The sequence below is a fragment of the Ornithorhynchus anatinus genome, chromosome 16 (genome assembly GCF_004115215.2).
Source record: "Ornithorhynchus anatinus isolate Pmale09 chromosome 16, mOrnAna1.pri.v4, whole genome shotgun sequence".
In the NCBI taxonomy this organism is placed as follows: domain Eukaryota; kingdom Metazoa; phylum Chordata; class Mammalia; order Monotremata; family Ornithorhynchidae; genus Ornithorhynchus; species Ornithorhynchus anatinus.
In genome coordinates this window covers 1,993,108-2,112,946 of record NC_041743.1, presented here as the reverse complement: position 1 = coordinate 2,112,946, position 119,839 = coordinate 1,993,108, and the positions used below count along the sequence as shown (strand labels likewise).

General features: G+C 56.4%; 4 protein-coding genes across 8 annotated transcripts; 3 read left to right on the top strand and 1 right to left on the bottom strand.

The window, feature by feature from the left end:
• Positions 1-22,817: 22,817 nt before the first annotated feature.
• Positions 22,818-25,976, top strand: NHLH2 (nescient helix-loop-helix 2). 2 transcript variants are annotated; one of them, XM_029081435.2, is made up of 2 exons: positions 22,818-22,974; positions 24,016-25,976. In XM_029081435.2, exon 2 carries the CDS (start codon positions 24,024-24,026, stop codon positions 24,441-24,443), a length of 420 nt encoding a protein of 139 aa, XP_028937268.1. In that variant the 5' UTR covers positions 22,818-22,974; positions 24,016-24,023; the 3' UTR covers positions 24,444-25,976. The 2 variants fall into 2 exon arrangements, with proteins under 2 accessions (XP_028937268.1, XP_028937269.1); XM_029081436.2 differs by lacking the exon at positions 22,818-22,974 and adding an exon at positions 23,221-23,330.
• A 23,031-nt stretch (positions 25,977-49,007) lies between these two features.
• Positions 49,008-73,814, top strand: CASQ2 (calsequestrin 2). 2 transcript variants are annotated; one of them, XM_029081423.2, is made up of 11 exons: positions 49,008-49,462; positions 54,960-55,044; positions 56,521-56,621; positions 57,422-57,533; positions 59,159-59,232; positions 59,872-60,002; positions 60,967-61,012; positions 64,226-64,280; positions 70,312-70,412; positions 71,321-71,395; positions 73,174-73,814. In XM_029081423.2, exons 1-11 carry the CDS (start codon positions 49,223-49,225, stop codon positions 73,369-73,371), a joined length of 1,218 nt encoding a protein of 405 aa, XP_028937256.1. In that variant the 5' UTR covers positions 49,008-49,222; the 3' UTR covers positions 73,372-73,814. The 2 variants fall into 2 exon arrangements, with proteins under 2 accessions (XP_028937256.1, XP_028937257.1); XM_029081424.1 differs by lacking the exon at positions 49,008-49,462 and adding an exon at positions 51,588-51,685.
• A 7,467-nt stretch (positions 73,815-81,281) lies between these two features.
• VANGL1 (VANGL planar cell polarity protein 1) lies at positions 81,282-97,031 on the bottom strand. Of its 2 annotated transcripts, XM_029081400.2 has the most exons (9): positions 96,976-97,031; positions 94,955-95,061; positions 94,163-94,389; positions 92,743-92,875; positions 89,723-90,330; positions 85,292-85,425; positions 84,022-84,154; positions 82,502-82,736; positions 81,282-81,730 (listed from the first exon to the last, which is right to left on the bottom strand). In XM_029081400.2, the coding sequence occupies exons 2-9, from the start codon at positions 94,967-94,969 to the stop codon at positions 81,470-81,472; spliced, it is 1,746 nt and encodes a 581-aa protein (XP_028937233.1). In that variant the 5' UTR covers positions 94,970-95,061; positions 96,976-97,031; the 3' UTR covers positions 81,282-81,469. The 2 variants fall into 2 exon arrangements, with proteins under 2 accessions (XP_028937233.1, XP_028937234.1); XM_029081401.2 differs by lacking the exon at positions 94,955-95,061.
• A 5,416-nt stretch (positions 97,032-102,447) lies between these two features.
• Positions 102,448-119,126, top strand: POGLUT1 (protein O-glucosyltransferase 1). 2 transcript variants are annotated; one of them, XM_029081416.2, is made up of 11 exons: positions 102,448-102,810; positions 104,493-104,583; positions 107,646-107,789; positions 109,110-109,245; positions 110,235-110,356; positions 111,199-111,258; positions 112,716-112,815; positions 113,326-113,384; positions 114,040-114,207; positions 115,166-115,222; positions 116,233-119,126. In XM_029081416.2, exons 1-11 carry the CDS (start codon positions 102,534-102,536, stop codon positions 116,387-116,389), a joined length of 1,371 nt encoding a protein of 456 aa, XP_028937249.1. In that variant the 5' UTR covers positions 102,448-102,533; the 3' UTR covers positions 116,390-119,126. The 2 variants fall into 2 exon arrangements, with proteins under 2 accessions (XP_028937249.1, XP_028937250.1); XM_029081417.2 differs by lacking the exon at positions 102,448-102,810 and adding an exon at positions 102,905-103,094.
• The last annotated feature ends 713 nt before the right edge of the window (positions 119,127-119,839 follow it).

Genomic DNA, 119,839 nt, shown 5'->3' with positions numbered 1-119,839 from the left:
GGAAGGGGCGGGGCTAGAGGGAACGGGCAGGAGGGGCGGGGCTCCGATGAGGAGGGTGGAGGGGGCGGGGCTACAGTGACGCGGCAATGGGCGGGGTCCAGCGAAAGGGGTGGAGGGGCGGGGCTAAGGCGGGGCTTCGGTGAGGAGCGTGGATGGGGCGGGGCTACCGGGAGGGGGAAGGGGCGGGGCAGGAGGGAGGAGGCAGGAGGGCGGGGCTACAGTGACGCAGCAAGGGGCGGGGATCCAATGAGGAGGATGGAGAGGGCGAGCCAGAGTGACGTAACGGGGGGCGGGTCAGAAGTGACGCAACGAGGGGCGGGGCTCCAATGAGGAGAGCGGAGGGGCGGGGCTACAGTGACGTAATTGGAGCGGGGCAGACTAAAAGGGGCGTGGCTATAGGGGTGAGGGGCGGGGCCAGCCTGAGGGGCGGGGATGAGGGAGGGGTGGGGCTACAGTGAGGGGGAAGGGGAGGGCCTAAGATAATAATAATAATAATAATAATAATAATAATAATAATGTTGGTATTTGTTAAGCGCTTACTATGTGCAGAGCACTGTTCTAAGCGCTGGGGTAAACACAGGGGAATCAGGTTGTCCCACGTGGGGCTCACAGTCTTAATCCCCATTTTACAGATGAGGGAACTGAGGCCCAGAGAAGTTAAGTGACTGGCCCACAGTCACCCAGCTGACAAGTGGCAGAGCCGGGATTCGAACTCATGACCTCTGACTCCCAAGCCCGGGCTCTTTCCACTGAGCCAAGCTGCTTCTCAAGGCCTCCTGGAGGAGATGGGCCTTCCACTGGGTTTTGAAGGAGGAGAGAGTGATGGCCGGCTATTCATTCATTCAATAGTATTTATTGAGCGCTTACTATGCGCAAAGCACTGTTCTAAGGGCTGGAGAGGGTACAAAGTGATCAGGTTGTCCCACGTGGGGCTCACAGTCTTCATCCCCATTTGACAGACGAGGGAACCGAAGTGACTTGCCCAAAGTCCCACAGCTGACAAGCGGCTGAGCGGAATTAGAACCCACAACCGCCGACTCCCCCAGCCCGGGCTCCTTCCACTGAGCCACGCTGCTTCTCAAGTCCGGACTGGAGCGGGGAGAGACAGGAGGCAGGGAGGTCAACGAAGGGGGGGCGATAGGATAGAGGCTTCGATCCTGCCTTGAGGCAGTTTGGATGAAGAGGGAGATTTTAGCGATGCTCTAAAGGTGGAGGTCGCAGGATTTAGTGACCGATTCATTCATTCAACAGTATTTACTGAGCGCTTACTATGTGCGGATGGACTATGTGGGGTGAATAAGAGAGAGAGGAGTCAAGGATAACGCCAAAGTTACGGGTTTCTCCCCCGATTAGACCGTAAGCCCGTCAAACGGCAGGGACCGTCTCTATCTGTTGCCGACTTGTTCATTCCAAGCGCTTAGTACAGTGCTCTGCACATAGTAAGCGCTCGATAAATACTATTGAATGAATGAATGAAAGGTTCGGGAGGCAGGAAGGATGGTGGCGCCGTCTACAGAGCAGCATGGCTGAATGGAAAGAGCCCAGGCTTGGGAGTCAGCGGTCATGGGTTCTAATCCCGGCCCCGCCACTTAGCTGTGTGACCGCGGGCAACTCGCTTCACTTCTCTGGGCCTCAGTTCCCTCATCTGGAAAATGGGGATGAAGACCGTGAGCCCCACGCGGGACCACCTGATGACCCTGTATCTCCCCCAGCGCTTAGAACGGTGCTCGGCACATAGGAAGCGCTTAACAAATACCGATATTATAATTATTAGATCGATGGTGAAATCGTGGGTAGGTCAGGGTGGGGGTGGGAAAACGAGGACTCCTCTTTTGGGCCCCTTAAGTTTGAGGTGACGGAAGGACACCCGACTAGAGATGTCCCGAAGGTAGAAGGAAATACGAGACTGCAGAGAAGAAGGATCGGGCCCGAAGAGGGAGATTTAGGAATCATCTGTACGGAGGTGGTGGCTGAGGCCAAGGGAGCGAGTTCATTCATTCGTTCATTCATTCATTCATTCATTCATTCATTCATTCATTCATTCATTCATTCAGCTTGGACTGTAAGCCCGTCAAAGGGCAGGGACTTTATCTGTTACTGATTTGTCCATTCCAAGTGCTTAGTACAGTGCTCTGCACATAGTGAGCGCTCAATAAATACTATTGAATGAATGAATGAATGAATGAATGAATGAATGACTGGGCCACGTTCTCGCCTGTCCCGCCGTCGACCCCTGGCCCACGTCCTACCTCTGGCCTGGAATGCCCTCCCTCCTCACCTCCGCCAAAACATCACTCTTTTCCCCCCTTCAAAGCCCTACGGAGAGCTCACCTCCTCCAGGAGGCCTTCCCACACTGAGCTCCCCTTTTCCTCTGCTCCTCCTCCCCTCCCAACCGCCCTTATTCCCTCCCTCTGCTCCACCCACTTCCCCACCCCACAACACTTGTGTATATTTTAATAATAACGTCAGTATTTGTTAAGCGCTTACTATGTGCCGAGCACCGTTCTGAGCGCTGGGGGAGATACAGGGTCATCAGGTGGTCCCGCGTGAGGCTCACAGTTAATCCCCATTTTACAGAGGAGGTCACTGAGGCACCGAGAAGTAAAGTGACTTGCCACAGTCACCCAGCTGACAAGTGGCAGAGCCGGGAGTCGAACCCATGACCTCTGACTCCCAAGCCCGGGCTCTTTCCGCTGAGCCGCGCTGCTTCTCTATTATTCTATTTATTTGATTAATGATGTGTGCATATCTATAATTCTATTTATCTACTTTGATGCTACTGATGCCTGTCTACTTCTTTTGTTTTGTTGTCCGTCTCTCCCTTCTAGACTAGGAGCCCGTCGTTGGGTAGGGATTGTCTCTGTTGCCGAACTGTACTTTCCGAGCGCTTAGTACGCACTTGTAGCAGCGTGGCTCAGTGGAAAGAGCCCGGGCTTTGGAGTCAGAGGTCATGGGTTCGACTCCCGGCTCTGCCCCTTGTCAGCTGGGTGACTGTGGGCGAGTCACTTCACTTCTCTGGGCCTCGGTTCCCTCATCTGTCAAATGGGGATGAAGTCTGTGAGCCTCACGTGGGACAACCTGATGACCCTGGATCTCCCCCAGCGCTTAGAACGGTGCTCTGCACCTAGTAAGCGCTTAAATACCAACATCATCATTATTATTATTGAGAATGAGGGGCCGGAGAGATAGTAGGAGAACCAGGAGAGGACAGGGAGGCCCAGGTTGGATAACGTTTCCAAGAAATGGGAGGAGATGGTCATCACAGAGTCCAGGGTATTTGCAGGGAAATTACTTCCCGTCCACCGGGTTTACGGTTTTGTCCTCTGTCTGGGGACAAGACGGAGGAGCAGCCCCCAACGAGACGCCGCGGCAAGTTTACCTCTTGATTACCGTGCCAGGGAGCATATGGCTAATTACAATTTACACCTCCTAAGTGCTCCGTCAAACAATCCACCAAAGGCTGTTTTGTCTCTTTGGTTTACCGTGTGTTGCGCTTTCTGCAGACGGAGCGGTAAACAACTCTTTGGAGGTGGGTTTTAATTTTAAACGGCGATCAAGGACGATGATTTTCTGGCTGAGGTGTGAGCTCTGTTGGGTCGGAGCCGGAAGAGTCTGCTGGCTTCCTAAGGACGCCTGGGAGCCGGGGCTCGCAAGGCCTGGCGAGGGGAGCGGGGATGGGGGGCGGGGGGCGGCCTCTGCCTCTTCCACCCCTTCCTCCCTCCTCCCTCCTCCTCCTCTTCCTCCCTTCTTTTTCTTCCCACCTTCCACGGCTGCCCTTCTTTCATCCCTCCCTTCTCCCCCTTTCCACCCTCCTCTTTTCCTCCCTTCTCTTCCTCTTCCCTTGTCTCCCCCTCCTCCTCTTCCTCCTCCCTCCCTTTTCCTCCCCTCCTCCCTCCTCTCTTCCTCCCTTCCTTCTTCCCTCATTCTCCCCTCCAGTTTTCCTTCCTTTTCTTCCTCTTTCCCCTTCCTCCCTTTTCTTCCTTCCTCTTCCTCCTTCCCCTCCACCCCTTTGCCTCTTTTTTCTTCTTCCTCTTCCCTCTTCTTCCTCTCTCCTGCTCCTCCCTCTTTTGCTTCTCCTTTTCTTCCTCTTCCCTCCTCTTCCTCCTCTTTCTCTTCCTCCTCTTCTTCTCTCTCTTCTCCTCCTCCCTTTGCTTCTCCTTTTCTTCCTCTTCCCTCCTCGTCCTCCTCTTTCTCTTCCTCCTCTTCTTCTCTCTCTTCTTCTCCTCCCTCTTTTGCTTCTCCTTTTCTTTCTCTTCCCTCCTCTTCCTCCTCTTTCTCTTCCTCCTCGTCTTCTCTCTCTTCTCCTCCTCCCTTTGCTTCTCCTCTTCTTTCTTCCTCTTCCCTCCTCTTCATCCATCCCCTCCTCCTTTTCCTCCTCCCTCTCCTCCTCCTTAGAGAAGCAGCGTCGCTCAGTGGAAAGAGCCCGGGCTTGGGAGTCAGAGGTCATGGGTTCGAATCCCGGCTCTGCCCCTTGTCAGCTGGGTGACTGTAGGCAAGTCACTTCACTTCTCTGGGCCTCAGTTCCCCCATCTGTAAAATGGGGATTAAGACTGTGAGCCCCACGTGGGACAACCTGATCACCTTGTATCCTCCCTAGCGCTTAGAACAGTGCTCTGCACATAGTAAGCGCTTAACAAATACCAATACTATTATTATTCTCTGGGCCTCAGTGACCTCATCTGTCAAATGGGGATGGAGACTGTGAGCCTCACGTGAGACAACCTGATGACCCTGTATCTCCCCCAACGCTTAGAACAGTGCTCGGCACATAATAAGCGCTAAACAAATGCCAACGTTATTATTATTATCGTTTAATACGGTTGAATGAATGAATGAATGAATGGATGAATGAATGTCCCACGTGACCCACGAGGCTCCGGCCGGCGAGACCCGGCAGCGCCCCCTGCAGGCCTGCGAGGGCAGCGACAGTTCCCTAGCGGCCGGCAGGGGGCGCTGCCGACCGCCCGATCCCCGCAGGCGCCATTAGACCACCTTCATTCATTCATTCATTCATTTGTTCATTCATTCATTCCATCATATTTATTGAGCGCTTACCGTGGGCAGAGCACTGGACTAAGCGCTTGGAAAGTACAATTCATTCCTGCATTCATTCAATAGTATTTATGGAGCGCTTACCGTGCGCAGAGCACTGGACTAAGCGCTTGGAAAGTAATAATAATAATAATAATAATGTTGGTATTTGTTAAGCGCTTACTATGTGCCGAGCACTGTTCTAAGCGCTGGGGTAGACATAGGGGAATCAGATTGTCCCACGTGGGGCTCACAGTCTTAATCCCCATTTTACAGATGAGGGAACTGAGGCACAGAGAAGTTAAGTGACTTGCCCACAGTCACACAGCTGATAAGTGGCAGAGCTGGGATTCGAACTCATGAGCCCTGACTCCAAAGCCCGTGCTCTTTCCACTGAGCCACGCTGCTTCTCTACAATTCATTCATTCATTCATTCAATAGTATTTATGGAGTGCTTACTATATGCAGAGCACTGGACTAAGCGCTTGGAATGGACAACTCGGTAACAAAGAGAGACCATCCCTGCCCACTACGGGCTTCCAGTCTAGAAGCGGGGGAGACAGACAGCAAAACGGTAATGATAATAATGGTTTTCGTTAAGGTCACACACAGCAGACAAGTGGGAGAGCTGGATTAATAATAATAATAATAATGTTGGTATTTGTTAAGCGCTTACTATGTGCAGAGCACTGTTCTAAGAGCTGGGGGAGATACAGGGTCATCAGGTTGTCCCTCATGAGGCTCCCAGTCTTCATCCCCATTTTCCAGATGTGGGAACTGAGGCCCAGAGAAGTGAAGTGACTTGCCCACAGTCACCCACCTGACAAGTGGCAGAGTTGGGATTTGAACCCATGACCTCTGACTCCCAAGCCCGGGCTCTTTCCACTGAGCCATGCTGCTGATTAGAACTCTTGACCTTTTGACTTCCTGACCGTTGCTCTATCCACTAGGCCATGCTGCTCCTATTAAGCACATACTATGTGCCGGGGACTGTACTAAGCACCGGGAGTGCTGGGGTGGATGCAAGGAAATCAAGTTGGACACAATCCCTGTCCCATTTGGACTCAAAGGCTCCAACCCCATTTGACAGATGAGGTCACTGAGGGCCAGAGAAGTGAAGCGATTTGCCCAAGGTCACCCAGCGGACAAGTGTCGAGGCCGGGATTAGAACCCATGACCGTCTGACTCCCAGGCCCGACTTCCCAGGCTGATCCCAAGAACTACCAGACTTGAGAAGCAGCATGGCTTAGCGGAAAGAGCCCGGGCTTGGGAGCCAGAGGTCGTGGGTTCTAATCCTGGCTCCGCCACTTGTCGGCTGGGTGACTGTGGGCGAGTCACTTCACTTCTCTGGGCCTCAGTGACCTCATCTGGAAAGTGGGGATGAAGACTGGGAGCCCCACGTGGGACAACCTGATCACCTTGTATCCCCCCGGCGCTTAGAACAGTGCCTGGCACATAGTAAGCGCTTAACAGATATCATTATTACTATTATTACTATTATTATTGCCCGTGGTGTTGGCAACAAATGCTATTACTTCCGCCACGGCTCGACACCGGGAAAACCAACAGCAATCTGGAATTGCCAGAGAGTCTGCAAACAGGCAGCGACGTTTTAATTAGTTGAGTAGGGAGACTAATTAATATGCAAATGAAGAGCTTACCAATATTAATCATCTGTTTTACTAGGCTCTTTTTCCTAAAGAGTTTCTAACGAGTTTGCAGATGAAGTTTCCGCGGCATCCGAAACCAGCTAGGCGCCTGTCTGAGCGTCACAGCTCTCCTCCCGGGCTCGTGGGAAAGGGGAATTCTGCGGGGAAGAGCGGCCGGGCGTAAAAACCATTCCCGGCTAGGAATACCGGAACGCTGAGCCCAAAATGGCAACATTTCGGGAAGGCCGTCGGCAGAGAGCCCCGGCAGTCGCTCTGTCGTATTTATTGAGCGCTTCTGTGTGCAGAGCACTGGCCTAAATGCTTGGGAGAGGACAATATAATGGACACATTCCCTGCCCGCAGTCTAGAGGGGGAGACAGACGTGTATAGAAATAAATAATGAATAGTACACAATTTAAGGGTATGTAATAATCACAATGAGGGTATTTGTTAAGCGCTTACTATGTGCCAAGCACTGTTCTAAGCGCCGGGGTAGATACAAGGTCATCAGGTTGGGCCATGTGAGGCTCACCGTCTTCAGCCCCGTTTGACAGATGAGGAAACTGAGGTACAGAGAAGTGAAGTGACTTGCCTCAAGTCCCACAGCTGACAAGCGGCGGAGCCGGGATTAGAACCCACGACCACTGACTCCCAAGCCCGGCCCCTCTCCACTAAACCACGCTGCTTCTCTGTCCGTAAGTGCGGTGGGTGAGGGCAAACATCCAAAAATGATAACGATACTAATAATTGTGGTATTTTGTTAAGGGCTTACTGTGTGCCAGGCACTGTACTAAGCGCTGGGGTGGCTCTAAGCAAATCGGGTTGGAAACAGTCCTTGTCACACCTGGGGTTCGCAGTCTCATTCCACATTTAATGGAAGAGGAAACTGAGGCACAGAGAAGTAAAGTGACCCGTCTAAGGTCACCCAGCAGACGAGTGACGGAGCCTTTTGACTTCCAGGCCCGTGATTGAGGCGCGTAGATGATGCGGAAGGGAGAGAGAGCGGGGGAGAAGGGGGTTTTATCGGGGAAGGCCTCTTGGAGGAAGCAGGGTCGCTCAGTGGAAAGAGCCCGGGCCTGGGAGTCCGAGGTCATGGGTTCGAATCTCGGCTCCGCCACTTGTCAGCTGACCGTGGGCAAGTCGCTTCGTTTCTCTGTGCCTCAGTTCCCTCATCTGTCAAATGGGGATTAAGACTGTGAGCCTCACGTGGGACAAGCTGATGACCCTGTATCTCCCCCAGCGCTTAGAACGGTGCTCAGCCCACAGTGAGCGCTTATCAAATACCAACATTATTATTATGTGGGACAGGGACTCTGTCCGACCCGATAAGCTTGTATCTAACCCAGCAATTAGTACGGTGCCTGTTGAACAAATGGCCCAGTGGGTAGAGGCCGAGCCCGGGAGTCAGAAGGTCCTGGGTTCCAATCCCGGCTCCGCCGCTGGTCTGCTTTGTGACCTTGGGCGAGTCCCTTCACTTCTCTGGGCCTCAGTTCCCTCATCTGCCAAATGGGGATTAAGACCGTGAGCCGCAAGCGGGGCAGGGACTGCGTCCAGCCCGATTTGCGCGTATCCACCCCAGGGCCTTGCACGCAGTAAAGGCTCAACAGTTACTTCGTACGGTGCTCTGCACACAGTAAGCGCTCAGTAAGTCCCATCGAATGAATTATCCTCATTATTATTATGTATTATTAAATACCATAAAAAGAGGGGTTGGGCTTTCATTACGATCCTTCCGCTCCGCAGCCTGATTTCTTTGGGCCGGCACCCGGTTTCTCTCCCGCCTCAGGCCCCGGGGCCCGCGTTAAACGGCAGGACCTTGATCGAGCTCGAATAAGTGCAGCCCCCTGCCCCCTCCCCGCCTCCGGACCCTTAATCGCCAGCACGAGGTGCCTGCAGGGTGACGTGAGTGCCAGAAAATGAGTCCAAAATTCTGCTCGCTCCAGGCGGCGGGCCGAGGGAGCCCGCGCCGCCGATTCTGGCGTCGGAGAGCCGGAAAATGGAAATTGCTCTGCGGCACCTGCCCCCCGCGACCAGAGACCCTCTTCCTCCTCTCGAGCGGCGGGCCGGAGGACGGGCCCATCTCGATTCCAGGACGAGGAGGTGGACGGGATCTGGCAGATCCCCCCTCCCCCCAGCTCTAGGGATCCGCTCCCCGGCCGGCCCATCAACGTCCCGAGCGTCGGACGGAGCGTGTGCGTGGCTGCGTCCGCGTGTGCACGTGCGGGGACGGGCGGCCCCACGCGTGTGGGAATCGCCGTCAGTCCATCGCATTTGATAATTATGATGGTATCGGTTAAGCGCCTACTATGTGCCAGGCACTGTACTCAGCGCTTCGGGTTGTTAGCGATATTATTATTATGACTGCTGTGTGACCTTGAGCAAGTCACTTAACTTCTCTAGGCCTCGGTTGCCTCGTCTGTCAAATTCAAGAGTATTTATTGAGCGCTTGCTATGCGCAGAGCACTGTACTAAGCGCTTACTGTGAGCCCCATGTGGGACAGGGACCGCATCCAACTCAGTCGTCACGTATCTTTCCCAGTGCTTAGAACAGTGCCCGGCACGTAGAAAGTGCCCAACAAATACCCAAATTATTAGTGTTACTATTCGAGCTCCCTCGACTCTCTGTCTGAAATTGCCGGTGTCCTTCTGGGTCCGTTCGTGTAGAATACCGACAACGGCGGTAACTGCTGAGCGCGAACCCCGCGCCAAACACTGCGCTTAGCTTGAGGGGCCGGAGGTCCGAGATCATAGGGTAGGACGGGGTTCCCACTGCCATACGGGGCTCCTGGATCATTCGTGCATTCAACTGTATTTATTGAGCGCTTACCGTGTGCGGGAGCTCTGTACTAAGCGCTCGGGAGAGTCCGATAGAATAAGAAAAAGACACATTCCCTGCCCACAACGAGCCGACAGTCTAGAGCGGGGACGACGTGCCCATCCAAGCGCGTGCGTACGCAGCCTCGCCCACGCTCTGCAGAACGCTCCAGACGTTCATCGATTATTATCGGTGAATAAATGGAAGACACGGTCCCGGTAAGTTTAGAATCACCGGGCGGAGGAGGGAGAGAAAGGTTTCTGCCATTTTAATTCCTTTGTTAATGTCTTTATGAATGCAATTAGTCCTTCGTTCACGGTCCTTTGTTCCCGGACCCCGACTCTCCGTGGTTCATCCTGGGCCTCTGTCCCCAGAGACGGCTCTCGCTCAGCTGCGGGGCCGGGCCCCTGACAAACTCGATTTATGGACGGCAGGCCGCGGTTGACGCAGCTCCCGGGCAGTTGCTCCGATGCGGACGAGGGACCCGTTCCTCTCCAAACGAGGCTTCGCCGGTCCTCGGGAAAAGCCTGTTTGTTCGGGGATGCTTTGGAGAGAAAAAGAGACGGAGACGGAGAGACGGAGACGGAGAGACAGAGAGAGAGCTAACTGATGCCCCGTGAACTACTGCGGCTCAAGATCGCACGGTGAGAAGCAGCGTGGGCCAATGGAAAGAGCGATGGGCCTGGGCGTCAGAGGTCATGAGTTCAAATCCGTTGTTCTCGTCTGTCCGTCTCCCCCGATTAGACCGTAAGCCCGTCAAACGGCAGGGACCGTCTCTATCTGTTGCCGACTTGTTCATTCCAAGCGCTTAGTACAGTGCTCTGCACATAGTAAGCGCTCGATAAATACTATTGAATGAATGAATGAAAGAAATCCCGGCTCTGCCACTTGTCAGCTGTGTGACTGTGGGCAAGTCACTTCACTTCTCTGGGCCTCAGTTCCCTCATCTGTAAAATGGGGATTAAGACCGTGAGCCCCACGTGGGACAACCTGATTCCCCTGTGTCTACCCCAGCGCTTAGAACGGTGCTCTGCACATAGTAAGCGCTTAACAAATACCAACATTATTATTATTATTATTATTAATCCCCTCTCCGCCGCTCACCTGCTGGATGACCGTGGGCGAGTCACTTCACTTGTCTGTGCCCTGGTTATCTCATCTGGAGAGTGGGGATTCAATACCTGTTCTCCCTCCTATTTAGACGTGACTCGTTCTCTTGTATCTACCCCAGGGCTTGGCACCTAATAAGCGCTTAATAAATACCATTATTTTTATTATCATTAATGTGAATAGTACAGTACTCAATCACCTTGTCCCCTCCTACCTCACCTCACCACTCTCCTACTACGAGTCAGCCCTCGCGCTTCGCTCCTCTGGACCCAACCTTCTCCCCGGGCCTCCGTCTCGCCCGTCTCGCCGCCGACCCCCGGCCCACGTCCCGCCTCTGGCCTGGAACGCCCTCCCTCCTCAAATCCCACCGACCAGTATCCTCCCCTGGCTTCAGAGCCTTATCGAAAGCCCACCTCCTCCAAGAGGCCTTCCCTGACTGAGCCCTCCTTTCCTTTTCTCCCGCTCCCTTCCGCGTCGCCGTGACTCTCTTCCTTTATTCATCCCGGCTCCGCACCACTGAAGTCCGTATCTCTAATCTATTATTTATATTCACATCTGTCTCCCCTTCAGACTGTAAGCTTGTGTGGGCAGGGCCTATTGTTATATTGTACTCTCCCGAGCGATTAGTACAGTGCTCGGGCACCTAGTAAGCGCCCGGTAAATACCGTTGACTGGCCGACTGACAAAGATGTCACCTCTGCTTCAGCCGGGCAACCTCATACCACGTCGGCAAAGCCTTACGCTGCCTTCATCCCAGCAGGGCACCGATCCACGAGGTTGAAATGCCATAGCGTCGCCTCTACCCAACGGGGCACTGATTGCCCGTGTGACGAACACTGTACTGAACTCCAGATCCCGAAGATGGGAGCCCTGTCTTCTAGGGAACTTGCGAGACCTGGGGCGAGCCGCTTCGCTTCTCTGGGCCTCAGTTACCTCACCTGTAAAATGAGGATTGAGATTGGGAGCGCCACGTGGGACAGGGACCGCGTCCAACCCGGATGGCTTGTATCCACCCCAGCGCTTAGTACAGAGCCTGGCACACAGTAAACATTTAACAAATACCATAATCATTGTTCTAGGGGCTTACAGTGTGGTGGGGGAGACAGGCAGACCCAAATTATTTAATAACAGAGGGAACAGGAGCAACAGGTAGACGCAATCAATGAATCAATCAATCAGTCATCCAATCAGTGGTATTTATTTGAGCGCTTACTGTGTGCAGAGCACTCCGCTGACTACCAAGCCGCTAACGGTGGCCGTTTGGTTTGCGTGACTTGGGGTGGCGGGGATTAATCGGGGAAAGTTTCTTGAAAGAGGTGGGATTGTAGGAGGCTTTGAAGACAGAGAGAGATGCACGAGGGAGGACTTGCCGGGGGACAGAGAACTCCAGGCCAGGAATGGTGATTGAATGATTGGGAACGTGTCAACCAACTCTATTATACTGTACTCTCCCAAGCATTTAGTCCAGTGCTCCACAGAACGTGTCAACCGACGCTGTTCTATTGTACTCTCCCAACCATTTAGTCCAGTGCTCCACAGAACGTGTCAACCGACACTGTTATACTGTACTCTCCCAGCCATTTAGTACAGTACTCCTGGGAACGGGTCAACTGACGCTGTTCTATTGTACTCTCCCAAGCATTTAATAAGAATAATAATGTTGGTATTTGTTAAGCGCTTGCTTACTATGTGCCGAGCACTGTTCTAAGCGCTGGGGTAGACGCAGGGGAATCAGGTTGTCCGACGGGGGGCTCACAGTCTTAATCCCCATTTTACAGATGAGGTAACTGAGGCACCGAGAAGTTAAGTGACTTTTCCACAGTCACGCAGCTGACAAGTGGCCGAGCCGGAATTCGAACCCATGACCTCTGACTCCAAATAGTACAGTGCTCTACAGAACATGTCAACCGATGCTGTTATACTGTACTCCCGCAAGCATTTAGTACAGTGCTCCACCGAACGTGTCAGATGACGCCGTTATATCGTACTCTCGCCAGCATTTAGTACAGTGCTCCACAGAACGTGTCAACCGACGCTATTATATTGTACTCTCCCAAGCATTTAGTTTAGGGCTCCACACACAGAAAGCGTTCAGTACATATCATGACCAGTACCCTGCAAACAGTTGTCTGTCTTGTCTTACGCCCCGGACACGCAGCGACTCCACGGACACGTCTCTCCCGGGACGCCGCACCTTCACCTGCAAACGTTCTGGTCGCGTTGTATCCGTGGAGTTTCCCTGGTCAAAATCCAGAAGCGGTTGACCATTGCCTTCTTGAGTCTCCGCCCTCGACTCTCCCCCGGTGCAGCTGCTCAGCCCAGGTGCGTTTTGACTCGTGGCATTTGGCCTTCCACCCGCCGGCCACTGCCCGAGCCAGGAACGGGAGGGGGGGGGGGGGGGGGGCCTCGGCCCGCCTCTCCCTCCCGTAGCCGAGATCGGTAGAGGACTGGCAACTCTCCAGCTGCCGTCCTGAGAGGAGCTGCACACAGTCAGTGCTCAATAAATACGATCGATCGATCGCTAATGACGTGATGGAGGGGGTCAGAGGTCAGAGCAAGGCCCAGCGAGAGGATCTTGGGAGGAACGAAGGGAATAAACTGGGAACAAAAAGCCCGGAAGAGGAAGGGGGACCTTAGCCTTGATAAAGCGACACCGTGTCCACCTCGCGCACACGGAAAAGATTCTACCAGTAGCCAAGACAACGGTTTTGGGCTCCCACGGGCCTAGTGAAGGCCACGGGAGCACCGGGAAGGGGGGAGAGGGCCGTCTCCCGCTAGCCACGACCGAGCTACCCGTGTCAGAAAGGCACAAAATATGACTGACCGAATGACCTGCCCCCTGCCCCCAAGGAGCTTCCAGTCTAGTCAGGGAGACAGACGCTAAAATAAACTACAGACAGGGCTGAAGGCTCACTGTGAGTAGGGAATGTTTCTCTTTATTATTCCGTCGCACTCTCCCAAACGCTTGGTACGGTGCTCTTGTGGACGGGGATCGTCTCTCTTTCTTGCTCAGTTGTACTGTCCAAGCTCTCAGCTCTGCACACAGTAAGCGCTCAATAAATACGATCGAATGAATGAAGGCTCTGCACCCAGTAAGCAGTCGATAAATGCAATTGAGCGATAATAATAATAATTACGGTTATTGGTTAAGCGCTTACTATGTGCCAGGCATCGTTCTGAGCGCTGGGGTGGATGGAAGATAATCGGGTTGGACACAGTCCCTGCCCCACACAGCGTTTACGCTCTTAATCCCCATCTTCCCAACGAGGGAGCTGATGCAAGGAGAAGTTAAGTGACTGGCCCAAGGTCGCGCAGCGGATAAGTGACCGAGCGGGATTAGAACCCGTGACCTTCTGACTCCCGGGCCCGAGCTCTAGGCATTTGGCCCCGCTGCTAGGACCGGGACATGAGGGCGGTGAGGGTGGGGCGAGTAGCCAAATGCTTAGAGGGTACGGACCCAGGATCAGCAATCACCGGTGGAGTTGCCCAACGGAGGTCCGTAAGGCCGGGAACCGGAGCCGAGGAAAGCCCCAATCTCCCCTTTCCTCTCCCAGGAATTCGGGCTCAGAGAAACGAGCCCACGCTTCCCGTCTTCCGGCCAGGCGGCCCCGGCCTCCGACCCTCCGGGAGAGCTGGGCCCGGTGACGCGGGGCGGAAGATGGAAACACGGAAAGTACGTTGGAAGAGGGTTGATATTTTCTGCTCCTCTCGGGGACGGTCTGACGGCTCCGGGCGAAAGAATGTTTCTCTCCCAACTACTCTGGCACCCCGGTAACCATGGAGACCGTGACGATCGATTAGATGCCATCTGATCTCCACCTCATAAAAAAAACCAACCAGGCAGCAGATGGTAACCAGGGCCACTGGACCAGTCTCGAGAGAGAGAGCGGGGCGGGCGGGGGGGGGGGAGAGGGAGAGAAGGAGGGAGAGGAGGAGGAGGGAAGAAGGCTCGAAAAGGAGAGACAAGGAGCTGGAGGAAGGAGAAGAAAGAAAAACCGAGCCCCAACACACACAAACACACACTCAAACACGCTCCCGTATGTCCGGGAGGTGGGTCATAGACGCGCAGACGCCCTCGTCCCCACACCGAGCCCAGAATAATCCAGCTCTGGTCCTCCCTGGTGACAGAGACACGGCCGCAGACACCAAGCTGCCCAGGGAATTGTCAGGGTGCATTGTCAGACCCCGGTGAGGGTCCCCGGAGGGCAGAGGTCAGCGGGGCCCGGAGGTTTACCCCGTCGGAGGCGCGCGTCTCCCCGTGGAGGCCAGCTCCGTCTCCCAAATAGTCGGAATCGGGGGGAGCCTCTGGCTGCGGGCTTCTCTCGGAGGGGAGTTTGGCACGGCCCGTCTGGATGCCCCGTGGTGGAGGCAGCTGGAATCCAGCTGTTTTCGGAGCCCACGTGCCAGCTGGAAAATGGGCTGGGGGCCCTTGGCCAGGTTTTCCCCCCCGTGCCTTGGACTGCCCCATGATACCAGTGAGAAGCAGGGTGGGAGTCCAAAGCACCCCGGGGTCTAATCCCGGATCCTCCGCTCGTCTGCTGCGTGACCTTGGACAAATCACTTCCCTTCTCTGGGCCTCAGTGACCTCATCCGGAAAATGGGGATTAAGTCTGTGGGACTAGAGAAGCAGCGGGGCTCAGAGGAAAGAGACCGGGCTCGGGAGTCAGAGGTCATGGATTCGAATCCCGGCTCTGCCACTTGTCAGCTGGATGACTGTGGGCGAGTCATTTCACTTCTCTGGGCTTCGGTGACCTCATCTGGAAAATGGGGATTAGGACTGTGAGCCCCATGTGGGACAACTTGATGACCTTGTTTCCCCCCCCCCCAGCGCTTAGGACAGTGCTTGGCACAAAGTAAGCGCTTAACAAATACCATCATCATTATTATTATAATCTGATCAACTTGAATCTTCTCCAGTTCTCTTGAAGCTTAGAACAGTGTCTGACACACGGTCAGAGCTTAACAAATACCAATTAAAAAGAGCAAAACCTGAGGATGAAAGCTTCCAATCCAGGGCCTCAGAAGAGGAAGAGGCAGGTCTGTCGTCAATTCCCAGAGTCGATATTCTCGATAAACTACCTTCCGCTTCACGTGTTTCTACGGTTCGTCTGTCTCTAGCGTAGCGTGCGTTCGTCGCTGGTCCCTACGTAAGCCGCTCATCCTCTACCAAGCGATGGTATTTACTGAGCACTTACTATGTGCAGCACACTCTCCTAAGCGCCGGGGAGAGGACGATGCAACAGAATTTGCAGCCACGTTCCCTGCCCATAAGGACCTACGGTCTAGAGGAAGCAGCGAGGGAGAGGGTGGGAGAACTAGCCCAGCGCGACCTTGGCAAGGGGGTGATGATAGGCAGCGTGGCTCAGTGGGTAGAGCCCGGGCCTGGGAGTCAGAAGGTCATGGGTTCCGATCCCAGTTCCGCCACTTGTCTGCTGTGTGACCTTGGGCAAATCACTTCGCTTCTCCATGTATCAGTCCCCTAATCCGAAAAATGGAGATTCAGTACTTGTTTTCTCTCCTACTTAGACTGTGAGTCCCATGTGGGACCTGATTATCTCGTATCTACCTCAGTGCTTAATTCAGTGCTTAACAAATGTCATTATTATTATTGTTGTCGGTAATAATTCTTCTTATTGTTAATAATGATAATGGTCTAAATTTTTCGGGCTCCTCTGTCCCCCATCCCGCTGCCCCCCTTCATTTAGGCAAGGGAGAGGTTGGAGATGCCGTAGTAAGGCAGGGAGGACTCCACCAGCAGCAAGCTCACGGTTAAAAACAAAACCCAGGGCCTCGAGAGGCAGATGAGATCATGTTTCTTGGGAAATGGCTTCAGGAACAAGTAATATTGGTCCACAGATTCTCATTCATTCATTCATTCATTCATGTTTACCGGGCGCTTACCGTGTGCAGAGGACTGTACTAAAGTGCTCGGGAAAGTACAGTACAACAATAAACAGTGACGTTCCCTGCCCACGACGAGTTTCTAGTCTAGAGGCAGGGAGACAGGCATCAATACAGATAAATAAAATGCCAGATACGTAGGTAAGTGCTGTGAGGCTGGAAGGGGAGGAAGAGCAAAGGGAGCAAGTCGGGGCGACGCAGAAGGGAGTGGGAGAAAAGGAAAGGGGGGCTTAGTCAGGGAAGGCCTCTTGGAGGAGATGGGCCTTCAATAAAGCTTTGAGGAGGAGGAGAGATGGGATTAGGGGAGGGAGGACGTTCCAGGTCAGAGGCGGGACGTGGACCGGGGGTCGGTGGTGAGCCGGCCAAGATGAAGGCCCTGTGAGAAGGTTAGCGGCAGCAGAGCAGCAAAGTGTGCGGACTGGGTTGTGGAAGGAAAGGAGGGAGGTGAGGTAGAAGGAGGCAACGGGATGGACGGCTTTAAAGCCGATAGTGAGGAGTTTTTGTTTGATATGGAGCTGGTTGGGCAGCCACTGGAGTTTTTTGAGGACGAGGGGGTGACATGTCCTGAATATTTCCCCGGAAAAATGATCGGGGCAGCGGAGTCGAGTGAATCGGGAGAGGCAGGAGGCTGGGAGGTCGGCAAGGAGGCTGAGGCAGTAATCCAGGTGGGATGGGGTGAGCGAGCGTATTAATTTGGGAGCAGTTCGGATGGAGAGGAAAGTAGCGATGCTGTGGAGGTGGGGTGACAGGACCTAGTGACTGCATACGCGGGTTGAATGACGGAGAGGAGTCAGGGATAACGCCAAAGCCTTCAGTGAGGCTTTGAAGGTGGGGAGAGTCACTGTCGATCTGACATGAAGAGGAAGGAAGTTCTAGGCCAGAGGCAGGATTCATTCATTCGTTCATTTGTATTGATTGAGCGCTTACTGTGTGCAAAACACTGTACTAACTGCCTGGGAGAGTACAATGTAACAGCAGACAGACACATTCCTGCCCACAGTGAGCTGACAATCTAGAGGGGGAGACAGACATGAAGATAAATAAATACATAGATCAATAAATAAATTACAGATGTATGTACATATGTGCTGTGGGGCTGGGAGAGAGGATGAGTGAAGGAGCAAGTAAGAGCGGAGCGGGAAGGAGTGGGAGGGCTTAGTCAGGGAAGGCTTCTTGGAGGATGTGGCTGAGAGGTCGGCATCATGCTTCGCACGCAGTAAGGGCTCAATCAATACGACTGAATGAATGAACAAAAATGGCACTCTTCTGGGGACCTTCTGTGTGTCGAGTCTGGATTAAGCACTTTTTGTGGGAGTAAAGACCTCGATCACCACCTTCCATGTATAAGGTGCGGTACTGGGCTCCCACTATGTTCAGAGCACTATACTGGCCACCTGTTGTGTTCACAGTGCTGTACTGGGTGTTCACTGTGTGCAGAACACTTTACTGGGCACCTACTCTATGCAAAGTGCTGTAATAATAATAATAATGAAAATAATTCTGGTCTTCGTTAAGTGCTTACCAAGTGCCAGGCACTGTATGAATAATAATTATTATAACGGTATTAATTATTATTACTTCCAAGAGCTGGCGTGGATACAAGCGGATGGGGTTGGACACGGTCCCTGTCCCACCTGGGGCTGGCAGTCTCAATCCCCATTTTACAGATAAGGAAACTGAGACCCAGAGAAGTGAAGTAACTTGCCCAAGGCCACACAGCAGACAAGTGGCGGAGCAAGGATTAGAACCCACCACCGGGTAATCCCAGGCCCGGGCTCTACCCACTGCACCATGCTGCTTCCCATGCCTGGGCACCCACTGTGTGCTAAGCGCTATACCAGATGTTTATTGGGTGCAGAGCACTGTACTGGGAGCCTAATGGGTGCAGAGCGCTATCCTGGGCACCACGTTGTGCCCGGGCAGTGGGGTTTGAGAGTCTCCCTGTTTTCCTCCTGATCGCTGACGTTTCCGGACATATTCCCATTGCATTTCAAGAGCAAGTATGACACACCAGACTCTTTCATTGTTATCAGATATCCGTGTTTTTGAGGCGCCTAAATCTCACTCTTTCTCTTGGGAAAGAGCTGCTTTGATCCTGACCAAATATCTGCTGATGTTCAGAACTGTAGGAAACATTCGCCACTTTTCAGAGTAGCTGCACCTTTGGGCCCTATTACTCTCATCCAGACCGGGGCTTCGGGGGTTCGAAGGCCCGGGGGGCGGTGGGGGCCGCTGACCCTCCGAGATGTTCTGGGGTGAGGAGCGGGGCGGGGAGCAGCTGCCCCTTCCGCTGAGCCATCCTACAGGACAAAGAACCCCCCCCCGCCTCCCTCCTGGGGTCCCGAGACTCCTCCAGCGGACCCCCCCCAAACTCCCCAGACCTCTGACTTCCCCTCCACGCGGGGCCTGGAGAGGTTGGGATGGGGCAGGGATGGACCGGGAAGGGGAGAGGGTGGAGACGATCGATCGATCTTTCGATGGAATTATCATCGATCGATCATATCTCTTACCAAGTGCAGAGCAACGTACTATGTTCTTTTATGTACGTATCGGTAAACTTATTTATTTGCGTTGCTGTCTGACTCCTTCACACCCCAGACTGTAAGCCTATTGTGGGCAGGGAATGTCACCGTTTCTAGTTGTGTTTGATTTTCCCAAGTGCTTAGTACAATTCTGCGCACACAGTAAGCGCTCAATAAATATGATTGAATGAATGACTGAATGATGAGTTCCCTGCCCATAAAAGCTCTTACTGTGTACTGAGCACTGTTCAAAGTGTTTGGGTGGGTACAGTCCAACAGAGGTGGTAATAATGATAATAAAAGCGGTATTTGTGAAGTATTTACTATATGCCAAACACCGTACTAAGCTCCGGAGTAGATACAAGCCAGTCAGGTCTCACACGGAGCTCACATTCCAAGTAAGAGGGAGCACAGGTATCGAATCCCCATTTTGCCGATGAGGGAACGGAGGCACGGAGAAATGAAGTGACTTGCCCCAGGTCCCACAGCAGGGAAATGGCAGAGCCGGGATTAGAACCCAGGTCCTCTGACGCCCAGGCCCGGGCTCTTTCCACTGGGCCACGCTGCCCACAGCAAGCTTAGTCTAGAGAGGAAACCCCGTCTTCCCTCCTCCCACAGGTCCTGCTCAAAGTTGGAACCATCTGTTTGAAATGACGGCAGCAGAACTTACTGCTGGTATTTGTTAAGCGCTTACTATGTGCAGAGCACTGTTCTAAGCGCTGGGGGAGACACGAGGGAATCGGGCTGTCCCACATGGGGCTCACAGTCTTAATCTCCATTTTACAGATGAGGTAACTGAGGCCCAGAGAAGTTAAGTGACTCGCCCACAGTCACACAGCTGACGAGTGGCAGCCTCCCATGCCAACCTTGGGAATCACCCCCGATTCCCAGCCAGGGAGAGGATTGGGGGTTGATATCTCCCAGCTGGGGGGCCGCGGTCAGTGAATCAACCGGCGGTATTTATTGAGCGCTTTCTCTGGGCAGAGCACCGTGCTGAACCTTTGGGAGAATCCAATAGCTAGTAGACACCATCCCTGCCCTCAAGGAGTTTACATTCTACCGGGTGCCGAGACCAGGTAATAACGATAATAATAGCTGTGGTTTTTGTTAAGCGCTTACTATGTGCCGGGCACCGTACTGAGCGCTGGGAGGGGGATACAGGCCAATCGGGTCGGATGCAGTTCCTGTTCATTCATTCAGCTGCATTTATTGAGCGCTTCCTCTGTGCTGGACTAAGCGCTTGGGAGAGGACAATTCAACCACAGGCACATTCCCTACCCGCAACGAGCCCGGAGTCCACAGAGGGCTCACAGTCTTAATCCCCATTTTACAGATGAGGAGACTGAGGCACAGAGAAGCACGTATTTGATTGCAAATGTATTTATATTAATGTCTTTCTCCCCCTCTAGAACGTCGGCTCGTCGTGGGCAGGGAATGCGTCTGCTTATTGCGGTATTGTCCTCTCCCAAGCGCTGAGTGCAGGGCTCTGCACACGGTAAGCGTTCAATAAATAGGATTGATCGAATGAATTATTGTTGTTATCGTTATTATTATATTTGCTAAGCGCTTTCTGTGTGTCAAGCGCTATACTAAGCGCTGGGGTAGATCCAGGTTGTTCAGGTTAACACAGTCCCCGCACCACATGGGACTCACAGTCTTCCATTCGTTCATTCAGTCGTATTTACTGAGCGCTTACTGGGTGCCAAGCACTTACTAAGCGCTTCTTCCCCCGGAAAAGCCCCACCCCTTTCCAGCCCCGCCAGCAAAGTGAAAAGAATAAAGGGGTTTTTTAAAAGCAATAATAATGTTGGTATTCGTTAAGCGCTTACTATGCGCCGAGCACTGTTCTAAGCGCTGGACCTGGGACGTCCACACCGCCCATCGATCGTATTCATCGAGCGCTCGGAATAATGATAATAATTATTATTCATAATAACGGTATTCGTTAAGCGCCTACTATTTGCCGAGCCCTGTTTTTTATGGTGTCTGGTAAGCGCTTACGACGTGCCAAGCACTGTTCTAAGCGCTGGGGCAGGTACAGGGTCATCGGGTTGTCCCACGTGGGGCTCACGGGCTTCTGGGACGGATGAGGGAACTGAGGCCCAGAGAAGGTCACCCAGCAGACAAGTGGCGAACCCACGACGGAGCGCTCTCCGCTAAGCGCTCACTATGTGCCAAGCCCTGCTCTGCGGGAGGAGCCCTGTGCTAAGCGCTCGGGAGAGTACACTAGAACAGGGGCGATTTTCTGAGGATGACTTGGGGGTGCCCCCTTGTCCCTCCCCCCCGCGACCCCCCGGTCTTGCCAAAGGCGCTAAGGGCGAAAGATGCACTCGTTCCCAAAGAGCCCCCGTGGCACTCGTTAATAATAACGTGAGTATCTGTTAAGCGCTTACTCCGTGCAGAGCGCTGTTCTAAGCGCTGGGGGGAGGTCCAGGGGCATCGGCTTGTCCCACGTGAGGCTCACAGGTAATCCCCATTTATGGTATCTGTTAAGCGCTTACTACGTGCAGGGCGCTGTTCTAAGCGCTGGGGTGGTCAGACTGTCCCACGTGGGGCTCACATTTTTTAATCCTCATTTTTACAGATGAGGTAACTGAGGCACGGGGAAGGGAAGTGACTTGCCCAAGGTCACACAGCAGACAAGGGGCGGAGTCGGGATTAGAGCCCTGTCCATTCCAAGCGCTTAGTCCGGTGCTCCGCACATGGTAAGCGCTCACTAAACACTGCTGAATGAACGAACTCCCAAGCCCGGGCTCTTTCCGCTAAGCCACGCGGCTTCTCATTTTCCAGATGAGGCCCAGAGGAGGTGAAATGACTCGCCCACGGTCACCCAGCTGACGCGTGGCGGGGCCGGGATTGGAACCCATGACCTCCGGACTCCCCAGCCCGGCCTGTCGCCACTGAAGCCACAGTTTCGTGGGAGAACAAAAGCTTTTCCCAGGGGAAAAGACAGCGGATTCCAAGCTCTCCCTCCACCTCTTCCCCGGACGGAGGGACGGGCCGGATGGGTGGAGGGGGTCGGGGGGGTCGAGGCGGGTGGATTTGGGGGGGGTCTTTCGGGGGGGCGGGGGGGGGGAAGGCGGCTCAGATTTCCCGGCCGCTCCTCTTGGGCCGGTGTTCCCGGAGGATCCCGGGGTGGAGAGGGGTGACGTCGGGCTCCCTTCCAGATGGCTCCATTTCCGTGGCCCCGATTCAGGCCGAGCCCCGGGCCGAGCCGCGAATATTTGGGCTGCGAAGCCTCCCCCACCGTGGCAGATGTCAAGTCTAATTAAGCGAGTGGCGGCCGGGATTCTGGCCAATAGGATTTCCCATTAAATATCAATTTGAGGGGGAAAAATTTCATCTCTCCACGCCCCCCCCCGCCCCCCTTCCTCCGTCCTCCCTCCCGCGCCCCCCGCCCCCCGCCCAGCCTTTATCTCTTAGAGGATCTCCGAGCCGCAAAGGGGAGAGGGGAGGAAGAGCCAGACAGGTACACGGCCGGGCGTACACCTCCAGGCACACGCTCGGGCCGGGCCGGGCCGGGCCGGGCCGGGCCGGGCCGGGCCGGGCCACGCCACGCGAGGCCATCCCCGCCTCCGCCGCCCCTCCCGGAGTTGGGGGTGCGGGAGCCCGGCCGGAGGAAGGATGGCGGGGGGCTGGGGGAGACCCACCCTCCGCCCTCCCTGCGGCCTCTAGGTCGATGCCCGGGCCGGAGGGATTGCGGGGTGGAGCTCCTGGGTCCCCCGAGGCCCCGTCGCTCCCGCGCCCCCCTCCCCGGGGGGACCCCCGGCGCCCCCCCCAGGACCGGCCCGCTCGGATGGCGGCCGCGGGGCCGGCCGCCTGGCTGGGGTGATTCGGGGGGACCCTCCCCTCCCCCCCCGGAGGGGACCCCGTCGCCGTCCTCGACGCCCGACCGCCCCCCCTCGCCCCCTCGGGGGGCCGACGTAGGCGACCTCCCCGCCTCAGGTAAGCTGGGGGGAGGCTCGGGGGGCTGCGCGGAGGAGGGGGGACGACGACCCCGGATAACTTTCCCCCGGCCGGAGCGCCACGAGGGGGCGGGTGCTGCGAGGGGGGTGGGCGGGGGGGCGGGGGAGGGCTGCGCCCGGGGGGGCGCGTGTGCTCTGTCGCGACGACGGGGGGATGTCGGGGGTGTGCGGGCGGTGGGAGGGGGTGGGCGTCTTCGGGGGGCCAGGGTATGCGCCCCTTCTGACCCTCCTGCCTGGGCCCCCCCACCTCCGGTTGCTTCGGGCCGGGGGGCCAGCTCAGAGACCACCCCCAAAAAAGGCCCGGCCCGCGGAGAGAGGACACCCCCCCCTTTGGAGGTTTGAGCGGGGGGGGGTCTTTGGAAGAGGGGGGCACTGCCCCTTAGCCACCGGGGGAGAGGGGCGACGGGGGCGCGGTCCGGCGGTGTAGAGAGCCACGGGGCCCCCCCTGCCCGCATCCGGGGGCGACCCCTCTCTCTCTCCCTCTCCCTGTCCCGTCCTCTGGGAAGACGGAGCCCCCTCCTCTCCCGGGAGAAGCATCTGGGGGGAGGGGGAGCCTGAGTCGGGGGGGTCGGGGGGGGGGGTCCCGGCCGGTCCCGTCCCCCCCCAGAGCGGGCTACCCAAAGCGGGGGCGAGCGAGGACCGGCCCGGGGACGAAGAAGCAGGCCCGCCTCTCGGGGCCGGCCGTTATTCCCCCCCCCCCCCCCGACCCCGCGGATAATTCCGCATGCTGGGACCCGCCAAGCGCTCCCTCCGTGCCAAGCCCCTCTCCGAGCGCCGGGGGTAGATCGGGGGGTCCCACGTGGGGGTCCCCGACTCCAGCCCCGTTTGAGCCAGGAGACGGGGACGAGTCTCCGGGGGTGAGGGTCGCCCCTCCTTGGGCCTCGGCCCCCCCCCGGGTCCCCATCCCGGGGGGTCCGTCCCCCTCCCTCCAGGCCCAAGTGGGGAGCCAGGCGTCCAGGAGGTGGAGGAGGAGGGGGGTGGTCCTCGGGGGTGGACTGACGCCTCCCTCTTCTCTCGGCAGCCCCCAAAATGATGCTGAGCCCGGACCAGGCGGCCGACTCGGACCACCCCAGCTCGGCCCCTTCGGACCCGGAGTCCCTGGGCGGGACTGACCCCAAGGCGCCGGGCAGCGTGTCGGACCTGGAGCCGGTGGGCGAGGGGGACGGGGAGGCCGGGGGAGGGGGCGGTTGCGGGGGTCGCCCCGGGCTCTACCCGCACCCCCAGCAGCTGAGCCGGGAGGAGAAGCGTCGCCGCCGCCGGGCCACGGCCAAGTACCGCTCGGCCCACGCCACGCGGGAGCGCATCCGCGTGGAGGCCTTCAACCTGGCCTTCGCGGAGCTCAGAAAGCTCCTCCCCACCCTGCCCCCGGACAAAAAGCTCTCCAAGATCGAGATCCTGCGCCTTGCCATCTGCTACATCTCCTATCTCAACCATGTGCTAGACGTCTAGGGAGTGGGATGCGGCGGGGCGTGGGGATACCGACCAGGAGGAGATCCCCACGCCGAGGAAAAACACACACACACACACACACACACACGCACACGCACCATCTTGCAACGTTGGGACGAGGGGACCGCCTAGTCCGGACGAAGGGATCGTCATCATCACCATCATCATCGTGGCGTTTGTTAAGCGCTCACTACGTGCCGGGCCCTGGACTGAGCGTCGGGGTGGAGGACACGATCCCTGTCCCGCGTGGGGTTCCCAGTCTCTGGAGACGGGGCTCCCCTGTCTCCCTAAAGCAGTGGGAGCCCCCCCCCCCTCCCCACTTAGCCGTTCCTTCCTCCCCCAGAGGAAGATGCGCGGGGAGGTCGAGGCAGGCCGGGGCCTTCCAGATATCTAAGGCCGGGGGAGGGTACCCTAGAATCGATCCTTGGTTTTCGAGCCCCCGGGACGGGGGAGAGATAGGATCTCTTCTGGCTCGCGGGAAAATATTCCTTTCCCCGTGGAAAAATCGATAGTTCTTTCCCCGAGGAAAAAATCTCTATTTCTTTCCCCGTGGATTTCTCTCCTCCTGGAAAAAAAAAGAACCCTCGATTTCTTTCCCCGTGGAGGAAAAAAACGATATTTCTTTCCCCGCGGAAAAAACAACCCGATACGTCTTTGCCCGTGGGGGAAAAAAAAAACCCGATATTTCTTTCCCCGCGGGAAAAAAAACAACGACGATATCCCTTTGCCCGTGGGGAAAAAATCGGTATTTCTTTCCCCGTGGAAAAATCGACCGGGCGGGTCTGAGGGACGAGGTAAATCCCCGAATCTTTTGCAAGATTAAAAACAATAACGACAACAACGACACACACACACACACACACACACACAAAAAAAACACACAAAAAAACCCACCATCGTTTCGTAGCGGTAGAATTTGTCGGAGGGAGATTTCCCTGGGAGATGCGAAACCTCGCTCGAAAGGGAATCCATATTAAGACGAAACGTTTTTTTCAGGGTCTAGTGCGCCCTCTCCTATATCCAAAAACCATCCTACTTGTGACCTTAAACATTCGATCCCTGGGTGCGGTTCTTGGGGAAAAAAAAATAACTATTTTTGATTTATGTTCCAAGGAGTAGACTATTTTTTTCAAGACGTTTATTTTTCAGAGTGGTGGCGATTTTACTTTGGATACTTCGTGGCGACCTGTTTCGATAGTCGAGTGTTTACACTTTTTCCTGTGGAATAATTACGTACGTCTAAACTTTGAACAGTGTTTGTTGGGGTTTATTCCGTGATCTTTCTTTTGGCTCCGACCGTATTGCACTTATATAGCTCAACCTCCCTCTCCTCCCCGTTTCTAAACCTATTTTCTATATGGAGACGTTTGTTCCGGAGATTTTCCTTTGATTTTGTTTTGTCTCGTGGGTGAGGATTCGGCATCTTAGCACTTCACCGTTAGAGTTTGGGGAAATATTTGTTACCGAGCCGTAGTTACGCCTAGAAAGTCTTTGGCCAAGCGTTTCTGAAGAAAATTGCTTCGTTATTTGTGTGGGGGGGCGGGGGGGGGGGGTTGTGTGCTTGCGAGTGTGGGTTTGTGTGTGCGTGTGTGGGTGGGTGTGTGTAGGTGTGGGGGATTTCTTTCTTTTTTATTTATTTTAGGGAATTCGGTTCTCTTTTCCTACAAAGTGATTCCAGGACTCCTTCCCTTTGTGAACAACCAAAAAAGAAAAAAATATTCTATAACCTGAAAATGTTTCATGTTCTTTGCTGTGAATCTCTTAAAACAAGGAGCGCGTTTGAGAGACAAAAGAGAAAAAAAAAACACATCTGCTATCCAAAGATTTTTGTCTTTTTCAGGGTTTTTTTGTGTCTCTGTTGCTTTATATAATGCAATATTTTGTAGTGAGAATAGATATAATCTGGTTTCTATCCGACGCGTTTTTCATATCTCTCATGAATGGTGCGCTGTTTTGCATATAAATAAAGGTAACAAATAGAATTTGGTGACTAATTTTTTTTGGGGGGGGGGTGGGTAACCTCTCCTAGGGCGTTAGGAAGTTAAACGATAGACGTGGTAAAATAGCCGGGTGTGAAAGAGTGTAATAGGCAATCAGCTCTGCAGACGGAGGGGGAATCCAAAAAGCCCCGGGCGTTTCCGTAATCGTGATGATTATTATTCACAACAATATTACTGCCGCTGATTAAGCGCTTACCCTGTGCTAGGCGCTGGGGGTGGCTACAAGACCATCGGATGGGACACGCTCCCCGTTCCTCCCCGGGCTTCCGGGAGAGCACGATCTGCGTCTTGGCATCCCTTAAGGCTCTGGGCTCCCGGAATAATATTAATTATTATTATTATCATAGCAATAATAATTACTATTATTAGGGTGTTTGTTAAGCGCTTACCATATGCCAAGCTCTGTACTAAGCGCTGGGGTGGATACAAGCAAATCGAGTTGGACGCAGTCCCTGTCCCACGTGGGCTTCGCAGTCTCAATTCCCATTTTACAGCTGGGGGAGCTGAGGCCCAGAGAAGTGAAGTGACTTACCCAAGGACACACAGCAGATAAGAGGCGGAGCTGGGATTAGAACCCATGACCTTCTGACTCCCAGGCCCCGGGATCTACCTGCTACGCCACACTGCTTCTCATAATAATAATAATGATAACTGTGGTGTGTGTTAAGTGCGTAGTATGTGTCAAGTCCTGCGCTAAGCGCTGGGATAGAGAGGTTGACCAGATCCCAGGGGGCGATCCGAAGAGCCAGGCCCAAGTCTCGGGGAGAGGATGATCGGGGTCCCAGAAACAAGAAGGGAAGGAGCGCGTAAAGCGAGAGAAGCCGGGTGAGCTAGTTGTGGGCAGCGAATGTCCCTGCCTGTTGATAGGTTGTACTTTCCCCAGCGCTTAGTGCAGTGCTCGGCACGCAGTTAAGCGCTCAAGAAATACGATATAGTGGACGAATGAGAGAATGAATGTGCTCTGCCCGGATCCCAGGACTGACAGCAGCGCCCGGGGGGATCCCCTATCCCTTCCTCAGAGAGGATCCCCTCTCCTTGCTCTGAGGGGGATCCCCTACCCCTTCCTCCGAGAGGATTCCCTCCCTTTGCTCCGAGGGGATCCCCTTCCTCCGGCTTCCAAGGGATCCCCTCCCCTCGCTCAGAGTAGATCCTCTACCTCTTGCTCCCAGGGGATCCCCTTTCTCCTAAGGGATGCCCAGATCCTCCACCTCTCGCTCCAAGAGGATCCTCTTTCTCCCAAGGGATCCCCTCCCCCGGCTCCTGGGCCTTCCCCGACCCCCTCCTCCGAGGGGATCCCTCTCCCCTTCCTCGGAAAGGATCCCCCTCCCCTTGCTCAGAGGGGATCCCCTACCGCTTCCCAAGAGAGGATCCCCCCCCGCCTTGCTCGCAAGGGACCCCCCTCCCCTCATCCCCCGGCTTGGGGGTGGCTGGAGGAAGAAACTTAGATTCGGGCCCGACCCACCCAGCAGCGATGCTGTGCAGGCTCAAACGAAGGGTCTGGCAGGAGAGGAATCTCCCCAAAGATGGTGACTTCACTTTGTCAATCTTCTCCGTTCAATCGATCGGATTTATTGAGCGCTTACCGTGTGCAAGACGCTGTACTGGGCCCTTGGGAGAGGACAATAGAACAACAAACAGACACATTTCTGCCTGCAAGGAGCTGACAGTCTAGAGGGGGAGACAGACATCAATAGAAATAAATAGAGAAATCAATTACGGATATGTATATTTATTCAGTCGCATCTATTGAGCGCTTATTGCGCGTAGAGCTCTGTACTCAGCACTTGGGAAAGTACAGTACAGCAATAAAGAGAGACAATCCCTGCCCACAGTGAGCTCACAGTCTGGGAGGGGAAGACCGACATCAGTAAAAGGAAACAGACATCGATATAAATAAAATCGCAAATACGCACGTAAGTGCTGTGGGGTGGAGAGAGGGGGGAAGAGCGAAGGGAGCGAGTCGGGGCAAGGCAGGAGGGAGGGGGAGATGAGGAAAAGTGGGGCTCAGTCGGGGAAGGCCTCTTGGAGGAGATGGGCCTTCGAGAAGCCTCTGAAGGAGGGGGGAGAGTCTTTGGTGGATTTGAGGATATAATAATGATATTAACGGCATTTGTTTAGCGCTTACTCTGTAGCGAGCACTGTTCTAAGCGCTGATGTACCTATGTGCTGTGGGGAAGGGAGGGGGGAGGAATGAAGGAGCAAGTCAGAGCGGCGCCGAAGGGAGGGGGAGAAGGGGAGAGGAGGGCTCAGGCGGGGATAGCCGACCCGCAGATAATAATAATAATAATGTTGGTATTTGTTAAGCGCTTACTATGTGCCGAGCACCGTTCTAAGCGCTGGGATAGACATAGGGGAATCAGGTTGTCCCACGTGGGGCTCACAGTCTTAATGCCCATTTTACAGATGAGGGAACTGAGGCACGGAGAAGTGAAGTGACTTGCCCACGGTCACCCAGCCGACAAGTGGCAGAGCCGGGATTCGAACTCATGAGCCCTGACTCCAAAGCCCGTGCTCTCTCCACTGAGCCACGCTGCTTCTCCATGCGATCGGAGGGTCGCTAGCTTGGACCAGGGCTGGAGGATTCTGGAAATCGCCCAGATCCCTTGCAGAAACAATCATCATCGTCGTCAACGGCATCGACTGGGAGCCCACTTGATGCAAAGCACTGTGCTGGGAACCTACTATGTGCACCTCCCAGACTGGGAGCTCATTGCGGGCAGGGATTGTCTCTCTTTACTGTTGTATTGTGCTTTCCCAAGTGCTGAGGACAGAGCTCTACGCGCAGTAAGCGCTCAATAAATACAACTGAATAAATATATATATATATATATATATATCCGTCCTTTATTTATCTATTTATTTCTATTGATGTCTGTCTCCCCCTCTAGACTCTCAGCTCCTTGTGGGCAGAAATGTGGTGGGCACCAACTGTGTGTAGAGGACTGTACTGGGTGCTTACTATGTGCAGAGGGCTATACCGGGCACCTAGAGTGTGCAGAGCACTGTAGCGGAAGACTTCTGTGGGCAGAACTCTGTGCTGGACGTCTACAGCGCAGCTTAGTGGAAAAAGCACGGGCTTGGGAGTCAGAGGACATGGGGACATGGGTTCTAATCCCGGCTCTGTCTCTTGTCTGTTGGGTGACCTCGGGCAAGCCACTAAACTTCTCTGTGCCTCAGCTACCTCATCTGTAAAATGGGGATGAAGACTGTGAGCCTCATGTGGGACAACCTGATGACCTTGTATCTACCCCAGTGCTTAGAACAGGTCTTGGCACATAGTAAGCGCTTAACAAGTTCCGTCATTATTATTATTATTATTAGAGTTCTTCATCTGCTGTGTGACCTTCGGCAAGTCACTTCACTACTCTGGCCTCAGTGATCTCATCTGGAAAATGACACGTGGGACTGTGTCCAACCTGATTGGCTTGTATCCACCCCAGCGCTTAATACAGTGCCTGGCACACAGTAAGCGCTAAACAAATACTATAATTATTACCAAGTGCCTACTGAAGACCGAGAGGGCCCCTTCTATGTGCACGGAACTGTACTAGATGCCTACTATGTGTGAATCATTGTAGTGGTTGCCTACTGTGTGCCGTATCTTGTTCTGGGTACTTTGAGAATATCAGAGAAATAAAAGATGCCTTCTTCACCCTCCAGGAGCTCTCAGGCTAATGGACTTTCCAAACGCTTAGTACAGTGCTCTGCACACAGGAAACACTCGATAAGTACGATTGGATGAATGAATGCTAAGTGGGTACAAAACCTAGAATAGATGAAAGAGGAAGAGACACGGAAGATCTTTTTTGGGCAGGGAATGTGTCTGTTTATTGCTCTATCGGACTCTCCCAAACGCTTAGTACAGTGCTCTGCACGTGGTAAGCGCTCAATAAATGCGATCAAATGAGTGAATAAAAATAATTAATTAGCAGTGAATTCAATAAGGGACAAAAGCGTCAAGGGTGATTCTTCTAAGTGCTTCTTCCAGGAAGTCTTCCCGATTTCTTCCCCCTAGGTTATATCATCCCAATTATCATCAGTGCTAAACTCTTGGAGGGCAAGAGGTCACGTTCACTGATTCTTCTGTAGTGTCCTAAGACTTCAAAAAAAAATAAATGTTGGTATTTGTTAAGTGCTTACTAGGTGCAGAGCACTGTTCTAAGCGCTGGGGTAGACACAGGGGAATCAGGTTGTCCCACGTGGGGCTCACAGTCTTCATCCCCATTTCACAGATGAGGGAACTGAGGCCCAGAGAAGTGAAGTGACTCGCCCACAGTCACACAGCTGACAAGTGGCAGAGCCGGGATTCGAACTCATGACCTCTGACTCCAAAGCCCAGGCTCTTTCCACTGAGCCACGCTGCTCCTCAGCAATTCACTACATTGCTCTGCACGCTATGGTTGTTGAGCCAATATTTTAGACTCTTAGCACTTCTGCACTCATAACTTCCTGTTGCACTTTCATAACATAGGATGATAAAAATAATAATAATAATAATTGTGGTATTTGTTAAGTGCTTACTCCGTGATGTGCCAGACACCGTTCTAAACACTGGGGTGGTTAATAATAATAATAATGTTGGTATTTGTTAAGCACTTACTATGTGCCAAGCACTGTTCTAAGCACTGGGGTAGATACAAGGTGATCAGGTTGACCCATGAAGGGCTTACAATCTTCATCCCCATTTGACAGATGAGGTAACTGAGGCCCAGAGAAGTGAAGGAACTTGCCCAAAGTCACACAGCTGATAAGCGGTGGAGCCGGGATTAGAACCCATGACCTCTGACTCCTAAGCCCGGGCTCTTTCCACTAAGCCACGCTGCTTCTCTACAAGGTCATCAGGTGGGACACAATCCCTGTCCCCCGTGAGGCTCACAGTCTTCATCCCCATTTTCCAGATGAGGGAACTGAGGCCCAGAGAAGTGAAGTGACTTGAGAGTGAAGTAAAGTGAGAGTCAGAAGGGTCTGAGTTCTATTTCCGATTCTACCCCTTGTCTGCTGTGTGCTCTTGGGAAAGTCACTTCACTTCTCTGGGCCTCAGTGACCTCATTTATCAAATGGGGATTAAGTTTGGGAGCCCTATGTGGGACCTGGACTGTATCCAACCGATTTTGCTTGCATCTACCCCAGCACTTAGTACAGTGCCTGGCACATAGTAAGTGCTTAATAAATACTGTAAAAAACCAAAAACTCTTTGTCAGCAGGGCCGTATCTATCAAATTAGTACAATGCTTGTCACATAGTAAGCGCTTAATAAATACTGGAAAAACCCAAAACTCTTTGTCAGCAGGGCCGTGTCTAAAGAAGCAGCAAGGCATAGTGGAAGGAGCACAGATCTGCGAGTCATAAAGTCATGGGTTCTAATTCTGGCTCCGCCACTCGTCTGCTGTGTGACTTTGGGCAAGTCACTTCGCTTCTCTGTGCCTCAGTTACCTCATCTGTAAAATGGAGATTAAGACTGTGAGCTCTCTGTGGGACAGGACTGTGTCCAACCCAATTTGCTTGTTACCACTCCAGGGCTTGTACTATGTGCCTGGCATATAGTAAGCGCCTAAAAAATACCATAAACAAACCAAAAACTCCCCGACAGCAGGGACCGTGGCCACGGCTTAGAGGAAAGATCACGGGCTTGGGAGTCAGAGATCGCGGGTTCTGATCCCGCCTCCGCCACTTGTCAGCTGTGTGACTTTGGACAAGTCACTTCACTTCCCTGTGCCTCAGTGACCTCATCTGGAGAATGGGGATGAAGACTGTGAGCCCCACCTGGGACAAGCTGATAATCTTGTTTAAGCGCTAAACAAACACCATCCTTATTATTATCATTATCAACTTTCCCAACTGCTCAGTACAGTGCTCCACCCCCAGTAAGTGCTCAAAAAATAGCACCGATCGATCTAGGTCGGTTCCTCTCTGAACACAGGCTTACTAAGGCGGATCCAATTTTCCTTCCTCTCTGTGGAGAAGTTTGGGTTTGTCGCCTGGGGAGTTGTCCGATCTCCACAATGATGTGCGTTTTCCAAATACGTATTTAGGCCGATGGTGTGGGTAGCTGTGTGTGTCAGGCGGATGGGATTGTGAGTACTAGGCGGGTGTGACGTGGGGAGCGGGGGGGGGGTGTTTTGTGGGGAGAAAATGTGGGTGTCGTGTGGGAAAGCGGGAGCGTCAGGAGGGACTGGGTCACACATGTCACGTGGGCAGGAGACGGCTGTTGGGGATGTGTGCATTTTATGTACATATATATTGTGTACCTATATAGGGGTGTGTGTGTCTTGCGAGCAGCTGTTTGTGTCTCCCTTCCCCTGTGTATATATGAGGCTTGGATTTTTATTCAGAATCAATGTGGAAGTGTTGTGAGTGGGTTTGTTTCCTCTGGCTGTTGTCTCCCTTGCTGTGTCTCCTCGTGGGGCCTGGAGTTTTGTCCAGACTCAGTGTGGGTGCTTATTAGATGTGTGTGTCGTATCTTCATGAGGAGCCTCGACGTGTGTGGGTAAACTGCATGTGAGCGTGGCGTGTGTTGTGTCCGTGTGTGTTTCTCTCCCGGGCTGTTGTATCTTGCTCGAGGGAGAGGATTGGTACGAATCTCTTTAGCTTCCTGCAAAGTGTGGGACGAGGACCCCGCCATCCCCGTAGAGTGGGGGGCAGGTGCCGTGTGAGTGTTGTGGGTGTGTTGTGTGATTGTTGCGTGCTTCTCTCTCTCTCTGACCGTCGCCTTTCCGAGAGGGGCTGGCTCGGATTTGTCTTTGGCTTCCTGCGAAGTGTGGGATGAGACCCCCATCCTCCCCAGGGAGGGGGGCAGGTGTTGTGTGAGTGTTGTGGGTATGTTGTGTGATTGTTGTGTGCCTCTTTCTCTCCCTGGCTGTTGTCTCTCCGGGTGGGGCTGGCTCGGATTTGTCTTTGGCTTCCTGCACGGTCTGGGATGAGACCCCATCATCCCCAGGGAGGGGGGCAGGTGTTCCTTCAGCGGAGCGAATGGAAGCAAATTACAAGGACCGTCTGTCGCCTCCTCTGAGACGAGGTGGGGGTGTGGAGGGGGGGAGGGGGTGGGAGGGGAAAAAGAGGAGGGGAGGGAAAGGGGAGCCCAGAAAGGGATTGGGAGCATCCCAGCAGCCGGGAGGCAGAGACCTGAAGTCACCCCCTCCCCTTCCTCCTCCTGCCCTCACCCCTGTCGCGCCAGCAACTCCAAAATACAAGGGTCAGTGGGCAGACCCACCCCGGGGCAGGGAGGCCAGGGACAGACAGCTCAAGACCACCCAAGGGCGAGGAAGCAGGATGGGGGTCTTGGGAGGACTTAGTAATAATAATAACTGTGGTATTGTTAAGTGCTTACTGTGTGCCGGCACTGTACTGTGCGCTGGGGCGGATGCGGGCCAACCAGGTTGGACACAGTCCCTGTCCCGCCTGGGGCTGCCGGGCTGTCTCCCTATTTTACAGATGAGGGAACTGAGGCCCAGAGACGCGAAGTGGCTTTCCCAAGGTCACGCGGCAGACAAGGTGCGGAGCCGGGATTATGACCCACGACCTTCCGACTCCCAGGTCCATGCTCTATCCACTAAGAGCGCTTAGTACAGTACTTTGCACACAGTAAATGCTCAGTCAATACAATTGAATGAATGACAGCAGGTGATTTGGGGGATGGTACATTATTATTAGTGGTAGTAATAATAATTTTGGTGTTTGTTCAGCGCTTACTACGTGCCAGGCACTGTTCTATGTGCTGGGGTGGATACAAGCAAATTGGGTTGGGCATAGTCTCTGCCCAACATGGGGCTCACAATCTTAACCCCCATTTTACAGATGAGGGCACTGAGGCACAGAGAAGGTAAGTGACTTGCCTAAGGTCGCACAGCAGGCAAGCAGCAGAGCCGGGATTAGAACCCAGTTCCTTCTGACTCCCAGGCCAGGGCTCAGGTCTCTACAACATGCTGCAGAAGAAGTAGAAGAAATAGTAATAGTAGTATGCTACGGATTAAGCAGTCCATCAGTCGTATTTATTGAGCGCTCACTGTGTGCAGAGCACTGTGCTAAGCATTTGGGAGATTACAACAGGACAATATTAACAGACACACCCTGCCCACAATGAGCTGACCGTCTAGAGGGGGACACAGACATTTATAGAAGCAGCATGGCTCAGTGGAAAGAGCACGGGCTTTGGAGTCAGGGCTCATGAGTTCGAATCCCAGCTCTGCCACTTGTCGGCTGGGTGACTGTGGGCAAGCCACTTAACTTCTCTGTGCCTCAGTTCCCTCATCTGTAAAATGGGAATTAAGACTGTGACCCCCACGTGGGACAACCTGATTCTCCTATGTCTACCCCAGCGCTTAGAACAGTGCTCGGCACATAGTAAGCGCTTAACAAATACCAACATTATTATTATTATTAGAAGTAAATAAATGAGGGATGTGGACTTAAGGGGTGCGAGGCCGAGAGGGGAGATGAAGAAAGGGAGTGAGTCAGGGAGAAGCGGAAGGGAGTGGGAGAAGAGGAGAGGGGGGGCAATCTGGGAAGGCCTCTTGGAGGAGATGGGGCTTCTAAAAGGCTTTGAAGCAGGGGAGAGTGCTCAACTGTCGGATTTGAGGAGGGAGGATGTTCCAAGCCAGAGGCAGGATGTGGGAAAGGGGTGGACGGTGAGATAGACGAGGTGGAGGCCCAGTGAGAAGGTTGAAATTAAAGGAGCGAAGAGTCAGGGCTGGTTTATAAGAGAGCAGCAAGGTGAGGTAGGAGGGGGCAAGGGGACTGAGCATTTTAAAACAACATGGCATAGTGGATAGAGCCCGGGCCTGGGAGTCAGAAGGTCACGGGTTCTAATCCCAGCTCTGCCACTCGTCTGCTGTGTGGCCTTGGGGAAGTCACATGACTTCCCTGGGCCTCAGTTCCCTCATCTGTAAAATGGGGATTAAGACTGTGAGCCCCATATGGGACAGGAACTCAGTCCAACCTGATTTGCTTGTATCCACCCCAGTGCTTAGAATGGTGCCTGGCACATAGTAAGTGCTTAACAGATGCCATTATTATTATTATTGTTATTAATAATAAAGTCAATGGTGAGGAGGAGTTTCTGTTTCATGCAGATGGTCAACCGCTGGAGGGTCATGAGGAGTGAGGAAACATGGACTAACGAGGGGCCAAACATTCAATCCCCTCATCTATAAAATGGGGGTTAAGACGGTGAGGTCCATGTGGGACAGGGACTATGTCCGACCTGATGATCTTGTATCTACCCCAGCGCTTAGGACAGTGTCTGGCACGTAGTAAGTACTTAACGGATACCATAAAAAGCAAAGCAACAAACAAAAACAGAGCAGCCCGGGGCCCTCTGCCTAGCGAGGCTGAAACAAGAGAAGCCCCTCCAGTGGGCACTTCTGTGGTGGGGTGGGGGCAAAACACATCCGGGAGGTCACCCCAAGGGACCCCAGGCCCCCATATTAGACTCTCCCAAGCACTTAGAACAGTGTTCCGCACACAGAGAGAGCTCAATAAATACTATTGATTGCTCCGTCGCTTGAGACTGTGAGCCCCAGATGGGACAGGGACTGTGTCCAACTCGATTTTCCTCTATCCACTCCAACGTTTAGTACAGTGCCTGTCACATAGTAAGTGCTTAACAAATACCATTATTATTATTAATTATTATTATTATTCGCCGGTGGACTGACATGCCTGGGGAAAGGTGTGGGGCCAGGCAGGGAATAATAATAATAATTGTGGTATTTATTAAGCACTTTATGCCGAGCACTGTACTAAGCACTGGGGCGGTTACAGGCAAATGGGGTTGACACAGTCCCTGTCCCACGTGGGGCTCATAGCCTCAATCCCCGTTTTACAGATGAGGGAACGGAGGCCCAGAGAAGTGAAGTGACTTGCCTGAGGTCACACAGCTGACAAGTGGCGGGATGAGAACCCAGGTCCTTCTGACTCCTAAGCCAGGGCTCTGTCCACTAAACCATGGAAGAGACTTGTTCCTTTGTGCCTGAGCGAGAAAAGGAGGCCCGAAGTGAGGGAGGGGGCTAATACAATCAATTTCTGGCAAGTGCCGTATTAAGTGCTGTACGAATCAGGTGCTTAATACGGTGCTCTGCACACAGTAAGCGCTCAATAAATATTATCGAACGATTGAATGGATGGCAAGTGTCCGGAGGACCCTGACTCTAACTCAACAGCTAAAGAAAGACCTAAAGGGAGAGTGGGGGGCAGAGGCTTCAAGGAGAAGGCTCCAGGGGGTGGGAGTGGGAGACAGAGACACCCCCACAGAGACAGAGAGACAGAGGCAGGCCGACACCCAAAGCAGAGATGGGGAGAGACAATCAGAGCAATTAATCAATCAATAGAATTTATTGAGTGCTTATTCTGGGCAGAGCACTTTATTAAGCGCTCAGGAGAGTGCGATGAAGTTAGCAGACACTGTGCTTGCCCCGGAAGGAGTTTACAATCTAGTTGGGGAGAGAGAAACTGAATATTGATCATTTGCGAGTAGAGGAAGGGCGCAGGGCGGGGCAAGTGCGATTATAATAATGATCATTGTAGTACTTGTTAAGGGCTTACTCTGAGCCATGCACTGTGCTAAGCGCTGAAGGTAGGTACAAGGTGATCAGTTCAGACACAGTCCCTGTCCCACACGGGGTACACGGGGTAAGCCCGAGGCGGTGGGAGGGAGAGAAAGAAAGAGAAGAGAAGAGAGAAAGGAAAGACAGAGATCTAGAAAAAGAAGAGAGAAAGAGAGAGAGAGAAGGAAAGGAGAGAGGGGAGAGAGTGAGAGAAAGAGGAGAAAGAAAGGAGAGAAAAGAGATGGAGAGAAAAGAGAGGAGAGGAGAGAGAAAGGAGGGACAGAGAGAAGAGAGAAAGAGGAGAGAAAGAAAGAAGACAGAGAAAGGAGAGACAGAGAGAGGAGAAAGAGGAGAGAACAGAGAGAGGGAAAGAGAGAGAAAGAAAAGAGAAAGGAGAAGTGGAGAGAGAAGAGAGAGAAGGAGATGGAGAGAGGGAGAGAGAAGAGAGACAATGAGAGAAGAAGTGAGAGACAGAGAGATGGAGAGAGAAGAGAGAGGAAGAAAGAAGGAGAGAGAGGAGCGAGAGAAAGGAGAGACAGAGAAAGAGAGAGGAAAAGAAAGAGAAGAGAGAAAGAGGAGAGACACGGAGAGAAAAGAGAGAGGAGAAAGGAGAGACAGAGAGAGAGAAAAGAGAGAGATAGAGGAGAGTCAGAGAGAGAAAGAGAAGGAGAGACGGAGAGAGAGAGATGATGGAAATAGAGAAAAGGGAAATGAAAAGCCTGGGGAAGAGAAGAAATAAGGACAAGTCAAATCGCTTGGAAAACCCTTGATTTCCCTGGTCACCTCCCCTGTCCCCATCCCCTCCTGACCTGGCCCGGAAAGCTGGGATGGACGGGTTTGGGGGGATAGGGGTGGATGGGGGGGGGGAGAATTCGGGGTGCCCGGGAGGGAAGGGAGGAGCAGAAAGGACCGCTTCCCTCGGCCTAGACAAAGGGTCCGTGGAAAGGACCAAGAGAGGGGTGGGGGCAGGCGAAGGACCCTCCCAGGGGAAGCAGGAGGGGAAGGGGTGGCCGGGGGAGGGGTGGGGGTGGGCCGACGACACTAGTGTCCCTAGAAAGAGGATAATTGAGTGGGGGGCAGGGAGAGCAGGTTGGTGACAGACTTAAAGGAGGAAGCACATGTGAAGGAGGTGGGGAGGGGTATGGGGGGGGTGGGGGGACTAAGTGTCGGGTTTTTAGACTAGCCGGAGAAAAGCCCCCGGTAATTCCCAAGCTGTCTGTTATGCAAATCAGGAGGCAGTGACATCATGTAGGATTATAGCCTCGGGGAGTAATTATTTAGACATTAAAGGCTATTGAAGGGAGTGGGTGACAATATTAATGATGTCCAGACAGACAGAATGGGAGGCTCAAAATTATTTCCTGGTACAAAGGAAAAGAGAATCAGGCCCCTTTGACATTCTTTTTTTCCACCCCTGTTTACTCTTTGACTGGACAGCCTGCCTCCATCGAAGCCTTCCTATTCAAAAGGGACGCAGTGGCATCAAGTGACTGTCTCTGAGATCAAAGGACAATGGACTGTGTCCAGTCCCCCGGTAGCGCTGGCAAATCTCTCCGTATCTCCAGCAGAACTCCGGGTAGATCGGAGGGGCCGAACGGTGCTCGGACTCACGGCAAACGATGCTAAGATGATACGTCAAAAGTTAATCGTAATATATTATTATTAACTGTCAATAGGCCGTAGGCTCTAGTCTAGTCTGTCCACAGTCAGTAGACTGCAGACTCTAGACCGGAAGCTTGCTGTGGGCAGGGAAGGTGTCTACCCACCCGATCGATCGTATTTATCGATATTTATTGAGCACTTACCGTGTGAAGAGCGCTGTCGTCAGAGCTTGGGAGAGTAGACTCCCTCTAGACCGTAAGCTCGGGAATATGGCAGGGCGGGGAATATGTCAGTCATGTTGTTCTATTGTCCTCTCTCAAGCGCTTAGGACAGTGCTCAGCACAGGGTAACCACTCAGTAAATACGATTCATTCAACTGAATAATAATAACTGTGGTATTTTTTAAGTGCTTTCTATGTGCTTAAACTTAAACCCGAACTTAAACCCTACTAAGTGCAGGGATGGGTACAAGCAAATCAGGCTGGACACGTAGGGCTCACGGTCTTAATCCCCATTTTACAGACGAGGTAACTGAGGCACAGAGAAGTTAAGCGACTTCCCCAAGGTCACACAGTATTTACTGGGCGCTTACCTTGTGCCCAGCACTGTACTAAGCACGTGAGAGAGTACACTACAACAATCAACAGACAATTGGCTGACTGACTGAGTTTTCGGGTTCTAATGACCGGGGCCCTCCTGGAGATGGTGTTTTGACTCTCAGAGTCATCCCTGGACTTTCTCATCCATTATCGTTAACTAGATGCTCTCCTTAACGAGCCTCGTTATAAGAAGAATACCCCAGATGGGTAACAGGTCAGCAAGACTGAAAATAAGGAAACCAAGGATGGAGGTCTACAAGTACACTCCTTTGGGGTTTTGGAAGTTGGATGCCTGACAAAATTAAGGGTTATAAATCCTTCTTAAGGCAGGGTGAGGTTTGGGGGTTAAAGGTGTCTTTAGGGTTCAATTAGGGTTAGGGTTTGTGTGAGGGTTAAAGTTGTTAAGGTTAGGGTTTAAGTTGAGAGCTAAGGGGTTTTTTTACATATTAAAGTTAAGTGCTCGCCATGTGCCAGGCACTGTACTAAGCACTGGGGTAGATACAAGCTAATCAGGTCGGACACAGTCCATGACCCACATGGAGCTCTCGTACTTATTTCCCATTCTGCAGATGAGGTAACTGAGGCACGGAGAAGTTAAGTCACTTGCCCACAGTCACAGAGCAGACGTGGTGGAGTTGGGATTAGAGCCCAGGTCCTTCTCACTCCCAGGCCCCGGGCTCTAGCCACTAGACCATGCTGCTTCCCAGCTGCTTAAGGTTAGAGTTTGTGTTAAGGTTAAAATTAAAGTTGGGGTTTGGGTTGAGGTTAAGGTTGGGGTTTGTGTTAGGATTTGCATTAGGGTTAAGGTTAAGGTTAAGATTAAGGTTAGGATTTCCTTACCTTAGAAAGAGAGGAAGAGACAGAGGAAGAGAAGAGAGAAAGAGGAGAGACACAGAGAGAACAGAGAGAGACGAGAGAAGAGAAAGGAGAGAAAGAGAGAGAGAAAAGAGAAAGATAGAGGAGGGACAGAGAGAGAAGAGAGAGAAAGAGAAGGAGAGAAGAGAGAGAGATGATGGAAATAGAGAAAAGGGAAATGAAAAGCCTGGGGAAGAGAAGAAATAAAGACAAGTCAAATCTCTTGGAAGACCCTTGATTTCCCTGGTCGCCTCCCCCTCCCCATCCCCTTGTGCTAGGGTTTGGGTTAGGGTAGAGGTTAAGATTCCCCTCTCAGGGTGGCACCTGGAGAGTTTCCAGTCCTCTACCAGTCTCGGCTACGGGAGGACGAGTCAAGCAGAGGCCCGTCCGTTCCATTCCTAGCTCGGCCAGTGGCTAGCGAGGGGCAGGCCATCTGCTACGACTCAAAATTCCCCCGTGCCGGGCAGCGGCGGCCCGGGAGAGAGTCGAGGGCGGAGACTCGAGTCTACAGCGCGGAAGGCGGCGAGGGTAAACCGCTTCCATATTTTGACCGAGAAAACTCTCTGGATCCGCTAACGGGACGATTGCGGATGGACAGCGGGGCCTTCTGGGAGAGACGCGTCCGTGGTGTCCCTCTGGGTCGGAAACGACTCGCCGGCGTAAGATAAGACAAAGGTTAAGGTTAAGGTTAGGGTTTGGGTTTGGGTTAAAGTTAAGGTTAGGATTTGGGTTCAGGGTAAGGTTAAGGTTAGGGTTTGGGTTAAGGCTAGAGTTAGGTTTCAGATTTGGGAAGTACAGTTGGCTGGTGTCTCCCATGGTGTATTGAACAGCAGAAGATGTTGGTGACATAACATTAGTAAATTGGAACCATTTAACTGTTCGTTGTTTAATTTTCAGCAATTTTTCACAGCCCTGAATTTCCCCGCACCAAATTTTTCTTGGTCTGGGCAGCTGGCTCTGTAATTTAACACTTGATTAAATCCCCCACAGAGAATCCGAGGGTCCTGCTGCCCCCCTGCCCCCCACCTTCCTTCTTGGTCTCCAGCTCTTGCATTCGGAGCGGACCTCTCCTGCCCCTCACTAAGATGCTGAGCCCCTGGTTTCTAGATTGTGAGCCCGTTGTTGGGTAGGGATTGTCTCTGTTGCCGAATTGAACTTTCCAAGCGCTTAGTACAGTGCTCTGCAATCAGCAGGCGCTCAGTAAATGCGATTGAATGAATGAATGGTGCTGTGTGATGTACCCTGGAATGAACCATCCCACACCCCTGACTCTCCCTTCTCCATTCCTTACTCTCCCTCCGGTGACCAAGCCCAGCCCATCCAACACCCCTGACTTTCTCCTCTCCATCCTTGACTCTCCCCTCTCCATTCCTGACTGTGCCCAACCTGATGGACTGGTCTCTGCCCCAGTGCTTAGAACAGTGGGTGCACGGTAAACGCTCAATAGGTTCGATCGGATGAATGAACGAATCAGCGTGGCTTAGTGGAAAGAGCCCCGGCTTGGGAGTCGGAGGTTATGAGTCCTGATCCCGGCTCCCCCACTTGTCAGCTGTGTGACTTTGGGCAAGTCACTTCACTTCTCGGTGCCTCAGTCCCCTCATCTGTCAAATGGGGATTGAGGCTGAGAGCCCCCCATGGGACAACCTGATTACCCTGTATCTAGCCCAGTGCTTGGAACAGTGCTTGGCACATAGTAGTGATAATAGTAATGATGATGAAGATGATGATGATGAGGGTATTTGTTAAGCGCTTACTATGTGCCAAGCACTGTTCTAAGCGCTGGGGGAGATACAAGGTTATCAGGTTGTCCCACGTGGGGCTCGCGGTCTTAATCCCCCTTTGACAGATGAGGTGACTGAGGCCCAGAGAAGTTAAGTGACTTGCCCAAAGTCACGCAGCTGACAAGGGGCAGAGCCGGGATTAGAACTCATGACCTGTGAATCCCAAGCCCGTGCTCTTGCCACTATGCCATTTTCTGCCACCTGAATAATGCTATTTGTTAAGCGCCTACTATGTGCCAGGCACTGTACTCAGCGCTAGGGTAGATCCAAGCCAATCATGTTGGATACAGTCCCTGTCCTACACGGGGCTCACAGTCTCAATCCCCATTTTCCCGTGAGGTAACTGAGGCCCAGTGGCTAGCCCGAGGTCGCCCAGCAGACGGGTGGCGGAGCCGGGATTGGAACCCAGGTCCTTTCGACTCCCAGGCCCGGGCTCTACCCACTAGGGCCCGTTGCTTCCCAGTGGAGCGGGCAGTCCGTCAGTACTACCGGCAGATCTGGCCCACGCTCCCGGAGTCGCCCACAGCCTGCCGGGAAGCCTCGGTTACCCCGCTTCCCGACGGAGGCGATAATGAACTGTGCCTTCCCGCGGAACCGGCGAGAAAATTGGGATCAATCCCGCCCGCGCCTCAGCCCCCCAGCAGGGCCTGCGGATCAAACGAGGGTCTCGCATCTTCCCCTTCTCCCTCCGGATTCGCCGGCTTCGGCCGCCCGGAGAGGCACGTCCTTTGGCTGGATGTGTCTATTTTTCTCCCCCCTCTCTCTCTTTTAGGCTGCCTTTTCTGCCGCCCGAATAAAGGCTTTACTCCGGGATAAAAGGGTTGCATGTGTTGAAATGTCTCCCAAGGATGTGTGTCATTATATTCCCCCTCTCCGCCAGCAGGGTCCCCCCCGGACCCCTCCTCCCTGCCTTTTGTTTGAGCAGATGGGGTTGGGGGGAGAGAGGGGAACTCTCCAGTCTGTTCTCATTAGCCCGAGCTGGATGTAAACACGCCAGCCCGAGGCCGGGGCCTGGAGCCGCCACGACGGCCATTGAGAGAGGGTGGACCGCCGCACAAAGGGAAGTGGACAGCGGGCACGCGGCGAGGAGGCGGCTTCCGTGGAGAGCGGGAGCCGGTTGGGGGGCGGGGGGACGGGACGACGGACCCGGGGTGGGGAGGCGGGGGCTCCTCCGTCCACGCCGTCGGCTCTCCTTCGGGCCCTTTGTCTCGAGGGGAGGATAGGGCGTTAAAAAGAATCATCGCCGAGGTTTCTGGAAAGGCCCGGGCCAAATGGACCGCGGCTCCTTTGTCCGGTTCAGCGGGGCGGCCGGAGGCACGGGGGCGGTGGTGATGATGATGATAATCATAGTAATAATAACGTAACAACGGTACTTGTTAAGCGATAATAATAATGGTACTGGTTAAGCGCTCGCTGAGAAGCGGCGGGGCCTAGCGGGTACAGCCCGGGCCTGGGAGTCAGAAGGACCTGGGTTCTAATCCTGGCTCCGCCACTTGTCCCTCGGGTGACCGTGGGCAAGTCGCTCCGCTTCTCTGGACCTCACTTACCTCATGGGTAAAATGGGGGTTAAGACCGAGAGCCTCATGTGGGACAGGGACTGTGTCCCACCTGATGATCTCGTACCTAGCCTAGCGCTTAGAACCCTGCTTGACGCATAGTAAGCACTTAATAGATACCATTATTATTATTATTTTTACAATGCGCCAAGCACCGTCCTTAGCCATGGGGCCCACGGTCCAAGTAGGAGGGAGTAGGATTTAATCCCCATTTTACCTCTGAGGTGACCGAAGCACGGAGAATCGAAGTGACTTCCCGAGGGTCACGCGGCAGGCAAACGGTAGAGCTGAGATTAGAACCCAGGGCCTGACTCGCAGGTCCAGGCTCTTCCCACTAGGCCACATTGGTATTTGGTAAGCACCTACTATGCGCCTCTTCATCTCTCTCATTCGACCCACACGTTCGATCCATCGCTAAATCCTGTCGGTTCGACCTTCACAACGTCGTTAACCTCCGCCCTTTTCTCTCCGTCCAAACGGCTACCCCATTACTTCAGCCATTTATGGTATCCCGCCTTGATTATTGTATCGGCCTCCTCGCCGACCTCCCTCTCTCCTGTCTCTCTCCATTCCAGTCCGTACTTCACTCCGCTGCCCGGGTCATTTTTCTACAAAAACGTTCAGGCTCAGGAACTTCCAGTGGTTGCCCGTTTACCTCCGCATCAAATGGAAACTCGTCACCACCGGCTTTAGAGCCCTCAGATCCCCTCGCCCCCCTCCTACCCCACCTCGCTGCTCTCCTACTCCAGCCCAGCCCGCACACTTCGCTCCTCTAATGCCAACCTTCTCACTGGGCCTCCATTTCATCCGTCTCGCCAACTAACCCTTATCCACGTCCTGCCTCTGGCCTGGAACGCCCTCCCTCCTCCTCGTATCCAACGAACGGTGCCTCTCCTCCCCTCGAAGCCTTTTCGAAGGCCCATCTCCTCCAGGAGGCCTTCCCCGATTAAGCCCTCTTTTCCTCTTCTCCCACTCCCTTCTGCATCGCCCTGACTCATTCATTCATTCATTCATTCATTCAATAGTATTTATTGAGCGCTTACTATGTGCAGAGCACTGAACTAAGCGCTTGGGATGAACAAGTTGGCAACAGATAGAGACTCGCTCCCTTGATTCCCAGCCTCACACCGCTTATGTCCATATCCCTCATTTATTTATTTCTATTATTGTCGGTCTCCTCCTCTAGACTGTAAGCTCACTGTGGGCAGGGAAAGTGTCTATTCTACTGTCCTGTCCCGAGCTCTTAGTACAATGCCCTGCCCGGAGTAAGCACCCGATAGATATGATTGATTGACTGGCTGAAGGCCTTGAGTCTGGTCCTGAAGCTGGAGGAGAAGGGAGACCACCGGGGTCTGGCGAGACCCCACTGAGGCAGTGAAGCAAATGTTAAAAGAGAAGCAGCACGGCTCAGCAGAAAGAGCCCGGGCTTGGGAGTCCGAAGTCATGGGTTCGCATCCCGGCTCTGCCATTTGTCAGCTGTGTGACCTTGGGCAAGTCACTTGACTTCTCTGGGCCTCAGTTCCCTCATCTGTAAAATGGGGATGAAGACTGTGAGCCCCACATGGGACGATCTGATCACTTTGCATCCTCCCCAGCGCTTAGAATACTGCTTTGTACATAGTCCGCGCTTAACAAATACCAACATATTATTATTATTATTATTATTATTATTAAAGGACAACTCGACTGTCAGCTCGTTGTGGACAGGGATTGTCTCTGCTAATTGTTGCATTGTTCTTTCATTCATTAATTCATTCATTCTTTCAATCGTATTTATTGAGCGCTTACTATGTGCAGAGCACTGGACTAAGGGCTTGGAATGGACAATTGGTCAAAAGAGAGAGAAACAATCCTGCCCGACAATGGGCTCACAGTTTAAACGGGGGAGACAGACAACAAAACAAAACAAGTAGTCGGGCGTCAATATCGTCAAGATAAATAGAATCATAGATATATACACATCATTAACAAAATAAATAGAGTAATAAATAATACATACAAATATGCACAAGTGCAGTGGCGAGGAGAAGGAGGAAGAGCAGAGGGAAGGAGTAGGGGCAATGGGGAGGGGAGGAGGAGCAGAGGGAAAGGGAGGGCTCGGTCTGGGGAGGCCTCCTGGAGGAGGTGAGCTCTCAGAAGGGCTTTCCCAAGCGCTTAGTACAGTGCTCTGCACACAGTAAGTGCTTAAGCAGCGTGGCTCAGTGGAAAGAGCACAGGCTTTGGAGTCAGAGGTCATGGGTTCGAATCCCAGCTCGGCCACTTAGCTGTGTGACTGTGGGCAAGCCACTTCACTTCTCTGTGCCTCAGTTACCTCATCTGTAAAATGGGAATTAAGACTGTGAGCCCCACGTGGGACAACCTGATTCCCCTGGGTCTACCCCAGCGCTTAGAACAGTGCTCTGCACATAGTAAGCGCTTAACAAATACCAACATTATTATTAATAAATACGATTGAATGAATGAATGAACTAATACATTTCACTCCTTGAGTCACCTGGGGGGGCAGCGCCGCCTCGTGGTCAGCGCGCGGAACTTTCTGTCGGAAGCTCCGGGGTCATTCGTTTCATTCAATCCTATTTACTGAGCGCTTACTGTGTGCAGAGCACTCTACTAAGCGCTTGGGAGAGGAAAATACCCGGCCCTGCACTTGGCCTGCTCTCTCACCTTTTTTGTATTGACGGTATTTGTTCATCGGTCAATTAATCGTATTTATTGAGCCCTTACTAGGTGTAGAGCACCGTACTGAGTGCTCGGGAGAATACAATACAGCACAATCAGCAGACACTATCAGTCAGATAATCGCTCTCCCCCACCTCCAAGCCTTACGGAAGGCCCATCTCCTCCAAATAGCCTTCCCTGACTAAGCCTTCCCTCTCCTTTTCTCCCACTGCCTTCTGCACCGCTCTTACTTGCTCCTTCATTCATCCTCCCTCCCTTCCCCGCAGCATATGACGATCATGGCATTCGTTAAGCGCCTACTATGTGCCAAGCACTGTTCTAAGCGCTGGGGGGTGGGGGAATACAAGGTCATCAGGTTGTCCCACGTGGGGCTCAGTCACTTCACTTCTCGGTGCCTCAGTTACCTCATCTGCAAAAATTTATGTGAGCCCCACGTGGGACAATCTGATTATCCTGTATCTACCCCAGCGCTTAGAACAGTGTTCTGCACATAGTAAGCGCTTAGCAAATACCATAATAATAATGATAACTATTATTATTATGAAATCCCTATTTTACAGATGAGGGAACTGAGGCCCAGAGAAGTTAAGTGACTTGTCCAAAGTCACACAGCGGACAAGTGGTGGAGTCGGGATTAGAATCCAAGATCTCTGACTCCCAAGCCCGGCCTCTTTCCACTGGGCCACGCTGCTTCTCTCTATATACATGTATGTATAATCTGTAGTTTATTTGTTCATTTATATATATTAATGTCTGTCTCCCCCTCTAGACTGCGAGCTCGTCATGGGCAGGAATGTGTCTGTTTGTTGTTCTAGTGCTCTCTCCCGAGCGCTTAGTACATTGCTTTGCATCCACCGAGCGCTCTGCTCTACCCCCCTCCCCAGCCCACAGCACTTGTGTATATATGTACATATTTATTATTCTATTTATTTTACTTTTATATTTCCTCTTTACTTATCATCGACAAATACGATCGAAGGAATGAATCATTTTATTAATGATGTGTACAGATCTACAATTAATTGATTAATGTTGGTATTTGTTAAGCATTTACTATGTGCAGAGCACTGTTCTAAGCGCTGGGGGAGATACAGGGTAATCAGGTTGTCCCATATTTTACAGATGAGGTAATTGAGGCCCAGAGAAGTGAAGTGACTCGCCCACAGTCCCACAGCTGACAAGTGGCAGAGCCGGGATTCCAACCCATGACCTCTGACTCCCAAGCCCGGGCTCTTTCCACTGAGTCACGCTGCCTCGATGGACGCTAGCGCTTAGAACAGTGCTTGGCGCACAGTAAGCGCTTAACAAATACGATCATTCATTCATTCCATAGTATTATTGCGCATTTACTATGTGCAGAGCACTGGACTAAGCGCTTTGAATGGACAATTCGGCAACAGAGAGAGACCCTCCCGGCCCGGTGACGATCAACTTGTTGGATTCCGTTGTCTGTTGCCGAACCGGACTCTCCAAGCGCTTAGCGGAGCGCTCCGCACACAGTCCGCGCTCCGTAAAGGCGACTGAATGAATGAAAGGCCCGAGAGCCACGTTGGAAGGGGGAGCGGGGGCGCGGTCCGGCGGCGCCCTCTGGCGGCCACCGGCGGCGTGGCTCCGGGGGCGGTGGGCGGGGCCATATTTGCATACGCGGCTTTTGATTGGCTAACGGCGCCCGCCGGCCCCCTCTGTTGCCATGGCAACCGGGGAGGAGGCCGAAGATGGACGTTTTGGGCCCAGCCCTGGCAGCAACCGGAAGAAGAAGAATATTCATCCCTAACTATTTATTCATTCAATAGTATTTATTGAGAAGCAGCGCGGTTCAGTGAAAAGAGCATGGGCTTGGGAGGCCAGAGGTCATGGGTTCGAATCCCAACTCTGCCACTTGTCAGCGGTGTGACTGTGGGCGAGTCACTTCACTTCTCTGGGCCTCAGTTCCCTCATCTGTAAAATGGGGATGAAGACTGTGAGCCTCACGTGGGACCACCTGATGACCCTCTATCTACCCCAGCGCTTAGAACAGTGCTCTGCACATAGTAAAAGCGCTTAACAAACACCAACATTATTATTATTACTGAGCGCTTACCATGTGCAGAGCACTGGACTAAGCGCGGGGGTGGAGACAAGCAAATCGGGTTGGACACAGTCCCTGTCCCTCGTGGGGCTCACAGTCTTCATCCAGGTGGGGGGAACCGAGGCCCAGAGAAGTGACTTGGTCACTCATCCAAGTGGCAAAGTCAGGTTTAGAACCCGTGACCTTCTGACTCCCAAGCCAGTAAGGAAATGCCTATCTGGGCCTTTCACACAGCAGATGTGGCGGAGTAGGAATTAGAACCCAGGTCCTCTGGCGTCCAGGCCCGTGTTTTATCCACTAGGCCGCGGCTTGACTGCTGGGTGACCTTGGGCCTCCGTGTCCTCCTCTGTAAAATGAAGTTAATAGTAACAATTAGTAATTTTGGTATTTGTTATACACTCACTATGTGGCAGGCACTGTTCTAAGCTCTGGGGTGGATACGAGCAAACCAAGTCGGATGCAGTCCCTGTCCCACGTGGGGCTCACGGTCTCGATCCCCATTTTCCAGAGGAGGTCACTGAGGCCCAGAAAAGTGAGGTGACTTGTCCAAGGTCACACACAGCAGGGAAGTGACGCCAGGTCCAAACTCTGTCCACTAGGACACTGCCTTTCTCAGTCTCCCTCTTGATGTGTCTGTCCAGTCTCCTTCTCTCCCTTTTCCGTCTCAGCCTCTCTCCCTTTCTCGCTGTCTCTCCCTCTCGGTGTCTCTCTCCTGCTCCATCTCTTGTCTCTGTGCGTGGGTCTCTCTCTCTCCCTCAGTTGATGGAGCGGCCCTGCTAATCCCACAATAGCGCCCTATCTGTCTTTTCTCTTCGTTGCCTGGTCTATTTTTAGCACGAAACAACTGCCTCCTAAAATTGGACTTCCTCAGGCCCTGGGAGCGGGGCCGAGCTATGTAAGCTATCTGGGACCGGGTCTCCCGCTCGTCCCACCCGGGGCTGAGCTTCCTCGCGAGGGGTCCGCGCGTACGTCCACACAGACGTGCACGTGGGTGCCTAGGTGCGCGCGTCCACACGTGTCCGGCCGGCCTTGCCCGGGGCCGGTACCTTCGCGCCTCCCCGGGACGCCGGGACGGGGGCGGCCGATGACCGGGGCCCGATGAGGGGGTCCGGGCTGCTGTTCGCGGGGCTCCTCCTGCTCCACGTGGGCAGGCCGGGGGCCGCGGAGGGTCTCAGCTTCCCCGCCTACGACGGCCGGGACCGGGTGGCCAGCCTGGGCGACAAGAACTTCAAGCAGGCGGCCAAGAAGTTCCAGCTGCTCGGCCTGTTCTACCACGAGCCCGTGGCCACGGACAAGGTCTCCCAGAAGCAGTTCCAGATGCAGGAGATGGTGTTGGAGGTCAGCGGGGGGTCGGAGGGGGGGCCGGAGGGGAGATGGGGGGGGTCCGGAGGGGACGGAGTCCAAACTGATTAACTTGTATCTACCCCGGCGCTTAGGAAAAACGACGTTGCCCAGTGGCCGGATCCCAGGCCCCGGAGTCGAAAGGACCTAGGTTCTAATCCCGGCTCCGCCACTTGTCCGCTGCGTGACCTTGAGCGAGTCACTTCCCTTGCTGGGCCTCGGTTCCCTCATCTGTAAAACAGGGATGAAGACGGTGAGCCCCACGTGGGACAGGAACTGTAGCCAACCTGATTTGCTTGTATCTACCCCAGTGCTTAGAACAACGTCTGGCGTATAGTAAGCGCTTAACAAATGTCGTTATTACTACTAAGAGTGCTTGGCACAGAGTAAGCGCTTAATGATAATAAGGATGATGGTATTTGTTAAGCGCTTGGTATGTGCCAACCACTGCTCTAAGCACTGGGGGAGATGCAAGGTAATGAGGTTGTCCTATGGGGGCTCACAGTCTAAATCTCCATTTTACAGATGAGGGAACTGAGGCCCAGAGAGGTTAGGTGACTTGCCCATAGTCACCCAGCTGACAAGTGGCGGAGCCGGGATTAGAACCCAAGACCCCCGATTCCCAACCCTGTGCTCTTTCCAGGGAGTCATGCTGCTTAACAAGTACCATAATCGTCATTATAGGAGAGAGGTGCTCAATCAGTCCATTAAAGGTATTTATTGAGCGCTTACTACGTGCAGAGCTCTTGGGAAAGGACGATACAACAGATTCGGCGGACGTGTTCCCTGCCCCGGAAGAGCTTAGCAACCAGGGGTGGGCAGACATTAGTAAAAATAAGTAATTTAGAAGATAGAAATTAAAGATATGGATAGAAGTGCTGTGGGGTTGAGGGTGGAGCGAATCTCAAATCCCCGAAGGTCAGAGATGACCCAGAAGGGAGAGGGAGCCGGGGCAAAGCGGGATTTTTTGGAGCACTCTGAGGAGTGGGACAATATTTATTTCTTTGATTTATGGTATCTGTTAAGCACTCACTATGTGTCAAACACTGTTCTGAGCCCTGGGATAGGTACCGGTTAAGTAGTTCCTCAACACAGTTCCTGTCCCGAGTGGGGCTCGCAGTCTCAGTAGGAGGGAGGACAGCTCTTCCCCTTTTTCAGTTGAGGAAACTGAGGCACAGAGGAGTGACGTGATTTGCTCAAGGTCGCACGAGCAAGCAATTGGCGGAACCGGGATTAGAACCCAGGTCCTTCTGACTCCCAGGCTCGGGCTCTCTCCACAAGGCCACGCTGCTTCTCTGTGAAGTGTGTGAAGAAAGGGGACGCGGGGGGCAAATGGAGGTGTGATTGTGGGGAGGGCGTGTGTGTGTCCGTCCGTTCCGGGTGGAAAGCTTTCCCATTCCAGCCTGAAGTGCCCACTTCTGTCCAGTGAGGGTGGGGGTGGGTGGGGAGGCCGGGTCAGGATGAGGGGTGGGATCGTGGCTCAGTGGCAAGAGCCCGGGCTTGGGAGTCAGAGGTCATGGGTTCGACTCCCCGATCTGCCACTTGTCAGCTGTGTGACTGCGGGCAAGTCACTTCACTTCTCTGTGCTCCAGTCCTTCATCTGTAAAATGAGGATGAAGACTGTGAGCCTCGCATAGGACAACCTGATGACCCTGTATCTTCCCCAGCGCTTAGAACAGTGCTCTGCACATAGTAAGCGCTTAACAAAACCAACATTATTATTATTATTATTATCTGGCGGGCCCCTCTGGATGACCGCTGCTTCAGCCCACCCTCAGGATTCTCCGTGCGGAAGGCCGACTCCCCGCGCCCCCTGGGCTAGCCGGGGCCGGCCCGTCCGGCCCCTGGAAGCCCAGACTGGGGGCCCAGGTAGCCTCGGTGGGCCTCCTGGCCTCTCCTCCGCCCCTTCGCCGAAGATGACCGGCCCGGACCCGTGGATGCCGACGGAGGGAGAACGGGGGGGGGGGGAGGCTGTCCCAGTAAAAAGTTCATTAACGAGCGCCCGTTAAGAGCTTGGACTTCAATTGGGAACAGATGCTGAGGTCAGTTCCTATTTTATCCGGGAGCCGGGCCGGCCGGCCCCGCCCGGGCACTGGGCCAGCCTCGAGGTAGCCGGCGTTCGAACTGGTGTGGCTGGCGGGACTGGAGGGAGCCGGAGGGGGCCAGCGGACCAGGGTTGGCGTTAGCCAAATGGGGACTACCGTGTTGGAGAAGGAAGTGGTAGGAGTCTGTTGTTGGGGCTCTAATAATAATGGGGGTATTTGTTAATAATGATAATTGTGGTATTGGTTAAGTGCTTACTATATGTCTGGGGTAAGTACAGGCTAATCGGGTCGGACCCAGCCCCTGTCCCTCATGGGGCTCCCGGTCTTCATCCCCATTTTACAGGTGAGGGAACTGAGGCACGGAGAAGTGAAGCGACTTGCCCAAGGGCTCCCAGCAGACTCTAATTTCAGAATATGAGAAATATGCTGAAGCGTGTTTCTTATCCGTAGCTGTACCATGCTATCCTCGCTCATACCGTATCGTATCGTGCCATAGCAGTGTGGCCGGGTGGAAAGAGCCCGGGCCTGGAAGTCGGGAAACCTGGGTTCTAATCCCGGCTCCGTCACTTGCCTGCTGTATCACCTCGGGTAGGTCATTCGACTTCTCTGGGCCTCAGTTCCCTCATCTGCAGAAATGGGGTTTCAGTGCCCGTTCTCCCTCCTACTTGGACCGCGAGCCCCACGAAGGACCCGATTATCTTACGTCTACCCCAGCGTTTAGTACGGTGTTTGGCACCTAGGAAGCGCTTAGTAAATACCACAATTATTTTGTTGTTATTATTATTATCATACCATAGCAACACGGCCCAGTGGCTAGAGCCCGGGCCCGGGAGTCAGAAGGACCTGGGTTCTAATCCCCGCTCCCCCACTTGTCTGCTGTGTGACTTTAGGCAAATCACCTAATTTCTCTGTGCCTCAGTTCCCTCATCTGTAAAATGGGGATTAAGACCGTGAGCCCCGACCCGATTTACTTGAATCTACTCCGGCACTTAGAACAGTGCTTGAAACAGAGCGGGTGCTTAAGAGATACGGTGTCCGACCTGATTTGCTCGTATCCACTCCGGCGCTTAGTACGGTGGCCGGCGCGCAATAAGCGCTTAACGAATATCATGATCGTGATTTTTTTTACGATTATCATCACACCGCCCCAGACCAGAAGCTACAAGGCCATCTAAGATGCAGGACGCTTACCGACCTTATGAGGAGGTCAGCTCTCCTCCGGAGCTTCACGGGCACGAATAATCTGGAGGGACAGGGAGGCGTAGGGCCAAATGATATCTCCGTGTTGGAATTCCCGGTGGCCTCTCGCGTCGGATATTAAACCAAAGGTCTAAGCCGTCACCGATACGTCTCTCTCGAAACCCCAAACGCCGTTGGCTACGAGGTCGGTCACCGCAATGAAAGCACACCACGGGTAATAATAATAATGATGATGGCATTTGTTAAGCGCTTACTATGTGCAAAGCCCTGTTCTAAGCGCTGGGGTAGTACAAGGTAATTAGGGTGTCCCACGTAGGGCTCACAGACTTTATCTCCATTTTAAAGATGAGGGAACTGAGGTCCAGAGAAGTGAAGTGACTTGCCCAAAGTCACCCAGCTGACAAGTGACGGAGTCAGGATTAGAACCCATGACCTCTGACTTCCAAACCCGGGCTCTTTCCACTAAACCATGGGTAGAAGCGGCGTGACCTCGTGGATAGAGCCCGGGCCTGGGAGTCAGAAGGACCGGGGTTCTAATCGCGGCCGCGCCACTCGTCTGCCGCGTGTGACCTTGGGTAAGTCATTTAACAAGACTCTGAGCCCCATGGGGGACGGGGACTGTTTCCCACAGGATTAGCTTGTTTCTGCCTCCCCTAGCGAGCGGCGTGGCTCGGTGGAAAGGGCCGGGGCTTGGGAGTCAGAAGTCATGGGTTCTGATCCCGACTACGCCGCTTGTCAGCTGTGTGACTTTGGGCAAGTCACTTCACTTCCCTGGGCCTCAGTTCCCTCATCTGAAAAATGGGGATTAAGACTGTGAGCCTCACGTGGGACAACCTGATCACCTTGTATCCCCCAGTGCTTAGAATAGTGCTTGGCACAAAGTAAGCGCTTAACAAGTACCATCATTATTACAGTGCCTGACACTTAACAAATACCAGGAAAAAACTCAGAGGAGGGTTAGGGAGAGGGTTAAGAATTTTCAGTGAGGGGAAGATTATATTCAATCATAAGGTCCTCTGAGGGCAGAGAACGTCTTCTTTTCTGTTGTGCCTTCCCACAAGGACTAGGTTTAGTGCTCTGTAAGCACCTTGAGGTCGCTACCTCTGTTGTCCTCTCCCAAGCGCTCAGTACAGCGCTCTGCACCCAGTAGAGTGTAAATTCCCGCTTTCTAACTGGGCCTACTCTTCCAAAAGCATCGCTCACAGTAGGTGTTCAGCGCAGTGCTCGCCCACACATAGGCGCTCAGTGCCCGGGAGCGGAGGGGCTGGAAGGTGACGGGACCCCCAGAGACGGAGCTGGGGGGTTATGGCGGCGAGGGGGGATTGTTGGGCGCGAGAGCCCGCCGGACCGTAAAACCAGCCCGTGAGAGCAATGTGGAACGTCGGTGACCTTCGCTCCTACCCGGAATCCTTCAGATCTGGTCTCTGGAGGCCCTCTTGCCGTGGATGCCAATCCCCCGGCCTCCCGGGGGTCTGGCCGGAAGCCAAGCGTTGCAGCGATTAGAAAAGAAAGAACGAGGCGCTCCTGGGTGACGGGCCCCTCTAGAAATCTGCCCTCGCTTTCTCCTCCCGGGATTAGGTGCCGAGCTATGTTTAGCTGGGACGTGGGCACGGACGGTTCTAATAATAATAATAATGGTGCCAACTTTCGGGCGCTTACGGTGGGCCGGGCCCCGGGGTAAATACAAGGTTGGACACGGTCCTCGTCCCACGTGGGGCTCACAGTCTCCATCCCCATTTTACAGTAGAGGGAACTGAGGCACGGAGAATAATAATCGTAATGATTGTGGCATTTCCGTCACCGGGCAAGGACGGTCTCTATCTGTTGCCGAATTGTACACTCCAAGCGCTCAGTCCAGTGCTCTGCACATAGTAAGCGCTCGATAAATACTAACGAATGAATATTTGTTAAGCGCTTACTACGTGCCGGGCACTGGACTAAGCCCTGGGGTGGAGACCAGCAAATTGGGTTGAACCCATTCCCTGTCCCACGTGGGGCTCACAGTCTCAATCCCCATTTTCCAGATGAGATCACTGAGGCACGGAGACTTGCCCGAGGTCACCCAGCAGACAAGTGGCAGAGGTGGGATTAGAACCCAGGTCCTTCTGACCGCCCCCCAGGCCCGCGCCCTAGCCACAAGGCCATGCTCCTTCTCCTTAGCGGCCCGTTTCACGGAAATCGGCCCAGCGGATCCCTCTGACTGTGGAGAGAGGAGATTTCTGGCTCCTTTCACACGTTTTTCCTTCCAGCTCGTGGCCCAGGTCCTGGAACACAAAGATATCGGCTTCGGCATGGTGGATGCCAAGAAAGATGCCAAGCTGGCCAAAAAACTGGGTAAGAACCCCAAGGTCACTGGATACTGGGATGGCTGGAAAAGACGCCGGAGGTTAAGGGGGTCGGGGAAGCGCTTACCTTTTGCCAAGCCCTGTGCTAAACCCTGGGGCAGATACAAGAGAATCGATCAATAGGGCAATCGGTCATCTCTTTGATCGATCAATCGGCGGGATTGACTGAGCGCTTACTGAGTGCAGGGCGCTGTCCTGAGGGCTTGTAAGCTGGTTATGGGCAGGGAGTGTGTCTACGGATTCTGTTATCCAGGTATTCATTTATTCACTCACTCATATTTATCGTGTGCAGAGCACTGTACTAAACGCTTGGGAGAGCACCATACAACAATAAACGGACACATTCCCTGCCCACAACGAGCTTACGGTCTGGGGGGCGGATAGGCAGACATTAATATAAATAAATAAATGCATTATTTATTAGTACATTAATAATTGAGTCACAATATTAACTTATAATTGATGTTATAACAATCGAATCTTCATGATAATTGGTGTGTTACAGTATTACTCGATTTGCAATTAATAGTTAATTCATGTTATTATAATTATTCATAAAAAGTAATAATAGCTATTTATTTTTACTTAAGCCCTGACTAAGCACAGGGCATCGTACTAAGCCCAGATGGTACTCTCCCAAGCGCTTAGTACAGTGCTCTGCACCTAAGTGCTCAATAAATACCACTGATTGATCGATTGGGAAAGTACAGCACAATAGGGTTGGTAGATCTGATCCCGGCCCTCAAGAGCTTACGATAGAGTCAGTGAGATGGACGTTAAATTCATTCATTCATTCAATCGTATGTATTGAGCGCTTACTATGTGCAGAGCACTGTACTAAGCGCTTGGAAAGTACGATTCAGCAACAGATAGAGACCGTCCCTGCCCAACGACGGGCTCCCAGTCTAAATGAGGGAGACAGACAACAAAACAGAACAAAACAGAGCCAGTCCCTGGTCCACATTAAAGCTCCAGGTCTAAGAAGGTGAGAGACAAGATCCCTGCTCTCCCTCCCTCTTGGACTTGGAGCCCCATTTTGTAGAGGAGGACACTGAGGCCCAGAGAGGGTGAGGGGGTACACCCAAGGTAATGATAATAATAATCAGGGTACTTGTTAAGCGCTTATTCTGTACCGAGCACCGTTCAAAGAGCTCGGGTAGATGCAAGTTAAGCGAGTTGGACCCAGTCCCTGTCCCACGTAGGGCTCACACTCTTCATCCCCGTTTTCCCGACGAGGTCACTGAGGCCCGGAGAAACGAAGCGACTTGCCCTACGACACGTGGCGAAGGCGGGATTAGAACCCACCTCCCTCGGAGTCCCAGGCCCGGGTCCTAGCCACTAAGCCACGCTGAGCGGGGCAGGGACGGGGCCGGGGGTGGGGGGTAGAAATCGGATCTTCCGTCTCGCAGGTGGGGGGGGGGGTCTCCCCGTTAGGCAGCACTGCCTCTCTCTTATGTTCTCCCAGGCTTGGACGAAGAAGGCAGCCTCTACGTGCTCAAGGGGGATCGCACCATCGAGTTCGACGGAGAATTCGCCGCCGACGTCCTGGTGGAATTTCTGCTGGATGTGAGCATGCCCTTCGGGCCAGTGCCTAGACGATGGTATTTGTTGAGCGCTTACTGTGTGCCAGGCACTGTGCTAAGCTCTGGGGGTATCTGGGGCTCCCTAAGGCCCTCCAGGGGTGGGGGCTGCTGACGGGCCCCCATTTTGTTTTTACCTTAAGCGCTTACTATGTGCCGGGCACTGTTCTATGCGCTGGAGGTAGATGCCCAATCAGGTTGGACAGAGCCCCTCTCTCACGTATCTGTGGTATTTGTTAAGCGCTTACTATGTGCCAAGCACTCTTCTGCTTGGTCACGGCCCCGTCTCGCGTAATAACTGTGGCGTTTGTGCCGAGCACTGTTCTAAGCGCTGAGGTTGGCTACGAGCGAATCGGGTTGGACTCAGTCCCCGTCCTCCATGGGACTCACAAGCTTAATCCTCATTTGAGGGAATGGAGGCACAGAGAAGTGAAGTGACTTACCAAAGGTCGCTCAGCGGATCACACGGCAGACGCACGGCGGAGCCGGGATTAGAACCCAGCTCCTTCTGCCTCCCAGGCCCCGTGCTCTATCCACTAGGCCGCACGGCTCCTCACAGTCACGCTTCTCACCTAGGGCTCACGGTCTCGATCCCCATTTAGCAGATGAGGTCACCGAGGCGCATGAGAAGCGAAGTGACTTGCCCAGGGTCACCCAGCAGGCCTGACACCCAGGCCTGGGCTCTAACCACGGGGCCACGCCGCCGCTCTCTGCGAAGAGCTGTGACCCTGAGAGGGAGCGGAGCGGGGGGCCGGGGCCTGGGTGACTTTGTTTTTTGCCCGGCAGCTGCTGGAAGACTCGGTGGAGATCATCACCAGCAAGCTGGAGTTGCAGGCCTTCCACCGCCTTGACGACTATATCAGACTCATCGGCTTCTTCAAGAGCGAAGACTCCGAATGTATGTTAATAATAATAATCATGTCGGTATTTGTTAAGCGCTCACTTTGTGCCGAGCACTGTTCTAAGCGCTGGGTAGATACAAGGTGATCAGATTGTCCCACGTGGGGTTCACAGTCTTCAATCCCCATTTTCCAGATGAGGGAACTGAGGCTCAGAAAAGTGAAGTGACTCGCCCAAAGTCACACAGCTGATAAGGGGCAGAGCCGGGATTAGAACCCACGACCTCTGACTCCCGAGCCCGGGCCCTTGCCACTGAGCCGCGCACCGCGGGCTGGGGGTGCTGGAGGTCTGGGGGGGCCGGGGTGAGGCGGAGGGGACGGGGGGGGGGGCCTGGAGAGGAGATATAAGGGGTAAATAAAGGGGGAGAGGCCGAGAAGAAGGTGGAGGGAGACCGGCAAAGACTTAGAGAGGGTTCATTATTGCTCTATTGGACTTTCCCAAGCACTCAGTACAGTGCTCTGCACACAGTAAGCGCTCACTAAATACGATCGAATTGAATGAAGCTCTGCACACAGTAAGCGCTTAATAGGGACGAATGAATTCAATAGTATTTATTCTTTTATCTGATCGTATTTATGGAGCACTCGCTGTATGGAGAGCCCTGCGCTAAGTGCTTGGCGGAGTACAACACGACAATTTACTGTACTGTACTAAGCGCTTGGGTGAGGACAGTGGAAACATACAGACACATTCCACAATGAGCTCACAGTCTAGTGGGGGAGACGGACATTAAGAGAAATAAATAAATTAGAGATGTAGACCTAAGTGGTGCGGGGCTGGGAGAAGAAAGGGAGCGAGTCAGGGCAAAGCGGAAGGGAGCGGGAGGAGAGGAGAGGAGGGCGCAGTCGGGGAAGGCCTCTTGGAGGAGATGGGCCTTCAATAAGGCTTTGAAGCTGGGGGAGAGTCGTCTGTTGGATACGAGGAGGGAGGGCATTCAGGGAGAGAGACAGAGGGCTAGAGAAAAAGACGGGAGAAAGCCAGGAATGGCAGAGACTCCATTTCTCCCAGGCCACAGCTGTGGCTGAGGGACCTGGGGTCGAGTGGGTCTTTGCGTTCGACGTTTTCGTCCGTCTGCCCTCTCCCCTCCCCTATTTGACCCTCCTGGGGTCCCGGGCTCCCCCGGCTCTGTCCGATCAGCCCCTCCTTTTCCCGGATGACCTTCTCGCTGTCCCACCGTCTCGTCCGTCTCGCCGCCGACCTCTCGCCCACGTCCCGCCTCTGGCCTGCAACGCCCTTCCTCCTCGTATCCGACAGATGACTACTTTTTGAAGGCCCACCTCCTCCAAGGACCCTTCCCCGACTGAGCCCTCCTTTCCTCTTCTCCCTTCTGTGTCGCCCTGACTCGCTCCCTTTATTCCTCTCCCCACCGAGCCCCACGCCACTTACGTCCAGATCTCTCATTCATTTATTTCTCTTCCTGTCCGTCTCCCCCCTCTAGACTGTCAGCTCCTTGTGGGCAGGGAATGTGACCGTTCTATTATTCTACTGTCCCAAGTGCTTAGTACTAATAATGATGTCATCTGTTAAGGGTTTACTCTGTGCCAGGTGCTTAGTACAGTGCTCTGCACACAGTAAGTGCTCAATAAATACGACTGAACGAACGAACGTGTCTTGTCCCCTCAGACTACAAGGCCTTCCAAGAAGCAGCTGAGCATTTCCAGCCTTATATCAAATTCTTTGCTACATTCGACAAGGGGGTGAGTCCCAGACTCCGCCGTCGGGGACCCCCCAGCCCCCTCAGCCGTCTGCACACTCCCTCCATCCCCTCACCGGACCCTCAGCGCTCGCTGGGAATCAATCTATTAATCCATATCATTTATTACTAATAATGATGATGGTATTTGTTAAGGACCTACTATGTGCCAAGCACTGTTCTAAGTGCTGGGGATACAAGGTACTCAGTTTGTCCCACATAATAATAATGACAGTATTTGTTAAGCGCTTACTATGTGCCAAGCACAGTTCTAAGCGCTGGGGTAGATACAAGCAACTCAGGTTGTCCATAATAATAATAATGATGGTATTTGCTAAGTGCTTACTATGTGCCGAGCACTGTTCTAAGCGCTGGGGTAGATACAAGGTAATCGGGTTGTCCCACTTGGGGCTTACAGTCTTCATCCCCATTTTACAGATGAGGGAACTGAGGCACAGCAAAGTGAAGAGATAGGAATGAACTTAGGAATTGAATGAATTTAGGAATGTATTTAGGAAGGAATGAAGAAATACCATTTAAAAAAAAGAAAAGGAAGGAGGCAGGTAGAAGCCCCTTCCCCAGCGGCCGGGCAGGGCCTGCCCCGGACACGATGTCCGTAGGAACGTCTCCCCCGTGGCCACAGGTCGCCAAGAAGCTCGGCCTGAAACTGAACCAGGTGGACTTCTATGAGCCGTTCATGGAGGAGCCCGTCCCCATCCCCGAGAAGCCGTACACGGAGGAGGAGCTGGTGGACTTCGTCAAGCAGCACCGCCGGTACTGGGGGGCGGAGGTCATGGGGGTTCCCGAAGCACGTGGCCGAGTGGATAGAGCCTGGAAGTCAGAAGGGCATGGGTTCTAATCCCGCCTCTGCTGGGGGACCTCGGGCAAGTCGCTTCTCTGGGCCTCAGATCCCTCATCTGGAAAGTGGGGATTGAGACTGTGAGCCCCATGGGGGACAGGGACCGGGTCCAACCCCTTTCGCTCATATAAGAATAATAATAATAATGTTGGTATTTGTTAAGTGCCTACTATGTGCCGAGCACTGTTCTAAGCCCTGGGGTAAAAATAATAATAATAATAATGTTGGTATTTGTTAAGCGCTTACTATGTGCCGAGCACTGTTTTAGGCCCTGGGGGAGATACAAGGTAATCGGGGTGTCCCACGTGGGGCTCACAGTCTTCAGCCCCATTTTACAGATGAGGGACCTGAGGCCCAGAGAAGTGACTTGCCCAAGGTCACACAGCTGACAGGTGGCGGAGCCGGGATTAGAACCCACGACTTCTGACTCCCAAGCCCGTGCCCTTTCTACTAACACCCCAGCGCTTAGTATAGTATGTGCTTAACAAATAGTACAGTTATGGTTATTATGATTATTATTAATATTAATAAAACAGAGAGGCTCTCCACAAGGCTGACTGCCCCGCAGGCTGATTCCCAACCCTTCCCAGTTGGGTTGGGGGTGGTATTTGGGTGCTCCGATCTGCTTGATCTTCTAGACTGTCAGCTCGTCGTGGGCAGGGAATGGGTCTGTTTATTGTTTATTATCCTCTCCCGAGCACTTAGTACAGTGTTCTGCACCCGGTAAGCGCTCAGTAAATACGCTTGGATGAATGAACGCTCGGTGGTTGAACCTTAGCTGGGAAAAATGGGAAAATTGGCTTCTCCCCCCACCCCTAGAGATGCTGCTGGGACCACTGGGGTAGCTCAGACTCATGCCAGCTGTCTCCTCCTTTCTAGAGCCACCCTGCGTAAGCTGCGTCCCAAGGATATGTTCGAGACCTGGGTAAGTCCAGGGTGGGGTAAGTCCAGGGTGGGGCGGGGGGCTTCTTCCACCGCGGGGCATCGGGAGGGCGGCCTTGGAGGTGGGAAGAGTCGATCCCGGGAGGCCCAGGGAGTCTAGTCGTTCTGTTCGGTGGCCGGGGGGTGCGCCGAGGGTGGTTTGGGCGAGGCCTCGGAGTAATTAGTGATGATGGTATTTAGTAAACCCTAACTCTGGGCCCGGTGCCGTGCCGAGCACTGGAACCGATAATAATCGAGGTTGACTCAGGCCCTGCCCCAACCTGGGAGGGGAAGCGGGGATTTTAGGAAACTGGAGGCCCAGAGAAGTTAAAGGTCTTGATTACTGCTTCAGCCCCCTCGCCGGCCTCCTTATCTCCCGGCTCTCCCCCCTCCGGTTCTTACTTCGCTCTGCTGCCCGGATCATTTTGCTAAAAATAAAAATAAAATCAGTTGCATTTATTGAGCACTTACTGTGCGCCGGGCACTCTACTAAGCGTTCGGGAGAGTACGATGTAACATTCAACCCATGTTTTCCCATTCCTCTTCAAACACCTCCAGTGGTGGCCCGTCCGCCTCGAAGAGTAGCTCCTCACCTGCGGCTTTAATGCCCTCAAATCCCCTCTCCCCCTTGCAGCGGGGCTCAGTGGAAAAAGCCCGGGCTCGGGAGTCAGAAGTCATGGGTTCGAATCCCCGCTCGGCCGCTTGTCGGCTGTGTGACTGTGGGCGAGTCACTTCACTTCTCTGGGCCTCAGTTCCCTCATCTGTCAAATGGGGATGGAGACTGTGAGCCTCACGTGGGGCAATCTGATTACCCTGTGTCTACCCCGGTGCTTAGAACAGTGCTCTGCACATAGTAAGCGCTTAACAAATGCCAATATTATTATTATTATTACCTCCCCTCGCTGCTGTCCTACTCCAACCCAGCCCGCTCACTTCACTCCTCTAACGCCAACCCACTCACTGACCTCCATCTCGTCTCTCTCCCCGCCAACCCTTGCTCACGTCCCCCTTGCTCTGGCCTGGAACGCCCTCCCCCTACCTATCTGACAGACCACCCCTCTCCCCGCCTTTAAAACTTTACTGAAGACACGCGTCCTCCGCGAGACCTTCTCTGCTCCCTCTCCCTTCTGCATCACCCATGCATTTGAGACCCTCGATATTCACCCCACCCTCAGCCCCAAAGCACCTACGTACTCGCCCCTCCTTTTCCCTCCCCTCAGCATGGTGCTCATTTGTATACATTTTTATTACCTTATTTATTTTATGACCTTATTTATTTTGTTAGTGAGGTGCACATCCCCTTGATTCTATTTATTGCGATTAAGTTGTCTTGTTTTGGTCCGTCTGTCTCCCCCGATTAGACTGTGAGCCCGTCGATGGGCAGGGATCGTCTCTATCTGTTGTCGAATTCCAAGCGCTTAGTACGGCGCTCTGCACATAGTAAGCGCTCAATAAATACTATTGAATGAATGAATGATTTTCATGGCCATCTCCCCCTCTAGACTGTACTCTCCTTGTGGGCAGGGAATGTGTTTATTGTAATGTCGCACTCTCCCAAGTACTTAGTACAGTGCTCTGCCCACGGTAAGCGCTCATTAAGTACCATTGATTAGCCGATTGATTACGCAGCCCTGTGCCCTGTCCACTGGGCCTCACTGCCTTTCCAGAGGAAGGGGAAATATGGAGTCGGCAGAGGAGCCAAAACTTCAAACCGGAGAGACTCCGGTGAAGGAACGTGTTTAGACTTCTGCTTGCTCTGGCCAACCCTCCCCCTTACGTGCCCTCACACATATTCTTGCATGGATTCATCCACCCCACACACGCATTCATACTCGCCATACATAAACCCACACAAGCGCACGCGTGCGCTCACCACCCCATCCCACCCCCAGCACGGCCTCTGATCGAAGCAGAGCCGAATCCGACGGCCCAAAACCTTCCCATTTAACCCCCGGAAGGGGCCTGGGCCTGGTTGGGGTGGGGGGGGGGGGGAGGCCGGTCTCCGCTGCCGTTTGAAAGGACGTTTTCCATTTAATCTCTTAGCATTTTGGGTGCTTTTGTCCTGCCTGAACTCCGAGGGGAAAAAAAATTAGCATTTAGATAGGATTGCTTCTATTGGAAGCAATCGAGTCGGAAACGGGGATCGGGAAAGGTGAAGAACACGGAGTTTTCCGTAGGGAAATTCCAGCGAGGCCGGAGCAGGGGGCTCAACATAGACGGCGGCCTGCGTTCGGATTCGATCCCCAGGGCCTTCTGCGTGCCCAACCTCCAGGACCCCCTAGCCTTCTGCGGCTCCCGCCCTCCTCCCCATCCAACAGTAGCCCAGTCCGCCTCCGTGGGACCTTCCGCGGGGTCCGGACCCTGAACCCGGACCCCTGCCCGCTGTGCCCAGTGCCGGGATCCAGGCGTGGGGGCGGACAGAACGGCCACCCGCGCCCAGAGGTATTCCCAGGTTGCATTACAGCCGCTGCTTGCATGAACGTGGCGCCTGAGACGGGGCCACAGCGACTTCTCCCTCGGTGCCGGGCGGAAGCCACCTCTCCCGAGTTTGTACTCGCCCAACTGCTCAGTATACTGCTCTGCGCGCAGAAAGCGCTCGGTAAATAGGACTGAATAAATGAATGAATCCAGAGAGGGGCCTACTGGATAGGGCAAGGGCCGGGGAGTCAGAAGGACCTGGATTCTAATTCACTTGTCTGCTCTGTGACCTTGAGTCACTTCACTCTCTTGTCCTCAGTTCCCTCATCTGTAAAATGGGGATTAAGATTTGGAGTCCCATGTGGGACGGGGACTGGGTCCAACTCGATTACCTTGTGTCCGCCCCAGTGCTCAGTGCAGTGCCTGGCACATAGTAAGCGCTTACCCAATACCCCACGTTATTATTATCATCATCTGGGGCAAGTCACTTATTATTATCTCTGGGCTCGGGTTTCCAGAGCTGTAACGTGGGGCGAGGAGGGATCGTAAGCTCGCTGTGGGCGGGGAATGTGGCCGCTGATTGTTGTATCGTCCTCTCCCAAGCGCTTAGTACGGTGCCGTGCACACGGTAAGTGCTCAGTAAATACAACAAGGAAAGAACGAATGACTCGACTCTCTCAGAACGGGGGTTTCCACTGGGCAGGGCGAGATGGCAGGGGACGGGGTTTGTGTGGAACGTTCTTCTGGGAGCACTGGGGAGGACTGGTACTAACGCCGCCCCTGGCTCTCGCGTCTGCAGGAGGACGATATAGACGGGACCCACATCGTGGCCTTTGCTGAGAAGGATGACCCCGGTAAGCACCTCTCCCTGCCCGCCCCCCTACTACAGTCCCCTGATTTCCTCTCCCTCCCCTTTCCCGGGGCTGTGACTAACTCCGGGTGCTGAGGTTGGGGTCCCGGGCAGCCCCTCCGCCCTGCCAGGCCCGTGCCTGGGAGGAACTAAAGTCATTATGGCCTAGTGCGCAACAATAATAATCCTGATAAAAATGGTATCTGTTAAGCGCTTACTATGTGCCAGGCCCCGTACTGAGCGCTGGGGAGGGTACAAGCAAATGGGGTTAGGCGCAGTCACCGTTCCCATCTGGAGCTCGCGGTCTCAATCCCCATTTTCCAGATGAGGGAACTGAGGCACCGAGAAGTGACCTGGCCAAAGTCACACAACTGGCAAGTGGCGGCGCGGGATTAGAACCCACGACCTCCGACTCCCAAGCCCTTGCTCTCTCCACTAAGCCACCCCGCGTCTCTTGAGTGCAGGCTGGGTGCAGAGCACTGTACTGAGCTCTTGGGAGTGTACACTACGACAAGCCCAGGGCTCTGCAGATCCTGAGCGCTCAGTTGATACGACGATCGATTGATTGACTGGGACGTGGCCTGCGTCCAATCCGATTGCTTCGAACCCAGGCCAGAAGGAGAATTATTGAGAGCGGGGCCGCTCGGGAGCCCGGGCGTCTCGGCCCTGTGACCTTCTCGCTCGGCAACTAGAAATCCCGTCCGACCAGCCGGGCCGCTCCACCCCCATCCCGCTGGCAAATCCCCAAGATCCCGGGGCCCCGAAGGAGGAGCAGGAGGGGGACGAGGAGGAGCTCATGATGGGCAAGGAACGAGTCTGCCACCTCTTGTGTACTCTCCCAAGCACTTGTACAGTGCTCTGCGCCTAGTAGGTGCTCAGTAAACACCTCTGATTGACCGACGGAGGAGGAGTTGGTTATGAGCAGAGAACGCGTCTTCCGCCTCTGTTGCATTGTCCTCTCCCAAGCGCTTAGTACGGTGCTCCGCGCACAGTAAGCGCTCAATAAATACCATTGATTGAGTGAGGAGCAGGAGGAGTTCATTATGAACAGAGAACTTGTCTGCTTGTACTCTCCCAAGCGCTTAGTACAGTTGCTCTGCTCATAGTAGGTGCTCAGTAAACACCTCCGATTGACCGACGGAGGAGTTGGTTATGAGCAGAGAACGCGTCTTGCGCCTCTGTTGCATTGTCCTCTCCCAAGCGCTTAGTACAGTGCTCCGCGCACAGTAAGCGCTCAATAAATACCATTGATTGAGGAGCAGGAGGAGTTCATTATGAAGAGAACTTGTCTGCTTGTACTCTCCCAAGCGCTTAGTACAGTGCTCTGCGCATAGTAAGCGCAGCGTGCACGCAGCTTAGAGAAGCAGCGTGGCTCAGTGGAAAGAGCCCGGGCCTGGGAGTCAGAGGTCATGGGTTCGAATCCCGGCTCGGCCACTTGTCAGCTGTGTGACTGTGGGCAAGTCACTTCACTTCTCTGGGCCTCAGTGACCTCATCTGTAAAATGGGGATGAAGACCGTGAGCCTCATGTGGGACAACCTGATTCCCCTGTATCTACCCCAGCGCTTAGAACAGTGCTCTGCACATAGTAAGCGCTTAACAAATACTAACATTATTAAACACCATTGATTGATTGAGGAGGAGTTCATTATGAGCGGAGGACTTGTCTGTCAACTCTGTGGTCTTGTACTCTCCCAAACGCTTAGTACAGTGCTTTGCACACAGTAAGTGCTCAGTAATTGATTGAGGAGGAGGAGGCGCTCATTATGAGCAGAGCACTTGTCTGCTTGTACTCTCCAAAGCGCTTAGTACAGTGCTCTGCGCATAGTAAGCCCTCAATAAACACCATTGATTGATTGAGGAGGAGTTCATTATGAGCAGAGGATTTGTCTGTCAACTCTGTGGTCCTGTACTCTCCCAAGCGCTTAGTACAGTGCTTTGCACACTGTAAGTGCTCCATAATGATTATTAACATTATTAATAATTGATTGAGAAGGAGGAGGCGCTCATTATGAGCAGAGAACCTGTCTGCCGACTCGGTCGTCTAGTCCTGTCCCGAGCGCAGTGCTTTGCACACAGTAAGAGCTCAATAATTGATTTAAAATAAATGTTGGTATTTGTTAAGCACTTACTAGGGGCCGAGCACCGTTCTAAGCGCTGGGGAGGATACAAGGTGATCAGGCGGTCCCACGTGGGGCTCACAGTCCTCATCCCCATTTTACAGATGAGGGAACTGAGGCCCAGAGAAGTGAAGTGACTTGCCCAAGGTTACACAGCTGACAAGTGGCGGAGCTGGGATTCGAACCCATGACCTCTGACTCCCAAGCCCCATGCTCTTTCCACTGAGCCGCGCTGCTTCTCTGATTTAGGAAGAGGAGGAGGAGCTCATTATGAGCAGGGAACTCGTCCGCCGACTCTGTTGTCCTGTCCTCTCCCAAGCGCTTAGTACAGCGCCTCAGCACGCCCACTGTGGGCAGGGATTGGCTCTCTTTATTGCTGTAATAACAGTAATAATAATCATGATGGTGGTATTTGTTAAGCGCTTACTTTGTGCCAAGCACTGTTCAAAGAGCTTTGATACAAAGTAATGAGGCTGTATTGCACTTTCCAAGCGCCCAGTCCGGTGCTCCGCACAGAGCAAGCGTTCAATAAATACGATTGAATGAAAGAGTAGTAAGTTCTCAATAAATACCACTTATTGATTGATTGATTGAGAGATGGATGTAGGAGGCGGAGCTGGGTAGCGCGGCGTGGCTTAGTGACAAGAGCCCGGGTTTAGGAGTCGGAGGTCATGGGTTCTAATCCCGACTCTGCCGCTTGTCAGCTGTGTGGCCATGGGCAAGCCCCTTGACTTCTCTGGGCCTCAGTGGCCTCATCTGGAAAATGGGGATGAAGATTGGGAGCCCTACTTGGGACCACCCCATGACCTTGTACCTTCCCCAGCGCTTAGGACAGTGGTCGGCACACAGTAGTACGAGAAGCAGCGTGGCTCAGTGGAAAGAGCCCTGGCTGGGGAGTCAGAGGTCATGGGTTCGAATCCCGGCTCTGCCGCTTGTCAGCTGTGTGACTGTGGGCGAGTCACTTCACTTCTCTGGGCCTCCGTGACCTCATCTGTAAAATGGGGATTAACTTGAGCCTCACGTGGGACAACCCCAGCACTTAGAACAGTGCTCTGCACATGGTAAGCGCTTAACAAATACCAACATTATTATTATTATTATTATTACCCCAGCACTTAGAACAGTGCTCTGCACATAGTAAGTGCTTAACCAATACCAACTTCACTGCTCTGGGCCTCAGTGACTTCATCTGCAAAATGGGGATGAAGACTGTGAGCCTCACGTGGGAAAACCTGATGACCCTGTACCTCCCCTAGCGCTTAGAACAGTGCTCAGCACATAGTAAGCGCTTAACAAATACCAACATCATTAGTATGAGCGCAGGGGGAGGCTGGCCGGGCAAGGAATGCGCCCCCGGCCTGGGGGCGGGGCGTGTAGTGGGCGTGGCTTATGATGGGCGGGACGTATGGGGGCGTGACATGTGCGTCACCCAGGCAACGCGGCCACGCCCCCTCACGTGCCCCCGCGTGCCCGTGGGCGTCACCTAGGCAACGTGGCCACGCCCCCTCACGTGCCCCCCGCGCACCCCTGGGCGTCACCTAGGCAACGTGGCCACGCCCCTCACGAGCCCCGCGTAGCCATGGAGACGCTCTGCTTACTATGGGCTGCCGCGCGGGGGCCGCGGTGATAGGCCGAGCGGGCCGCGTGACGTCACGCGGTGGGCGGGGCCATGCCGAGGACCCGCCCATTCGAGGGTGGGGGGCGGGGAGAGAGGGAATCTTCCACGCGCCACTTAGGAAGCCTCGTCACTTTGGTTTATTACGGCCTTTGTTAAGCGCTTACTACGTTCCAGGCACTGTACTGAGCGCTCATCGTCGTCGTCATCGCCTCTCTGGTTTATTACGGCCTTTGTTAAGCGCTTACTACGTTCCAGGCACTGTCCTGAGCGCTCATCGTCGTCGACATCATCAAAATAATGATGGCATTTGTTAGGCGCTTACAGCGTGGCTCAGTGGAACGAGCCGGGCATGGGAGTCAGAGGTCATGGGTTCGAATCCCGGTTCTGCCACTTAGCTGGGTGACTGTGGGCGAGTCACTTCACTTCTCTGGGCCTCGGTCCCCTCATCTGCAAAATGGGGATGAAGACCGGGAGCCTCACGTGGGCCAACCCGATGACCCTGCCTCTCCCCCGGCGCTTAGAACAGTGCTCTGCACATAGTAAGCGCTTAACAAATACCAACATTCTTCTTCTTCTTCTCTGGGCCTCAGTCTCCTCATCTGCAAAATGGGGATGAAGACCGGGAGCCTCACGTGGGCCAACCCGATGACCCTGCCTCTCCCCCGGCGCTTAGAACAGTGCTCTGCACATAGTAAGCGCTTAACAAATACCAACGTTATTATTATTATTAGACTGAGCCGGGCGACTAGGCCTCCGGAAGCTGGGAATAACGGTCCCCACCAACAGGATGGGATCCTGCAGGGATGAGGGACAGATAAACACACGATGGGACCAGAATGGCAGAGCCAAGTGCAGCAGAAAAAGTTCCGGAGGTCCTAGGGTTCCCCAGGTCGAGTTTTAGGAAAACTGTGGCGTGCTGTTGTTTACGATGAACCTGGACCTGGGGTGACTTAGTGGGAAAATGGGGCGCAGAAGTCGAGGATCAATCCTACTCTGCCCTGGCCGGGCCCTTGCTAGAGTCCGGAATAATAATGATGGCGTTTGTTAAGCGCTTACTGTGTGCCAAGCACTGTTCTAAGCGCTGGGGTAGGTACAAGGTAATCAGGTTGTCCCACATGGGCTCACGGTCTTCTCAAAGTACCTTAAATACCGATATTAATTCATCCATCCGTTCATTCAGTCGTATTTATCGAGTGCTTACTGTGTGCAGGGCCCCGTACTAAGCGCTTGGGAGAGTAATAATAATGTTGGTATCTGTTAAGCGCATCCTAGGTGCAGAGCGCTGTTCTAAGCGCTGGGGGAGATACGGGGTCATCAGGTGGTCCCACGTGAGGCTCACAGTTAATCCCCATTTTCCAGATGAGGGAACTGAGGCCCAGAGAAGTGAAGTGACTCGCCCACGGTCACCCAGCTGCCAAGTGGCAGAGCCGGGAGTCGAACCCATGACCTCGGACTCCGAAGCCCGGGCTCTTTCCACTGAGCCACGCTGCTTCTCAATGGAATGGGTCAAGGTACCTTAAATACCAATACGAATTCATTCATCCGTTCATTCAGCCGTATTTATCGAGTGCTTACTGTGTGCAGAGCACCGTACTGAGCGCTTGGGAGAGTAAGATACATACAGACTTAAGAGTGTGAGCCCCGTGTGGGACAGGGACCGGGTCCAGTCTGATTGACTTGAATCTCCCCCAGCACTTAGAAGGTACATAGTAAGCGCTTAACAAGTACCATCATTATTAGTAGTATTACACGGGCATGGGCCATGTCCCAATCGATTATATGTACGGTGACTGGAGGCAGGAGGCTGGACCTGATGATTTTTCAAAGGTTTTTCCCTATTTTGGGGCAGCAGCTGCTCCCCACCACCCTGTTTGGGAACCTTATTTTAAGGCCCATCTCCTCCAAGAGGCCTTCCCTGCTTAAACCCCATCTTTCCTCTTTTCCCATCCCTTCTGCATCGTCCTGACTCGCTCCCTTTGCTCTTCCCCTCTCCCAGCCCCACCCCACTTAGGTCCCTATCGGTCATTTATTGATTTCTCTTCACGTCTGTCTCCCCCTCTCGACACTGTCAGCTGGCTGTGGGCAGGGAACGTGTCTGTTTATTGTCGTATTATCCTCTCCCAAGAGCTCAGTGCAGTGTTCTGCGCACGGTAAGCGCTCAATAGATGCGATTGGATGAGTGAAGGAACGATGCAGGGGACGGGGGACATCAGTCGGGGGCATCGGTCGCACGGCCCGCCCTTCCCCCCCGGCACTGCGGGCACCGGCCTCTGACCGGCCCTACCTCACGCCGTTCCAGATGGCTTTGAGTTCCTGGAGATCCTGAAGCAGGTCGCCAGGGACAACACGGACAATCCCGACCTGAGCATCGTGTGGATCGACCCAGATGACTTCCCTCTGGTGAGGAGCCGCCGGGAAGGGGCCTGGGGTCCCAGGACTCACGTGGGGCCCGGATGTGGCCGCCGGCGAGAGTCGGGGGGTGGGATGGTCCCTGCTGGCCTCACTGGGAGAGAGTCGGGGACGGAGAGGCAGGGGTGGCGGATGACCAGGCTGGGTCACTGGGGGACAGTCAAGGATGGAGAGGGGAAAATCGGGGGTATTGGGAGGTCTGTTTTGGGTCGCCGGAGAGCGTCAGAGGGGAGAGTCAGGCGTGTTGGATGATCTGTAATAATAATAATAATAATAATGTTGGTATCTGTTAAGCGCTTCCTATGTGCCGAGCACTGTTCTAAGCGCTGGGGTAGATGCAGGGTCATCGGGTCGTCCCACGTGAGGCTCACAGTTAATCCCCATTTGACAGATGAGATGACTGAGGCCCAGAGAAGCGAAGTGACTCGCCCACAGTCACACAGCCGACAAGTGGCAGAGCCGGGAGTCGAACCCCTGACCTCTGACTCCCCAGCCCGGGCTCTTTCCACTGAGCCGCGCTGCTTCCCTGTACTGGGTCACTGAGGGAGAGTCAGGAATGGAGAGGGAAGTCGGGGTGCTGGATGGCGAGTGTTGGATCTCTGGGGGGAGTCGGGGTTTTTGGTCCATGGTGGGTCACTTGGCCGACCAGGGACAGAGTCCCGGGCTGGCGAAACCATGGGGCTGCTGACCCGGCGGGCCCGGCCTGATGGTCCCGGGTTTCCGAGGTGAAAAACCACCGTTCTCCACCCCACCCGGGACGTCTCCGCCTTCGGCACCGCAAACCTCCCTTGCCCCTTCCCTCCGTGCGGGCGGAAGCCCTGGTGGCATTCCCGGGGTGCCCCCCGAGGGGTCGGGGGCGTCCGCGGACCCTCCTCCGAGAGTGACCCCTGTCTCTGCAGCTGATCGCCTACTGGGAGAAGACGTTTAAGATCGACCTGTTCAAGCCCCAGATTGGCGTGGTGAACGTGACCGACGTAAGTAGTAATTAATGATGAGAATTGTCAAGCGCTTGCTCTGGGCTGGGGTGGTTACAAGTTGATGAGGTTGGACACGGTCCCCGTCCCTCATGGGGCTCACGGTCTTCATCCCCATTTTACAGATGAGGTAAACTGAGGCCCAGAGAAGTGAAGTGTCTTGCCCGAGGTCAAACAGCAGATGTGTGGCGGAGCCGGGATTAGAGCCCAATAATGATAATGATAATGTTGGTATTTGTTAAGCGCTTACTATGTGCAGAGCACTGTTCTAAGCGTTGGGGGAGATACAGGGTCATCGGGTTGTCCCAGGTGGGGCTCACGGTCTTAATCCCCATTTGACAGAGGAGGTAACCGAGGCCCAGAGAAGTGAAGCGACTCGCCCACAGTCACCCAGCTGACAAGGGGCAGAGCGGGGATTCGACCCCATGACCTCTGACTCCCAAGCCCGGGCTCTTTCCACTGAGCCACGCTGCTTCCCAAATGCCAATTCCCTGGCTGGACCGGATCCCCTTCCTTGGGGGGGGGGGGTCCCAGGTGGAGGCAACCTGGGAGACCCCTGAGAGACAGGCAGAGAGGAAGGGAGGGGAAGCAGCAGGCTGGGGATCAGAAGGCTGTGGGTTCTAATCCCCGCTCCGCCACTTGTCCGCTGGGTGACCCTGGGCAAGTCGCTTCACTTCTCTGGGCCTCAGCTCCCTCATCTGTAAAACGGGGATTAAGACCGTGAGCCCCACGTGGGACAGGGACTGTGTCCGACCCGATTCGCTTGTATCCACCCCTGGGCTTAGTACAGTGCCCGGCCCATAATAAGCGCTTAACAAATACGACGAATCTATTTGTATTCCCGACCGGTGCTACTCCGTGGGAGTTTGGAGTGAGGTCAGGCTCTCGTCCAGGGAGATAGAGGAGGGCCCAAAGGGGTCAAACCTCTGCCCCCCCCCCCGGACCTCAAGGGATGGATTTTTAGAGATCTACCTGACCTGCCCCGATTTCCATCCCCACCCTTCTTTTAAAAAATAAAGTTTAAGCCTAGAATTTTCATTTTTCTCTCTTTAAATAGCAGTGTGACCCTTGCCACCCTCAACTGCCCCCCGACCCTCACATAGACTATTTCAGAACAAGAGTCTGGGGGCACTTTTTTCTTTGGGGTCTCCCAAGAGCGGGTGGTCAGGACCTTTTTATGGTATCTGTTCAACGCTTACTACGTGCCACGAACTCTACTAAGCGCTGCTGTAGATACAAGATAATCAGGTCGGGCACCGTCCGGTATCCCACAGGGGGCTCACAGTCTTCATCCCCATTTTACAGATGAGGGAACCGAGGCACCGATAAATGAAGTGACTTGCCCACTGTCACAGAGCAGATAAGTGGCAGAGCCGGGATTAGAACCCAGGTCCTTCTGACTCTGTGGCCCGGGCTCCATCCACTAGGCCGCGTTGCTTCCTTTAAAATATCTCTCCAGGTCAGGTCACTGGGCCTCAGTTTCCCCTCCCCGCACCGGACCCACCCATTCTGGAGCCCAAGGGGTTATGGGGGGCAGCTCCAAGAGGCTCCAGTGCGGGATGTGGAGGGCAGATGGACGGGGTCGTGGACTTGGGGGGGTAAGACACCAGCCGGTGGACTTGGGGGGCAAGACCCCAGCGTAGGGGGTGGGCACAGGAGGAGGGGCAGGGGCCCGACGGACCGGGCCCGGGCTGACCGGGCCAGCCGGCCTCGCCCCCTGGGCCCGGCCTCCGCCTCCCTCCCCGACACGCCCCGGCGATTCCCCGCGCCCTCCGCAGGCCGACAGCGTCTGGATGGACATCCGGGACGACGACGACCTGCCCACGGCCCAGGAGCTCGAGGACTGGATCGAAGACGTGCTCTCCGGGAAGATCAACACCGAGGACGACGACGACGACGAGGAGGAGGACGACGAAGACGATGACGACTCCGAGGAGGAGGAGGAGGAGGAGGAGGACGACGACGACGACGACTAGACCCGACCCCCCGTTTCTCCTTGGGGACCCCGGGTCGCGCTCACCCACCGGGCGGAGGGGCCCGTCTTCAAGTAGAAAGTGTCAAGACCCTCTCGCGACGGGTACCCCTTTCCCCGGAAACGTCGGTCAGGACCCCTGGCCGTCGGGCCGGGCCCCGGGGGGTGCCGGGAGTTCTAAACTCCCCTTGCCTAGGGTGGGGGGGCTCCCATCTCTGGCGATGAGGCAACCCCGCCCCCTCTGTCACCACATCCGCCCCTGCCACCGTGGCTAAAACCGTCCCCTCGCACGTCGCTTGTCCGAGTTCCCGCCCGTCTCTCCCTCTAGACCCTAAGCTCGTGGTAGGCAGAGAACGCATCTGCTAACTCTATCGTACGGTCCTCTCCCAAGTGCTCAGTACAGTGCTCTGCCCATCGTAAGCGCCCCAATAAACACCGTTGATCGATGGAATTGTCCGCCATCCCGGCCGGGGCCATCACCAGCCCTGGGGCTGTGGGGGGTTGGGGAGCTGAAGAAGCCGGGGCGACTCAGGAGATGGAGGGAGACCGTTGTCCGGGAGACGGTAACCGAAGCCAGACGGGAAGCGGGATGGCAGAGTGGATAGAGCCCGGGCCTGGGAGACAGAAGGTCGTGGGTTCTAATCCCGGCTCCGCCACGTGTCTGCCGGGTGACCTTGGACAAGTCACTTCACTTCTCTGGGCCTCAGTTCCCTCATCCGTCAAAAATGGGGATTAAGAGCGTGAGCCCAATGTGGGACAGGGACTCTGTCCCACCTGAGTGACTTGTACTATCCCAGCGCTTAGGACAGCGTGTGACACACGGTAAGCGCTTAACAGGTACTAAAATTATTATTAGTATTCCCCGCTCACGAGGAGCTCACCTTCTGAGGGCGGGGACCGACAAAAACGTCATCAAAACTGGTAGCGGGAGCAGACTGCCCGGAGCGGGTGGGATTTCGGGAGAGACTCGTCCGCACTCACCGGGCCATCCACAGGCCCGCATCCCGCCTGTTCCCACCCCCTGGGACCCCGGTGCGGGGAGGAGATAAAGGTTTGGCCCGGGGTCCCGGGGTCAAGCCTGCCCCTGGCCAGGATACAGCTGGGTAAACAGGGGGGCTGGAATCTCTCTCGGGAACAATGGATTCAGGAAAGTCGGAGGAGGGAGGGGAGGGGGAGACCGGCCCCTCGTCTCCCCCTCCCCTATCGTCCCCCCATTCCTCAACACCGCCAGCCGGGCGCCCCACGGCGAAGGGAGAAGCAGCGGTCGCTGTGCCCGGCGCTTCGACCGCCGTGGCTCAGTGGAAAGAGCCCGGGCTTGGGAGTCGGAGGTCATGGGTTCCAATCCCGGCTCCGCCCCTTGTCAGCCGGGTGACTGTGGGCGAGTCGCTTCACTTCTCTGGGCCTCAGCGACCTCATCTGTCAAATGGGGATGAAGACCGGGAACCTCACGTGGGACAACCCGATGACCCTGTATCTCAGCGCTTAGAACAGCGCTCTGCCCATAGTAAGCGCTTAACAAAGACCGACATTATTATTATCATTGGGGTTTTTACTTCCCTGGCGGCAGGATGACAATGCCAGGCTAAAATCCGCCAGGCCCTCGGAGGCCCCTGCCCCGACGCTGGCCAGGCCTCTTCCTACCCTGAGGTAGAGACCTGGGGACAGGGGGGAACCGTTCTTATATTCTTCCGAATTTCGAGTACAGCGGCGAGGAGGGCGAAGGGGGCATTTTGGGGGGCAGAGTCAAACTAAACTTCAGGCGACGCTGCTTCCTAACCGAAAATCGGAAGTCGGCAGCTACAGCCCGGCATAGCACCTACTCGAGAGAGAGAGAGGAGAAAGAACGGGAAAGGGGGACTGTCAAGTGGGGGCTCGCAGACTTAATCCCCCTTTAGAAATGAGGTAACCGAGGCCCAGAGAAGTCAAGTGATCTGTTGGAGATCACACGGCAGAAAGGCGACGGAGGCGGGATCGGAACCCGGGTCTCCTAACTCCCAGGCCCTTGCTCTTTCCACTGGGCCACTCTGTTACCCGTGGATTTCGACGATCTGCTCCAGCCCCGTCTTCCCCACTACCCCGGAGAGTAGGGATCCGGAGACGGCGGAGATGCCCGGGTCGTGAGCCAGATGTCGCTCTGAAAATCTCGTCTGATTTTGTTCCCCTTGGCAACTCGAGGTCGCTTAAATAATTAGGGCTTGGGCGGCGTTTTGAGATCCTCAGATGAAAGGCACCCATGACAGAAATAATAACGCCACCGCCCGGTGCTCTTTCATCTGGGTACTTCCGGCTGCAAGCTTTAATTAATCCTCAGTCGGGCGACGGTATTTATTACCTGTAGTTTCCAGATGGGAAAGGGACAGGGTGAAGATGCCGTGGCCACCCCCCCGGGGGATGGGGCGGGAGCCAACGGGACCCCAGAAAGTGCCGAGGATGGGAGGGAAGAGGTTGGCGGGTAGGTCCCCAGCAGGAAGGTGGTGTGGCCCAGTGAGCGGCGCACGGGACCGCTCCCTGTCGGGAAAGGAGAGGCTCTGGGCGAACAAGAGCTTCGTGAGGATAATGAGACAAGGAGACAAAAGTGAAAATGGCAATGGGCACCGCCCACGTCCAAGGGGATGTCGACCTCTTTTTGGGGGGCAAAATGTGGCCGGGACTCGCACCTGGAGTGGGTGGAGTCCGGGCCTGGGAGTCAGAAGGACCTGGGTTCTAATCCCCGCTTTGCCACTTGTCTGCTGTGGGCAAGCCCCTTCACTTTTCTGGACCTCAGTCCCCTCACCCGGAAAACGGGGATTGAGACTGCGAGCCCCAGGTGGGACGGGGACTCCGTCTCCAGCCCCATCTGCTTGTATCCACCCCAGTGCTTAGTTCAGTGCCTGGCACAGAGTAAGCGCTTAACAAATTCCCTAATTATCATTATTATCACTTAGGAGAGCGCTCTGCACCCAGTAAGAACTCAATAGATAGGAAGCAGCTTGGCGTAGCGGAAAGGGCCCGGGCTCGGGACTCAGAGGTCGTGGGTTCTAATCCCGGATCCGCCACTATGTCAGTTGTGTGACCCTGGGGAAGTCGCTTCACTTCTCTGGGCCTCAGTGACCTCATCTGTACTGTGAGCCCCTCGTGGGACAACCTGATTGCCGTAGAAGAGCGCTTGGCACGGAGTAAGCGCTTAACAGATACCATCATTATCATTATACCACCGACTGACCGGTCGCTTCTTCAACCCCACCGCCGTCGGTCACGAACGCTACTGAGCGGCACGTAGAAGTTGGAATTTCAGTTTATTTTCAGAGTTTTACAGTACAAAACACGCCGAGTGTAAAATGTTTTACAGTTTACCGAGAACGCACACGCACGCACACGAAAGCTGCAACTCAGAAGACCCGGACTAAAGCCCGACAACTCGTGACGTGAGACAGACGCGGACTGCCTAATCCTCCTACGGGTAGAAAAGGGTTTATTTCGTTCGCGTTAAGAGTGCGGTTTTAAATTTCCGTGTGCAGAAGAGATGCTGGTGTCGATTCCCAGAGAACCTGCCCCGCCGGACTCGGGCGAGGTGGGAGATAATTGGGCTTCTATTATAGTACCCAGTGATAAGAGAGACAATGCGGCCTGGTGGAAAGAGCGCGGGCCCGGCAGTCAGAAGACCCCCAACCGTAGTCCCGGCTCTGCCCCGGTGACCCGATGTGTGGTCCCGGGCAAGTCACTGCACCTCTGGCTTCCGTTCCGTCCGCTATAAAATGGGGCTAAGATAGTTTGGAGGCTGACGGGTGGGTCAGGGACTGGCTCTCATCTCCGAACTGTTTCTTCCAGGAAGTACTTAAGTTTATTCCATTAATCCCCCGTCTAAGACTTTCCTAAAGCAAACTTAACGGATAGAGCCTGGCAGAAGGGCGTGGTTTCGAATCCCGGCTCTGCAGTGTGTCTGCTGGGTGACCTTGGGTAAGTCACTTTGCTTCTCTGGGACTCAGTCACCTCGTACGTCAAATGGGGACTAAGGGTGTGGGACAGGGACTCACTAACTTGCATCTACCCCCGCGCTTGGAACAGTGCTTGGCACATAGTAAGCGCTTAACAAGTACCGTAATTATTAAGCTGGATCTACAGCTGATGGGAAAAACTCTACAGGCTCCGTTCTCCTTGGGCCCCGGCACCCTACCGGCCTCCGGTAGATTCTAAGCTCCTCGAGGCCAGGGATCGTGTCTACTAAGCTCCGCTGAGCTTTCCCGAGCGTTTAACACAGTAGTCTGCGAATGGTAGGCACCTAAAAATCAGGGCTGGTTGCCTGGAACTTCGATCTGCTACGCTAGGTCCCAGCGACCTCTGTCTCCCCGCTCTAGACCGTCAGCTCGTGGCGGGCAGGGAATGTGTCTATTTTTGTATTGTCCTCCCCCAAGCGCTTAGGACAGTGCTCTGCACACAGCAAGCCCTCAATAAATACCACTGACTGACGGACTGACCGTCATCCTGGGCCCTGTGGTTGGAAAGAGCACAGCAAGTGACTGCGGTGTGACCTTGGGCAAGTCACTTCACTTCTCTGGGCCTCAGTTGCCCGTCTGTAAAATGGGGATTAAGAGCGAGAGCCCCGTGTGGGATACGGATTGGGGGGGTCCAATCTGATCAGCTTGGATCTAACCTAGCGCTTAGTACAGGGCCTGGCACATAGTAAGTGCTTAACAAATGCCATTAAATAAAAACAGAGAGAGAGAGGAAGACATCGGTAAAATGGGGAGGGTCTGAGGGCCGATAGGGGCGACCGGGCAACTCGTATTTACCAATCAGTAGTACTTACTGAGTGCTTCTTCTAGGCCGAGACCACTATGTTAATTCTGTGGAGAGAATGAAATAGACCTCTCGTGTACCGAGCACTGTACCGAGCGGAGCGTTCGACAGAGTCGGTAGATTTCATCCTAGGAGATTAAGGTGGGTAAAATCCACAGAGAATCGGTAAAAAAGTCTCAGTAGCTTTGACCTTCCGACCTTCCTTCCGGGCCCGCTTGCTGGGGAGACCGCAGATGGATTTGGGATGGTCAAATATCGGACGGCAGGAGGGGGTCAATCAGCCAATTGTATTTATTGAGTGCCCACTGTGCGCGGAGCACTGTACTGAGCGCTCGGGAGAGTACGATAGAACAATATAACGGACCCGTTCCCCGCCCACAACGGGTTTACCGTCTAGAGGGGGAGTAGGATTGGGAGGAGCCGAGGACCCGGATTCCGGGCGGGGAACGTGTCTACCGACTCTGCTGCATTGTACTCGCTCAAGCGCCGGGTACAGTGCTCTGCACGCAGTTAAGCGCTCAAAAACTTCCGTCGACAGACCGATTATCCGCAAAACCAACTATCTGCCCCCGAATAATCCACAACACCGAACCATCTATCGCCGGACCACCTACAGACGGATCCATCTGCCCCCGGATCACCCTCGGATCGGACTTCCGTACAGCCCGGGTAGGGACACCTTTACGCTCCCGCCCGTTCTGTTTAGTGAAATGGGAGAGAGGGACCAACCCCAAACTCCGGTGAGGAAGAAGGGAGGGGTTTCAGGATTCTTAGCCACCCCCCCTCCTTTCCGGTTTCACCGGTTGGGTATTTTGAAGGGACAGGGAAGCGGAAGAGAAAGGAAGGGAGAGACCGGTCTCTCTCTCCCTTTGCTGAGGCTTTCTGGGCTCCCCCCCTCCCGCCACTTCCAGAAAGGTCTTTCCAAATCCTGGGCCCAGCCCCCACCCACTGAAACAGAGCTCCGGGGAGTTTCCGATCCTTCTCTCGGGGCCCGCCGGGGCCTAGGAGACCGGGAGACCCGATCCCGTTCCGGGCCTGGGCCGCCCCCTCAGCCGCCCGCGCTGGGGCAGGGAGGCTTCCGGATAAAGACTCCAAGGAGGAAGGGGCGGCCCGGGAACGGGCATTTCCACCAGAAGGACTAGGCCTCTGCGGGTGAAGAGCCCGGGAGTCCCGGCTCCGCCCCTTCACTGAGCCTCTCCGGGCCTCAGTATCCCCTCTGAAAGACGGGGAGGAGACACTATCCTGCCCTCCCTCCGCCTTGGACCGTGGGCCCCCGTGTCGGGAGGAGATTCCCGTCCAGTCGGATGATCCCGTCTATTAGCCCGGGGCTGGCAGAGGAGCGAGCGTTTGAATCCCCGCCGCAATTAAACCCCCTCACGCATTAGCTGAAGCCGTTCCCGGAGACATCAAGAGAGCACGGGGCAGCCTCCGGGGATACAAGCCGCCCCATCCGAGCCCCCCCGGGGAACCCGGCCAACCCCTCCACGGGCTCGTTCCGCGCTCCCGGAGGGATTTCTGTGCACACCCACGCACGCCCCCACACGCGCACACGCACACCCAAACACATATTTCCTGAGCAAAGTAACCCTTTTCCACACTTCCAGTTTCAAAGGACGGCGGCCTCCCCGTGCGGACCCCACCCCGGACGCGGCTGCACCTGGGGGGGAACTGAGGCCGCGTCGCATCCCGGCCCCCGCCCGCCTCCGAACCCTTTCTCCGACACCCGCCCCTTCCCCGCCGCCCCCTCTCCCGGCCTCCGTGCCCGAGTTGGAGAGTCTAAGCGCAGGCGAGTGTCGTTTAATCTTCGGTTTACACACGTGATACAAATGGTTAAGAAAACTAGTTTTGTTTAAAAAAGGAACTGTACACGAGAAACTGCACAACCTCTTAAAAAAAAATAAGTATAAAACAATCAGTGTTGTTGAAACCAAGGCCAAAGGAAAGCCCCAACCGCTGAGAGGGGGGAATCGAGAAGACAGAAGACGACAAGCAGACGGGCTCCCGCGACCCGTGAGGAGAAGCGATCCTCGCGGGCCGGCCGGGAGGGACCGGGGCGCCCCGGGGTCCCGTCCTCCGCCCGCCGCCGACCCCGAGGGGCCGAGGGGGAGCTGGGGCGTCCCCGGCCGGGAGCCGCACAGTGAAAACGGTCGCGAAGGCAGGGTGGGCCCTAGCCCGGGGGACCGCCGCCCCGAGGCTCGCTCCCCGGCCCCCGCCTACGTAAACTCCGCCGGCGAGCGCGGGCGCTACGGGGGTCCAGCGCTCCCCCGGTCCGGAGCTGTGCAAAAAGGGGCGGGGGCCGCGGGGAGTCGCCGGAACGGGGCCGGGGGACGGGGGCGGAGGCCGGCTGGAGGGGGGCGGGGCCTCTCCGCGATGGAAACTGAGACCAACGGGGCTCCGGGGAGGATGGAGAGGCCCAGGGACAGACACACGCACCCTGAGAAAAAGAAAGAGGGACGGCGATACGCAAAGCCCCCTCGAGAGACAGAGAGGGCAAGGGAGGGTGGGAAAACCAGGAGAACCGGGGAGAGAGGCATAGAGAGAGAGACACACACACCCACAGATCCAAAGCGAAAGCAAACCCAGCAGCGTGTGTGAGTCTGTGTGCCGCGAGAGTGAAAAGGACCCGGCAGGACGGAGCGGGACAGGGCCGAGCGGAGGGAGACGGAGTGAGACGGTGGGACTGACAGAGACCGAGACAGAGAGAGGAAACCTCAGGTGGAGGACTGTCCAGAGACGGGGAGGGAGGGAAGTCGGGTGAGGAGAGACCGGCAGAATTCGGTCCCGCCCGGTCCCCCCGCAGGAGAGCGGGCGGACCGGGCGGGACGGTCGCACGGAGCCGCGGACCCCCCCACCCCGACCCCGCGGGGGAGGGACGAGGTGCTCGGAGGCGGACGGGGGCCCCCGCTCCCCCCGGCTAGGCCGGAAGCGGGCCGGCGCCGGGCGTCCCGGGCCGGCGGCAGAGCCAACACGGAGCCTCGGAGCGACAGGGAGGCGGAGGGAGGCCCGCGGGCGGCGAGGGGCCCGGGGACCCCGACTCCTATTTGGTTTCCAGCTGCGACGGGGGCCCCGGGGGCCAGGCCACCCCCCCGCCCCCAAGCCCTCCTCCGGGACCCCCCGCCCCCCCGTTTCTGGCGGTCCTCTCCGGCCGGGCCCCGGCCCCGCCCAGATAAAGTGCAGACGGTCGAAGGATGCGGGGCCGGGGCCGCGGGGACCCGAGAGGCCACCCGGGGGGGCGGGGGGGGGCGGGAGAAGCGTCCGGCCAGGGCGGAGCCGGAACCGGGGGAGGAGGTGGGCGGCGGGAAGGGTGGCGGGGAGGGGGCGGCCCTCTAAACCGACGTCTCCGACTGGAGCCTCAGGACAAACTTGTGCGACTTGGGGTCCACGAACTCCTCGGAGAGCTTCAGGAAGGGGATCTTCCTCACGCTGACGACCAGGCTGAAGTCCAGGCACTTGAGGACGAAGACGACTCGGTCCCGGAGCCCGTTGGTGACCGCCTCCTCGCTCACGAGCGTCCACTGCTTGGCGAACCACCGGCTCCGGTCGTATTGCAGGGTCGGGCCCGGGCGCAGGTACCGCTCGAGGAAGGCCTGGTGGCACGGAGGTAATAATGATAACTGTGGCATCCGTTCAGCACTTACTACGTGCCCAGCACTGTACTGAGCGCCGGGGCGGACACAGGCAAATGGGGTCGGACACGGTCCCTGTCCCACGTGGGGCTCCCAGTCTCCATCCCCATTTGGCGGGTGAGGGAACTGAGGCACAGAGAAGTGAAGGGATTTGCCCAGGGTCACCCGGCGGACAAGCGGCGGAGCCGGGATTAGAACCCGTGACCTTCCGACTCCCAGGCCCGGGCTCTATCAACTGGGCCACACCGCTTCTCGGCAGTGGCACACGGGGGAGGTCGGGACCGCCCAGCGGAAGGGGGTCAGCCCCGGGTTCGAGTCCCGGGGGCCCAGGTTTCCTCCCGCCTCGATCCGTCGACCGACGCTTTGATTACCTTCTACGGATCGAGCGTTTGGCCCAGGAATCGGGGGTGGGAGGGTGGAACTATGGGGAGAGCGAGGAGGGAGCACCGTGCATACGCGGCACGACGGAGCACTGAGTGCAGAGCACTGCGGGAGCACTGTAGGTGGAACGGGGGCCGGCGTCATAGGAGCGCCGGACGGGGACCGAGGGGGAGCACAGCGCACGGCGTGTGGAGGGAGCACTCGGCAGAGCCCGAGGGAAGACCGTGTGGAAGAGCAGTGCGCAGAGGAGAAAGGGAGCACCGTACGAACCCCGGGGGAGCGTGGAGGGAGGCGGGCGGCCCCGGGCAGGGGCGGGGGGCCGGGGGAGGGGGGAAGAGGGGACGACCGCACCTTTGGCGTCATGTTGTTGGTGACGCAGAAGGCCAGGTGCTGCAGGATGCTCTCCATGGTGTGCAGATGCTGCTGGCGGGTGGTCCGCAGGTACTTCTGGAGGGCGCGGGCCATGGACGGGAAGATGGCCTGCGAGGCCTCCCTGGGGTCCATCACCTCGCCCGGGGCTTTCTGCTGCTCGTCTGCCTGCAGCCGCCGGATGTGCGTGAAGGCCTCTTCCACGGCCACCACCAGCCTGGAGCGGGGGACGAGGGCGATGGTCGCCGGGGGCGACCGGTGGACGGGGGGAGGGCGGGGAGGACCCGCGGACCGGACCGCGTGAGGGCCCCCGTCCCCGACTCTCCCCCAGGGACCGGCGCGGATCGCCCAGCACCCCCGACTCTCCATCCCTGACTCTCCCCCCAGTGACCGAGCGCAGGCCACCGCCAGCCCCCGACTCTCCCCTCTCCGTCCCCGGCGACCCAACCCAGAGCACCCCCCAAATCTGACCGAACCCCTCTGGACCCGCCGGCGTTTCCGGCCGCCCAGCTTCCCGAGGGACGGGACCACCGAAGGTCAAACGAACTCGCCGTCAGCCGGGAAGGGGTGCCGGTCGACCTCCCCGTTTCACGGAGGGACGGCTCTCCCGGCTCGGAGCCACACCACGCCGCTCTCGAGGCCAGGAGACCACTCGCCCGCTGTCCCTCTCGATCCGTCCCCGGAAACACGGGTCACGTCCCTCCCGGGGAGTGGCTTATCAAAGGCCCACCTCCTCCAAGAGGCCTTCCCCGCCTAAGCCCTCCTCTCCTCTCCTCCCACCCCTTCCTGCGTCACCCTTTATTCACCTCTCCCTCAGCCCCACGGCGCTCACGTCCATATCCGTCATTTATTTATTTCTATGAACGTTCCAGCCACCGTACCGAGCGCTGGGGGATACGAGCCGATCGGGTTGGGCACGGTCCCTGGCCCACACGGGGCTCACTGTCTTAATCCCCGTTTTACGGACGAGGTAACCGAGGCCCGGAGAAGTGCGGCGCCTCGCCCGAGGTCACGCGGCAGACCGGCGTCTGACTCCCAGGCCCGTGGTCTGATGATAATTATCATCACGGCACCTGTTAAGCGCTTACTACGTGCCGAGCATCGTTCTAAGCGCTGGGGTGGGTACAAGGTAATCTGGTTGTCCCACGCGGGGGTCACGGTCTTAATCCCCGTCGTCACCGAGGCCCAGAGGAGCGACTCGCCCACGGTCACGCGACAGACAAGCGGCGGAGCCGGAACCCACGACCTCTGACGCCGCCACTCGAGCTCTTGCCGGGGGCCGCGCCGCTCCTCACCCTACCGAGCGCTTGGGAGAGCCCAACGCAACCGAACCGGGCGGACCCGCTCCCTGCCCACGACCGTCTTACGGTCGGGTGCTCCGGACGGAGCGGACGCTCGACCGAGGGTACCGCCCGCCGGACCGGAGAGCCCGGGAGCCCCCCCCCTCCCCCCCCCCGGGGAGCCCCTCCGAGCCGCGGGACCCCAGAGGGGACGACGGGTACCTGGCCCGGCGCTTCTTGACGCGGCGGTCATGCTCGGCCTCCTCGTAGTAGAGCTCGTTGTGGCCGGAGTCTCTACGCCGGGCAGCCGCCGCGATCATGGCCCGTGACTGACCGGAGCCGTTGTTCCCCGGACCTAGCGGGGACCCCCGATGCGGGGAAGGAGGGGTCAACCGCGCCCGATCCCACGTCACGGGTAGACTCTCCTCGGGGCGAGCGGCCTGTGGACTCATGTTATTCTGTAACAGTCGCTATATACGGTGCCTGGCACCTAGTGATAATAATGATGGTGCCTGTTAAGCGCTCACTATGTGCCAAGCACTGTTCTAAACACTGGGGTAGATATAAGTAATGAGGTCATCCCACGCGGGGCTCACCGTCTTAATCCCCATTTTACAGATGACGTCCCTGAGGCACAGAGATGTAAAGGGACTTGCCCGAGGTCACACGGCAGACACGCGGCGGAGCCGGGACGAGACGACTCCGAGGCCCGTGCTCTACCCACTGAACCCCGCCGAACGGGCAGAAGAAAATGGAAGCCAAGGGAGACGGAGACAGAATCGGGTACACAGAGGATCGGGGAGCTTCATGGGGGGATGGCAAATCCTTAGAGGCCCCCCCAGGTTGGACCCGATCCCTGTCCTACCACTTCCATGGTCTCAGAGAGGGAGAGCAGGGATCTTGTTCCCATTTTACAGACGAGGCAACCGAGGCTCGGAGAGGTTGAAGTGGCTATTTCGTCTTAAACGGTATCTGTCAAGCGCCTACTACGTGCCAGACACCACACTGAGCGCTAGGTTTATCAGGTCGGACACCGTCCGTGTCCCGCCTGGGGCTCGCAGTCTTAATCCCCATTTTACAGATGAGGCGACTGAGGCTCAGAGAGGTGAGGTGACTTTTTTTTTTTTAAATTAATGGCACCCGTTAAGCGCTTACTCTGTGCCAGACACCCTATCAAGGGGTGGGGTAGATCCAACATAATCAGATTGGACACCGTCTCACGGTCTCGATCCCCATTTTCCAGATGAGGTCACCGAGGCCCAGAGGAGCGCGGCGACTTGCTCCCGGGCGCGCGGCAGTCGGGCGGAGGAATCCGGATTAAAACCCGGGTCCTCCCCGCCTCCCGGGCCCGGGCTCTATCCACTAGGCCTCCCCGGATCGCGCCGAAGGCCTGGAGCGGGGAAACCCACCGAGACCCGAGGGAAGGAGGGGAAAGCCAACGCCCCTCCGCCCTCCCTGGGGGTGCCCTCCTCCCCCGGGGCCGGGCTCCTACCGTCCACGCTGTAGACCTTGAGGCCGGCCATGTGCTTGGCCGCTCGCGACTTGGAGGCCGCCAGGAGGGACGGGTTGTAGATGGTGAAATCTCTGTAGTAGTTTTCCAGGACCACCAAAGCCGCTCGCTGGATGCTGGGGAGAAGGCCGGGGGGAGGGGGGAGACGGGACACGGAGGGAACCGTGGCATCTGCTGAGCGCTTACTACGTGCCAGGCGCCGGACTACGCGCCGGGGTGGATGCGAGCGAGGGGGGTCGGACGGAATCCCCGCCCCCCCCGGGAGGCTCACTGGGCGTGGCTCAGTGGAAAGGGCACGGGCTTTGGAGTCGGGGGTCATGGGTTCCAATCCCGGCTCGGCCACTCGTCAGCTGGGTGACTTCGGGCGAGTCACTTCACTTCTCTGTGCCTCAGTCACCTCGTCTGTAAAATGGGGATTAAGACGGTGAGCCCCACGCGGGACGACCCGATTCCCCTGCGTCTACCCCGGCGCTCAGAACGGTGCTCGGCACATAGTAAGCGCTTAACAAATACCGACATTATTATTATTATTATTATTATTAATCCCCGTTGTCCAGATGAGGGAACTGAGGCACGGAGAAGTAATAATAACCGGGCCATTTGGTAGGCGCTTACTATGTGCCAGGCACCGTACTAAGCATTGGAATGGATACAAGCAAATGAGGTTGGACACCGTCCCTGTCCCGCGTGGGGCTCACGGTCTTCCTCCCCGTTTTATAGATGGGGGAACTGAGGCACGGTGAAGTAATACTAACTGGGACATCTGTTAGGCGCTTACGATGTGCCAGGCACCGTACTAAGCACCGGAATCGGGTTGGACTGAACGTCTATCCCACATGGGGCTCACAGTCTTCATCCCCATTTTACAGATGAGGGAACTGAGGCCCAGAGAGGCGACCTGCCCACGGTCGCACGGCAGCCATGTGGCGGAGTCACGATTAGAACCCGGGTCCTTCCGGCTCCCAGGCCCGGGCTCCACCCGCCAGGCCACACCGCTCCCCCTTAGGGTCGGGGGTCCCAGGAGGCCGGGGGCTGGAGCGGCTGCCTTCGCCGGGCGGGGTGCTGGGGGGCGAGGCGGGGGGCGGGGGGAGGACGGGGCGTCGCCCCCGCTGACGTTTTCGTTTTCCAGAGAGCGGCTCCCCGGCTCCCCAACGTGACCGGGCACGCAGGCCGGGCGAGGTGGGATTTGCGTCGGCAGCTCCGAACAACCGGCCGGCTCCGAACGGGGCCTCCGTCGGAGAGGAAGAAGGGCCTCGGGGGCTCCTGAGTCACGGCGAGGGGGAATTTAGCCCCAGCCGCGGGGCCGGACCCGGGCCGGGGGGGCGTCCGCGTCGATTCTCACGGGAACTTTCCCGTTTCGGGGGCCGACTTCCCGACGGAAACTCTTCGGCTCCGTGTTTTACACCCTATTCTGAAGGGCCGAACGGCTCAAGTCCCCAGGGGGTCCTCGGTCGGAACGCCGCACTGGCCACCGGGAAGCGGCGCGGCCTAGCGGATAGACCCGGGGCCCGGGAGTCAGAAGGACCCGGGTTCCAATCCCGACTCCGCCACTCGTCCGTCGTGTGACCCGGGGGCAGGTCGCTTCACCTCTCCGGGCCTCAGTCACTTCATCTCTACAACGGGGACGAAGACTGTGAGCCCTTCATGGGGCGGGGACCGTGTCCAACCGGATTAGCTTGTATCCACCCCGACGCTTAGGGCAGCGTTGGACGCACGGTGAGGGCTTAACAAATACCACCGTTATCATCATTATTATTAACACCTGCTGAGGGCGGGGCACTGTACCGGACCCCTCCTGTATACAGGGTCCTGTACGGGGAGTCTACTATGTGCACAATGCCGGGCTGGACACCCGCTGTGAGACACCTGGGCGCCTGCTGTGGGCAGAGGGCTGTGCTGGACACCTAATGCTATATTTATTTGCTTGAACGGGGAGTAAATAATAATAATAATAATTGTGGTATTTAAGTGCCTACTACGTGCCAGGCGCTGTACTAAGCGCTCGGGTCCACGTCCCACGTGGGACTCACGGGGGACGTCCCCCCTCCCCGCGGCCTCCAATCACCCCCAAAAGCAGACCCGTGCTGGGGGGGGGGGGGGGGGGGGAAGTCCGGCTCAGAAAGCCAAGGAAAAGGCCAGCGGTGACTGAAATTCAGAGTTCCTGGGGGCCGAGGCACTCCTACGTCTGTCTGGGGCTCAGAAATAATAATAATTAATAATTACGGTACTTGTTAAGTGCCTACTATGTGCCGAGCGCCCTTCTAAGCGCCGAGGTGGATTCGAATTCGTATCGGGTCGGACATGCGGCTCGCAGTCTTGCTCCCCGTCGTACCAGACGAGGGAACCGAGGCCCAGAGAAGTGAAGCGATTTGCCCGAGGTCACACAGCGGACGGGTGTCTGACCTCCCTCCCTCCGGCCTCTCCCCTCTCCGGCCCAAACTCATTCAATCGTATTTACTGAGCGCTTTCTCTGTGCAAAGCACTGTACTGAGCGCTCGGGAGAGTACGACGTGACCACGGACACATTCCCGGCCACAATGAGCTCGCAGTCCAAACGTCACTCTGCCGCCTGGATCATTTTTCCGACAATCTCCCGCCCGTACGTCCCCGCTCCTCAAAAACCGGCGACGGTCGCCGGGTCCTCTCCCCGTCAAACGGAAACTCCTGATTCGATCAGTCGGTCGGTCACTGGTATTTACCGAACGCTCGCTGCGGGCGGACCACTATGCTGAGCGCTTGGGAGAGTACGAGAGGACAATAAACGGCGAGTTGACAGCGATCTCCCCATCTTCAAAACCTTCCTGGAATCACACCTCCTCCTTGAGGCTCTCCCTGATCGATCACTCATCTCCCTACCCTTCACCACGCCCTCTTCAAAACCTTCCTGGGATCACCCCTCCCCCAGGAGGCCTTCCCTGATCCATCGCGCCTCTCCCTACCCTTTACCCTACGATCAGGTCGGCACCGTGGCGCTTTTGTGGCCCAGCTTGATTCCCTCCGTCACTTCTTCCTTTCTGAAAGCTCCTTTAGCGTCTTTCTCCCCCGCAAAATCGTCAACTCCCTGAGAGCGGGGCTGACGTCTGCAAACTTTTTCCGCACCGTCCCGAGAGCCCGGTACAGCGCTCCGTAGATGGCGGGCGCCCGGGAAATGCCATCGAGAGATTAACGTCTCTCCCGCGGGGTGAGAAGAAAAATCCCAGGAGTCACTAAGGCTTGACTCTTCTCTCCCGGTCTTCCCAGAGGCCGCCCGCCCCCGGCCGGATTTGACCTCGCGACCTCAAGCCCGGCAGTCCTCTGCCCTGGGTGGGGCTCTGGACCACCGAGGAGTCTCCGGGGTCGGGGGTGGGGTGGGGGGATCTTACTGCAGCCCCGTCGACTGCCCGGAAAACGGAGGGGGTGGAGCGTCAGCGCGGTGGGTGGAGGGGCCTCGGGAGCCCATTTCCCGGCACGGGGCCAGGCGGGGGTGGAAGACGGCCCGGTAAGTTCCCGGGCCCACACAGAGTCCCGCTGGCAGGAAGGTAGGCCTGGCCGCTCCACCTTGGTGCCCGACACACACAGATACTAACGTTGGTATCCGTTAAGCGCTCACTGTGTGCAGAGCGCCGTTCTAAGCGCTGGGGGAGATACGGGGTCGTCGGGTCGTCCCGCGTGAGGCTCACGGTTAATCCCCATTTGACGGATGAGGTCACCGAGGCCCAGAGAAGTGAAGTGACTCGCCCACGGTCACCCAGCTGACGAGCGGCAGAGCCGGGATTCGAACCCACGACCTCCGACTCCCAAACCCGGGCTCTTTCCACTGAGCCACGCCGCTTCTCTTACAGACACACACACACTCCCTGGACCCCCAGCATCCTCAAGGGCAGCGCCCAACCACCCCGGATCCAACCGCCCCGGTGCCGGGGACGCCCACGCCCGGGCTCCCGGCATCCTTTAGGGGGCCGAGGCACTTCTACGTCTGTCTGGGGCTCAGAAATAATAATAATTATTATTATCGAGGGTATTTAGGGTAGCGCCCAACCACCTCGGTGCCAGGGACGTTCACGCCCGAGGTCCCGGCATCCTCTCGGGCGGCACCTGACCGCCTGGAGTCCCCCGCAGGGGCCCGGGACGCTCCCACCTGAGCTCCCGGCATCCTCTAGGGCACCGAGAGTCCAGCCATCTCGATGCCTGGGACGCTCACACCTGAACGCAGTTCCCGACCCCCAAGAGCCCGGCCGCCTCGACGCCGAGGATGCTCCCGGCACCCTCCGGGGCAGCGCCCGACCCCCCCCCCCCCCCCAGAGCTCCATCCGTCTCGGCGCTCCCACCGTCCTCCCGGGCAGCACCCGGCCCCCGGGGGTCCAGCCTCCCGCCGCCTCTGCGAGGCCCCCGGCCCCCTCCCCGCCGCCCGAGCCCGCGGGCCGGCCCCCTCACCTCAAGGGCCCGAGGCTGTAGAAGCGCGACTCGCCGTCGGAGGAGCGGACCACCTTGAGGGCGAAGCAGGGCTGCATCTGGCGCAGCTCCAGCAGCACGATGGCCAGGTAGTGGATGAAGAGGAGGGCGTCCACCAGGGAGACCGCGTACTGCACGATGCCCTGGAAGTTCCGGTCCCGGGAGTCCAGGATGCGGACCCCGTAGAACAGCCAGTAGGACACGACGAACAGGAAGATGAGGACCAGTAAGAGGGCCCGGAAGACGAACACCCGGGGCAGGTCGGCCCGGGGCGGGCGCAGGAACAGGGCCCAGGTCCCGATCAGGAGGATGAGCAGCTTGAAGGCCACCGAGATGAACAGCCCCTCGCACACGGTGCCGCACGGCTCCAGCTCGTCCCGCCACAGGATCTGAGGCAGGAGGATGAAGGCGATGGGCGTCAGGAAGACCAGGAGGCCCAGGGCGGCGGCCACGGTGAGGCCGAGGTAGCGCCCGCAGTCCAGCCCGACGCTGTCCTCCAGGTCCTTGCTGATCCGGGCGATGTCCTCTTGCGACAGGCTGTGCTCCGAGGTCCCCGTGATGGCCGTGGTGGTCTCGCCCCAGTTGTCGTCCTGCCGGGGGAGAGCGGGGTCATTCGGTCGTATCTGGCGAGCGCTCGCCGTGTGCCCAGCGCTGGACTGAGCGCCCGGGAGGGATCGGTGGAACCGTAAAGAGACGCATTCCCTAAACACGACGAGCTTACGGTCCGGAGGCGGGGAGGCGGACGGGAACAGAAATAAAATGACAGAGGTGGACACGAGTGGTTGCGGGGCTGGGGGGGGGGGGGGGGGGGATGTGGAGAAAGGGAGCGAGTCAGGGCGACGTCGAAAGGAGCGGGAGAAGAGGAAAGGAGGGAGCAGTCAGGGAAGGCCCCTTGGAGGAGACGGGCCTTCGATAAGGCTTGGAAGAGGGGGAGAGGCGTCGTCTGTCGGATTCGAGCAGGCCGGAGGCGGGACGTGGGCGAGGGGTCGGGGACGAGGTGGAAGAGATCTCTGAGAGGGTCGGCATTAGAGGAGCCGAGAGCGGGGTGAGGTAGGAGGGGGCAAGGTGACCGAGGGCTTTAGAGCCGACGGTTTGGAGTTTCTCTTTGATGCGGAGATGGGCGGGCAACCGATGGAGGTTCTGGAGGCGTGAGGAATCGTGGACTGAACATTTCTGTAGAAAAATGATGCGGGCCACCAAGTCGGGACTGGAGTGGGGAGAGACAGGAGGCAGGGAGGTCAGTGAGGAGGTTGATGTTGGAGCGGAGGCTGGGGGCGGGGGGCAGGGAGAGTGTCCCACGCTTCCGGGGTCTCTCCCGGTCCCCTTCGAGCGTTGTGGACGCAGGTCCCTTGTTAGTTGGGTCCGGGGCCAAAGAGAGCTTGACCCGAGCCCGGCTTTTCCCCAGGAAATCGGGGAAGGGAGGAAAAAGGAGGAGCAGTGTGGCTCAGTGGAAAGAGCCCGGGACTGGGTCACCCCGTCCCGGCTCCGTGTCGCTTGCCCGCTGGGCGACGCGGGCACGTCACTCGACGGCTCCGCGCCTCGGTTTCCTCATCTGTAAAACGGGGGTCCCAGTTTTAAACCAGTCCTCCCTTCCCCTTGGACTGAGGGGCCCGTGTGGGACAGGGACTGTTTTTGATCGGGTTTTCCCGGTCCTTAGCACCCAGTAAGCAATCGATCGGCTTTACCGAGCGTTACCGGTACCGAGCGCTTAGGAGCCTACAACAGAGTTGGTAGACACGTTCCCTGCCCACAGCGAGCTGACCGTCTGGAGGACTTTAAAGACACGACAGTTATTACGAGGGGAAGGGGAGAGGGGAAAAAAAGGAGGAGGGGGAGAGGAAGGGAGAGGAGAGAGGAAGGGACAGGACGAGAGGACACGCCAGGCCCCCGCCCGCATCCACGTCGGCCCACACCCACGCCGGGTGAGGGGCAAGTGGCCGGCGGGAGAGAGAGGCCGACGGCCAGGAAACGCCTCGACGGCCCCGACCGACCGTCGGCCGGGAAGCCGGAGGGGGTGGGCGAAGAAGCCTGCCCAGGAACCCCCCGAAAGCCGGTCCCCCCCGAACCCCACACTCAAACGCTCGCTCGCAGCCCCAGCCGGTCTCCGCTCGGAGCAGCGCGGCCGAGCGGACGGGGTACGGGCCCGGCAGCCAGAGGGACCCGGGTTCTGATCCCGGCCCCCGGCGTCTGAGGTCCAGAGAGGTACGGTGACCTCCCCGAGGACACCCAGCAGGCCGGCGACGGCACTGGGAGGAGAGCCTGGGCCTCCCGGCTTCCCATCCAGAAATTGGGTGCAACTGTGGGCACCAAGGGCTCTCTGGGCAGTTTGAGCTGGTCGGAAGAGGCCCGCGATAATTATCGTCGTGACCGTCGTCACAACTGTGGTGTCTGTTAAGCTCTGACACTGTGCTAAGCACTGTACTGAACCCTGGGACAGATACGAAGCGCCTTGTGGGGAGGGAATGTACCTGTCTATTGTTGTATTCTACTCTCCCAAGCGCTTAGTACAGCGATCTGCACACAGTAAGCACTCAGTAAACATGACTAAATGAATGAGAGCGGAGCCATCCCGTTTGAAAGGACTTCTGAAGGACTAGGACTCTCCACGCCGACGGCCCGGAAAACAGGACTTGGGTTCTAATCCCGGCTCCGCCACGTGTCTGCTGTGTGACCCTGGGCCAGTCACTTCACTTCTCTGTGCTTCTCCTCTAGGCCTCAGTTTCCTCATCTAGAAAACGGGGACCCACGCGGGACCGGGACCGCGTCCCGTATCCACCCTAGCACTCGGAACAGTGCCCGGCACAGAGTAAGCGCTTAGCAAGTACCACGATTATTCGACGGGAGGGGAGGCCGGCGTTCTATCCCCATTTTACGGACGAAGCAACCGAGGTCCAGGGAGGTAAAACGACTCGCCCGAGCCCCCCCGGCACCAGGCCTGGGCTCTCTTCCGCAGGCCACCGGCTCCCCTGTCCTCTCTCGCTTCCGCTTTCTCGGCGCCTCACCTGTCCCTCCTCTGTCCGGGCCGAGTCGTTCCCCAACAGGGGCTCCGCTGGAGGCGTCTGGATCGTGACCGATTTTTCCGACCGGCTGCCATCTTTACTCCGGGGTGACTTGTGTCTGTCTCGACTTCGCTCCCTTTGGCGGAACGAAAACGGAATCTCAATCGGGGCAAAAATAACCTCTCTCTTCCGCCGATAAAAAGACACCTCCACCCAGGTCTGGAAAACGGTCAGAATCCCTCCTGTCCACACAGAGTTCACCATCTTCAAAAAGCGAAACGTTTTTTCCCTTCCTCATGTTCACGCCGCTGTGCTGGACACCTGCTGTGTACCTACTATTTATAGAGGGCTAAACTAGGAATCTATTGTGTGTCGTAAGCTGTAAGTCAACCGACCCGTCCTATTTATTGAGTGCCCGCTATGTGCAGAGCACTGTACGAAGAGCTCCGGAGCAGAGAACAGAATTAGCCGAACACGGGTAGGACGCCGTACTGAGTGCCTCCCACATGCAGAACGCCCTCCCGGGTATCTACTGGGTGCAGAGCCCCGGATCTACCGTGGGCCAAGAATCGCCCTGGGCATCTACTGGGTACCTACTATGGAAAGAATACTGTACTGGGCAACTACTGTGTGCAGAGCACTGCGCTAAGCATTCACTGTGTGCCAAAAATCGCCCTGGGCGTCTACTGGGTACCTACTATAGAGAGAATATTGTTCTGGGCAACTTCTGTGTGCAGAGCACTGTACTAAGCATCTTCTGTGTGCCTAGAATCGCTCTGGGCATCGACTGGGTACCTACTATAGAAAGAATATTGTACTGGGCAACTTCTGTGTGCAGAACACTGTGCTAAGCACCTACTGGGTGCCAAGAATCGCTCTGGGCATCTACTGGGTACCTGCTATAGAAAGAATATTGTACTGGGCAACTTCTGTGTGCAGAGCACTGTACCGCGTGCCAAGAATCGCTCTGGGCATCTCCGGGGTACCTACCGTAGAAAGAATACCGTACTGGGCGACTTCTGCGTGCGGAGCACGCGACGAGAGCCCAAGACCCTGTTCCCGCCCCCAAGGAGTCAGCCATCAAACGTGCGGGAGGGAGAGCAGCGTCGCGGCTGGAAACGTCCCCACCGCTTAGTTCAGTGCCTGGCACGTAGTAAGCGCTTAACAGATTCCATCGTTATTAATTATTAAGAAGGAATCTGAACCCCGGAGGCCTCGTCGGCCCTCCCCTGGAGCGGAGGGATCCCTGGGATGTCTGAACCGGTTCCGGAAGGCGGGTCGCCTCCTCGGGGGGTAAAGTCCCCCCCGGGCCGGGGCCCCCCTCCCACCGAACGGCAGGTGACCCCCCCCCCCCCCCCGCGGGGGGGGGGGAGGAGAGCCACGGGCGGAGGCGGAGGGGAGGGGGGAATGACCGGACGCTTACCTGTGGGCTTTCTTCGAGTGGCCGGAGTAGTAGGAGTAACCGGAATAGGTGGACTCGGTGTCCATGGCGAGGAGGCCGGCCTCGGCCGGGGAGGCCGGAGAGTCGGGCGGGGGGCGCTCCGCCGGGACCATCAACGGGTCGGGGGTCCGGAGAGCAGCGGCGGCCTTCTGGGAGGGGGGACGGCCCGGGAGAGGCGCGGGAGGGAAGCCAGGACCGTCGGCATCCACCTGTGGGGCGGCGGGAGGACGGCGGGTGACCACCCTTTGACCCTCGCACACGCCCCGAACCCAGAGACACCCCCTCCGGGTGGGGCAGAAGGCCCGGGAAGGGCCGAGCAGGGTGGAAGAGGGGCCCAGTACATAGAACGATGGGATCTGTTAAGCGCCCGTATGAGCCGGGCACCGTACTAAGCGCCGGCGTGGATCCAGGCAAATGGGGTTGGACACAGTCCCCGTCCCGCCAGGGGCTCACGGTCTCAATCCCCGTTTTATAGATGAGGGAACCGAGGCACAGAGAAGCCAAGTGACTCGCCCAAAGCCCACACGGCAAACAAGTGGCGGAGCCCGGGACCGGGAAAGGCCCCGGGTTCCAATCCCCGCTCCACCGCCGGTCTGCCTGTGTAACCTCGAGCAAGCCACTTTGCTCCTCTGGGCCTCGGTCACCTCAACCGGGAAAACGGGGATCGAGGCCGCGAGCCCCACACGGGACGGGGACTGTGGCCAACCCGATACGCCTGCATCCGCCGCAGCGCTTACTGCAGGGCTCGGTACACGGTAAGCATTTAATAAATACCCCAGTTGTTATCATCGTTGTTGTTATTTTCCGCTGCGGCTCCGCCACCTGTCTACTGAGCGACCTCGGGCGACTCGCTTCGCCGCTCCGTGCCCGGGTTTCCCCATCTGTAAAATGGAGGTTAGACGTCTGTCCGTCCCACCCCCTTGAGACCCTGAGCCCCACGTGGGACGGGGACCGTCCCTCACCTTATCATCTTCCACCCGGCCCGGCGCTCGGTCCGGCGCTCGACGCGTAGCTGACCCTTTCACAGATACCGTTATCACGGAGCATCCTAGCCCCTCAAAAGCGCCTGTCCTTTCAAACGGGATGGCCCCGCCCTCGTCCGCCCCTTCGGTCGTATTCACTGAGCGCTCACCGCGTGCAAAACACCGTACCGTGCGCTCGGGGGAGCGCAACACAACAACCGAGACGTTCCCCGCCCACAGCGAGGTCACCGTCTAGAGGTCCTCCGCCTCCCTTTCCAAATCGCCGTGCCGATCGCCGCCCTCACCCCGAAATCCCCAGACCCCTCGTCTCGGGGACCCCCTCTCCGCCGCCCCAAACTCAGAAGACTCTCTTCCCGTAGCCGGAGCCTCCCCTCTTAATCGAAGAAGGAAATCTGTTTCCTCCCATAAATCAAAGGCCCAACTGTATCGCGCCGACTTAATTAAACTCTGAAAACTATTAATTAGCGGTTCCAGAAGATAGCTAATTACGTCTCCCTAGATTCAGACGGCCTCCGCCACCTCCCTCGAAGAGACTTCCGCGGAAGGCGTCATCGAGCCGGGGCCCCGGGAGCCTCGATCGGCGATACCGATCGGCGACTCGGTTCGGGACCCCCCGACCGAGATCGGGGGGCGCCGGGGGGGGGGGGTCTCCCGGAGGACGAGGGGCCCGGATGAGCCCTCCGGTCCTCTTCTCCCACCCCCTTCTGCGTCCCCCGTCGCGTGCGGATCAGCTCGCTTCATCCCCTTCCGGACCGTGAGCGCGTCGCCGGCCGGTCACGTCCGTCGCCGGCTCGTACTTTCCAGTCGACCCGTCTCCCCGTTCCGCCGTCTCCCCCTTCGGCGGCATTTACCGAGCGCTTCCTACGTGCACGGCACCGGACCAGGCGCTCGGGACGGTCGATCCGGCGACGGACAGAGACCGTCCCCGCCCGTCGACCGCGGGCCCGTCGACGGGTAGGGCCGCTCTCTATCCCTCGCCCGGCCGGCCCTTCCGAGCGATCGGCCCGGCGCTCCGCACGGCGTAAGCGCTCGAAGGACACGACCGAATACGACGGCGCGAACGAAGGCACCGCTCCCCCACCCGCCATTTATCGATTCCTATCGATGACCGTCTCCCCCTCCAAGGCGTAAATTCCTTCGGGGGCCCGGGGGACCAGTCGACCCGCTCTGTTCTCCCGGATTCTCCCAAGCGCTTCGTGCGGGGCTCCGCGCCCGACACCGACGGTCTCGACGAGCGGAGGGAGGCCAGATCCAGCCCCTCCTGGTTCCCCCGGGGGGTCGTTCCCGCGGGAGAGTGCGGCCCCCTCCCCAATTCCCCCCCCCCCCCCAGCTCGGCCGAACCTAGGAGGAGGAGGAGGAGGGGGACGCCGGGCCGGGAAGGGGCAGGGGGATGACGGTCTTGGACCATTCGGGGAAGGAAAGTCCCGGCCCCTCTCCACACCGGGCCGGGAAGGGGCAGGGGGATGACTGTCTTGGAGCATCTGGGGAAGGAGAGTCCCGGCCCCCCTCCCCGGAGTTGGGGGAGACCCCCTCCCCACCCAGCGCCTCCTGTTAGCCCGGGAGCCCGTCGCTGGGCAGGGCCGGTCTCTATCCGGTGCCCGGTGGTCCATCCATCGCAGGCGCTCGGTGAATACTCCCCAGCGGATGAACGATCCCGGCGGGGATCCCGAGGCCGGGAAGGGAGAGGCGAGAGGGGGGATCCGCCCCCCGGGACGGTCCCCCCGAGAGATGACCCTCGCCCCGGCCCGGGAGTGGGGGGCCCCACGGGAGGGTCCTCCAAATGGGGGGTGCGGGGGGCCCGGCCGGACTCACCTCGGGCCACCGGGTGACCGGGCCCGCTCCCGCTCCCGGTCCCGGTCCGGCGCGGCCCTGCCCACCGCCCCCGCCGCCTTCCGCTTCCTGTCCTCCACGCCCCCGGCCCGCCCAGCTCCGGGGCCCCCGCGCCCCCTCCCCACCCCCTTGGACCTCGGCCGCCTCCCCCCGGCTCCCCGCACCCGCCGAGGCCCCTCCCCGATCCTTGCACCGCGGGACGCCCCCCTCCCCAGCTCCCTGCACGGCCCGAGCCCCCTCCCCGATTCCTCGCACGGCCGGAGCCCCCTCCCCACCTTTTGCACGGCAAGAGACCCCCCCTTCCCCCACTCCCCGGACCTCAGGCGACCCTTCCCCAGCTCCCTGCACGGCGAGAGACCCCCCCCCCACTCCTTACACGGCCGGAGACCCCTCCCCACCTCTTGCCCGGCAGGAGACCCCCCCCCCCCAACTCCCCGGACCTCAGGCGACCCCTCCCCAGCTCCCTGCACGGCGAGAGACCCCTCCCCAATCCTTGCCCGGTCGGAGACCCCTCTTCACCTCCTGCACCCTCGGACGACCCCTCCCCGCCCCCTGCACCCCTGGAGACCCCTCCCCGGACCCTTGGACCTCGGCCACCTCTCCCCAGCTCCCTGCACGGCGGGAGATCCCCTCCCCAATCTTGCAGGGCCGGAGACCCCCTCCCCACCTCTTGCACCGCCGGAGACCCCCCTCCCCAACTCCCCGGACCTCAGGCGACCCCTCCCCTGCTCCCTGCGCGGCGGGAGACCCCTCCCCACCTCCTGCACCCCCGCACGACCCCTCCTCTCACCCTTGGACCTCGGCCACCTCTCCTCAGCTCCCTGCACGGCGGGAGACCCCCTCCCCAATCCTTGCACGGCCGGAGACCCCTCCCCACCTCTTGCACGGCAGGAGACCCCCCCCCTCCCCAATTCCCTGGACCTCAGGCGACCCCTCCCCAGCTCCCTGCACGGCGGGAGACCCCTCCCCAACTCCCTGGACCTTCAGTCCCCCCTCCCCAGCCTCTGGACCTCAGGAGACCCCCTCCCCAGCTCCTGGACCTCAGGCGACCCCTCCCCAGCTCTCTGCCCCGCAGGAGACCCCTCCCCAACTCCCTGGACCTTCAGGCGACCCCTCCCCAGCCCCTGGACCTCGGGAGACCCCACCCTCCCCAGCTCTCTGCACCGCGGGAGACCCCTCTCCACCTCCCTAAACCTTGGGAGACCCCCCTGCACCGCGGGAGACCCCTCTCCACCTCCCTAAACCTTGGGAGACCCCCCCCCCCCACCTTGGAAGACCCCCTCCCCACCCCCCTGCACCGCGGGAGACCCCTCTCCACCTCCCTAAACCTTGGGAGACCCCTCTCCACCTCCCTAAACCTTGGGAGACCCCCTCCTCACCTCCTTGCACCGCGGGAGACCCCCCTCCCCAGCTCCCTGCACCTCGGGTGACCCCTCTGCAGACCCCCCTCCCCAATCCTCTGCACCCCAGGCGACCCTCCCCAATCCTCTGCACCCTGAGGAGACCCTCTCCAGCCCCCCGGCCCCCCACACCTCCAGAGACTCCCCAGATCCCCGGCACCGAGGAGACCCCCAGCTCCCTTTAATCGCTCAATCGGCGGTAATAATAATAATGATGATAATGTTGGTATCTGTTAAACCCTTACTGTGTGCCGAGCACTGTTCTGAGCGCTGGGGGAGATACAGGTTGCCCCACGTGAGGCTCGCAGTCTTCACCCCCATTTTACAGATGAGGGAACTGAGGGCCCGAGAAGTTAAGTGACTTGCCCAAAGTCACACAGCTGACAGATATTTATTGAGCACTCACTATGTGCAGAGCACTGTAATGATAATAATAATGATGTTTAAGCGCTTATTCTGTGCCAGACACTGTTCTGAGCGCTGGGGTGGATACGAGGTCGTCGGGTGGTCCCACGTGGGGCTCACGGTCTTCGTCCCCATTTTACAGATGAGGGAACCGAGGCACAGAGAAGTGAAGGGGCCTGCCCCAGGTCACGCGGCAGACGAGTGGCGGGGTCGGGATTGGAACCCACGACCTCTGACTCCCAGGCCCGGGCTCTCGCCGCGGAGCCCCCGCTGCTTCAGGTTGCACCCAGTCCCCGTCCCGCATTTGCCGGTTGTTAAATTTCCCCGGTGAAATTGTCCTTTCCGGGCGCTTAGTACAGTGCTCTGCACACAGTGAGCGCTCAATCAATTCGATTCATTGAATGAATCTCCCCTCAGGCCCCCGGCACTCTGGGACATTGGTAGTGGAAGCAGCATGGCCCAGTGGCGAGACTTGGGTTCTAATCCTGTCTGCTGTGTCACCTTGGGCAAGTCACTTCTCTGTGCCTCCGTTCCCTCGTCTGTAAAATGGGGATTAAGACTGTCAGCCCCGTGTGGGACAGGTCCCCATCTGCTTGTATCCACCCCAGCGCTTAGTACAGTGCCTGGCACGGAATAAGCGCTTCACAAATACCATAATTGCTAGTAGCAGTTAAAATAGTAATAATAATAATAGTATTTGTTACGTGCCATGTGCCAGGCACTGTACACCTCTACATTAGACTGGAACCTCCTTGTGGGCAGGGAAAGCGTCTTATACTCTCCCAAGTGCGTAGTACAGTGCTCTGCGCACAGTAAGCACTCAATAAATACGATTGAATGAATTAATGAACCCAATTACTTCGTTTCTACTGCTCTGTTTCTACCCCAGCGTTTAAAACAGTGTCTCTCACATAGTAAGCACTTAACAAATGCCATAAAAGGGTGCTTAATAAATGGCATTGATGGATTGTACAGTAATAGTCATGGTATTTATTGAGCGCTTACTAAGTGCTCCAGCAAGTGGTTGGAAAAATTCGTCGGAAGAACAAGACACTTTTCCTGACCCCCTGATCCTAAAACTCCCAACAGCAGAGGCAGACAGGAATATTCCTTTATCAGTCGTATTTATTGAGCGCTTACTTTGTGCAAAGCACTGTACTGAGCGCTTGGGAAAGTACAGAATATTTTCAAACAGCGGGAGACGGAAGAAAAACGAAAGCCCCTAGGGGGTTGAACAAAATGCGCCGAGGAGAAATAGAATACGTAGTTGAACAATTCCTGCAATTATTACTTTTATGCTCAGTGGAAAGAGCCCGGGTTTAGGAGTCAGAGGTCATGGGTTCTAATCCCGGCTCCGCCACGTGTCAGCTGGGTGACTTTGGGCAAGTCGCTTCACTTCTCTGGGCCTCAGTTCTCTCATCTGGAAAATGGGGATTAAGACTGAGCCTCACGTGGGACAACCTGATGACCCTGTATCCCCCCCCCCATTTTACAGATGAGGGAACTGAGGCCCAGAGAAGTGAAGTGTCTTGGCCAAAGTCACACAGCTGATAAGTGATGGATCCGGAATTAGAACCCAAGACCTCTGACTCCCAAGCCCGGGCTCTTTCCACTGAGCCACGCTGCTTCTCTAATAGAACTGAGTATTTGAAAGCACTTATTGCGTGCCAGGCACTGTACTGAGTGTCAGGGTGGACGCCCTGAGTCGCACAGCAGAGAAGTGGCAGAGCTGGGATTAGAACCCAGGTCCTTCTGACTCCCAGGCCTCTATCCACTAGGCCACACCGCTCAATCAATCAATCAGTGGTATTTATTGAGTGCTTACGGTGTGCAGATCACTGTACTAAACACTTCAGAAAGTACAACAGAGTTAGGAGACATAGGCCCTGCTTAGATCGTGAGCTCCAGGAGAGACAGGGACCGTGTCTGACCAGATTATTTTAGATCTACCTCAGCGCTTAATAATAATAATAATAATAAGTAATAATAATGGCATTTGTTAAGCGCTTACTATGTGCCAAGCACTGTTCTAAGTGCTGGGGGGATACAAAGTAATCAGGTTGTCCCACATGGGGCTCACAGCCCTAATCCCCATTTTACAGATGAGATAACTGAGGCCCAGAGAAGTGAAGTGACTTGCCCAAAGTCACACAGCAGCTGGGATTAGAACCCATGACCTCTGACTCCCAAACCCGGGCTCTTTCCACTGAGTCACGTGCATGACAAACAGTAAGGATTTAACTGATCCCCGCTCCGCCACTCGTCTGCTGTGTGACCTTGGGCAAGTCACCGCACTTCTCTGTGCCTCAGTTTCCTCATCTGTCAAATGGGGATGAAGACTGGGAGCCCCACGTGGGACAACCTGATCACCTTGTATCCTCCCCAGCGCTTAGAACAGTGCTTTGCACATAGTAAGCGCTTCACAGATGCCATTATTCTTCTTCTTCTCTGGGCCTCAGTGACCTCATCTGTAAAATAGGGATTGAGAGTGGGAGCCCCAGCTAGGACAGGGACTGTGTCCAACCCGATTTGCTTGTAGCCAACCAAGCGTTTCGTACAGCGCCTAGCACATAATAAGCACTTAACACCATTAGTTTTATTAATATTATTATCATCCATCCAGGGCAGGGGATGATGCGTGGCGGACTGGGCGCGGCCATCTTTATGGAGGGGACGATAGCACACGTGGACTGGTCCCTCCGCGGCCATCTTTATGTGGGGAACGACGCTGGACCCCCTCCTCTTAGGCGTCCATCTTTGTGAAGGGAATGACCCTGGGCCCCCCCCCCGCCCCTTATGTCAGCCATCTTTAGGAGGGGAACGATTCTGGACCCCGCCTCTTTGTCAGCCATCTTTGCGAGGGGAAGGACCCTGGATCCCCGCCCCTTTGTCAGCCATGATTGTGAGGGGAACGATGCTGGACCCCGCCTCTTTGTCAGCCATCTTTAGGAAGGGAACGACCCTGGACCCTCCCCTTCGTCAGCCATCTTTATGAGGGGAACGACCCTGGATCCCCGTCCTTTTTGTCCGCCATCTTTATGAGGGGAACGACTCTCGACCTCCGCCTCTTTGTCAGCCATCTTTAGGAGGGGAACGACCCTGGACCCGCCCCTTCGTCAGCCATCTTTATGAGGGGAACGACCCTGGACCCCCGTCCTTTTTGTTCGCCATCTTTATGAGGGGAACAACCCTGGACCCCCCCCTGTCAGCCATCTTTATGAGGGGAACGACCCTGGACCCCTGTCCTTTTTGTCCGCCATCTTTATGAGGGGAACAACCCTGGACCCCCCCCCCCCTTTGTCAGCCATCTTTTTGAGGGAAACAACCCTGGACCCCAGTCGTTTTTGTCAGCCATCTTTATGAGGTGAACGATCCAGGACCCGCCCCTTTGTCAGCCATCTTTATGAGGGCAACAACCCTGGAACCGCCCCTTCGTCAGCCATCTTTATGAGGGGAACGACCCTGGACCCCAGTCCTTTTTGTCAGCCATCTTTATGAGGGGAACGATCCTGGACCCCACCCCTTTGTCAGCCATCTTTATTAGGGAACGACCCTGGGCCCCCCGCCCCTTTGTCAGCCATCTTTATGAGGGGAAAGACCTGGACCCTGCCTCTTTGACAGCCATCTTTACGAGGGGAACGGACCCTGGACCCCAGTCCTTTTTGTCAGCCATCTTTACGAGGGGAACGACCCCGGGCTCCACCCCCCCCCCCGGCCTCTTTGTTCGCCATCTTTATGAGGGGAACGATAGCTCCACTAGGATTAGCCCCTCCGCGGCCATCCATCTTCGTGCGGAGAACGGCCCTCCCCGAGCGGGGCCTTTTGCCAGCCATCTTAGTTCGGGGGAAGGCGTTGTCCCTCCGCGGGCCGGCCTCCCCAGCGGCCATGTTTGTGCGGGGCTCCCGGCCCGGAAGCCCTGACTTCAGGCTGCTCATGGAGCCGTTATGGCGGCTGGGCCTGTTGCTGCTGTTCCTGCTCCCTCAGGGGCACAGTGGGTACAATGGCTCCTCAGGTGAGCCGCAGGCCTGGAGGCCTCCGGGACGGGCAGGGAGTGTCTCCTTTTTTTGTTCTGTTGTGCTCCCTCGAGCGCTTAGTACAGTGGCCTGCCAACAGGAAGCGCTCAGTAACTACCCGTGACCGATGGACCGCTTTCGATGGCGGCTCTGCGGCCCGGGGAGGAGGAAGGGAAAGTTGGGGAAGGGCTAGAAAAAAGGAGGATCCTCTAGAATGGATCGGGCCTCCTCCTTCTGTTGGATTGTCCTCTCCCAAGCGCTTAGTACAGCCCTCCTGATGATGGTAAGAGAAGCAGCGTGGCTCAGTGGCAAGAGCCCGGGCTGGGGAGTCAGAGGTCATGGGTTCGAATCCCGACCCTGCCACTTGTCAGCTGGGTGACCGTGGGCAAGTCACTTCACTTCCTCTGGGCCTCAGTGACCTCATCTGGAAAATGGGGATGAAGACTGGGAGCCTCACGTGGGACAACCTGATGACCCTGTATCTCCCCCAGCGCTTAGAACAGTGCTTGGCACATAGTAAGCGCCTAACAGATACCAACGTTATTATTATTATTAAGCCCTTACTAAGGGCCAAGCACTGTTCTAAACAGGGTCATCAGGTTGTCCCCTTTGGGGGTCACGGTCTTAATCCCCATTTTCCAGACGAGGGAACTGAGGCACAGAGAAGTGAGGTGACTTGCCCAAGGTCCCACAGCAGACAGGTGGCAGAATTAGAACCCAACCCAAGCCCCGTGATCTTGCCACTAGGCCAATCATTCATTCAGTAGTATTTATTGAGCGCTTACTATGTGCAGAGCACTGTACTGTGCTGCTTCTCTGCACGTAGGAAGTGCTCAGTAAATATCATTGAAGGAAGTTGTAGTGTACTCTCCCTGGCGCTTAGGACAGTGCTCTGCACATTGTAAGCGCTTAACCTAGGCCATGGGGGATGATAACGGGCAAGTCTCTCCGTGCCTCAGTTCACCCATGTGGAAAATGGGGATCGAGACTGAGCCCCGCGTGGGACAGGGACTGTATCCAACTCCATTTGCTTGTACCCATCCCAGTGCTTAGTACAGTGCCTGGCACATAGTAAGCGTTTAAACAAATACCATTATTATAATTATGGTACTTGCTAAGTGCTGATTCTGTAGCGGGCAGTGTTCCAAGCACAGGGGTAATAATAATTATGGTATTTGTTAAGCGCTTACTAGGTGCCGAGCACCGTTGTAAGCCTTGGGGTGGATACACAGTAATCAGGTTGTCCCACGTGGGGTTTACAGTTTTAATCCCCATTTTACAGATGAGGTCGCCGAGGCACAGAGAAGCTAAGTGGCTTGCCCAAGGTCACACAGCAGACAAGTGGCGGAGCCGGGATTAGAACCCATGTCCTCTGACTCCCAAGCCGGGGCTCTTTCCACTAAGCCAATCTGCTTCCTAGGGTAGATGGTCTGGTGGCTAGTTTCTAATCCCAGCTCCGCCACTTGTCTGCTGTGTGACCTTGGGCAGGTCACTTCACTTCTCTGGGCCTCAGTTTCCTCGTCTGTAAAGCGGGGGTTAAGACTGTGAGCCCCATGTGGGACAGGGACTGATTCCCTGCTATGTACCCCAGCGCATAGAATAGTGCTTGACAGCTAGTAAGCGCTTAAATATTATTATTATTATTATTATTGTGATGCTCACCCACCGCTTTCCTTCCCAGGCCACCCGTGGGAGACGATCGTGGGTCAGATTGCCCGGGCCGTGGCAGACCACCGGCCTTGCGACAGCGCCAACTGCAGCTGCCATCGAGGGTGAGGGTCGCCGTCCGGCTCGGGGTAGGGGGGCTGGGTTTGGGTTGTTGGCCCTTATGACCCCTCCCGGGGGCAGACAGGTCTGGGGTTGGGGTCTTGGGCGGGTGAGAGGGGTCTCTGGGGGTGGGGTCCCGTGGGCGTAGAGAGAACAAGAGATGGAGGAGAGATGGAGAGAAAATGGGTGTAGAGAGAACAAGAGATGGAGGAGCTATGGAGAGAAAGTAGGCGTAGAAAGAAGAAGAGATGGAGGAGAGATTGAGAGAAAATGGACCTAGAGAGAACAAGAGATGGAGAGAAAATGGGTGTAGAGAGAACAAGAGATGGAGAGAAAATGGGCGTAGAGAGAACAAGAGATGGAGAAGCTATTGAGAGAAAATAGGCCTAGAAAGAAGAAGAGATGGAGGAGAGATTGAGAGAAAATGGGACTAGAGAGAAGAAGAGATGGAGAAGAGATTGAGAGAAAATGGGCCTAGAGAGAACAAGAGATGGAGGAGAGATGGAGAGAAAATGGATGTAGAGAGAACAAGAGATGGAGGAGAGATGGAGAGAAAATGGGTGTAGAGAGAAAAGAGATGGAGGAGATATATTGAGAGAAAACAGGTGTAGGAAGAAAAAGAGATGGAGGAGAGATTGAGAGAAAATAGGTGTAGAAAGAAGAAGATGGACCTAGAGAGAACAAGAGATGGAGGAGAGATGGAGAGAAAATGGGCCTAGAGAGAACAAGAGATGGAGGAGAGATGGAGAGAGACTGTGTATGTGAAGAAGCGGCATGGCCTAATGGAAAGTGCACGGGTCTGGGAGTCAGAAGTCGTGGGTTCTAATCCTGGCTCTGCCACATGTCTGCTCCGTGACCGCGGGCAAGTCGCTTAATTTCTCTGTGCCTCAGTTACCTCATCTGTAAAATGGGGGTCAACATCGTGAGCCCCCTGAGGGATGTGGGCTGTGTCCAACCTGATGACCTTGTGTCTACCCCAGCGCTTAGAACAGTGCTTGGCATGTAGTAAGCGCTTAACAGATACCAGGATTATTATTATTATTGAAGAGAAAGATTGAAAGAAAATGTGGATGGAGAAAATGAGAGATTGAGAGGGTATGTGTGTGGAGAGAGAAATTGAGAGGAATCCATTCAGTCGAATTTATTGAGTACATATTGTGTGCAGAGCACTGTACTAAGCGCTTGAAAAGTACAATTTGGCAACAAATAGAGACAGTCCCTCCTCAACAACGGGCTCACAGTCTAGAATTGTGTGTATAGAGAGAAGAAGTGGAGAGGGAGTGTGTGTGTGTGTGAAGAGAGAATTGAGAGGAAATGTGTATGGAGAGAGATCGAGAGACGGTGCATGTGTGGAGAAAAATTGAGAGAAAATGGGTGTATAGAGAATGAGAGATGGAGAGAGATTGAGAGGATGTGTGTGTGTGAAGAGAGATTGAGAAAATGGAGAGAACGAGAGATGGAGAGACACTGAAAGGGAAGTGTGTGTGTGTGTGTGTGTGTGTGTGTGTGTGTGTGTGTGTGTGTGTGTGTGTGTGTGTGTGTGTGTGTGTGTGTGTGTGGAGAGAGAGATGGAGGGAAAATGTATAGAGAGAACAAGAAATGGAGAGGGAGTGTGTGTGTGTGTGTGAAGAGATTGAGAGGATATGAGTGTGGAGAGAAACAGATTGAGAGGGTGTGTGTGTGGAGAAAGATTGAGAGAAAATAAGTGTATAGAGAATAAGAGATGGAGTGAGATCGAGAGGGAGTGTGTGTGAAGAGAGATTGAGAAAATGTGGAGAGAATGAATGATGGAGAGACACCGAAAGGGAGTGTGTGTGGAGACAGGTGGAGAGAAAACCTGTATAGAGAGAACAAGAAATGGAGAGGGATTGTGTGTGTGAAGGCAGAGATTGAGAGAAAGTGTGTGTGGAGAGAATGAGTTGTGGAGAGACCAAGAGGGAGCGTGGGTGTGAAATGAGAGGTGGACAGGAAATGTCTGTGGAGTGAACGAGAGATGGAGAGAGATTGAGAGGGAGGATGTGTGAAGAGAGAATGAGAAAATGTGGAGAGAATGAGAGGTGGAGACACTGAAAGGGAGTGTGTGTGTGGAAAGAGATAGAGAGAAAATGTCTATAGAGAGAACAAGAAATGGAGAGGGAGTGTGTGTGTGAAGGCAGAGATTGAGAGAAAGTGTCTGTGGAGAGAATGAGTTGTGGAGAGACCAAGAGGGAGTGTGGGTGTGAAGGGAGAGGTGGAGAAGAAATGTCCGTGGAGTGAACGAGAGATGGAGAGAGTTTGAGAGGAAATGTCTGTGGAGAGAATGAGAGATGGAGAGAGATTGAGAGGGAGTGTGTTTGTGTTGAAGAGAGAGAGAAAATGCGTGTGGACAGAATGAGGAATGGAGACCGAGAGGGAGTATGTAGAGCCCGTTGTTGGGTAGGGATCGTCTCTATCTGTGGCTGAATTGTGCTTTCCCAGCGCTTAGCGCAGTGCTCTGCACACAGTAAGCGCTCAATAAATATGACCGAATGAGAGAGATTGAGAAAAAACGTGTGTAGAAAGAACGAGAGATGGAGAGATCGAGGAGTCTGTGTGTTTGAGAAAAGAGAGAGATTGAAGAAAATGTGTGTGCAGAGAGACTGAGAGGGAGTGTATGTGTGGAGAGAGAGATTGAGGGAATAATAATATGATATTGTTAAGCCCTTACTATGTGCCGAGTACTGTACTAAGCGCTGGGAAAGATACAAGGTTATCGGGTTGTCCCACATGGAGCTCCCAGCCTTCATCCCCGTTTTCCCGATGAGGTCCCTGAAGCCCAGAGAAGTGAAGTGACTTGCCCAGAGTCACGCCGCTGACAAGTGACGGAGCCGGGTTTAGAACCCACGACCTCCAACTCCCGAGCCCGGGCTCTTTCCACTAAGCTTCGCTGCTTCTCTAAAGGAGAGATGGAGATGGCGTAAGCTCCCCCCCCCCCCCGCCCCGACCCGTCAGCCCCCCGTGCCCATCCCCAGCCCGAGGCGCGCCTTCCTCTCCGCGGCTTCCGTCCTCGGGGACGCCCACCGGCCTCGTTCCCGCTCTTCCCGGCCAGGGTCCTCGACCGGGATCTGGAGCCCTTCCGCGGCGGCGTCTCCCGCCGGGCCATGTCGGACCTGGTCGGCCGGAAGCTGGGAACCCACTACCAGATCGTCCGGAAAAGGCTCTACCGGGAGCGCGACTGCATGTTCCCTTCCAGGTGAGCCGGCCGACGGCGCGCGGCCCGGGGGTTAACGAGCCCGCGGGTGGCTGTGTGCCCTCTTTGTCCCTGCAGGCTCATGAGGACTGTGGCATTTGTTAAGTGCTTACTACGGGCCGGGCGCTCTGCTAAGCGCTGGGGTAAATTCGAGCTCATCGGGTTGGACACAGTCGCTGCCCACCTGGGGCTCACAGTCTTAATCCCCATTGAGAGAGGAGGGGACTGAGGCACAGAGAAGTGATGCGACAAGCCCGAGGTCACACAGCAGACAAGTGGCGGAGCCAGGATTAGAACCCAGGTCTTCTGACTCCGAGGCCCGTTGTCTGTGTGGACGTGGGGATGTCTACGCAGAAGCGTCTGCGTATATTTTCGTTACCCTATTTATTTTGTTAACGAAATGTACATCGCCTCGATTCTATTTAGTCGCCATTGTTTTTACGAGATGTTCGTCCCCTCGACTCTATTTATCGCCATCGTTCTCGTCTGTGCGTCTCCCCCGATCAGACCGTAAGCCCGTCAAACGGCAGGGACCGTCTCTATCTGTGGCCGACTTGTTCATCCCAAGCGCTTAGTACAGTGCTCTGCACATAGTAAGCGGTCAATAAATACTATTGAATGAATATAGGTGCATATATGAAACGGTATGAGAGTTTGTATATTTGTCCGTGTGCACTCTCCTGTGAGGCATTTGTGTAAATGTGTATAGATACGTGCAAAATTCCGGGCCTGGACGTCAGAAGACCCTGGGTTCTAATCCCAGCTCCGCCACTTGTCTGCTGTGTGACCCTGGGCGGGTCACTTCCCTTCTTTGGGCCTCAGTTCCCTCATCTGTCAAATGGGGATTAAGACCTTGAGCCCCGTGTGGGCAGGGACTCTGTCCAACCTGATTTGCTTATATTCATTCAGTCGTATGTATTGAGCGCTTCCTGTGTGCAGAGCATTCTACTTAGCGCTTGGAATGGACAATTTGGCCACAGATAGAGACAATCCCTGCCCAATGATGGGCTATATCCACCCCAGGGCTTAGTATAGTGCCGGGCACATAGGAAGCGCTTAGATACCCCAATTATTATTTCAGTTATTAGAGCGCCGAGTGCTTTGGGTATGGTCGTTCCTTAGACCAGCAGAGGCGCCCGTCCGGGGCTCTGCCCGCAGCGGGAGCTCAGCAAAGACCGAGGGGGCGGACGGAGCGGGGAATCCCGGTCCGGCCCGGATCCTGGAGAAGGGGTTGCCAGACGGTTGACCCTGCCTTGCTTCTCTCCCCGTCTCCCTCTCCTTCCCCTCTTCCTCCGGCCCGCGTCTCCCGCGGGCGGACGGCAGATGCGGCGGGGTGGAGCACTTCATCCTGGAAGCCATCGACCGCCTCCCGGACGTGGAGCTGGTCATCAACGTCCGCGATTACCCTCAGGTGCCCAAGTGGATGGGCCCCGTTGCGCCGGTCTTCTCCTTCAGCAAGGTGAGCGCCGGGCGCGATCCCCGGGGGCCCCGCTGGAATTGGTTCATTCGATCGTATTTCTTAAGCGCTCACTGTGTGCGGAGCACTGTACTACGCGCTTGGGATGCACACAGCGGTACAGATGTCCAGGAGGTTCACCTTAGTACAGCGCTCTGCACATAGTAAACGCTCAGTTAATACTATTGAATGAATGAATGTATCTGCCCCTTTGCTTTGTACAGCGCTTGGCACAGAGTAAGTGCTTACCAAATACGGAATTATTATCACTGGGCGGTCACGAGTAATTAAGGCTGTGGTCGGCATAAAGCGTTGGGGAGATATTTGGAGGGCCAAACCCAAGGGAGAGGAGAAATTAATCAGCCAAGGCTTCAGTCAGTAGTATTCATTGAGCGCTTACTATGTGCAGAGAGATGAGGTGCTGGGTCACGGGGGAGAGTCGGGGATGCAGTGCGGAGGTCCGGGGGTGCGGGATGGTCGGTGCTGGGTCACGGGGGGAGAGTCAGGGATGGAGAACGGAGAGGCAGGGGTGTCGGTTGTCCATCTTGGGTCACTAGGGGAGAGTCAGGGATGGAAAAGGGCAAGTCGGATAATTGTGGTATCTTGTTAAGCGCTGACTGCAGGCCAAGCACTCTACTAAGCGCTGGAGTGGGTACGAGCAAGTCCCTGACCCTCTTGAGGCTCACAGGTTTAATCCCCATTTTACAGATGGGGTACCTGAGGCCCAGAGAAGTGAAGTGACTTCCCCAAGGCCACACAGCAGGCAAGTGGTGGAGGCGGGGACAGAACTCATGGGTTTCTGACTCCCAGGCCCGTGCTCTGTCCGCTACGCCACGCCGCTTCCCTGTTGGGTGGTCCGTGCTGGGTCAGTGGGGGAGAGTCAGGGATGGAGAGGGGAGAGTCGGGGGCGTCGGGCGGTCCATGCCGGGGTCCTGGGGGAGAGTCAGAGCGGGTAGGGCAACCTCGCGGTGACCCCTGTGTTTGCATCGAAGACCTCCGACTATAACGACATCATGTACCCCGCGTGGACGTTCTGGGAAGGCGGCCCCGCCGTGTGGCCCATCTACCCCACCGGCCTCGGCCGCTGGGACCTCCTGACCGACGACCTGGCCCGGTAGGTTCTGCCGGGGGCGGGGGGGGGGGGGGGGGGGGAACTAATCCATCTCTCCTTCTCCTCACTCTGGCTGGACCGCTGGAATTAGCCCTTGGGGGCGGACAGTAGGCTTGGTGGACGTGATCCCTGCCCTCTGGGAGCTTTCAGTCCAACGAGGGAGACAGACATTAAATCAATTAGAGAGAGGGAGAGATAATACAGTTACTTTCCCCCAACTACTGAAGACCCATCTCCTCCAAGAGGCCTTCCCCGACGGAGCCCTCCTTCTCCCACTCCCTTCTGGGTCACCCTGACTCGCTCCCTTTATTTATCCCCCCTCCCAGCCCTTCACCACTTGTTTACATCTTTATTTATTGCTATTAACGTCTGCCCTCCCCCCCAGACCGTAAGGTCGTGTGGACAGAGAACGTGTCTGTTTATTGTTGTATAGCGCTCTCCCAAATGCTCAGTGCAGTGCTCTGCACCCAGGAAGCGTTCGATAAATACGATTGCCCTACTGGTAGAGTGCAAAGGTAAGGACGTATCCGTCGGCCAAGGGTCTTTAATCAGTCACGGGTGTTTATTGAGCACTTGATAGGTGCAGAGCACTGTACTGAGCGCTTGAGCACCGTTCTGAGCATTCGTACGGGCCGCGGTGGGAGGCGACGGTGAGCCCTTAGGTGACCCGGACGTGCCGACGAGACGGGAGGGAGAGAGGTTGGGGAAGACCCCCTGGGGGAGGTGGGCTTTCAGGAGGGCTCCGGAGACCGGGAGAGCGATTGGAGGGGAGGGAGCTGGCGAATAGATGACGGTGATTTGCGGGCGTTGCTTATTTGCTTCTCTTGGGGACGCTTTGGTTTCAGGGCGGCAGAACAGTGGCCGTGGGACAGGAAGATCCCCCGAGGCTTTTTCCGAGGATCCAGGTGAGCGGGGCTTCGGAGCAGCCCCCTGCCCCCAGCCCCGTCCGTAAAGAATCACCTTGGCCGTAGTGGAGAGGGTGGAAAACCACAGTCAGGGGACACTGACCCCATCCTCTCTGAAGCTCATTCGCTCAGTCGTATTTATTGAGTGCTTACTGCGTGCAGAGCACCGAACTGAACGCTTAGGAGAGGACGGTAGAAGAAGAAACGGAAACATTCCCGGCCCAGAACGGGCTTACGGTCTAGAGGGGGAGGCAGACGTTAATTTAGTCTGATTATTCTGTATCTGCTCCAGCGCTTAGAACGGTGATTGGCACATAATAAGCGCTTACCAAATACCATCATTATTGTTATAAATTACACACCGCACCACAGGAGGCCACTTCGGACTCCCCGCCGGGCAGTGTGGTCCAGAGGATAGAGCACGGGACGGCAGATCGGGGACCTAGAGTTTGATTCCTGTTCTGACGCTCACCTGCTGGGTGACCTTGGGTTTAACCTCTCTGTGCCTCAGTTACCTCACCTGAAAAAAGGGGATAAACTTCCTACCCTCCCTCCCCAGTAGACCGTGGGCCTGTAGGACGGGGATCAAGTGCCCGTTCAGTGGCATTATTATCGTCAATCAATCAATCAATGGTATTTATTGAGCACTTACCGTGTGCAGAGCACCGTACTAAGCACTCGAAACGATTAAAGCGTGTTGATTTGGCAGACGTTTCGCAGACTCCCGCTTAGGCAGTGAAGCCCCACGTGTGGGTCAGGGACCGAGCCCACCCAGGTTATCCGGTATCTTTCCCCAGTGCTCAGTACAGCGCGTGGCTCACAGTAGGAGTTTTAACGAATAGTATCGTTATTCTCGAGGAAGGAGCCGCAAGGCTTCAGAGTAGAATGCGGTCGGGGTACTTATTGAGTGCCTACTCTCTGCAGACCGCTGTACTGAGCGCTTGGGAAAGTAAAAGGCAACAGAATTAGCCGACACGTTCCCTGCCCAGACCGAGGTTACAGCCTAGAGGGGGGAGGCAGACAAAATAAATCAGTAATTTCCGTTATAGAATTTCAAGATATGGACGTAAGCGCTGTGGGGTTGGGAGAGAGGCCGAACTTCAGATGTCCGAGGGTCACGGATCCGAGCTCGTAGGCGACGCCGGGGAGAAAAGGGCTTAATCAGGGAAGGCCTCTTGGAGGAGGTGTGACCTGAATAAAGCGGCGAAGGCGTGGAGAGTGGCAGCCTGAGGGGAGGGGAAGGGAGTTCCAGCCCAGGGGGAGGACGCGGGAAAGGGGTCCTCCCCCTCCTCCTTGTTCCTTCTCCCCACACCGCGGACCGCCCATCTCTCAAGCCCAGCGCTGGCCCGGGTGATTCCGGGGGCGTCTGGCCCTGGCGAGGGAGGTGGGGGGGGTCCCCGAGAGCCCGGCTGTCTCCCGGGCAGCCGTCTGACGGGCCACCGCGGCTGCTTTTTCAGAACCAGCGCGGAGCGAGACCCCCTCGTTCTTCTGTCCCGGGAGGACCCGGGGCTGGTGGACGCCCAGTACACCAAGAACCAAGCCTGGAAATCTGAGAAGGTAATCGGGGCCGGGCTGGGACCGGGAGACCCCGGGGGCCGGGCGGGCAGGGGGAGCCGAGTGGCGGCGGGGGGTCCCGGGGCATCTCTAAGAAGCAGAGGATGGAGCCCGGGCCTGGGAGTCAGGAGGACCTGGGTTCTAATCTCGTCTCCGCCACCCGTCCGCCGGGTGACCGGTGCCAGTCGCTTCACTCCTCTGTGCCTCGGTTCCCTCGTCTGTCAGATGGGGGTTAAGACCGTAAATCCCATGTGGGCCAGGGACCGCGTCCAACCCGATTATCTCGTATCCACCCCGGGGCTTTAGAACAGCGCCTGGCACATAGCGGGCGCTTGAGTACCACGGTTCTTAGTATTATTCTTATTAATATAAACACTGGACGCGGACGTAAGTGCTGAAGCCGCCGAAGGGGGCCGCGTGCGTTCCGAGCGCTTAGTCCAGTGCTCTGCGCGTAGTAAGCGCTCAGTAAATACCGTCGAATGAATTAACTCTTCATTTCGTTCCCCCCCGAAGGACACGCTTGGGAGACCGCCGGCGAAGGAAGTCTCTCTCGTAGATCACTGCAAATACAGGTCAGCTCGTGGACGGAGACCCGCTCTCCTCAGTCAGTCGTATCTATTGCGCGCTTACTGTGTACAGAGCACTCTGCTAAGCGCTTGGGAGAGGACCTCAGAACAGACACGTTCACCGCCCACAGCGAGCTTCCAGTCACCCTTCTTGGTCCGTTCTCAGGTGCCGGGCAGTGCCTGGGGGCAGGGCTCTGTACTAGACACCTCCAGGGGACGGAGTACCGTATCGGGCGCTCCCTGGAGGCAGAGCTGCATCCCGGGCGCCTTCGTAAACGCAGAGCTCTGTACCGGGCACCTCCTTGGTGCAGAGCTCTGAGCTGGGTGCCTCCTTGGTGCAGAGTGAGAACTGGACTCCTCCTGGGGGCAGAGCTCTGAATTGGGCACCTCCTGGGTGCAGAACTCTGTACGGGGCACCTCCTGGGCGCAGAGCTCTGTACTGAGTGCACAGTACTATATTAGGCGCTTCCTGAATGCAGAGGAACACGTCTTCCAACGCTACCGTACTCTCCCAGACGCTCGGTCCCGCGTTCTGTATACAGCGGATGCCCGAGAGACGCTAGCCGAGGACAGATGGATGGGACCGGGCCGTTCTCAGGCCGGCCGGAGTCCCGGAGCACGGCACTGACCTTTGCCCCCCGGGCTCCCGTCCCTTCCTTAGGTACCTGTTCAATTTCCGGGGGGTGGCGGCCAGCTTCCGCTTCAAACACCTGTTCCTGTGCGGCTCCCTCGTCTTCCACGTGGGCTCCGAGTGGCTGGAATTCTTCTACCCGCAGCTGAAGCCTTGGGTCCACTACATCCCGGTCAACACGGACCTCTCCAATGTCCGGTGAGGGAGCCTCCTCACCCCGCCCGCCCCGCGAGCCGCCGTCGGGCCCCGCAAACCGGGATGCCCAGAGCGGCGGCCGGCGCCCCCCGGACCCCCGCCGGAAAGTCCGGTCGGGCACACGGGAGCCAGTCGGTCCTACCCCTCAGTGGACCTGCTGGCCTTTGTAGGGTAGCCGGGCAGTCTGAGGTAGGACTGAGGTCAGAGGTCTTGCAGAGTCAGCCGGTCGTATCTATCGCGCGCTCACTGTGGGCGGAACACTGGACTAAACGCTTGAGAGAGGACAGTAGAAGGATAAGCGGACGCAATCCCTGCCCACGGCGAGCTTCCAGGCCAGAGGGGGAGACAGACATTAATGGAAATCAGTATATGACAGGTGTGGACATAAGCGGTGCGGGGCGGGGTGGGGGAATGAATAAAGGGAGTCAGGACGACGCAGAAGGGAGTGGGGGAAGAGGAAAGGAGGGCGCAGTCGGGGAAGGCCTCTTGGAGGAGACGGGCCTCCCCTAAGGCTTCGAAAGCGGGAGAGTCACCGTCCGTCGGATGCGAGGAGGGAGGGCGTTCCGGGCCGGAGGCGGGACGCGGGCGAGAGTTTAGCGGAGGCGGTCGAGGCCCCGTCGGCCGTCTCCCGTCGTTCCCGAGCCCGGGGGAGGAGGGCGAGATGGGACGGGGGTGGCTGCCCCCGTAGCCAAGGCCCAGAGGTATTTCCGAGGGAGGCGAGCTGGCCGACGGGAAAGAAGGGTGAGCCCGGAAAGAAGAATCCCGGACCGACACCAGCCCCCCTTTTTGCCGTTCGAGAGTGGCGCTGCCCACGGGTCAGGGAGAGGAGGCGGGGGGTTTCGGCGGAAACCGAGTCTGCGGTGTCTGGGGTTGCCAGTGATGTACGCCGTCCGTGCCCCCTCGGGGTAAGAGGGCAGAGAGCGGGCCGTGTTCAGTGGGAACGGAAACCATTTCACCCTAGGGAGCTGCTGCAGTTTGCCAAAGAAAATGACCAGCTGGCCCAGGAAATTGCCGAGAGGTAAGTTCCGTTTCCTCTTCCGCCGTCCCGCCGGTGCCCCGCGTGCCCGCTGGGCGGTTGTGGATCCAGCGGGCAGGCCGCCGACGGCGTCGATTGCTTACCGTGCGCGGAGTGCCGTTCGAAGCGCTCGGGAGAGTACGATACCGTGGATCCCTGCCTCTAATGAGGTTACAGTCCAGGGAGGAGACCGATATCAAAGAAATTGAATAAATAAGCAAATAAATCAGTAACGGGTGCGGGCATAAGCGGCGCGGGGCTGGGAGGGGGATGAATAAAGGGAGCGGGTCAGGGTGACGCAGAAGGGAGTGGGAGAAGGGGAAAGGAGGGCGCAGGCGGGGAGGGCCTCTTGGAGGAGACGGGCCTCCCGTAAGGCTTCGAAAGCGGGGAGAGTCACCGTCCGTCGGATACGAGGAGGGAGGGCCTTCCGGGCCGGAGGCGGGACGCGGGCGAGAGTTTAGCGGAGGCGGTCGAGGCCCCGTCGGCCGCCTCCCGTCGTTCATTGAGATTCGCCTTCAGTAAGGCTTTGAAGGCGGGGGGAGAGACGCTGTCGGATTTGAGGAGGGGAGGGCGTTCCGGGCCAGAGGCGGGACGTGGACGGGGGGGTCGGCGGCGAGAGAGACCAGATGGAGGAGGCCCAGTGAGCAGGTCGGCGTTAGAGGGGCGGAGCGCGCGGGCCGGGTTGGGGCAGGAGAGCGGGGAGGTGAGGTAAGACGGACGGCTTCAAAGCCAACGGCGAGAGGTTGGTCCCCCGCGGAGGTGGACGGGCAACCGCTGGAGGTTCTCGAGGAAGGGGGGAGACACGGCTTGAACTTTTTCTGTAGAAAAATGATCCGCGCATTGGAGTAGGACTGGAGCGGGGAGAGACAGGAAACGCTCAATCTGTCGTCCTGTCCTTTTCCAGGCGCTCAGTGGGGTGTCCTGCACGTAGTAAGCGCTCGGTAAATACCCCCGATGGGGGAGAACGTGTCCGCCGTCCCCCTTGAACGCGCCGGTCTCCCGTGTGCCTTTAGGGGTCGCCGGTTCGTCACCGACCACCTGCGGATGGCCGACGTCTCCTGTTACTGGGAGACGCTGCTGACCGAGTTCGCGCGAGTCCTGACCTATGAGGTGAAGAGAAAGGAAAACTACCAAGAAATTCTCCCCAAACGCGTGAAAACTGAACTCTAGACGCCTCCCTCTCCCCCCTCCCGAAGCGGCTCTCCGGGGAAAGCCCCCTCTCGTGACGACGGCGTTCCAGCCGCCGCCGTCCTCGGGCCGGGAGCGCGGGGGTCACCCCGAGCCTCCGCTCCCTCGGGCCCGTCCGCCCCCCCGGCCCCGCCGAAGCCCCGGACCCTTCGCGTCCGGCTCCGGCCCGGACGGTCCCTTGGGTGCCTTGGGCTCCCCGGATTCCCCCCCGTCTGCCGGGCCGGAAGGGACCCCGATGCGGCTCCCTCGTCCCGGAGGAAGCGGCCGGGTCGGGGAGCAGCCTCCGCACGTCGCCGGGAGGGTCTCTTCGCGGATTTCGGGGCCTTCACCCCCTCCTCCCTTCTCTCGCCTCTCTCCCGGTCTCCCCGTGTTCTCCGGGAGGTTTGCGCGGACTCGACTGGTTCCGCGATCGCGCGGATTAAGTAGCGAAAAGGCGAACTCGGGCTCGTTAAGCCGGGGGACCGGCGGGCAAGGCCCGTCTGGGTCAGCCGCGTGGCCCAGCCGGTCCAGGACTCCGTCTCCCACAGCGTGTCAGAAAATCTGGAGGAGCGACCGTGTTGTTAACCCTCCTGGAAGCCCACCCTCGTGGCTAGGGGTGGGCCATCCGACCCCCCCGACTTGATCCTCTCCACTCCTGACTCTCCGGCGACACCCTCTCTTCTCTCCGTCCCCGACTGTCCCCGGGTGACCCAGCCCGGACCATCCGACACCCCTGACTCTCCCCCGCCCCCCCCCCCCCCCGTAACCGTGGTATCTGTTAAGCGTTTACTACGTGTCACACCCTTATCCTCTCTCCCCACCGGCCCCGATTAGCCAGCCGGCGACCCGGCGTGGACGTTCCGCCGTCGATCCGAGCAACCTCGTACTCGCTGATGTTCTTCTTCTCGCCCGGCTTCCTGTGGAACGCGGCCTGCTCGTATTTACGCCGTGTGTGTGAAAGTGACTTTCTTTTTTGTTTATCTCGAATCTGCCACCTTCAGGCTCCGTCGAGCGCCCTCGTATCCTGTCACCGCGGGATGCGGCCGGGGGCCCGTCCCTCGGCCGCGCCGACCCCACCCTCCGGGATTACGTGAACTCCGGCCCTCCGGGCCGGAATCTCTCCGGGACCGGCCGATCACCCGGGTTTCCCCGGGCCTCCCCCCGGCCCCGCTTCCCGATCCCTCCCCGCCGCGGGGCCGGGGGTCGGAAGCGGCGGGCCGGCGCGTCCCCCGGGGGCCGGCGAGGAGGGGCCCCGGGGGGCGGAGGCGCGGGGCACCTGAGCCGAAAACCGGAGTCGGCGTTCGGGAGTTGAGTTCTGGCTTCGCCGCTGAGTCACCGCGGAACCCGGGGCCCCGGGACTGCAGCGGCCCGTGACGACTGGCTTTTCCTGTCACGAAAATAGGAACCGCAACCACATCTTCCTCCCACCCCGTCGGGGCGGAGGCCTGACACTTCTCTGCGGGGATGGGTGCCCTTCGCCGCCTTCTCCTCTCCGTGACTCTCCCCGTCTCAGTAATGGGCCCCTTGAGGTCATCTGGAGGGGCATCGCGGTGGTATTGGAGCACTCGCTGGGCGCGGAGCTCTGTACCGAGCGCCTGGAGGAGGCCACGACAGCAAGCAGAGACTGTAAGGTCGTCGTCGGGCAGCGCATGTGTCTGCTTTAGATTGTACTCCCTCCGAGCGCTTAGTACGGGGTTCGGCGTACACCGAGCGCTCAGTGGATACAGCTGACCGACCGACACCTCCTTTTGAGTGTTCATTCATTCGATAGTATTTATGGAGCGCTTACTGTGTGCAGAGCACTGTACCGAGCGCTTGGAATGACAGTTCGGCAACAGAGACGATCCCTGCCCGTCGTTTACTACGTGTCCTAAGAGACAGAGGATGATCGGGGCGGACACAGTCCCCGTCCCGCCTGGGGCTCGGAGGCTCGGCCCCCGTTTTGCCGATTCAACCATTCGGTCGTATTTATCGAGCGCTTACGGTGTGCAGAGCGCTGTTCTAAGCGCGTGGAGAGTACGGTTCGGCAACCGATGGAGACAGTCCCTGCCCAACGGCGGGCTCGCAGTCTAGACGGGGGAGGCGGGCAAAACAAGACCAGTAGGCAGGCGTCAGTAGCATCCGACGACGAGGTGACGGGCACAGAGAAGTGAAGTGGCTTGCCCCAGGTCAAAAAGCCGAGCCCGCCGGCCAGACCGTAAGCTTACCGTGGGCAGGGAACGTGTCTTCCAGCCATTCTCCTAAGCTTTCTGTTCGGGGCTCGGCCCGCGGAAAGCGCTCCATCAGTCCTTTGGGTTCGATGGATTAGCAGAGCGCTCCGCACAGCGTAAGCGCTCAGTCTTATGGAGTGACGGATCGGTGGGGGTGTCGTGGTGAGCACCTCCCCTCCCAGGCTGGCGGAGAGAACCCCGCATAAAGCCTGGAGCCTCTGGAGTCTCAGCCCCTTGTGGGCAGGGAGCCCGTCGGCCAACTCGCTTGTGTCTCTCTCCCCGAAGCGCTTCGTACAGGAAGAGCTCAGTAAATATCATCGACGACGATGGAGAACGGGAAGCTACCGTGAGGGTCGCTTAGGCCACAAGAAAGGCCCGTGGCCAGCTTTTTAAACCAGGGCTGGGGAAGTGCGCCTGGGGCCGGAGCGAGGGGCCAGGGTGGAAAGACCAGGTTCGCTTTTGGAAGATCTAGATCCCTCTCGCGAGGCCCCTTTTGTAGATTCAGTGGAAATAAAACCATTTTAGCACGATAACGTTTACGACCTTTCCCTTGGCCAAGAGGGGCCTCGGAGCGATCGCGATTCAGTTGGGTTCGGGGGCGTCCCGGGGCGGGTGAGACTCAGCCCCCGCATTCAGTACTGCGCTCTGCGCACCTTGAGGGCAGGACTGTCGTCTGCAAACTCTTTTGGATTCTCCCTCGCGCTCGGTACAGCGCTGTGCACGCGGTAGGTGCTCATCGATACTACCGACTGACTGATGTCGGGCGCGGCGGAGCCTCGCGGAAGGAGCCCGGGCCCGAGGATCCGGAGACCCGAGCTCTAATCCCGGCTCGCCCGCCGGGCTGCCGTGTGACCTTGGGTGAGTCACCTCCCTTCTCGGGGCCTCGGTTTCCCATCTGAAAAAACGGTCACTCGATAGCTGCCCTCCCTCTGCGTGGGAGACTTTAGGACCCGATTATCTCCCATCGACCCCAGAGTTCAGGACGGTGCTCGGCACGTAGGTGCCTGACCGGTATCCCAGTTATTAGGCGTGGTGGCCCAGAATCCCAACCGTGCAGTGAGGACGTACTGGGGGGGTGGGATGGGGAGACCCCGCTTCGCGCCGCCTGACGGAGAAGCGGCACGGTGGAGCGGCTAGAGCCCGGGCCTCGGTGTCAGAGGGTCATGGGTTCCAATCCCGGCTCCGCCACTTGTCTGCCGGGTGACCCTGGGCGGGTCGCTTCACTTCTCTGTGCCTCAGTTAC

Coding starts and splice junctions, on each gene's coding strand:
- NHLH2 (XM_029081435.2), top strand. CDS start 24,024: ATGATGCTGAGCCCGGACCAGGCGGCCGACTCGGACCACCCCAGCTCG.
- CASQ2 (XM_029081423.2), top strand. CDS start 49,223: ATGAGGGGGTCCGGGCTGCTGTTCGCGGGGCTCCTCCTGCTCCACGTG. Junction 49,463..54,959: donor TGCAGGAGATGGTGTTGGAG/GTCAGCGGGGGG, acceptor TTTTCCTTCCAG/CTCGTGGCCCAGGTCCTGGA. Junction 59,233..59,871: donor TTGCTACATTCGACAAGGGG/GTGAGTCCCAGA, acceptor CCGTGGCCACAG/GTCGCCAAGAAGCTCGGCCT.
- VANGL1 (XM_029081400.2), bottom strand. Junction 85,426..89,722: donor TACAGCCTCGGGCCCTTGAG/GTGAGGGGGCCG, acceptor CCTTCTCCCCAG/CATCCAGCGAGCGGCTTTGG. Junction 84,155..85,291: donor CAAGGTCTACAGCGTGGACG/GTAGGAGCCCGG, acceptor GGTCCCCGCTAG/GTCCGGGGAACAACGGCTCC.
- POGLUT1 (XM_029081416.2), top strand. CDS start 102,534: ATGAGGGGAACGATAGCTCCACTAGGATTAGCCCCTCCGCGGCCATCC. Junction 112,816..113,325: donor AAGCCTGGAAATCTGAGAAG/GTAATCGGGGCC, acceptor TCCCCCCCGAAG/GACACGCTTGGGAGACCGCC. Junction 113,385..114,039: donor GTAGATCACTGCAAATACAG/GTCAGCTCGTGG, acceptor TCCCTTCCTTAG/GTACCTGTTCAATTTCCGGG.